General features: G+C 38.2%; 5 protein-coding genes across 9 annotated transcripts; 1 reads left to right on the forward strand and 4 right to left on the reverse strand.

Annotated features, from left to right (window-relative positions):
- Positions 1-4016: 4016 nt before the first annotated feature.
- On the forward strand, positions 4017-24277 carry LOC131946136 (tyrosine-protein kinase Fer). Its single transcript, XM_059306787.1, has 18 exons — positions 4017-4156; positions 10555-10780; positions 12454-12627; positions 12905-13001; positions 13370-13562; positions 14274-14414; positions 15092-15214; positions 16334-16474; positions 16940-17102; positions 17315-17547; positions 17918-17990; positions 18842-19048; positions 19892-20068; positions 20509-20719; positions 21367-21490; positions 22007-22158; positions 22430-22552; positions 23042-24277. Exons 2-18 carry the CDS (start codon positions 10571-10573, stop codon positions 23179-23181), a joined length of 2682 nt encoding a protein of 893 aa, XP_059162770.1. The 5' UTR covers positions 4017-4156; positions 10555-10570; the 3' UTR covers positions 23182-24277.
- A 7657-nt stretch (positions 24278-31934) lies between these two features.
- On the reverse strand, positions 31935-38664 carry LOC131946050 (uncharacterized). Of its 3 annotated transcripts, none has more exons than XM_059306684.1 (6): positions 38636-38664; positions 35515-36208; positions 35173-35325; positions 34750-34836; positions 32876-32930; positions 31935-32686 (listed from the first exon to the last, which is right to left on the reverse strand). In XM_059306684.1, the coding sequence occupies exons 2-6, from the start codon at positions 36193-36195 to the stop codon at positions 32541-32543; spliced, it is 1122 nt and encodes a 373-aa protein (XP_059162667.1). In that variant the 5' UTR covers positions 36196-36208; positions 38636-38664; the 3' UTR covers positions 31935-32540. The 3 variants fall into 3 exon arrangements, with proteins under 3 accessions (XP_059162667.1, XP_059162668.1, XP_059162669.1); XM_059306685.1 differs by lacking the exon at positions 38636-38664 and adding an exon at positions 38496-38590; XM_059306686.1 differs by lacking the exon at positions 34750-34836.
- Positions 38665-41585: 2921 nt separating this feature from the next.
- Positions 41586-48391, reverse strand: LOC131946049 (uncharacterized). The gene is made up of 7 exons (XM_059306683.1): positions 48308-48391; positions 46569-47245; positions 46097-46177; positions 45391-45445; positions 45099-45241; positions 42093-42275; positions 41586-41725 (listed from the first exon to the last, which is right to left on the reverse strand). The coding sequence occupies exons 2-7, from the start codon at positions 47214-47216 to the stop codon at positions 41681-41683; spliced, it is 1155 nt and encodes a 384-aa protein (XP_059162666.1). The 5' UTR covers positions 47217-47245; positions 48308-48391; the 3' UTR covers positions 41586-41680.
- A 5138-nt stretch (positions 48392-53529) lies between these two features.
- Positions 53530-57585, reverse strand: LOC131946046 (uncharacterized). Its single transcript, XM_059306680.1, has 7 exons — positions 56837-57585; positions 56539-56670; positions 56305-56391; positions 55659-55713; positions 55051-55286; positions 54342-54530; positions 53530-53858 (listed from the first exon to the last, which is right to left on the reverse strand). Exons 1-7 carry the CDS (start codon positions 57464-57466, stop codon positions 53721-53723), a joined length of 1467 nt encoding a protein of 488 aa, XP_059162663.1. The 5' UTR covers positions 57467-57585; the 3' UTR covers positions 53530-53720.
- An 8289-nt stretch (positions 57586-65874) lies between these two features.
- LOC131946138 (WD repeat-containing protein 49) lies at positions 65875-110201 on the reverse strand. 3 transcript variants are annotated; one of them, XM_059306789.1, is made up of 31 exons: positions 110091-110201; positions 107884-107963; positions 107433-107545; positions 107075-107153; positions 105195-105290; positions 103982-104136; positions 101767-101836; positions 99128-99284; positions 98330-98417; positions 97867-98000; positions 91513-91626; positions 90568-90685; positions 90168-90203; positions 89953-90017; positions 89653-89717; positions 88932-89091; positions 87791-87969; positions 86369-86533; positions 85975-86090; positions 75099-75171; positions 74579-74764; positions 74091-74243; positions 73677-73842; positions 73186-73320; positions 72126-72277; positions 71892-71957; positions 71440-71566; positions 68470-68588; positions 67931-68045; positions 67469-67572; positions 65875-66945 (listed from the first exon to the last, which is right to left on the reverse strand). In XM_059306789.1, the coding sequence occupies exons 3-31, from the start codon at positions 107522-107524 to the stop codon at positions 66769-66771; spliced, it is 3462 nt and encodes a 1153-aa protein (XP_059162772.1). In that variant the 5' UTR covers positions 107525-107545; positions 107884-107963; positions 110091-110201; the 3' UTR covers positions 65875-66768. The 3 variants fall into 3 exon arrangements, with proteins under 3 accessions (XP_059162772.1, XP_059162774.1, XP_059162775.1); XM_059306791.1 differs by having other exon boundaries at positions 110056-110201; XM_059306792.1 differs by lacking the exons at positions 101767-101836; positions 103982-104136; positions 105195-105290; ... (2 more) ...; positions 107884-107963; positions 110091-110201 and adding an exon at positions 101407-101422.
- Between the last annotated feature and the right edge of the window lie 457 nt (positions 110202-110658).

The raw sequence follows: 110658 nt of genomic DNA on the forward strand, positions 1-110658 counted from the left end.
TCGTTATAGCTGCATTACTGCAGTATACACCGTCGAACTGTTTTCTACATCAACGATGTGATACCCGGGCCAAGTATTGTCAATGCTGTGAATGATGCCAAATACTCCCGACAGTGTTTCTTCCCGACTTTTTTCTCCGCAGGGAGTGGGGGCACTTTAAATTTTCGGGGGGGGGCTAAAATTTCTGGGGGGGGGAGGGGGCGGACACTGTTAAAAGTATATATTTCCTATATAAATTCCATTTCGTTCGGGGGTGGGTGGGGGGGGGGGCGGTAAATGGACCACCCCCCCCCTCCCCGAAGAGATGCCTGGAAGAAACGCTTGAAGAATGTGGACAATTGAGCAAACCTACATGGGTGTGAGACAGAACGGACACAGATAGAGACGCGTCTCAAAATCTCAAGTCTAGTGTTTCATTTTGTCTGACTCAGCAGCGGCTAGTTTAGATTGCAGGGTACGTAATTCGTTGTGTTCCGTCCTCTGCTTTCGGCCACTTGGAAAATTATTGTACTGTGTGCCCTTGTACTAGGCTGCCTGCTGTCCTGCCAATGTTGTGTTTGTAGAAATCATTGACTTGCTATAAACAATTGTTAATAACACACATAACTACTGTTTAGTTGGGTAGTTTTTTCTGTAGGCCTATATTAGCCAGAGGCGTAGCGGCCCATTCCGAACTATCATGCAGTTTAGCCCCCCCCCCCCTCACACACACACTTTATGTAGGCATATATAGTGTATAGTATACAACAAAGCAACTCAACATGATCTTTTAATATTATTTTTTTCCTACGGCCGGCACCGGGGACGGACGTCCAGCATATCAACACTCGTAACTAAACTTTTATTGAGTTGAAAAAGTTTTTAAAGTAGGCTATATCAACACACAGAACAACACTTCCAGTGTTTCTTCCAGACTCCGTGGGGGCACCTGAAATTTTCGGGGGTCGGACTAAAATTTCCGGGGGGGGGGGGGGGCGGACGGACACTGTTAAAAGTATATATTTCTATATTAATTCCATAAATTTCCCCCACCCACGAAGAGATGCCTGGAAGAAACACTGAACACTTCTATAGTTTGAGTAGTTTGTTAATGTTCCTAAACACATAGAAATACTACTGTGATAGTGTTCTGAAGAATATCTTAAGCGAATCTTCACACAGAAGCTTGCGCTAAACATTTTATTTGTCTTGTTTATTATCATTTTACTTTAAGTATTTCGCCTTTCACCAGAAATAAGCCTGCGTTGTGACAACAATTTATAATAAAGTGCGCGTTACTAAAAATAAATGAAGATAGCTCAGTGCTATCACGAGACTGAGGGTCAACCGGTGCATAAACTCGGAGTGACACCCCCATACCCCCGTCACCAATTTTACATTTTAGGTCGTCCACCACCCCCTATCATTCATTATTTTAACTTCCACTTTTAAAAAAATATTTTTTGTTTTGTCAGTAAAGTTTTCATTTTTTATTTGCTATCACCACGTCAACGATTTTACCCGATGCGGGACCTTCCCCCCCCCCCCCCCCCCCACCCCTTCAGCTTCTGCCGAGGAGAGCCTTAGTTAGGCTTTGTGTTACATTGATGATCTAACATACCAAAGTACAAATCTGCACCACGATTAGTGCATAGAACAATAGCAATACAAGTGAGGAAAAATGTGACGATCATCAAGTTATTTCAAGCAGGAAGGGTGCTTTCGCTATGTCGTCATTTGTGGCGGGTCTATTTAATTTTTTTAATGCGTGGTGATGAGGGGGTTAATGCATCTAAAATGGTGTGATGTCATGTTTGGGCAAGCCTTATAACGACCGCAGACTGTCTTGCTATGTTTGTACTTGTAAACATATTTGAATTTAAAGACCAACAATATGGTTATTTACACTGACACGCTGTGACACATATAATAGGACTGCGTGTATGTTAAACTAGGCTTTGAACTCCACTCTATGCGGTGCTTACTAAATTATACTAGGCTAATTATAAAGATTGTTGAATCTTCTATTTTTCTATCTATAAACATTCTCATATCTGCCCGCCACTGGCCAACTATAAATAACTGCGTTTGTTCAACTTGCAGCCATTTCCTAAATGCCCAATTACGTATTATTTCACGCGGTGAGTGAGCACTTTGGTCTGTTACTCATCCTCACATTGTCAGTGTACCGTGTCACTTCCGGTAAGTTGCAGATAGATCTATAGAAGGTGGAACTTCTAAACTAGGCAGTGAGTACCATATGCAGGCACAGTCGCAGAGCTTTATGTAGGTCACGTGATACTGAAAGAGCAGGGTTGTGACGTAGTGGATCCCACTTCGGCACACTGTATGTGTGTGGGGAGAATCAACATGAAGTAAAGATTGACATGAATTAGAGAAGAATGTACAGCAGTATCAACATGAAGCAAAAGATGGACATGAATTAGAGAAGAATGTACAGCAGTATCAACATGAAGCAAAAGATGGACATGAATTAGAGAAGAATGTACAGCAGTATCAACATGAAGCAAAGATTGACATGAATTAGAGAAGAATGTACAGCAGTATCAACATGAAGTAAAGATTGGCGTGAATTTGAGAAGAATGTATAGCAGTATCAACATGAAGCAAAGATTGACATGAATTAGAGAAGAATGTACAACAGTATCAACATGAAGCAAAGATTGACATGAATTAGAGAAGAATGTAGCATACAGCAGTATCAACATGAAGCAAAGATTGGCACGAATTAGAGAAGAATGTACAACAGTATCAACATGAAGCAAAGATTGACACGAATTAGAGAAGAATGTACAACAGTATCAACATGAAGCAAAGATGGACATGAATTAGAGAAGAATGTACAACAGTATCAACATGAAGCAAAGATTGACATGAATTAGAGAAGAATGTACAACAGTATCAACATGAAGCAAAGATTGACATGAATTAGAGAAGAATGTACAACAGTATCAACATGAAGCAAAAGATGGACATGAATTAGAGAAGAATGTACAACAGTATCAACATGAAGCAAAGATTGGGATGGGTGGACCATCTCTGGGGCGATATCAAAGCAACCAAACGATATTTATCTATAGTCAGTTTTTAATGCAGCTGGGCTTAGTATTATTATCTCTATAGTTTGCATGTTAACGTCGTGGTATCACCCCCCCCCCCCCCCACACACACACACATTTTGTCGGGATCATCATTATGTAAAAATTCGTTTTAGCTCTAATTAACCATTCATCGAACTGGCAAAAAAACATGTTTATTCTATATATGGGGGTCACCCATAAATGACGTCCCGCTTATTTTGACGATTTTTACCCCCTCCCCTCCGTCACACATCGTCACAAAAAGCCAGACCCACTCCTAAAATGACCCCAAAATTGCAGTTGAATTTTTCTTAAAAAATCGACATTTTCCCAAAATCTTGCCTGAACTCCGTCAACAAAGAGTATTTTAATCCATTTATGTTACAATACATTAAAACAAACACGAAATAACGGCTAAAAGTAGTTTTCTAACATTGCTTTTTTTGTAATGCAAAAGTGTAACGTCACACCATCTGATCCCCCTCCCCCTCATCACACACCGTCACAAAATTACGGACCCCCATAGTTAAGTCACTCAGAGTTTCTTACACCCCCCCCCCCCAAACGAAATGAAATTTATATAATTTATATAGAAAATATATACTTTTAACAGTGTCCGCCCCTCCCCCCCGCCGAAGGAAGTCTACCGCCCCCGCCCGAAAATTTCAAGTGCCCCCCCCCCCCCCCCCCCCCCACCGGAGAAAAAAGTCTGGAAGAAACACTGCAGTCACTACCTCTTAATACTCTTATCACTAAATTATAAACATGAATGGATGGTCAATGTTTTTTCTATTGCTGTTTTCCTTTCTAGCTTTTTAAACAGTTAACATCTATTAAGGGGAAATTCCTAAGTTATAAATAGAATATTTGCTTACTAGTGGACCATTGGTATTTAGGATGCGCATTTTATGATGACGTTTTTAGCAAAATCGTAAGCGGAAAAAAAAGTACTAGCAAAAAGGAAAGCAGGAAATATAGGAAATAGAACACTGTTGTTGGTATCGATAGTCACAATTGATTATGATTTACCTGCAATCTTCCATTATGCAATTGGACTTTTGATTTAAATAAAAGTAGTGAGTATTGCAAACTTCTAACTTCTTGACAGTAAAATAAACAAAAAGTGAAATAAAATTACTTTTAATCGTTCTCTAATCTAGTAATCTTCTTCCTCATTCTCATCACACATCAAAAACTCGAAATAAGAATCACAGGTCGGACGAAAATAATTCAATCGTTACGTTGTACTAATCTAGAGATCTAGAATCTAGATCCAGAGAGTCTAGATAAATATTATCTAGTAGCTAGAAATCTAGATAATAAATCTATATTATTGTACTGGTAGGTCTATTTGTAGGCTAATTTTAAGTAGCCCAATTTCTTTCTTAATGGCTAATGCTCACCTTTTGTCAATTTGTAGATCTCTAGATTTCTAGTACTTTAGTGAACTTGATATCTTTACTATCTACTAGATTCTAGATTTCTATCTAGAGTAGGCCTAGTAGGGGGTCGTCCATAAATGACATCACACTCATAGGGGGGTAGGGGGTCCATAATTTTGTGACAGTGTGTGATTAGGGGGAGGGGAGGGGAGGAGATTCAGATGGTCACTTGACATCACACTTGCATTATAAAAAAGCAATGTAAGAAAATGAGTTTTAGCCGTTATTTTGCGTTTTAGAAAATCGTTCTAATAAATTGTATTAGGAATTGATTAAAATACTCTGTTGACAGAGTTAAAACAGGATTTTGGAGGGGGAGGGGGGGGATCCATAATTTTGTGATGGTGTGTGATTAGGGGAAGGGGAGGAGATTCAGATGGTCACTTGACATCACACTTGCATTATAAAAAAGCAATGTAAGAAATGAGTTTTAGCCGTTATTTCGCGTTTTAGAAAATTGTTCTAATAAATTGTAGGCTATTAGAAATTGATTAAAATACTCTGTTGACAGAGTTCAGACAGGATTTTGGAAAAATATCCATGTTTTAAGAAAAATTCAACTTCACTTTTGAAGGGGGTTGTAGAATGAGGTATGATTTCATTTTAAGGGGAGGGGGACTGGCTTTTTTGTGATGATGTGTGATGCTGAGTGATGCTGAGATACGAATACACAATTAATACTAGTCATTAATACTAACAGGCACCGTTACTGTAGTCTGTAGGCCTAACTATATGTTTCATCTTTATTCTAGTTCAGTAGGGCCTACTGACATAGTTTTATGAGTAGTAGTTTGTACTGTGTAGGGCAGTGTAGGGCCTCTAGAATCTAGATCTACTTATTAATTACTTATTACTCCTTAGGTGTGTGGTGTGTTGTATTGTTTTCAGTAGTCAGGCATTACTGTAGTCTTAGTGAATTGCACTGACTGTAGACTGTAGGCTAATTTTTAAAATTAGTATGATTTAGTAGAAATATTTAAAAGTAAATACCCCTCATACTCATAGAATACCTAGATCCTTGTATTGTTGCTTGTTGCTTGACCTACTTTTTTTTTACCGTCATCATGGTAATGATGGCTGCCAAAAACGATGATACAGTGATTCCGTTTTTTTAACAATGTTTCATGGTCATTTCAGAAATATATAGGCTAATTAAAATCGTGATTTTTGCGTATTATTCAATGGTACCGATCTAGTTTTAACTGTTGATGATTAGTGTTTGATGTAAACTTGCCATTTGTACATTTTTTTGGTCTAATGGCTGAGAATATTGAGCAGAACATAAAGTAAGCAAAACATTAATTACGGTATTTATTGTAAACATACTTTGAACTTTAGAAAATTATATATTACGTCCTACTAAACTAATCTAATAAATTTTTAAAAAAATTATGCAATACAGGTTTAAAAAAAACCTTAAAAAATAACTTGATCGAGACAACAGTTAACTAAGCCTGCCCATTTTGCCCACCATGTATTTGAATGGAAGAAATCTAGCTGAGGCCACATTTGTGCGGTCAATCGTGTCACAACAACACTCCTTAAAAACTAACTGTAACCCACCCTATCAGTCAAAGCATTGTAGCCATTTTTTAAAAAACGAGTTTTTTTCACAAGTCAGTTTCTAGGCTACTGATTAATTTTGATAATTAAAATTTGTATCAAATTAAAGGTAAATAAATGTAGTTTTTAATTGTTTAAGTCATCCTGTACAATAATGAAGTTTAAAATCTTAGGCATCACCCTATTGTACTGGCTTTCACACTTGACAGTAGACTTCATCCACAGATATGCAGAATCTGAAGGAAAATATTGGATTACTTGATGTGTAGTATGTAGGCCTATGTCTAGGCCTAGCATTTACTGTATCTGTAGTGATGTAGACTAAACTGAGTTTATTAAATTTGCAATAATAAATATTAGAATTTAAGATCCAATTTTTTGTAAGATATGCGGCTTATTTATTGTCTATCTATTCCAATACTATCAGTATTTATAATGTTATGATGTGGCACCTAAATCCATAAGTATTAAGTTCAGTTAGCAGGCTTTGTACCTTTGGGATGTACCATTAGTCTTGTACTGCTCCTTGTGAGATAGTTTTCTCTTGCTCATTGTTTTCTCTAGAATCTTGTACTTTGTACTACTGTAATTTAGTGTAATTTACTTTTAAAATTATTGTCAGCAAGTCATCATGCTCACCAATCACCAACTGGACCATGTCACATACAATATATTTTTTGTCATGTGCAGCCTTTATTCAGTTGTTAAAAATATACAATAATGTGTATATACTTCTCTAGACAATACTTGTCAGCACTAATCTAAAAAAAATGTAGCAGTTTGTAACCTTTTAAAAATGATTGTTTGTGAGACTGAATGCTTATTTGTACTACTCATACCTCGGACATTGATTGATCAAACCTAAGCCTATTCTCTGTTTTTTAAAGCTACCTAACACCCTTTTTTCTCCACATCTTTTTTATAAGTATACCAGTTTAAGGAATTAGTATAGGTGCATCAGATTCCCATTTCAATGACTAAAACATTAGAGATAAACATTTACATAAGCACACACTACAGACTATTTTTTATTACCATTTTCTTGTAATGGGATCACACGATCAAGTGATAGAGCACATGAACGCTAGTCTGAAAGTCTTGAGTTTGGTTGCCTAGCAAATTGTCTGTGAGTCCACCCAGCTTTGGGGGGTACTCAACTGAACACTAGTCTGAAAGTCATGAGTTTGGTTGCCTAGCAAATTGTCCCTGAGTCCACCCAGCTTTGGGGGGTACTCAACTGAATACTAGTCTGAAAGTCTTGAGTTTGGTTGCCTAGTAAATTGTCCCTGAGTCCACCCAGCTTTGGGGGGTACTCAACACCAGTAGATGCTGTTATGAAAGTGATTGCTGCTGGCATAGAACTGATCACACTATCCCTTCACATGCTAGGGTCACAGAACAGGTGAACTCTACTTCATCTGCATTGTTGAAAGTCAGGTCCTAATAAGGGTAAATAAGTTTAAATAACTTATTTCCTAGTACTGGTTAAAACTTGAGCGTGGATCAATTTTCCAGTTCAGTGTGAATAAAACCCTAGCTATAACATGATACAGGTTAAACTTCAAGTACAGGCAAGTGGCAAGCCTGTTACATGAGTGCTTAAGTACTCAACACAACAATACTGGTGTGTTTTTATGGAATGGTAGTTCATTTGGTTTGCTTGACATTAGCTCAGCTGAATGATGACATGTCCATTGATTCAGTAACACTTAATAGCAGTGGAAGGATGAACCTCTTGACATTAGTGTTTATAACAATCCAGTTTTTGATTCAAATTTGTACAGAAAAACTATTAAGCTTTCCACAGGAAATCTTACAATTATTTACAACAGCATGCAGATTCTGTTGTTGAAAGATAACAAAAAGATATCCATTTATAGTAGACCTACACTTAGCCTGCAATGTTTAAATATATGTGGTCTTCAACGTAACTAGCAGTAAGGCAAGTAAATGAAACATGTAGCACTACCCAACCAGTCATCCAGTAGTGCATTCATCTATATCTGCATCAATACACAGCTTCTAGTGTAAGTGTAAGGGTCTTTAGAAGTTTGGTGGCTTGTTAGCCTTCCATCAGAAGCTTACATCATATCTTGTTTTTAATAGTTTTTTTGTGTATAGGAGATTTAAGAACCCTTTCAGGCATGCTGGGCAGTGGGGCAGGTCAAGAAGGTTCCATCTGTTGAATAGGAAGCTTTAGTGTAAGTGTGTTAGCACTCTGCCAGCCTTGTTTACTTTTTAACTTGAGTGAACAGATTCAGGGACGTCATGCAGACTAAGGCAAGGAACTGAACCCATGACTATTGGGCGAGCTGTCATGTACCATTCCACTTGACCACACCATCACCAGTTGTTAGAAAGTGTTGAATGAAATTTAAAAATATTTCTGAAGAGTTTTCTCCACAATTGCATCACCAGTTGTTAGAAAGTGTTGAATGAAATTTAAAAATATTTCTGAAGAGTTTACTCCACAACTGCATCCTGTTGTATCAGGAGTGAGAGTAATCTGTCACACTGGGCAAGTTATCTCAGTGTTTTAACACTTCCTTGTGCGTCACTGCCCAGATTTCTCCACCTCTCAGCGACCAGAAAGTAGCCTAAGAAATTGGATGATATGGATGGCTTACACAACTGAATAAGCTCATATATTTTTTTTATTAAGTAGGTCTGCGCCAAATTTTATTATTTTTTTAAAACAGCTAAAAATGATTTACGTGAGAGAAATAATTCACAGGTGGCTGATTTTGTTTTAGGAGTAAAACTATACCTTAATAAATCATATAAAGCTGTTTCATTGGTTTAAGTAACTTGGCACTTTTTTCATCCCATCAATTGTATTGATTTTCAGTCTACAATCTACAAATGAACCCTCTAACTAACCTACCTACCTATTTACACCCAACCTACCCCAAGCGTGTCACTTCCTCCCTCGTTTTGCTACTGCATTCTGAAATTCTTGTGTGCACAAGTTGTAAACAAATTCACTTTAATAAAACAATCTTTTCATTGGTATTAAAACATATAAACAAAGGGAAGGCACTCTAATCCCTACTTTAATGTTTACAAACAATGTCCCTACATTCATTACAAAAACCCCAGTATGTTCTTAAAAAGCATGATCCACACTTGCTTCCAACATGGCTAATATTTATGAAAGTTGTGCCCCTTTGTTTATTTCCTCCAAGTATTTCTCCCTTACAATTTAATGTAGTTGCTTTTAATGGAGGGCCATTGTGTATTTTTTGCTTCACTGAATCTAAATGTATGTGTAGCTAATGTAAAAAATATGCTACATAACTGTAAATCTTCAAGTTCACATTTTTAAGTTCCCATGTTTAAAGTTTTAAATGTGTACATTCACACTAGGAATAAAGTAGCTGCATCCTTAACCACCAATGGTTTGATTTTTCCTGAGTAACACAGCAGGTAGCTAGTCAGTTGTGTTATGACATTCTATTGAGTTGTTTCTGCGACACACATGGCTGACAATAATTTATTGAAGTTATCAGTGGGGTGGTTTGTTTGTACAAGGACCAGCCCAGTGAAGATGGCTTGTGCTTGGTATGTTGATACCAAAGTTCATTTCTCTTTCTGAAGAGCTGTTGGGATTCAACTTTCTTGCACTACCAGTTTAATATAATCCAATATTAAAAATTTGAGCAGGTAAGTAAATATTGGAGCTACTAATTGTTCAACCATTGGCTAACAGAATTAGCTCACCTGGTTTCCCTTCCTGGATGTGGGAGGAGAGAGTTTACCTATGTATAGACAGGGCAGTTTACCTTGAGAGATTTGGTTTAAACCTTCATTTTAAAACAAGGATGTAAATGTAGATTTGTACATGGGTGTGGACTAGTTCCCTAGCCAGGTACTAGGCTACAGGTTTGAGTTGTGTGGTCATGTGCTGTGTCTTATTGCCTCAGGTTGGGTTGTGTGGCTATTAATTTAGTGCTACATTGCCTAGGGTAACTTTGTTTCATATGTTGGTTATTATGTGTTGGGTTACAAGGAATGAGTTAAGTGTTATGTGATAAGAATCAGTATAATATTGTATTTAATTTTTAAGACAGATTAATGAAAGCTTGTATTGTAAAAGTTTGATGATTTAATATTAATATGAATCATCATTCATCATTATTTTTACTTAAAAGCCCATGCATTTACCAGACTCCACCAGACTCTTGTTTTGGGCAGCTGTTTATTTGATCCCCACGTTAGCCCAGCACTCTTTGCTTCTCCTTCCTCTGTCCTTCTCTAGGATGGCTTTGTTAAACTTTTATCACCTGGTATTACACTATTTATTACTTTTCTGTGTGACTGAAAATGGTAGCTGCAGTGAGACTTCATATTGTAAAAAATGATAGTGTTAGCAATCTTACAAATGCTCTAGTGCTTGCATGATGTCTGGTACATCTGGAGCCATCCTTCTTGTGAGTTTAAACAATCATCCACTGTTTCTGTCTCCGCAGGAAATCAGCCCCCACCATGGGCTTTGGGAAAGACATGAGGGGGAAGCTGTCCCATGATTCCATGGTGCACATCCAGGAGGCGGAGATCCGGCTCCTGGAGACTGTGCAGACCTTCATGGCCATGCGTGTGGAGAATGACAAGAAGTACGTGCTGGGGCTGGGGAAGATGCTTCACAAGGCTAGCTCTGAGAACTCGGAGTTCAAAGATTGCTGCAGCGTCTTCAGGGTATTTGGCACATTCTTTTATTTATAGGTGGGAGGTTTACAACTGTAAGAATGGCTGGACTGATCAGGTATCCTTACACTTGTACTTGTACTAGCTTGTTTTATGTATTGGTGGGAGGTTTACAACTGTAAGAATGGCTGGACTGATCAGGTATCCTTACACTTGTACTAGCTTGTTTTATGTATTGGTGGGAGGTTTACAACTGTAAGAATGGCTGGACTGATCAGGTATCCTTACACTTGTACTAGCTTGTTTTATGTATAGGTGGGAGGTTTACAGCTGTAAGAATGGCTGGACTGATGAGGTATCCTTACATTTGTACTAGCCTGTTTTATGTATTGGTGGGAGGTTTACAACTGTAAGAATGGCTGGACTGAACAGGTATCCTTACACTTGTACCAGCTTGTTTTATGTATAGGTGGGAGGTTTACAACTGTAAGAATGGCTGGACTGATCAGGTATCCTTACACTTGTACCAGCTTGTTTTATGTATTGGTGGGAGGTTTACAACTGTAAGAATGGCTGGACTGAACAAGTATCCTTACACTTGTACTAGCTTGTTTTATGTATAGGTGGGAGGTTTACAACTGTAAGAATGGCTGGACTGAACAGGTATCACACTTGTACTAGCTTGTTTTATGTGTTGGTGGGAGGTTTACAACTGTAAGAATGGCTGGACTGATCAGGTATCCTTACACTTGTACCAGCTTGTTTTATGTATTGGTGGGAGGTTTACAGCTGTAAGAATGGCTGGACTGAACAGGTATCCTTACACTTGTACCAGCTTGTTTTATGTATAGGTGGGAGGTTTACAACTGTAAGAATGGCTGGACTGATCAGGTATCCTTACACTTGTACCAGCTTGTTTTATGTATTGGTGGGAGGTTTACAACTGTAAGAATGGCTGGACTGAACAAGTATCCTTACACTTGTACTAGCTTGTTTTATGTATAGGTGGGAGGTTTACAACTGTAAGAATGGCTGGACTGAACAGGTATCACACTTGTACTAGCTTGTTTTATGTGTTGGTGGGAGGTTTACAACTGTAAGAATGGCTAGACTTTTCAGGTATCCTTACACATGTACTAGCTTGTTGGACTAGGCTTGGTTACATGTTAGCTAGGATTGTAGTTTTAACCAAGGTATGACAAGCTTAGATACATTGTGAAGTGTTGTGTTGGCTGGTGTTTTTTTTTTAGTATCCTATCTACCCCAGCAAATAATCTTGTGTATCTTTGACCCTAGTCCTGATTCTAATCATTACCTTATTAGCAATACATAAAGCAGAAAAATCTTCAAGAATATACTGTATTGTTCTGCCTACACTAAGTACTACATTTATCCTGAGGAAGTTGCAGGCTTGAAATTTCAAATTGATTTGACTAAGGGAGATGTAAGGAAAAGTCCCACAATTGCTGTTACAGCAGCTTGTCTTATACACACAACAATTGTCTCTTAGCAACAGAATTATTGTGCACTCTGTCAGCTATAAGAATTACATTGTTGAATTCTTTAAGATGTGTTGGGAAGGAATTATTTTGTTTTGTCAGATTCATAATTTTAGGGAAAATAATATTAGCGGGATGCTATCAAGTAACATGAATGAAAATTAATTTTAGTTTTGTTTCTTTAGTTTGGCCATACCTTGAATGAATATTCCAACTTTTGAACAGGCTTGGGATGTGGTCCTGAAGGAAACAGACAACCTGATGAAGACAATGAAGACAAATGCTGATTACATCCAGTCTAGTACCCTCGATGTCTTGATCCAGTTAATTAATGAGAAAAAATTAGCCAGGAAGAAATATTTGGATGAGAGATACAGACTGGACTCTAATTTTTCTAGGGTAAGATTTTAGTGGATAGCACCCAATTAAACTTGTCAACTATATATATGGATGATTATGTTACAACATTCTCTGGACACAAAAAACCAACCCTTTAAGATTTAATGGTCCATAGATAGAGTAAGCTGTATTGCTAGCTGTAAGTATTATGTTTATAATTAAACACCACTGCCCCTCCATAAGTCCTAGTCCTACCATGTGTGTTGTTATGTTTATAATTAAACACCACTGCCCCTCCATAAGTCCTAGTCCTACCATTGTATTGTTATGTCCTCAGGTCCAGGATGAAGTCAACAAGAACAAATCTGAATACGTGAGAGCTGTGGAGAGGTTAAACTCTGAAAAATCAAAGTATTGTCAGCTACAGACTAAAGGTAATGGTGTTTGCTGTGTTTGACTTAGTTTGGGCGCTTGAAAAAGTTCTTGAAAGATGGTCAATTTTAAACTTATGCATTATTACAAGTACTCAGCCAAAATAATTAGTAGATACAATAACCCCCCCCCCCCCCCCCCCCCATAAAAAATCTGTACATCTACATTCACCCCCGTAAAATATCCACAATAACCCCCATACAAATCTAAATCAACCTCTATAAAATAGCTACAATATACCCCTTAAAAGATCTAAAATGACCTCTGAGAGTTAATACACAACCAATACACAGACAAAAAGCAATTTTCCTGTCACCCAAAGAGTCCACACAAGTATAGCTAACACAACATTTGTCTTCCATGCACCCAGGAAAGGGAGGCCCTAAAGTGGACGAGGCTAAGAACAAGTTCTACAGCTCCGCTGTCCGGCTCCACCGGCTCCACAACGACTACATCTTCTCCATCCACACGGCTCAGGAACACCAGGCCATGCTGCGTGAGTCGGCCCTGCCTGCTGTCCTGGACTGTCACCAGGACGGGCAGGAGGCTCTTGTACACAAGATGTGAGTCATAGTTACATTCTCATTGGTCAAGATTTAAGTCACAGCTACATTCTCATTGGTCAAGATGTAAGTCACAGCTACATTCTCATTGGTCAAGATGTAAGTCACAGCTACATTCTCATTGGTCAAGATGTAAGTCACAGCTACATTCTCATTGGTCAAGATGTAAGTCACAGCTACATTCTCATTGGTCAAGATGTAAGTCACAGCTACATTCTCATTGGTCAAGATGTAAGTCACAGCTACATTCTCATTGGTCAAGATGTTTTGTACACAAGATGTGAGTCATAGTTACATTCTCATTGGTCAAGATGTTTTGTACACAAGATGTGAGTCATAGTTACATTCTCATTGGTCAAGATGTTTTGTACATTGTACATAAGATGTTTATCATAGCTACATTCTCATTGGGGGGGTGTTTTGTACATAAGATGTAAGTCATAGCTATGGTCAAGATGTTTTGTACATAAGATGTAAGTCATAGCTCCATTCTCATTGGTCAAGGTGTTTTGTACACAAGATTTCAATTAATCATGAATATAGGATTCTGTACATAAATTAAAATTCTCAATATTTCTTCTCTAAATAAAACCTCAGTCTTGAATAATTCTGTTTAAAAATATTTACCAAATAAATTGGTGATGTGGACTCACAAGGGTCAAACTTTAATTATCTTATCATAATTTATCATAGACTGCTTTTCCTCCACAGAAAATATGTCCTTGATGATTATTTAAAGCACACCAACACATGCAGCTCAGAGTTTCAGTCTATCACCTCTAATATCCAAGATGCAATACACGCCATACGGCCAGGGGAAGAGTACTCTAGTACATTTATTGATATACACAAGTAAGTTCCCCTTTCTTGTTCTTTTTTAAACATCTGGACATGCTCAACTTATGATTTAGGCTCTTTTAAAACATGCATAAAATCTTCATCATTTCCCATCATTTCCCATCTTTCCCTTAGACAGATGAAGTAGAGTTCAGTTTCAGTGATCTCATAAAACATTTATAATGGTGGTCAGCCAAATACCCAGCCATGTGGGTCAGGTATCCATCAGAGCTGGCTGGACTCAGGAACATTCTAGTGAACTCAGGGATATCCTACTGACTCCAAACTTGATCTTTTGGGTTAGCAGTCAAGCTTTATCATCCAACCACTCTGTCCCATATGGGACGGAGTGGTCTAGCAGTAGAAAGCTGGACTGCTAACTCGTAAGTCTCAAGTTCAAATCCGGGTTCAAGTCAGTAGACTGTCCCTGAGTCCACCCAACTCTGATGGGTACCTAACTCACGTTAGGGAAAGTAAAGGTGGCTGGGCATAGTGCTAACCACACTATCTCTTCATATGCCGAAGTGAACTCTACTTCACTTGCCCTATAGACCGTCAGGTTTGAAAAGGGAACTTTACTTTTTGACTCGGTCCCATAAAATGTTCATTAGCCTACAGAGAAAATATACAAGCACTAAAAAAGTGCCTATAACTTACTATGCAAGTATAAAAAATGTTTGATGTCCCCTCAGGTCACCTTTACCCCCACCTGTAGAATTTAACTTTGAGCCCAGGCTATTGGATGACTACCAGGGAACATTGAAAGCTAACGTCATTGAGGTCAACGAAGCTACGGCACAGTTGTTGCAGCAAAGGCAAGATGTCATTATTTTTTGTGTTGATACTAAGTTCTGATTGGTTGTTTTAGTATTTATGTAGTCTTCATTGGTTGATTTACCTTATGAGAAGTTCTGATTGGTTGTTTTAATAATCTATGGCAAGGTCTGATTGGTTGTTTTAGTTTTTGGGTAGTGCTGATTGGTTGTTTTAGTTTTTGGGTAGTTCTGATTGGTTGTTTTAGTTTTTGGGTAGTCCTGATTGATTGCTTTAGTTTTTGGCTAGTCCTGATTGGTTGTTTTAGTTTTTGGCTAGTCCTGATTGGTTGTTTTAGTTTTTGGGTAGTCCTGATTGGTTGTTTTAGTTTTTGGGTAGTCCTGATTGGTTGTTTTAGTTTTTGGCTAGTCCTGATGGGTTGTTTTAGTTTTTGGGTAGTCCTGATTAGTTGTTTTAGTTTTTTGGGTAGTCCTGATGGGTTGTTTTAGTTTTTGGGTAGTTCTGATTGGTTGTTTTAGTTTTTGGGTAGTCCTGATTGGTTGTTTTAGTTTTTGGGTAGTCCTGATGGGTTGTTTTAGTTTTTGGGTAGTCCTGATGGGTTGTTTTAGTTTTTGGCTAGTCCTGATTGGTTGTTTTAGTTTTTGGGTAGTCCTGATGGATTGATTTAGTTCATGAGATTGTTCTGGTTGTTTTAGTCTATGAGATGTTCTTTTTTTTTTAATCTATTCTATAAGATTGGTTGTTTTAGTCTTTGAGGAGTTCTGATTGTTTTACTCTACAAAAGTCCTGGTTGGTTTAATGGTTGCAACATCTGTCTAAGATGTGTAATATTTGTTGGTCCCTGTCTAAGATGTGTAATATTTGTTGGCCCCTGTCTAAGATGTGTAATATTTGTTGGCCCCTGTCTAAGATGTGTAATATTTGTTGACCCCTGTCTAAGATGTGTAATATTTGTTGGCCCCTGTCTAAGATGTGTAATATTTGTTGGCCCCTGTCTAAGATGTGTAATATTTGTTGACCCCTGTCTAAGATGTGTAATATTTGTTGGCCCCTGTCTAAGATGTGTAATATTTGTTGGCCCCTGTCTAAGATGTGTAATATTTGTTGACCCCTGTCTAAGAAGTGTTGGCCCCTGTGTAAGATGTGTAATGATTCCCCAGGCTGGCCACAGTGAATGAGGAGATAGAGGAGACAAAGACCCAGCTGTCCAGGGTCAACTCTGACCATCAGAAGCTTCTGGTGGACCTGAACAAACTGACCACTAAGATTGTAGAGAGCCCCAGCATAGATTATGTCAACAGGTCAGTTGAGCATGTCTGTGTATGGGGGGGGGGTGTCTTTGTAGTGTGGTGTGGTGGGGGATGTCTGTGTGGTGGGGAGGGCTGTGTAGTGTGGTGGTAAATATATCTGTGTGGTGTAGGGGGGGGCTATGTCTGTGCATGGTGGGGGATGTCGGTGTGGTGGGAGGGGGGTGTCTGTGTGGTATGGTGTGGGGGCTGTTTGTGTGGTGTGGGGATGTCTGTGTGGTGTGGTGAGGGTGTCTGTGTGGTGTGATGTGGTGGGGAATGTGTGGTGTGGTGGGGGATGTCTGTGGTGTGATGTGGTGGGGAATGTGTGGTGTGGTGGGGGATGTCGGTGTGGTGGGAGGGGGGTGTCTGTAGTGAGAGATGATTTCTCCTTGTTGAGAAAGTAGGTTAAGATTTGAATTCTGCATTGAATCTTCTGGTGTAAGTATATTGACTGAGTGAATCTTCCTGTGTCCCCAGCTACATAGAGAAAAGATCGCAGTCAGAAAACCACACCAGAGAGATTCTAGAACTGGAGGGCAACTTGAAGAAACTGGAAAACTTGGTCCAAGTTTTGAAACAACCGCTAAATCAGCTTGGTAACAGCTCCCCACCTCCAGTGTCAGATGTCCAAGATATTGATGTAAGTTCTAGCATGTCTTTGCTTGCTATACAACCATACTCTGGTCAGGTTTTTAACAAAAGATAAAACCTTTTTCATAGGCACCTGATGGTGTTTTTATTGTTTTTCTAAGGTTGGTTAAACATGTTCATAATGACCAACTTTACAGCGTCCATCTAACATGTTCTTAATGTCCATCTAACACATTCCATCCATGCTAATCCATTGACCAGTTGGATCAGCTGAGTCTTGACACCAACTCCACCAATGGCGCCACCTCCATTGCATCCTTCGCACCCAACGCCTCCAACATCAAGCGCCAGCTGGGCAAGTTCAACCCCTTCCGTAAGAAGGGAAGTCACTCCAGCAATGGGGGAGAGGACGACGACCACAACAGTTCTGTCAGTGACGACGTGTCCAATGAATCTCAAGCTGACCTGAGAAAAAAGAAACATAATTATGAGAAGTAATTACATTTTCTTACCTGTTTATTTATTTTTATGTTTGTTTATTATTTATTAACAGATTCAAATTTTAAAATTTCCAAACCAAAATAAATAAGTATTAATATCTACTTTCTGGACTCACAAATTCAGCTTTACTTCGGTAGATTATGCAGATATTTCTTCTTGAATAAAATATATAAATAAGTCTTAGTTAAAATAAGAAGTTAGCCACAGGTATGAGATATATTTTTAAATGTTGTATGACATTTTCAAACATTACTGACTACTACAACCACTATTACTTTTTGTGTTTTAGGTGTTAAAATTTGTTTGTTTTGTAGGACAGATCCAATTTTTTCAATTGTTAAACCTATTATTGCTGTTTTCCAGGACTGACCCATTTTCTAATGGGATGGACTCAAGGCTGTCCATGGCAAAGATGAGGGAACAAGGACAGCTTGTGGTAGGTCTCCCACTTCCTTACATCTGTTGTTTGTCTCATGTTGATTTGTGGTAGGTCTCATGTTGATTTGTGGTAGGTCTCATGTTGATTTGTGGTAGGTCTCATGTTGATTTGTGGTAGGTCTCATGTTGGTTTGTGGTAGGTCTCATGTTGATATGTGGTAGGTCTCATGTTGATTTGTGGTAGGTCTCATGTTGATTTGTGGTAGGTCTCATGTTGATTTGTGGTAGGTCTCATGTTGATTTGTGGTAGGTCTCATGTTGATTTGTGGTAGGTCTCATGTTGATATGTGGTAGGTCTCATGTTGATTTGTGGTAGGTCTCATGTTGATTTGTGATAGGTCTCATGTTGATTTGTGGTAGGTCTCATGTTGATTTGTGGTAGGTCTCATGTTGATTTGTGATAGGTCTCATGTTGATTTGTGGTAGGTCTCATGTTGATTTGTGGTAGGTCTCATGTTGATTTGTGATAGGTCTCATGTTGATTTGTGGTAGGTCTCATGTTGGTTTGTGGTAGGTCTCATGTTGATTTGTGGTAGGTCTCATGTTGATTTGTGGTAGGTCTCATGTTGATTTGTGGTAGGTCTCATGTTGATTTGTGGTAGGTCTCATGTTGATTTGTGATAGGTCTCATGTTGATTTGTGGTAGGTCTCATGTTTATTTGTGGTAGGTCTCATGTTGATTTGTGGTAGGTCTCATGTTGATTTGTGGTAGGTCTCATGTTGATGTACTGTGCATAATCTTTGTGATGGATATTACTGATGTTGATTTCCCAACCCTAACACTTTTGTCCAGTTTACCTGCAAGTTTTTTCTATCATGGATGTTACATTTTGACCTTTGCATCCACAGGACATGGATGCCAATGAAGCCAAGTCACGTATCGCGGACGAGGAATGGTTCCACGGTGTCCTGCCCAGGGAGGAGGTTCAGAGGCTGCTGGTGAATGATGGGGACTTCTTGGTGCGTGAGTCCAAGAACAAGAAGACCAATGAGACGCAGTTTGTGTTGAGTGTCTACTGGGGCGGCCACAAGCATTTCATCATCCAGTTTGTCCAGGTTAGTGGTCAGTGGTGCTAGGTCTGTCTTGTGGATTTCTGGTGTGGCTCTAGGTCTGTCTTGTGGATTTCTGGTGTGGCTCTAGGTCTGTCTTGTGGATTTCTGGTGTGGCTCTAGGTCTGTCTTGTGGATTTCTGGTGTGGCTCTAGGTCTGTCTTGTGGATTTCTGGTGTGGCTCTAGGTCTGTCTTGTGGATTTCTGGTGTGGCTCTAGGTCTGTCTTGTGAATTTCTGGTGTGGCTCTAGGTCTGTCTTGTGGATTTCTGGTGTGGCTCTAGGTCTGTCTTGTGAATTTCTGGTGTGGCTCTAGGTCTGTCTTGTGGATTTCTGGTGTGGCTCTAGGTCTGTCTTGTGAATTTCTGGTGTGGCTCTAGGTCTGTCTTGTGGATTTCTGGTGTGGCTCTAGGTCTGTCTTGTGAATTTCTGGTGTGGCTCTAGGTCTGTCTTGTGAATTTCTGGTGTGGCTCTAGGTCTGTCTTGTGAATTTCTGGTGTGTTAGGCTGAGATTTTCTTTCATTAAATATGGCGATGCTTGTTAATTAACAAGCATTTATTTTAGTCATGTTTTCTTTCTACTTACTTACCAGTGTAACAAATAATATTTTTATCTATAATATCTATGCTAATGTATGGATCAATCTTAAACTTTACTGAAAGAAAGTATTTTTTAAAAAATTGATTTCAAGCTCTTAAAGGAAATACAGTGGTTAATTTTAAAGGAAATAAAGTGGTTAATCTTAAAGGAAATACAGTGGTTAATCTTAAAGGAAATAAAGTGGTTATTCTTATAGGAAATAAAGTGGTTAATCTTAAAGGAAATAAAGTGGTTTATCTTAACCCACAGGACAGAGGCTGGCACTTTGAAGGGCCGTCATACCCCACAATCCAGGAGCTGGTCAGACGCCAGTTTGACTCACACCTGCCAGTGACCACCAAGTCTGGCGCCATCTTGAAGAAGTACATCTGCCGGGAGTGGGAGCTGCTGAATGATGACATCGAGCTGACCATGAAGATAGGAACTGTGAGTGACCACACCCAGCTGGGCTGGCTGGTTTTGTTTATATTTTTTTCAAAGTTTATAACTATAGTGAGATGGGGGACTGGGGGGTTCAGTGCCTAGTGAGATGGGGGACTGGGGGGTTCAGTGCCTAGTGAGATGGGGGACTGGGGGGTTCAGTGCCTAGTGAGATGGGGGACTGGGGGGTTCAGTGCCTAGTGAGATGGGGGACTGGGGGGTTCAGTGCCTAGTGAGATGGGGGACTGGGGGGTTCAGTGGCTTAAGCTTAAAAGGTCCATAGATAGTTGGTCACCAATGAGACTTATAGAAAGTTGAAGGTCACTAATGAGACTGTTGTAGAAAGTTGAAGGTCACTAATGAGAGTATTATAGAAAGTTGAAGGTCACTAATGAGACTACTGTAGAAAGTTGAAGGTCACTCAAGTGACTGTATTGTTCCCCCAGGGTAACTTTGGCGAGGTGTACAAAGGTCTGTACAAGAAGACAACTGTGGTGGCTGTGAAAACCTGCAAGGACACGCTGACTGAAGACCAGAAGATCAAGTTCCTCCAGGAGGGGCGCATCCTCAAGCAGTACAAACACCCCAACATCGTGCGCTACATCGGCATCGCAGCACAGAAACAACCTGTTTACATTGTCATGGAGTTCATTCCAAGTAGGTTTTCTAAGATTTATACATAGTCATCTTCTAACTGACCTGGGACTGAAACCTCTGACTGTGTTAACCTCACCATTGTTTTACTCTGCCAGAAGGTGCCTGTTAATCTCTGACCACACCATTGTTTTACTCTGCCAGAAGGTGCCTGTTAATCTCTGACCACACCATTGTTTTACTCTGCCAGAAGGTGCCTGTTAATCTCTGACCACACCATTGTTTTACTCTGCCAGAAGGTGCCTGTTAATCTCTGACCACACCATTGTTTTACTTTGCCAGAAGGTGCCTGTTAATCTCTGACCTCACCATTGTTTTACTTTGCCAGAAGGTGCCTGTTAATCTCTGACCACACCATTGTTTTACTTTGCCAGAAGGTGCCTGTTAATCTCTGACCACACCATTGTTTTACTTTGCCAGAAGGTGCCTGTTAATCTCTGACCACACCATTGTTTTACTTTGCCAGAAGGTGCCTGTTAATCTCTGACCACACCATTGTTTTACTTTGCCAGAAGGTGCCCTTTAACCTCTAACCCCACCATTGTTTTACTTTGCCAGAAAGTGCCTGTTAACCTCTAACCCCACCATTGTTTTACTTTGCCAGAAAGTGCCTGTTAACCTCTGACCCCACCATTGTTTTACTTTTCCAGAAGGTGCCCTTCTTTCGTTCTTGAAATCTCAGGGAGCATCCCAGTCTGTCAAACAGTTGACCCAGATGTGCGCTGATGCTGCTAGTGGTATGGAGTACCTGGAAGGCAGGAATTGTATACACAGGTAGGTCGCAGGTCATTGGGTGTACACAGGTAGGTCACTGGGTGTACACAGGTAGGTCACTGGGTGTACACAGGTAGGTCACTGGGTGTACACAGGTAGGTCACTGGGTGTACACAGGTAGGTCACTGGGTGTACACAGGTAGGTCACTGGGTGTACACAGGAAGGTCACTGGGTGTACTCAGGTAGGTCAAAGTTGTATATGTAGGTCAGTATTGCTATACAAGTAGGTCAATGTTGTAGATAGTTAGGTCAGTATTGCTATACAATTATGTCAGTGATTTATACAGATAGGTTGTATTTGTAAAAAGGTCTTGTTGGTAACAAATATTTGAAACAATAAGACCATGACTAAACCACCTTGAGACCATGTATTAACCACCTTGAGACCGTGAGTTAACCACCTTAACATCATGAGTTAAGCACCTTGAAACCCTGACTTAACCATGCGCCACCAGACCATGAGTTTACCATGACCCACCAGACCATGACTTAACCATGCGCCACCATGTCCACAGAGATCTAGCTGCCAGGAACTGTCTTGTGGGAGAGAACAACGTCATCAAGATCTCAGACTTTGGCATGTCCAGGGAGGAGGCCGAGTACGTCGTCTCCACTGGCATGAAGCAGATCCCAGTCAAGTGGACGGCACCAGAGGCTTTAAATTTTGGTGAGAGGTCTTTGTTTGTCTCTTTGTTATTTATGGCTGGGAATATGAATTATTCATAAGTATTGATGACTAAAAGACAGTTGTATGCAAGATTAACCCCATTTTTGTTGTGCAGGTAAATACTCCTCTTATGTTTAATGTACACACCTCCTATGTTTAATGTACACACCTCCCATGTTTAATGTACACACCTCCCACGTTTAATACACACCTCCCACGTTTAATACACACCTCCCACGTTTAATACACACCTCCCACGTTTGTTGTACAGGTAAATACACCTCGCTGTGTGATGTCTGGAGCTTTGGTGTGTTGATGTGGGAGATCTTCTCCTGTGGCAAGTCACCGTACGCAGGGATGACCAACACAAGGGCCAGGGAGTGGATTGAAGAAGGTCAGTGGGGGATATGACATGTGACATGACACAAGACATGACAAGACATGACATGACGCAAGATATGATACAAGACAAGATATGACACATGACATGACACATGACATGACACGACAAGACATGACATGATGCAAGATATGATACAAGACAAGACATGACACATGGCATGACACAAGACATGACACATGACTTGACAAGATGACAAATGAATCAAATAGTAAAAAGAATTATAATAGTCAGGTTTTAAAAATAAAATTAATTACAAACAAAATTTAAACATTTAGAAAGTCAAAATGTATGGAATGTTGCATTGTCACCTGAGATACGAACATGAGAAAAGTTTTTTGTAAGATTTTGTCCAGACAAGTCAAGCTTGCTAAAAAAGATCACATTTACTAGCAATTTTTCACTACTTCTTACCGTACCAGTATTTAATCATGTACTTCATATAGCAACTCCTACTGATTCCTGTTATTTCCACAATTCCAGGTCATCGCCTGGATTCCCCACCCAACACACCTGATCAGGTGTACACCCTGATGCTCAAGTGCTGGGAATACAACGATGAAAGTCGGCCACAGTTCAAAGCCATACACAAAACATTGACAGACATCATTAAGAGATTATAACAGTAGACCAGCTCATTGTTTCTTGTGATACTGGTGGTCAAACTATGGTCATCTGCTGGTGGTCAAACTATGGTCATCTACTGGTGGTCAAACTATGGTCATCTGCTGGTGGTCAAACTATGGTCATCTGCTGTGGTACACGCTGGTACAACTGGTATTCTGCTGGTGATATTGCTCTGGTACTTGGGTAGAGATTCTGCAGTATTTTGCTGGTGATACTATCGTACTGCTGTGGTGATATTGTGGTATGTTGATGGTGCTATGCATGGCCAGTGTGTAATTCTGTTGGTCAAGTAACCAAATGTTTGGCCAAGTCTGGAGTGTTAGCTCTCTACACCACTCTAAAATGGACAGATTGCTGTATAGAATGATGGACATACACAGCTGAGCCACACAGATAGCTGGAGCAATAAGAATGTACAAAACAGATGTCTACAGTGTTTAGCCATGATGATAATGTGTTTGTTTGCTGCATGAAAACTGTAAATATTCTACACCTGGTGTAAAGTTTCCTTGATGTGGAGTTGTTTCCCATATGTAAATATTCTGAACCTGATGTCAAGTTATACTCCAAGGATTTTTATGTTGAAATTATTTCATGGATCTATTTATGGGGTGATACAATTGGGTGCTTGAAATTTTCTTTTAATATTTCACTTTGGCTGTGTCACAGCCATTCACTGGATACAGCCATTCACTGGATACAGCCATTCACTGGATACAGCCATTCACTGGATACAGCCATTCACTGGATACAGCCATTCACTGGATACAGCCATTCACTGGATACAGTCATTCACTGGATACAGCCATTTACTGGATACAGTCATTCACTGGATACACACATCGGCAGTTCCCTGGCTGTTTACAAGTCACTGGCTGCACACTGCCTGCGTACAGCTGCATTAGCTGCACACCACAGTACTGGCTACAGACAACAGTGCTGCCCTCAACAGTATATTACTGCCAGCACTGAACAAAACAGTCACTAGCTGTGTATGATGGCTTGCAGCTATGCAGCAGACTTTGTTTAGAGGAGACCTACACAACATGTATGTACTAAGTCACAACCTCCCCTCCCCCTCCTGTGTTTTCTGGCAACCAGTGGCTGGAATCTGACTTTTTTTCCCACTTATAGCTTTAATCCAACATGTGTGTTTGTCTGTTCCACGGTAATGATACATTTGTGAGGAATCAAATTTCTCTACTATGTTTTTCTGTCAAGTAGTTGTGGAATTTAACATGCATTATGTCCATAACTTAAATTTTATTCCCAGATAAGTGCACAAACAGAAAAATGTGTAAATACAAACTAATCACAGTAATACACTTTCATTTGATAATATTTCTAGGGCAAAAATTTATTATGCTACTATATGTGCATGCCGACATTCTTAGCTAACGTCTATAAATGACCGATTTAAATTCCCCTGCAAGCATTTTGTATGTAGCTTTCTATATATGGCACATTTTTTTCTGGCCAGCATTTAGTTTGGCAATTCATCAGTTTTAGTTTAAAAGTTGTCCTTTATTTAGTTTGGTAATTCATCAGTTTTAGTTTAGAAGTTGTCCTTTAGGATAATAATTTGTTTATGGATCTACAGCTTATTTGCAGGTTATATTTTTAAAGAAGTAGGTAGGGTATTTTTTTAAAAGTGATGAAATATGTATCTACCCTATTTCTGATGTGATCAGTGTTGATTTAAGTACAGCCTTGAAGCTTGACACAAGTCCCAATATCAATGTTAAGTTGAGTTCAGGTCCTGGGACTGTGGTTTTCTAGCCATTTTCTGTGAGCAAACTAATTTAAAGATGTCATTTAACTTTTAGCTAGCTGTAGTTTAAAACTGTTAGTTAGCTGTTAACTAACTGTAGTTAATGCTTTCTGCCAGCTAGTTGGTATCTGTAGTTGACAGGTGTTTAGTGCTGTTGGCTAGTGATTAGCTAATTAGTGTTTAGTGCTGTTGGCTAGTGATTAGCTAATTAGTGTTTAGTGCTGTTGGCTAGTGATTAGCTAATTAGTGTTTAGTGCTGTTGGCTAGTGATTAGCTAATTAGTGTTTAGTGCTGTTGGCTAGTGATTAGCTAATTAGTGCTGTTAGTTTGCTGTAGTTTATAATACCAGACAAAAGTAAGTTGAACCTGTTCTGTTACCGGTGTGTTTTGTGGGTGATCTCCCCTGTAGATCTGATCAGTGATGGTGCTGGGTCACTGGGGCGTGGTTACAAATATAAGAATACTAGCCACTAGCCTACAGAAACCCTCCACTGTTGCTGACATGCTGATTTGTATGCTGAAACCCTGTCCACTATTGTCTACTTACTTCCCTTGCTCCCATACAATGTGACATGTATGCCCTGCCAAGAGTTGTTTAACTCATTAACCCAGTAACCATGGTTACACACATACATGAACACGTTTTTTCTTAAATGTGAAGATGTTTACATGAAATTTTTCAGTATATTTGAATACTTTTAATTTTAAATGTCGACTAATATTTTGAAAGTTTTTATTCATAGTCTGGTTTTAATTTACAATTTCAATTTTTGCTATTTACTTTAAAAGCCTCCCTCCTTTATAAAAATATATTTGCCTGTAAATTTTAAACATGACAAAATGAGGTGTTTTTTTGTTACTCCATCTTCTATTGTGGAATGTACTGATGCAACTCTGGCTTTCTATACACTGCACAGCTTCACTTATACCTGCTAGCACGTAAATACTTCTCAGTAGTTTCAATACTGAATCATTTTAAACATATTTTATAAGACTTTATTCTTTACAAACTTTTGACTGCCTCTGTAAAAATAACAACTATTAAATGAGGTGCCTTGTTTTACTGGGTCTGGGGGGGGGGGGGGGGGGGGGGGGGGAGGAGGAAGGTGGTGGAGCTGCTTGAAACAGAAATGAGGGGTAAATGCAGAGATTATAAAGGGCAGCAAGAGCTCAGTGCACTATTCAAGTCCATCTGTGTCTGAACCAAGGACTAAAGAATAGATTCTCAGTGTGACCTACCCCACCCAGATTAGAATCCAGGCCCAATTAGAATTTCTAACAACTATCCCCATGTTTTCTAATTAATGAAATGCTAACTACCTTCTCAAACTTTTTTTAAAGCTTGCCTTATCAGTTTTACTTCTTAAATTGTCATCATTTTTTTTAAACTGTCACCTTTGAAAAAATGAACAAATCTTTATTGAACACAGCAATTGTGAATTGTGTTTTTTAAGTGATTTAAAATTTGAGTGCCTTTGTGTTATTTGAAGTGATGTATCAAGTATTGCTGTAATGTATCAAGTATTGTTGTAAAATTGATGTTTGACTTCCTGGTTTTTGTATATTGATCTCAGTGCAATGCCAAATGTTTTAGTTCTGGAACTTTCTAATTTCAAGTTGGCTCCATTACATCACCCTTACATCTTTTTAAATTAGAGTTATCATTTCTTATTCTAAAGCTTCAGAATTGTCATGATGCTAGCCCCTTGTTAGTTGGCCTTATTGTTATCATTGTTGAATACTAGCTAACTATTGGTTGTTAAAAATAAAGTGACTTATTATTGGTTACTAAAAATAAAGTGGAAGATTATTGGTTGTTGATAAGTCTGTAGCCAACCAGCTTGGCTATCTCTTAACACATTCTAATAATTCATGAAGGTAATGACATTCTAAACAAACAAGGAAACTTATTTTATATCATACAAATATTTTCTACATAAATTGTAGCCTTACAGATAGTCAAAATTGTTATAACCTGATTGAATAAGTGACTTAGGGATCCTTGAATATATTTGATTCAGGCCCAACATTACTCATAGAATCCCATCAATTTCTTGTGTGATCTCTTCTGTGTAGCCTACATCTCATATTTTAATGAATATTCTTTTTAAAGGGAAACAATCAACCCTGTAGAGTAATTTTTTTTAGACACTAGAATTGTTGCTTTAAAACATGGAATAAGAATTATTTTAACTTGTTATGCTGGAGTATTCATTATACCTTCCACGATTTCATCTTTCTGGGTCATATTTTTTTAATCTTTCCACTTTTTAAAATGTAAACCAATGCTGTTGTATAGAATCTAGTTATAAAAATGTATTCATATATAAATCATTTTAATACTTTTTAAATGGAATTTTTAAAATGTGGAATTGAAAACAATTTGCTTCTGGTCAGAAAATGGTTTTGTTAGCTTATTGTTTTATCCTTGTGTTAAATAAGTAGATACAAGAAGTATTTTGAAATGGTTCAATTAATTTGTGTTGATCTTACTGATACATGTCAGAATTTACATAAGTAGACATACACGTTAATTAAAAAGATTACAGAATTAGTTTTGCTGGTGTCCTGAATTTTTACTGGAACTTTGGTTTAATGTAAATTGAACAAATGACTGAATGTGCATTTTGTTATTACTTGTATCACTATTCATCATGTTAGAAGTTTTGTTTGGTTGGTGAATTAACTGGTGCTTTATGTGCAGCAAGCATATTTTGTGTTGCTAACATCTCATCATTTAAGTCAGGGGTCTCCAAACTACGGCCCGCGAGCTCCTCTCACCCGGCCCGCGGAGATCTTTTTGTCCACGGAAAAAAAACGTTTGTTGAAGTTGGCTGAGGAACTTGCTCAGAAAGTCACGACATGCCTGGAAGAAACTGGCCCCCGAACTGAAATTTGATAGTTAATGTGGCCCTTGGACTGAAAAGTTTGGAGACCCCTGATTTAAGTTTTCAATGGCAGTTTTAGTGTAACTTCCTGTAATGTTTCAGTACCAAAAAAATCTCATTTCTATCTGCGGTCATTCCCCCTCATTAATAAATAAGAGTTTATGCAAGTGTAATTAATTATTGTAATTAAGTATAAGTCATTATGCACATTTTTTGTGTCTATACATTTATATGTTGACAGTAGTGAAATAATTCACAGAATGAACCAAGTCATTTTTGTTGATTATGGAAGTAGAAAATCAGTTGTTTGATTATGGAGTGTAGAATATCAGTTGTTTATGGAGTGTTGAAAATCAGTAGCTGTTTTTTTTTTTAAATATATATATTTATGGTTACAACATAAAAGTTGCCTGAACTTTTTGTAAACTTGTGATAAAACCAGTGTAACAAATTCTGCAAATAACAGTTAAATATTTGTATTGCAACAATAACAGTTAAATATTTGTATTGCAACAATAACAGTTAAATATTTGTATTGCAACAATAACAGTTAAATATTTGTATTGCAACAATAACAGTTAAATATTTGTATTGCGTGAGTGTGCCAGGTGGCATGGTCCAATGTGCCAGGTGGTATATTAATGTGCCGGTTGGTACAGTCCAGTATTTGCTTTATGTTGGTTTGTCCTGAAGATTCTTATGATAGCAGTTTATGACAGTGTTTTGCTGTGGTGTGGTTGATTTATTTTTTTAAACTAATTTTCCTGCTCACATTTTTGTATTGGTATAGATGAGTGGGGTGAGAGAGGGTGGGGTGAGAGAGGGTTGGGCAAGTTGCCCCATGCAAACAAGTATTTAAAGGTGGCATTGTTACCTGGATACACATTGTGAGGGTGACCAATAGTTTTAGGTGTGCAGGTACCTGCCGCCACACATGAAACTATAGGTGGACTAGTTACCTCAGGCTACACCAGCAGCTAAAGGTGGGACAGAGTGTCTGCGTCACATGTGGGACCTTGTAACAGTGGCACATGAGTTTAAACATTTTTGATGCACAGCTATGAAACAGCAGTTAAAGTTTGTAAACAAAAAGATGAATTCATTTGTTTTATTAATAATTCAACATTTGTTAGTGATTCAATGGTAACATATTTATATTCATCATTTGTTAGTCATTATTAATTAATATCTTCATACCCATTGCAAAATCTTAACCACAGTTTTAGATATTTACGTTACTTTTGTTTTAAACAATCTTTATGTTTTACAAAATGCTTGACCAGTTTTTAACAATCATACTATTTTTATTTAATTATTTAAATACTATAAATAATCTGTTAATTTGTTATGTATCATTGGAGAAAGTTTAAATCCACTGTAAAACCTAATTTTTTGTAGTCTGATTAACCCTAGGCTAACCACTGAATAGAATGTTATTGTTGCGTTAATGGAAAGACTGGCTGTACAACTTGTAACCTTTACACTACTCTCCTTCAGCATGCTCAAGACTTGTTAATTTTAACTTATCACAAATCTTTGTTTTTCTTGCCCATTGTTTGATTCATGTACAGTTAAAAATAACCTGTAAACTAATGTGAGGGATGTGGCTAGGTTGGGGCATCATCGCTGCAAGTCACACTTTTCCTTCCTATCACTTATTTATCACATTTCTCTTGAATGGTTTCTGTTAGCTATATTTTGTTTTATTTTGTTTCTATCATTCTCACTAGATATTATGCCATTGAACAAAACTGATTGGAAAAAGGTTGTAGGACATACCCTAAGAATATTGTTCTTGTAATATATATATATATATATATATATATATATATATATATATATATATATATATATATATATATATATATATATATATATATATATATATATATATATATATATATATATATATATATATATATATATATATATATATATATATATATATATATATATAAACCTGTCTTACAAATAAATAATTTTAATTTTGATTAAATTATTTTTATTTCTTTTGTTTCATTTTAAAGTGACACTAAAGCAATCTGGATTGAAAGCCAAATACTATGGATCACAGTAAATTAACAACAACATAAGAGCTTTGTAAAAAGCAGAAAATATTTGAATGTAACATGCTGTATAAGTTCGTAGAAAAAAATCGTTGTAGCAGAAAAACAAATCAACATCATTTATTATAAATTAAGTTGCTTAAGAAACTTAACAGTCATTAAATTTGAGATTTCACTTTTAATAGTAAAGAGATAAACTTTTATTTTTCTTTGCACTGGGCCAGAAATACTTATTTTCTGAATCAAAGATTAGCTTTAGCTTTGAAATGTGGTGTTCCATAGGGAAAGATAACAATATTTGAATAGAGATTAGACTAGACTTGTGCTTTCTTGGACTAAGATGGTGTTCAAAAAAATTAATGAAATAAATTAATACACAGAAAAACCCAAACTTACTTCAAAAACAAATCATCACAGACTTTTTGGCTCATTTTCATTTTGTAAAGTAAACATACTTTTCATCTTAAAATAAACTTCCATGAAAAAGAGTTACATAATAGTATACATATTATTTAAAAAATAAAATTAATCTCGTTTATGCTAGGAGTATTGAAACTCTGTAACATATTTAAGGGCTGTGTGGCCTTACACTCGCTAGCACTGATAACATTCAGGGGCTTAAACTCAATACATTCAGGAAGTCTAGCACTGAATACATTCAGGGGCTTAAACTCAATACATTCAGGAAGTCTAGCACTGAATACATTCAGGGGCTTAAACTCAATACATTCAGGAAGTCTAGCACTGAATACATTCAGGGGCTTAAACTCAATACATTCAGGAAGTCTAGCACTGAATACATTCAGGGGCTTAAACTCAATACATTCAGGAAGTCTAGCACTGAATACATTCAGGGGCTTAAACTCAATACATTCAGCAAGTCTAGCACTGAATACATTCAGGGGCTTAAACTCAATTTACATTCAGGAAGTCTAGCACTGAATACATTCAGGGGCTTTAACTCAATACATTCAGGAAGTCTAGCACTGAATACATTCAGGGGCTTAAACTCAATTTACATTCAGGAAGTCTAGCACTGAATACATTCAGGGGCTTTAACTCAATACATTCAGGAAGTCTAGCACTGAATAGATTCAGGGGCTTAAACTCAATACATTCAGGAAGTCTAGCAATGAATACATTCAGGGGCTTAAACTCAATACATTCAGCAAGTCTAGCACTGAATAGATTCAGGGGCTTAAACTTAATACATTCAGGAAGTCTAGCACTGAATACATTCAGGGGCTTAAACTCAATACATTCAGCAAGTCTAGCACTGAATACATTCAGGGGCTTAAACTCAATACATTCAGGAAGTCTAGCACTGAATACATTCAGGGGCTTAAACTCAATTTACATTCAGGAAGTCTAGCACTGAATACATTCAGGGGCTTTAACTCAATACATTCAGGAAGTCTAGCACTGAATAGATTCAGGGGCTTAAACTCAATACATTCAGGAAGTCTAGCACTGAATACATTCAGGGGCTTAAACTCAATACATTCAGCAAGTCTAGCACTGAATACATTCAGGGGCTTAAACTCAATACATTCAGGAAGTCTAGCACTGAATACATTCAGGGGCTTAAACTCAATACATTCAGCAAGTCTAGCACTGAATACATTCAGGGGCTTAAACTCAATACATTCAGGAAGTCTAGCACTGAATACATTCAGGGGCTTAAACTCAATACATTCAGCAAGTCTAGCACTGAATACATTCAGGGGCTTAAACTCAATACATTCAGCAAGTCTAGCACTGAATACATTCAGGGGCTTAAACTCAATACATTCAGGAAGTCTAGCACTGAATACATTCAGGGGCTTAAACTCAATTTACATTCAGGAAGTCTAGCACTGAATACATTCAGGGGCTTAAACTCAATACATTCAGCAAGTCTAGCACTGAATACATTCAGGGGCTTAAACTCAATTTACATTCAGGAAGTCTAGCACTGAATACATTCAGGGGCTTTAACTCAATACATTCAGGAAGTCTAGCACTGAATAGATTCAGGGGCTTAAACTCAATACATTCAGGAAGTCTAGCACTGAATACATTCAGGGGCTTAAACTCAATACATTCAGCAAGTCTAGCACTGAATACATTCAGGGGCTTAAACTCAATACATTCAGGAAGTCTAGCACTGAATACATTCAGGGGCTTAAACTCAATACATTCAGCAAGTCTAGCACTGAATACATTCAGGGGCTTAAACTCAATACATTCAGGAAGTCTAGCACTGAATACATTCAGGGGCTTAAACTCAATACATTCAGGAAGTCTAGCACTGAGTACATTGTGGTAGAATCAAGTTTTCAGTTGGTGGGTTTGAGGGAGATGGACATGAATTATACAACATTTACAGTCCAAATACACCCTTTGAATTAAGTGCACAGATGGCGGGGGGAATGAGTGATACAGAAGCGTATAAACCAACATTGGAGAATGGCAGATTTTTAAGTAAATATAAATATGTTTTCAATTAATTATTTTGAAATTACAATAATTTGTATAGTATAAATTGCCATATAAAGAGATAAATAATTCCAAAAAAAAAAATATTTTTGGACTTGCATTCATGTTCAGTATCCCATAATATCTTCCCGTGCCAGCCACCATACAACGACCTACTTGGATGAATTGTTGCTACTGATCTCACTATCACTGTCAGTGTTAAAATCATAATATGGCACACACCTAGCCTGTGACCAAAGAGTTTGGAAATTTTTAAGACAATCAGCTGCTAAAGTTTCAGAAGAAATTTTGCCGGTGTCTGCAACAAAAAAAAAATAAAACAACAGTAAAATAAAGTACCAGCAATAACCAGAAGTCACACATGTGTATAAGAAAAGTTGAACTAATGTTTTGACCAGACATACTACAATGCTACTCATCAACATTTCAAATACATATTTTTATGAAAACATTTTATTTATAAATAAATTAATTTTAAACATTTTACCGGATTCTAGAAAAAGTGTCTGTAAATTTTCAACGGCTGCTTGCAAGCGTGTTATCTGTTTAATTAATTTAATTCATCATTGTTAAAAAATTATCAGTAGGAAAAAAAACAATAACTCATGCAATAAGTCTAATTAATGTGATTAAACCTTAATTTCTGTGTTTCCATTAACTGGTATCAATCAAAATTATTTTTGCTAATCCCAAAATGTGAGACCATGTGAAAATAGATTCGGTCAAATAGTGCGGACAGATAATTTTTTTTTAATGTCTGCTAGTAGCTAGCTAGTAAATAGAGCCCTTAAAACAACTGATGCTCTTTAGAAAGAGGATGTGTGATAGAGATGTGTGATTGAAACAGAAATCTTCAAGAGCGTGTAACAAGCAGTGGTTTATTACAATAAACATATTAGTTTACAAAAACTAGTTAAAAGTTGAAAGGTTAAGTAAATTGTCATTATATCCAGCTAGAAAAAGTTAGGTATATTAAAAGCTCTCTAATTTTAATGAAGTGTATAAATTAGTAGTAGGCACTGTGCATAACGCACTTATATATCAATTTAGTTTTTTTAAACTTGCGTCATGGTTTGATTTTGTAACATATACCCAATAAAAAATTTTAGGTTTATAAGAAACAAAAATATGTTGTAGAATAAATAGCAAAAAGCTATTTTATATAACATAGTAAAAGTATAGTTTTTAATAAATTAAAATTGGAAAGACGCAATTAAATATTATACAGAACTATATAAAAGAGTTTCACTTGTTTCCCCTACTTTTAATATCTGTTAAAGCCTGCATTGTTTCTGTATGTTTGGAGGGTAAGGACCCCCCCCCCCCCCCCCAGTTGTTAAATGTACACAGGACTTAGGCTGATGAGTTAAGCCACTGTGCAAGAGGTGCCATTTAGTTTTCCCAGATCAAATGTTAAGTACTAATTTCATCTAGGTTGGCTCAATGGCTTAGTTTGAATTTAATGAAATGTTGATAGCAATTTTGATAAAGACAAAAAAAAAATAATGATGTGACCCTGACATTGCTCTTGATGTCCTGTTGGTAGTCTCCCTTTTTCTCTAAGCTAGCTAGAGAATTTCTCAGCTTCTCAAGGGACTCTACTCTGTTCAACATAAGCCCCTTCATCATTTCATACTAGAAAATAGTTTTTCAAAGATTCATTATTGTTTTAATTTGTGCCGATTTAAATACTAAAATAAAACAGTCTAAAAAAACACAAACAAAAAATACTCTTTAACACCACTTTTGCAATTGTTACATGCATTGTTCGTCACTATAACTGAGCTTATTAATACTAATCTTAGAAACTTTGTAACATTGAAGTGGTGAGTTCTGACCTATACTCAGTATATTTACCTTCAATGTAAGAGAAGGGAACAATTAAAGGGAGGTAAGATGCTCTTGAATAATTTACTAGGTAGCTTGGATGACTTTTTTAAGCTATTTGTTTGAAAATTGGTAGTTAACTGGGGTCGGTGTGGTTGAGTCAGTAAAGCTCAAGGTTGCTAAACCAAAAAGTCTCGAGTTCGAACCCTCGGGCAGATGAGGCTCGTTAGCTGAGGACAGCCACTCTTCTAGGAGAGACAACTCCAAAATCAAACAACTACTGCCTTGTAGTTTTTTCTTGGTTGGACAAAGGCTATGGAAGCAAATACAAAAAGAAAAGCAGGCTGAAATCGAAGTCAATGGCCTCAATGGCGCATAACCAGTTGACACGTATCCTTAATTGTGTTGGAGGGGGTTCCCTTCTAACACTAAAATTAAGAACGAAGAAGAAGAAGGAAGTTGACTGTCCACATGTCTACAAAAGGCTACATGAGTTTGAAACATTTTTAGTAGAGAAATAAAACAATAACAAACTTTAAGTCCTATATCTCTGAGGGCTTTAACAACATGTTGGTGGTTCAGGTCTGTGTTAGGTGATATACTCAGGCTGGACCAAGCATTCTGGGTAAACAATACGCAACTTTTTTTTCACATCATTAATAAAAACATGCATAATGACGTCTCCTATCAAAATTTTAGAAACCACTTATTTTTTAAACTTCATCCATCTGATTAAGGTCTAGTTAACTAAAAAGTACCCACATTTTTTATCTTCTCGTTAAGGTGTGGTTAGCTAAAAGGTAAAAAGATTTTTTACCTGTTCATTATGATCTAGTTAACTAAAAAGTACCCACATTTTTTTACCTACTCATTAAGGTCTGGTTAGCTAAAAGGTAAAAAGATTTTTTACCTGTTCATTATGATCTAGTTAACTATAAAGTACCAACATTTTTTTACCTGTTCTGTTAAAAAATCTACACGTAATTTTTCAAGATCATCTTTAAGGCCCGCACATTTCTCCTTTGTGTCATCTGTATCAATCCAAAGTGCTTCAACGCCAAAACCCAGCTTTCCTATTTCTTCATCCAGTCTTCTCTTCTCACCATTTAGCTGAAATTTTTTTTTACATTGTTTGAACTATTACAGTGATGAAAATAATTATTCCTAAATTTGTGTAGGCTTATATTTTCTTATTTTGTTTTTTTTTAACACTCTTCGTTAATAAGTTTATTAATTATCAAATTTTTAATCAAGAATAATAATGTTTAAAATGATATTGATATATAGTTATAGCCATACCATAACAAATCCCTCTCTATCTTCAATCTCATCAATCTTTTCCCAGCATTGCTTGACATCGTATTCATTTTCTTCAACTTTTTCATTTATATCTGCCAACTGTTCCTCCACTAACTTCCTACCATAGTCAAACCCAAAGTTTAACTTTTTTTCTAATCTTTTTAATTTGCTGTGTATTCTTGTTTGTGTGTTAGAGTTTTGATGAATGGAAACCCACAAGGTATCAATTCTTTCTGTTATACGCCTGTGTCTATTCAACAAATCTTGTACATTTTTATCTTGTTGGTTTTGTTTGAGGGAAGACTGCTTTAGCCTTTGATTCATTTCAAACAATTCAGTTTTCAGGAATTTGATGTCAGCCCCACACTGTTCTACTTTAACTGCTGAAACAGCTTGCTCATTCCCTTCTCTCTGTTTCCTGAAGCTGCTAACAACTCTCTTGGCCGCGTTAGACAAAGTTAAATTGTTATCAACCTGATCTTTATCTAATGATTGCTTTTCTAAAGTTCTAATGTTGGATTTTATACTGTCAATGTCTTCCCTTTGTTTAGAGAGTTCAATCATTATTTCTGCTATCTGTCCCTTAATTCTCAGAAACTGCTCCTCCAGTTTAATATTCATGTCAGATTTCATCTGCAACATTTCTTTTTTTAATTTCCTCAACTCCACATGACTCTCCATTTTCACATCTATACTGTTATTGAAAGAAACGTTATCAGTTGAAATATCATATTTTTTTAAAGTGGTTTGAAAATTTACTAACTTGACAGTGTGGTAAGAAATGTTGGATATTATGTGGGGTGTGGTATGACAAACAGTACTGTATGTGTTGCCAATTATTACATGTATTGTAATCAGGATTAAAAGCTTGGCTTAGAGACAGAAAAAAAGGGTCAGGAAAAGGGTTAGGGCTAGTACCAGGGTTAGCTTTGATAAGATATGCCAGTTTTCCTAATTGACCTATATATGTATAATATGCCTATATATATATATATATATATATATATATATATATATATATATATATATATATATATATATATATAAATTATATATATGAATTATATATATATAAATTACATATATATAAATTATGTATAGGGCCTATATAATCTCTCTCTATATAAAGCAATGTTTGTCTGTCTGTCTTTTATGCATTACTACACCTTTCATCAGATTGCCATAATACTTTGCAAAGTTGTTGAGAATACTCTTGGTGAGGTTTCTGTGGGAAACAATTCACAGGGGTGGTGCCCCAGTTGGGCTTGATTTTTTTTTTGCGATATACGGTGTATAAAAATAAAAGTCAATTGTGGCTTGACACAGTTCATCCAATTACCATCAAACTTTGGGGAGTTGATTAGAACACTCCAGGGGAGATTTCTTAAAAAAACTTTTTTAATTTCACAAGGGCAGCACCCCTGGAGGGTGCGATTTTTCTCTATATACAGTATATTAAAAAAATGAAAGTTGGATGCAGTTTGACACTGTTCATCCGATTGCCATGAAGCTTTGGGGAGTTGATGAGAATACTCCTGAGAATTTTTCTGGGGGAAAAATTCAATTTCCCATGGGCTGTCCCTGGCAGAGTGAAATTTGGGGCGTTATAGTAATTCACTAACTTGAATCAGGCGCATTACGCAGGCGCTCAGCCAGGGTGGAATTTGGCGCCCCGGGCTATCCCGTAAGCGCTATGGCGCCTACCTTAGTTTTAATCAGTGTGATTGGGTTTTAGAGTCGTTCACTAAACATACTCAGACGCGTCCGACGGCACACCAGCAGGTGCTATTTGGCGCCCTGGGCCATCCTATGAGCACTATGGCCCCTAGGTTAGTTTTAAGGAGCACCCTACAATATTGATAAGGCGGCACACGACATTCAATAGTTAAGAGGAGCACACCTCTATGTCCCTGACACGTAGGCGGTCACCGAAGTGTGTTCTACCTCACTATAAGGCTTACATGCGGTAGTGTAGGTGAACCCGTGCCTCGATAAATATGATACCAGAACAGATATTGTGTTTACATATAAATAACTTAGTTTTAGAAAACAATATATATATATATATATATATATATATATATATATATATATATACACACACATGTGATATAATATATATAATTATATATACTTATATATATTTATATATAGACTAGCTAGCTAGAGTAACTGCAAGTAGTTAAGTAGTAAGTAGATCTCTATATTCTAGACCAGGGGTCTCCAAACTTTTCAGTCCGAGGGCCGCATTAACTATAAAATTTCAGTTCGGGGGCCAGTTTTTTCCAGGCATGTCTTTCATTTTTCTGGGAAAAGTTCCTCAGCAATCACAGACAAATGCTTTTTCCTTGGACAGAAAGATCTCAGCGGGCCGGATGAGGGGACTTTGCGGGCCGTAGTTTGGAGACCCCTGTTCTAGACTGACTCAGGACATGCGACATGACATAGATTGGCGTAGGTGTAGAATTATGTAATTGTAATATGTAGATCTAGCTAGATTGAATGGATGACAATCAATAAGGAGATGTAGATCTAGATTAGATGATCCATCTCCTAAATTAAGTACATTTACTAACTTATTATATACTTAGTATATATATATATATATATATATATATATATATATATATATATATATATATAAATATATATATATATATATAGGCCTATATATATATATATATATATATATATATATATAGGCCTATATATATATAATATATATATATATATATATATATATATATATATATATATATATATATATATATATATATATATATATATATATATAATATATTTATTTATATTATTAATATTAATATTTATTATATATTTATATTATATAGTATATAGGCCTAGCCGGGCTACTAGATCTAGGGCCTAGGCCTACTTACTTATTACTTAATTAAAATAATTAATTACTTAATACCAACTATTTATTATAGAATATAGCCAAGGCCTAGGTATTATTATTATACTTCTTTATAAATTAATCTTTATTGCTGCTAGCTAGAATCTAAAATCAATCTAGAATAGTCTTAATACAACGATACAATCACCAGATGATAGACTATGTAATATATAATATATATATAATATAATAACAACTTTTACGAACGTCAGCTGTGCTATTCAGTGTTAGAAAGCCCACTTTCACTTTTCGTTTACACGAACTGGATCACTTTTATTTTATTCAAAATCGATTACTTTTTATTTAACTAATTAAACATTTAGATGTATTATAAAAAAAACTGGAAATCGAAGCTTAGAATCTCGATAATCTATTAACAAATATTTTTTTTTACTATTCACAAATAACGATAATTCCACTTACGTTTTTTTAAAATTATAAGCTAAGCTAAAACTTGTTAGTCTAGTTAAATAGATCTATATTAAAAGAGTATCGATTCAATTCCAAGAAAGAAAAAAAATGAGGTCATGATCGGATATTGAATAGATCTAGACCTAGATCTGTTTTCGGTTGCTAACCTAAGACGCAGAGTTCACATATTTTAGTTTTCAATGTGAAGATAGACTAGTCTACTAAAAAGACATTGTTAAATTATATAATCACACAAGCTAGAATGATATATATAAGTATAAGCCCAAGTATAAGCCTTCGCTAAACAAGAAAGCAGATACATCATACATTAGTACTACGGTACTGTCCTATTCATGGGTCTCACCAAATGGCGTCACTATAGGTTGGGTGTCACCCATTATTCGGTAATTGATTTTTCTAAATGGTTTCACAGGCAGACACTGTTAAAAGCAGAGGCGTAGCGAGGGGGGGGGGGGCGGGGGTGTGTGGACCGCACCGGGTGACACCATTTAGGGGGGTGACACCAAAGCGAAAAATAGCAAAATATATAGAGAAAAATGATAATTCCACTTAAGTGATTAATTCGAGTGTAAATAGTCTTTTAAGAGGTGCAAATCGAAAGTTTGAGGGGGAGGGAGGGGGGTGCAAATCGAAAGTTTGAGGGGAGGGTGCAAATCGAAAATTGAAACTTTGTCCCCGGAAAGAGTTGCTACTACGCCTCTGGGGGATGACACCATTAAGTGCCGCACTGGGTGACACCCGACCTCGCTATGCAACTGGTTAAAAGTGTATATTTTCTATATAAATTCCATTTTGTTGGGGGGGGGGGGGGGGGCAGTAGACTTTCTATGGGGGGGGGGGCAGAGCCCCTCATAGAAGAAATGCCTGGAAGAAGCTCAATGTGACGCTACTAAGCATAAGCTTACTAACTAAAACTAAGCCTACTAGTAGTTAACCAAAGTTCAACAAATGGCTTAATAAGTAGGCTAAATAAAGTGAATGGCTAAAAGGATATTTGTGTACATAAATCTGTTGGTAGTGTAGGCCAATAATTGATGGTGGTGTGGAGAGGAAGTGACAGCGGATCACATCAAGTGACAGCTATTGGCGACAGTTTTTTCATGTGACTTTCTTCTTCTTCTTCTTAGTGTTGGTAGGAATTCTTTCTGATACAAGTATACGTGTCATCTGGTTATGATGCACCATTAGGCCACTGACAGATTTCAGCCTGCTTTTTGGATTTGCTTCTATAGCCTTTGTTTGATTTGGGATGAGTGGCTGTCCCCAGCTATTGAGCTTCATCTGCCAGAGGGTTCGAACTCGAGGCTTATCAGTTTAGCAACCATGAGCTTTACTGAGTCGACTATGCCCAGAGACTTTATACAGGCCAATACATATGTATATGTTTATAGATATATGCATATATATATATATATATATATATATATATATATATATATATATATATATATATATATATATATATATATATATATATATATATATATATATATATATGCATATAAATATATATATATATATATGCATATAAATATATATATATATATATATATATATATATATATATATATATATATATATATATATATATATACACACACACACAACTTTCTTCCTAAAGAGCAAAAACTTTAGTTCAACATGTATTTTGTGTGCACAGTACTGTGAAGTGCATACACAAGGGTGTAATATTTTACAAAATGTGCTGCAAGTTTTGAACCACTTGACAGTGGTCAATACTCTGAAGCCTGGTGTTTTGTCTGTAACATTTAACTCTACACCAACTTTTGATAAACAAGTTGGTGATCTTTGGTCTTTCACAGACCTAGATGAACTATATAAAACATTTAGCCATGTTAGCTTATACCACAATCGCTCCAATGACAAACACAGCCAAAGCACAGTTTCTGACACATTTTTTTATAGTTAGAAAAAAAATTAAACCAAAGGTAGTTCATCACATTTATTTACAGAATTGTCATATTTGTTTTTCAAAATACAATGATGTCATAAAAAGTAATGAAATGTTTTAATTTTAAAATCAAAACATTTGGTTTCTCCAATTTAGATGTTTGTAATGAAGAGAGAGAGAGAGAGAGAGAGAGCGAGAGAGAGAGAGAGAGATAGATGATGGCATTGAGAAAAGATAATGTAGAAAATGAAGATGTATGACCTAGATGTAACTTTAATTTTGTGTAACTATAGTAAGTATAAAAATACAAATGAACATTTCTTAAGTCCAGGCGACCAGATTGACTCAAACTGCCTTAAGACAGAATGCTGCATCAGTTTATTGTAGGACTTTATTGCACAAAGTAGCCTCAAATAAGTTGGGGAAAAAAACATAATTGGTTTCTCAGTTTTTCATTTTACAATATACATACAAAGTCTAGGGTTCAAAATTTTAAAGTATAATTATGTAGCCTATATGTCTACACAATTACCAATCTTTAGTCATCTGGTACAAGTTGTTTAAAATTAGGCCTATATGTACCATATATCTGGATCATCAACAGTATGTAAACAAAAAATGAGCATATTTTCAATCATACTTGATTTTAAATAAATATCTTAAGCTTTTTCTAATCCACAATTGTGTATAACCTAATATATAATTACTTCATTATGAGTAAAAATTATGAGTAAAATTATGTTAATTACTATCTTATTTTATTCTATTTATTTTCGGCTTATAACTATTCTTATTTTCTAATTTTTCTAAATGTTTCCACATGTGAGTCTTCTATGGTTGGTCCTGTTGATGGCCTCATTGCTCTAGTAAAACAACATTTAGATTACACATCCATCTTAAAAGATTTCTTAAACTTGGCATTCCAGTTCCTTATAATCATTCCATCTTAGTTCCTATACAGAAAAATGACAAGAAAAATGAATGTGGCAATCTCAGTGTGTTAGTGAACTTAATAACATGGAGTGATATTGCAAGGTAACATAATTAGAGTGTTTCAGTATCTATAGTTAGGTTTAGTTACTTGATATTTAGTCTCAATAGTTTTCAATAGTTAAATAGACATAAGAACTGCCCCATTATGAGGTAGGCCTAATTGTTTTTAAAGATAATAATTTATATGTACAATAAAAATATTTGTAAAACATAACGAGCTTTCTCTACATACATAATACTAATAAAGGGCTAATAATATTAGCTTTACTGGAATAAGTCCTAGTAAAAGAGTAGCTACAAGAAATTCATCTCAATCTAACATTTTACCTCAACAGAACAGTGCTTGTATTCTTTCATTATTGTTATACAATGTAAGGAAGTTTGGTAGAGAGTGGTGACACCATGCCTAATCATTATGTCTTCTCCTGGTGTAGCCTGATATGGTACAGTAGCTGATTTTACAAGAGGAAATTTTCTGCGAAGTCGCAGACAATATTCCCATCTCAGCTCCTGAAAAAAAAACTTTAACTTGTATTTATTTTGATTGGTCAAAATAAAAAGTTGGTATTGTGGCTTTTTAAATTAATCCACAACTTTGTAGAACACATTATGTTAGGGTGCATTAGTTGCATGTATTATTTGGTGATGAGATTATTTGTTTCTTGATAGATTTGTGTGTGAGTGTATAGTTGTTTAGTGGTTGAAGTTGGAAAGAGTACACTAATTCTAGTTAGTCTTTGTCTTGTAGGTGGCAGCTTTTGTCTTATAAGAATGAACATTTACCCAGAAATGTTCACTAGTTGATAGTGAGTCTTATTCAAGATGCCATTCAGAAAGGTTGAGTCAGTCATAGAGTAAGGACGTCTGGCTTTAATGCTAGATTATTCATGTTTTTCAAGCAAATTAAAAAAATCTTTTAATTAAACACAATAAGCAATCACAAGCAATAAATAATTTATTTATGTATAATTGATCAGATTCATTTTATTTCCAGTCAAATTCTGTGTTTTCAGTAGTTTTAAAGTTATTTCAAGCAAAACAAACTGAGTTAAATCCAGAAACCAATGTCAACTTTAAGTACGTAGCTTGTAAAATCTGTTTAATTCTCTTAATATGATCTTAAGGAAAAGGACAATATATTTTATCTGCACATTAAACTTTGAATCATTAAATCTCAAAATTATCGCTTTTTAAAATTATTTTTTATTTAGTTCACAATGTCTGTTTGTTTGTTTATGGGCTGTGGCAAATCTTTTAACTCAATTTCAACCAACTTCTAAAGAAGCGATTTTGTTCTAAGTTTCCAGATACTCTCATCTCCGGAGACAATGCAAGAATATCTATTATTTAATATAATTATAATTAGGCATTAAGTTAGTCATTAAAAAAATTATTAAAATTACAGAATTTGATAATAAAAAGGGAGATAACAAGTTTTTTTTTTTTTTTTGCCGATGTGTGATTATTTTTGCCTGAGCATAAACTACAAACTAAGAAGAACCATTTATTAATAAGCTTGTAAAAGCTCTGGAAATAAGACTGCCTCTCATGTTATCTCTTACAAATTTTTAGCATCCAATCTATATACTACTAAAAGTCAAGTTTGTTTACATGTTTGAATATTTATTTTTTTGTTTTTTTGTTTGTTTGTTTGTTTGCCTGATTGACTATCTCGCATGGTTGCACTCATCGTGGAAAGCTGTAAAATAGTATGTAGGTAGAGAAAAATTTTTGTTTTAAGACAGACTGTTAATCACACATTTATTTAAAGACGTTAATTAATTTATTGATTTATTCATACGCAGAGTAACCCATTTTTTTTAAAAAGTTTAGAACGACCACTACACTCGGCGGGACCGTGACGTCACAGTTTTTTGTTTACTCTTTAGTACAATAAAATGGCGGCGTCTATCGAAGAAAATTGTGTTCCCATTCAAAAGTTTAACACGTTCTAAATCTAATTTTCTGTCGGTCATAACTTTAACAATACGTCCGTTTGCTGTATTTATTACGTTCCAACACTTATATCAATTTTAAACTGTCTTTTTTCATTTAGTTTTACAATAAATTTCTCTAGATCTAAAGATCAGCTGTCGAAGGAAAGTTATGAATCTAGCCTAGATCTAGATCTAGCCTAGATCTAGGTCACTAGACTCAATGTAAATTCTAGATCTAGACTTAATGTAAATTCTACATCTAGAATCTATTTCAGGCCTTAATACATCTAGAATCTATTTCAGGCCTTAATTATTTTATATAAATCTTTGTTTGGCTAATTTAAGATAAAATTTAATTTGAAAGTTACTAGATTTTACTACTAGACTTAGATCTAGATCTATGCGCGGAGACTCAAAAGTATAGTATAAAAATTCATTTGTGACGTCACGAGTAAATAGCTAAGTTTGTAGCGTAGTCCGCTCTCATGCGGGTGGTACAGGTTCTAGACCAATATGTCAATGATATTTTTTTTCAATTTTTTTTTTTTTTTTAGATGTGAATGATAAAGTTGCCTATCTGAACTTGGCAGGATACAGGGCAGGTGAAGTAGAGTTCATCTGTTTCTTTGTCCTAAGCATATGAAAGGATAGTGTGGTCAGAGACATGCTCGGCTGGAATCGTTTTTTAAACAATAAAAACATGTTGTCTGAGACTTGGCGGGACACTGGGCAGGTGAAGTAGAGTTGAGTAGGTCACATGTGACGTCAGTATATGAAGGGATAGTCCGAAATCGGTGTTTTCGGTGTTTTTAAAAGATAAGAAACATATTTTTGAATGTGGGGTCTGTTTTTGTGACGATAAGTGACACTGCAGTAGCGTAGCGAGGAGGGGGGGGGGGGCGGGAGGGGAGGCGGGGGGGGGGGGGAAGGGGAGGCGGGAGGAGGTGGAGGGGGGGGGCGGGGGGGACATATGTTGGGCCGCCAAAATGGTTTGGAAAAAAAATTGAAAGGTTGAGGGGGGTTCAAATCGAAAGTTTGAGTGGGGGGGGGGGGGTGCACATCAAATGTTTGAGGGGGGGGGGGTTGAAAATCGAAATCTTGGGGGGGGGGGGGTAAAATCGAAAAGTTTGTGCCCGGGCGCCGGGAAGGGTCACTATGCCTCTGAGTGACAGACGTGATGTTTTTTGATGGATGACCCCCGAAACCCACAGTTATCCAACGGATGACGGGTATTCTAGTGCTTTATTAAAAGAGTCCAAGTTTGTTTTATTTTCTTATTTTTGGTGCATTTAATTTTAAAAGCTTTTTATTATAAAAGCTTTTTACATTTGTTTCATCATGATTTTTAAATAGTAACATATTACAGAAATATTCAAACAACTTCTCAATCTCCTACCTCAAAAGATTTATCTTCCAGGGCTCCTGGTAAAGAAATTTTGCCAACCATATTTCCACATGTAGACTGCATTGTCGTGCTGGTACATGGGTCACTTGCAGCAACATTAGTCTCATTTGTTTCATGGAAGCTTTTGAGGGACTCTATTAATTATTTATAAAATATTATCTATGAAAATTCGAGGCTGATATTTTATATTTTAAAAAAGCAACAATTTATTTTCATTAAATTAGCTAAACTTTAAAAAATAATAAATAAAACAGACATGCTTTAAAATTAAATGTGCTCTTACCTGAATCTAAATACAATTCTTGAAAATCATCAACACTTGCATTCAAATATTCAAGCTGGCCAGTAAAACAATTTTTAAAAATCAGTGCAATTCTAAATAATAAATTATATGATACAATCCTGTAAGCCCCTGAGGAGCTAAGGGCTGCAGCTACATCTCTCCACCAGAAGTTTTTGGGCAGATCTCTTTAGAACAGCCCATGTAAGCCCTTGCTTCTTCTTCCACAGTAGCCTACTGCTGGATTGCTTAGGCTAAGCCAACCCATTTCTCTCTTCCCTGAGAGTTACAGTGCCATTGCTTGGCTAGCTAGGTCAGCCCATTTCTCTCTTCCCTGAGGGTTACAGTGCCTGCCTCACTATCTTAACATCTCTTCCTTATCCCCATAAATTTTATGACAATGTAAAGACAATTTAAAAAAAAAGAATGAAACTGTTTTCACCTTGAGCTTAAGTTGTTTATTTAAAATATAAGTAAATAGAAATCTTGACCCCTACCCATCTGCAGATAATAATTCCACATTTAAATTTATAATTTGAAATAGTGTATGCTATGTATATATATAGAGAAATATTAAAAAATTGATTCAATATTGTTAAAATAAAAACAAAATTTATTATTATTAGTTGCAATATTCAAACTCTGATTATTAAATTCTACCAGAATATGCAAAGCAAATTCAACATTTTAATAAAGAAAGGAAACTTACTTTTAATCTTTTTTTCTTTGGAGCTTCTGTCTTTTCAGCTTCTGTCTGAATTCCATCAGAAAGTACTTTTAAGCGAAGATCCTAGAAAATATTACACATTACATTCATGTGAAGAGAACAATATGGATGCTCTTACCATCATCTGCTTACAGCCCATTTGACAAAGAAAAATTAGTTTAACAGTTCATCATCATGTTTTCAATGTATAACAAAAACACCATATGCAAAACAATATAAACTGTTCAGATTGATAAAATGTAAACCTACAATGTTTTTCTTGGAATTGTTATTTTTAAATATTATATAGTTTAATTGTTTTAAGTATAATGAAGTTGGTGCAATTAAAGTTGTTTTTTTAGGATTTATTTAAAGTAAAACATTTTATAATTTATATTATTGTAAATAGGATTCAATTGATGAGTGTTCAACCTTAAAATAATTCATTTTAAAAACATTACATAGTGAAGCCTACCAGATTCAATGCTTCTTTATCCTCAAGATTGTCGATTTTAATCAAACATTGATCAATTTCACATTTGTTTTCATCTATTTTTTCCTTTATTGATTTCAGGGCTTCATAAAACGGTTTTCTTTCATTTTTTAGATTTAGGTTAAACAGTTTCTCTAATTTCTTAAACTGAATGTGTGTTTTCTTATTCATGACAGAATACTGATTGTGCATTTTAGATATTTTTTCTAGAATAAAGTCTGTGTTACATGCAAGTTTCATCTTATTAATACATTTCTCCTGTTCACACAGTTTGAAGGAAAGTTGTCTTATTTCCTTTTCCACTTCAGGTAAAGAAGTTTGAGATTTTATTTCAATTTGGCAATTGCACTGATTATTATTGTTGTGTGAATTTTCTTGAACTGATGAAATGATTTGCTTAGTTTTCAAACCTTCCTTGGGAGTCCTTTCTGAAGAAGTGCATTCCCTTGTTGCTACAAGTGTTTTGATGTTTATAATGTCTTCTCCCTGTTTAGAAAGTTTATTCATGATCTCCGACAGCTGACTTTTAATATTTATAAACTCATCTTCCAGTTTTAAATTGATGAAACTTTTCATTTCTGACATTTCTTTTTTCAATTCAGCCAACTCCACCTCTAGTTGATGAACCATATTGAAGCCTATTAATTTGATATTGTGAGCTGAAATTGAATGCCATTTTAGTGTATAGGTGTGTGTGGTAGGGGGGGGAGCAGGGGCGTAGCGAGGGGGGGGGGGGCGGGGGGTGCAGACCGCACCGGGTGACACCATTTAGGGGGGGGGGGTGGTGACACCAAGGCAAAAAATAGCAAAATATATAGAGAAAAACTTGAGGGGGGGGGTGCAAATCGAACTTGAAAGTTTGTCCCCGGGAAGGGTCGCTACGCCTCTGGGGGGTGACACCATTAAGTGCCGCACCGGGTGACACCCGACCTCACTACGCCACTGGGGGGGGGGGGGGGGAGTGTCTGATTTTTTTCTGATTTAGTTGGGAAGTTACCCTTTTGAACCTAGTGGACCATGTGGAAGGTGAAGTAGAATTCATTTATTTCTGTGACAGTGTTTCTTTCATACTTTTTTCTCCAGGGGGGGGGGGGGCAGACTAAATTTTCTATCAGATCTAGATCTAGTAAGTTTTAGTCTAGATTAATCTAGAATTCTAGATCTATAACAGTATTACTAATCTAATACTCTATTATACTCTCTATACTCTATTGTCTATATAGATACTATTCAGAAGCGTAGCGACCCTTCCCGGCGCCCGGGGACAAACTTTTCGATTTGCACCCCCTCCCCCCTTGATTTGCACCCCCCTCGAGATTTCCATTTGCACGCCCCCCCCCCCCCCCTCGAGATTTCCATTTGCACCCCCTCCCCTCGAGATTTCGATTTGCACCCCCCTTAACCTTTCAATTTATTTTTCCAACCCATTTTGGCGCCCCCTAAGGTCGGCGCACGGGGACATATGTCCCCCCCCCCTCGCTACTGATACTATTCATTATGTATGTAGATCTGATATGTATTGAATCGTAGTAGTAGATACTACTAGTTACTAGATACTAGATCTACTACTAACTAAATGAATATTTATTAGATTTAATAAAAAATATATATATACAAATAATAATAATATAATTATTAGATTATAAGTCTAAGATTCTTGATTTGGCACCAACAATAATTAACAATATTATTTTTATTAGATCTAGATCTAGTACATTTACAATTATAGATGGTGAATCGGTAGATGTTATCTGTAGTACAACTCTCTACTTTTAGTACTTTGTTAGACTAGTAGTATCGTAGTCAAATTTTAGTTTTTAGCTTACCTGGTTAGTAAAAAACTAAAAATGTCAAAAAGTTACAGTAAACGTAATTTTTAAAATGGAGGAAAGCTATCTTAATACTTAAAAGCTTAGTAGCAGGCATTTTAGTAAAGATTTTTTTTTTTAAAATGAGAGAGAAACAGGAAATGTTGAGAGGTGTCATGCTTCAAGTTCAAGGAAATGTCAGTCAGATATAAAATGGTGGGGTGAGGGTGTAGTGAGTAGTGTAAAATAAATACGTCTTTCGTGTCGATGGTGGAGCCAGTGTTTCTTCCAGTCTTTTCTCCGGGAAGGGGGGGGGGGGCGACTAAAATTCCGGGGGAGGGGGGGGGGGCGGACACTGTTAAAAGTATATACCCCCGAAGAGATGCCTAGAAGAAACAATGTTGAGCAGTGGTGGATTAAGGGGGGGGGGGGGGGGGAAGGGTCATTACGACAAAATGGTCAGACAAATTTGAGTTGTACCACACGAAAAAAAAAGTTCACCCCTCCCCTCCCGTGTTAACAGCAGCTGTCGTCGCTTTGGCTCAGACTTTTATAAAGTGACGCTCCTTTAAAAAATAGAAATGTTATTTCTGACACACAAAAGGGTATTAGAAAAAAAAAGTACCGAATATTGTCAAAACAGTCTAGAAATACAAAAATACTAGATCTATTTACTTCAATAATTGTGTTAATGATTGATACGTCCAATCGCTAACAAAATAAAGCAGGAGAGATCTACCTTAAGGCTTAAACTTTTTCGAACACAACGAGGGATGGCACATCGGGATATAGACATGATTTTTAACCCTTTCCCCGGCGACTGGGTGTAATAGACCCGAAGTCGCTATATTTTTGCTCATATCTTGAGTCTCGTTTTATAAATTTTTCTGGGCCTCATTCCCATCTATAAGGTGGTTGGGGTCGACACATTGGAGGTTGTAAATTTTAAAAATATGCGTAAAAAACTTTTTTATGAGGGTTTGAAATTTTTTTATACGGTCCCTGGCAACTGGGAGCTACACACCCGTACACAATTTTGAATGGAAAAAATATTTATAACTTATAAACTGACTTCTAAGTATTTGTTTTTACTCATTGTGGGTTAAGTCATTGTGTTACATTTTCAAAGTTTAACTATAAATTAACAATCTGAAGGTATTTGAGTAACAAAAATATCAAACAGATTGAAGTAATCAACTTTAGTAACAAAATAATAGAACATTAACATGTTTTAATAATTTGCACCTCAGAGAGCACAGTTGTTAGTTAAAATTAAAATAACTGGACATTTCCTTTTGCTGGCAGGGAACTTTAGTTTTTTTTTTAATAAAATATGGGCACCCTTTTAGTGGTGTTACATGAGTCACAGGTCCAAAATATTTTAATTCCATACTTATCGGAATAGCTTGGTATGTATTGGATAAATCTACTCCCACCTCTAAAATCAACCACTTGCTAATTAGTAATGATCTCTCCAGAAACATAACAGCTTTCTAAATTTGAATGGAATATCTACCATAACGGAAGCAAATATACCATGAGCCTGATGGACTGTTAGTGTTATTGTTGTGAAGTGAATATGACCCAGAAGGTTGCTGAATTTCTTCATAGAAAATTCTGCCTTTAAAAACTTCCATAAGGAGAACTGAATTGACATACAACTAAATTGTTATTCTGCAGAGTGCCAGTGTCTCCTCTTGCTTTCTCTCCATCCCTGCTAATTCAGTCAAAAATTGGTTGTATTATTTTTGTATTCATGCACAGAAGAAATATTTAGGGTCAGGCTGTTTATAAATTTCTTGGGATTAGCACTTCAGGCAGTGGTCTAGTGTACTGTTACTTTGTCTTTCCTGAAAATATTTCTTTTTCTTCACTTTGCACCAGCCGTTTCATTTCATTATGAGTCACAACTGTTGACACATTATTGATAGTTGAAATGCAGTATATTGGGTAGACCTCGTCAACAGAGCTGCTTGATACTGATGGCTGCCATTCTTCATCTTCTAACTCTGATACTGATAGTTCAGACTCAAAAACAAAACTTGGTCATTTTCACCTGCTATACTAAAACTGGCAAATATATTCCTTTATCATTAGCACTTGAGTTTAGACAAAAGCGTTCAAGACTTGTTTCTGTTGTGTTCTCAATAACGTTTGTGACTATTTCTAAACCTTACTCTCAGTGTCACAACCTGTAGAACACCCACCCCACTCCCAGTTTGATCAATTCATTGCCCAGTATCAACTTTCGAGCAGCATTACAAAGTTTTTTTGCCTTTTTGTCCTCATTCGTACTCCTAATGATGAGGTTAATGTCAAGTTACTCTACAAGGCTCGAATGTCTCTATCTACATTCCAGAGCTCCCTAAAAGAGTACAAATCACTATATATGTCCTCCCACAGGCAATCGTATCCCTGCATTTCATTAACCTATTGTAACTCTAAACTACAGTTCTGTCTGTAACTGCAAGTCAGAGCTCCAGCAAAGAGTATAAATCGCTAAATGTGTCCACCCACAGGTTAACTCTTGCTTGAGAATCCCATCAACCACTAGTATCATATTACAGCTCTCCCATTGACAACAACATGTCTTGTGTTCCCCATGGCCACAATGCCCTGAATACCTCAACTGTGTCAGTATTGTTACCCACCCCACAATGAACAAAGAAAAGAATTTACTATAAGTAAGTCTTTGGGTGTGATCCACCCAGTTGCCGGGGACAGGGTACCAAATATGTTGCCGGGGAAAGGGTTAAACAATTTTTAATTTCTTAACTTTTAAAAATAGAATAGAATATTGTAGAAAAAAGAATTGCACACCAAGTGGGCACCAAACAAAGTATGTTGCTCTGCTGTATTTGGTTGGAAAATGTTTTTTAGTTCATTAAATGATGCCGGAATCTTTGCGCTTGGAAGAAAAATGCTAGTGCTGCCATTTGACAAAAATGAAAAAAAAAACAACCTTTTTACTTGTAGCTAAGGCAGGAGGAGGAGAGGCAGACCAAGAAAGACCTGGAGACGTGACCTGGAAGAAGACACCAAAAGATTGGATACACCTGGGGACAGTTGGAGAGACTAGCCCTGGACAGTACAGAGACGTCTGGAAAGCTCTTGTCAGCGGCCTATGTCCCAGTAGGGACGACAGGCAAACGTAACGTAACTTGTAGCTGTTGGGAATTCATACATGCATTGATTGTAGCTATATACCAATATACCATGGAGATAAGTTTATGCGCATTTTTCAGCGATATCTGCGAGGTCCTGGAATGCTCTTGTAATAACCTCGGTTTGTCAAGACATCAAAATGTAGACGAGCGGTAAAACTGCAGTTTTCGTAACCTACTGCGGCATGAATGGAGTAGATGTGTAGGAAAATGTTAGGAGCGGTTTTAGAAGTACCATCCATTATCCAGTACACAGCACCACCAAACTTTTCTGTGTTTATTTCAGTTGAAAATATAAACAGCTTGTTGTTTAATTGAGCTTTCCTTTTACTTGTAGTCCAGTCAAGGCACGATATCAGTCTGCTTCATTTGGTTTCTTTCTTTCTTTTTCCTAAATATGGTGGTAACGCCACCTGTCTGTTTATCCTTTGTACACTCCTGTCATCTACAGCAGTGTTTCTTCCAGTCAGGCATTTCTTCTACCCCCCCCCCCCCCCCCCGAACGAAATGGATAGCAACTAGAGCCTTATTTTGATGGTTTTGATAGAAGCTATGCAGTAACACATATTTTGAGATATTAGTATTTTTATGTTTGTCGGCACTACGTTTTTAAAAGGTAAGAAGTATGTTTTGAATGTCTGTTATTCGAAGCAAAAATGTTTTATGTTCCAAATTAATAAGAATTAAATTAAACCGAACTTAGAAGCAGAGATAAACAAAGACATGGTGTGATTTTTCTCAAAAGTATTTGACCATTAACTCGTTAACAGTGGCGAATAAAACGGGGGAGCGTGAACAGTAGGCCCAAATTTTAGTTGCCACAATTTTCACTTTTCTATACTTCTGTGGGATGTTGTAGTGTTCCCGTGCTAAACATCTGTGTGATGTTACCTCGCTAAACATCTGTGTGATGATGTGTTGGCTATTTTCTTGTCAAAGTGAGTACATTCATAGCTCACAAAAAGTGTCTTTGCTAACCAGGTGTAGTACCCCCTTCTGGCACTGAGGCAAACTATTAATTTTTCCCCTCGCCCCAATTTTTATGAGTTTCTTACCACGCCCTGTGTGATTTAACTCACATCCAATCAATGTAGACAAAAGTCAGTTTGTAAAGCAAAGTAATAATCTATTCTAAATAATGCAGCTCAGAACCCCCCTTAAACCCTTCTCATCTTCCAGGATCGACCGCCACACTCCCCTCCGCTAGCTTTTATTAATTGATGGAAACTTGTGTAAAGGGACATTTAACTTTACACAAATGTAGAAATGTTTCAGAGTTTAAATAATTGTATAGTTAAATAATTGTATTTAGAAGCTACACCTATTTAATGTGTATATTTTTTTTAGCTCTTCTGCTCCAATAAAACCCATGCTGTATAGGACCACTGTGTAGCTAACACTAAGTAGACCTACCCATTGCAGAGGCGTAGCGACCCTTCCCGGCGCCCGGGGACATACTTTCAATTTGGCGCCCCCCTCGGGAGCAAATTTTCGATTTGCACCCCCCCCCTCAAACTTTCGATTTGGCGCCCCCCTAAGGTCGGCGCCCGGGGACATATGTCCCCCCCCCCCCCCGCTACGCCTCTGACCCATTGTTATAAAATAAAGTTTCCCTTTCAAACCTGAAGGTCTATGGGGCAAGTGAAGTCGAGTTCACTTGTTTCTGTGACCTCGGCATATGAAGAGATAGTGTGGTCAGCACTATGCCCAGCCGCCTTTACTTTCCCTAACGTGAGTTAGGTACCCATCAGAGTTGGGTGGACTCAGGGACGGTCTACTGACTTGAACCCGGATTCAAACTCGAGACTTACGGGTTAGCAGTCCAGCTCTCTACCACTAGACAACTCCGTCCCATTGTTATAAAGTAATGTTGCAGTATTTGCTAAATAAAACTAATTACATTTTTAGTCATAATTTAACAGTATAAAAATCTTCAACTAACTTTGAGATTAATAATTACAAGAGAAACATTTGGTTTATTATTATTTTGCTTATGTTTTATGTTAGTATTATTTATTTTTTAAATTTTCTTGACTTTTCAATAAGTCAATAAGTGATTTTCGTGGTTTTTCAGTGGCTGATGGTAATGATGATTTACTAGCTACACAAACAATGCTTGTTTGAGACGGGTTATCCTTGTAGACCAAGTCAAAAGGATTCTTTTAGTTCTTTTTAACTTTGCTAAATTGGTTATCCTTGTCAAAAGGATTCTGTTTAACTTTGCTAAACTGGTTATCCATGTCAAAAGGGTTCTTTCTAACTTTGCTATCCAATTCCTCATAATCAGTCCATCTAAGTTCCTGTAGTGAAAATAAAAAAAAAAATGTATAATATGAAAAGTAATTGAAAATTGAAATGAAATAGGTAGAGAGGATGTGTTATTGTTTAGCCTGTTGATCACAGTAATTAGGTACAGAGCTTTACCTGTTAGAAAAAAAAATCACGCCCCTACTGGCAACAATAACACCACCCATTTTAAAATTTCCAGATGTCTTAACTGAGGTGGTGAGTAGGGGATCAGAACATGAACAAATAAATGCAGCAACACTAGAATAAAACCCTATCGCTCACAACAACGATAGTGTGTGGGACTGTATTGTGGTTGGCAAATATAGAAAGGACCAACAACTTTCATTGTTCTGACTTAAGTTACACAAGTAAGCCATGGTCATCTGCATCTATCTCAGATACTACACAAACAAGTCATGGGCAGCTGGATAACAAGTATCTATCTCAGATAAAAGGATAAAACCTAACACACTGTGCTCTTCTAAATGTTATACCTCCAAGGAAAACTGTTCATATTCTGCCATGGCTGTTACACATTGATGGGAAGTTGAATAACTCATGATTGCACCAGCCATCATAGCAGTATCTTTTCCTTGTGGGCTCTTAAATGATACTGTCATAGCTTTTGATTTAATAATTGGAAATATTCTATAAATTGAAAGAAAAAATTCGTATCGTAGCTCCTGAAAGAAAACAAAAGAAAGAACATTTTTATTTAGATTGTGTCGAATGACAGAATGCACAAATAAAACCATTTTCTCTCCAAAACTTGCCCCAACCATACAGAAAACATTATCTAATTCATTAAACAAGATAGGTAATATAATACTGAGTAATTATAAACTGAAAAATAATCTTAACTTTTAAAATTCCTACTTAAGACTTAAGCATCATTTAATCCTAAACATAAAAAGCAAAAATTTTTGCTAAGCAGTGAGAAAAACTCAAAGTATTTCTTTTGAGTTTAATTTTATTTCTTCAAATGAAGACATCATTGTTTCTTTTTATACCTGCATATGTATCTTGTTATATTTAAATTATTCATAAATGGTAGATCAATATAATATATTCATATAATAAATTATGACTTTATACAGGCAAACTAACATTCCTGCATGATCTATGTAGGCTAAATATTTTTCAAAATTTTAAATATGGTTGGTATAGATTACAAAACCATTCAAACATTTTCAAATCTCCTACCTCAAAAGATTTATCCTCCAAGGATACAGAAAAAGAAACTCTGCCAACCATATTTCCACATGTAGATTGATTTGTCTCGCTGGGATATGCTTCACTTGCAGCAACATTACTCTCATTGGTTTCATCTTCTTCATGATAATGAATCAGGTCCCGGCTTCTGATTGGCCAGTTATCTTGAAAGTACTCAAGGCAGTTTGCAGCTAAATCATTTGCAGGATTTTCAGATTTATTGGCAACTAAAAATGAATAGATATATTTTAAAACAATTTAAAAAACAACAACAGTTTTCAGCATTTTTTATGTGCCATGGGAAATGGCATTTTTTTCCCCATGAATTTGTGCTAGTAATGTTAAGTTAAATGTTTTATATTTTAACAAAAACAATGGGCCAACAATCATCATGTACCAGTTACATATACAAGTTTCAACATTAGGCAACACACACTAATTAGATCTAGTATGATTTAGTTTTTTGTGCTCAGACAAATTTACTTTCCCTAAAGTGAGTTGGTATTGATGGGTTAGCAATTTAGTGTCTACAACCCAACCCAACTGCTGTCCAATCCTAATCAACTTTAAAACAGATGTGTGTTAAAACATTAATTCACCTGAATCCAAATACAATCCTTGAAGATTGCCAACACAAGCATCTAAACAGCCAAGCTGGTAAACAAAACAGTAGCTCAGTACATTTAGTTTTCTAAAACTTAATGTTAGAATCATAAAAAAAAGAAAATGTGAATGTTATGAGCTTTCAACTATTGACTGATCTCACTGTAGCTAGGCTATTTGAGAAGCTAGAATAAAAATATATTTTTTTCAATACCAGCTAATTTAAAAAAATTCCCATTTAGATTTTCAATGAATAACTTTTTAAATCCTAGTCAGAAAAATAATTTTACTTCCTAATGTTATACATTTGAAAATTTAAAAACAATTCAATAATGATAATTTCAATGATAATTTCATTATTCAAGTTAAAATTGGGAAATATATACATTTCATAAACACTTGTTGAAATGAAAAATTTGATTTTAAAAATGAATATGTGAGTTGAAGGCACATGTTCCGGAATACACACCGCTTTGAGGGAAGACAAGCACATGAATGAACTCAACTTCATCAGCCTCATTGACTTCTGGTCTTGCAATATGATTGGTACAATTTTGACTCAAATTCCCCAACTCAACAACACAAGTAATTAACATCTATCAGAGTATGCAAACCAATATTTTATCAAGAAATGAAAATTACCTTTAGCCTTGTTTTTTTGAGAGCGTCTAAAAACATTTCTTTGGTCCAAATTCCATCTGGTGGGAGTTCAAGATGATGCCAAGGATCCTAGAAGATATTACACACTGCCTTTACTTTGTTAAAAAAAACAATGGTTTAAAATATCTAAATCTGCGTTAACTTTATATGACAGGTAAGGGGTTAATCTTTAAACATTTATAAAAATTCTAAAAAAAAAGCATATTATAAATATACCTGTTCTGGTACAAATTTAAGATTCAATTTTTCTACATCATCTTTTAGTTCATCAGACTGCAACCATAAAGCTTCAAGTCCAAACTTGAGTTTCCCCAGTTCATTATCTATTCTCAATGTTTCTCCATCGAGCTGTTTAAATTTATTCACTTAGTACATTACGCAAAATAATATAAATTATTTTACAAAGTAAAGATGTATGGATAATACTGTATTTTCAATTGTTCCTTTTAAAATTAGGTAATAAAGTAATAAAAATGGGTTCATTAAAAAAAAAAAAACAATTAGATAAGCCTACCACAATCAATCCTTCTTTATTGTCGATATCATTCATTTTAATCCAAAGTTCATCAATGTCCAATCTGTTTTTATCAATCTTTTCCTTAATGGATTTCAGGGCTTTATAAAATGCCTTTTTTCCATTTTTTAGATTCGAGTTAAACAGTTCCTCTAATTTCTTTAACTGAACCTGCGTGTTCTTATTTAAGACAGAATGTCGACTGTGCATTTTAGATATCATCTCCTCAACAAATTCTGTGCTATATTCCAATTTCAAATTATTGATACATTTCTCCTGTTCACATAGTTTGAAGGAAAGCTGTCTTAATTCCTTTTCCATTTGAGGTAAAGAAGTTTGAGATTTTGTTTCACTTTTGCAGTTACACTCATTTTTATTGTTATGTGAATTTTCTTGCAATGATTTCAAATCTTCTTTGGGAGTATTTTCTGAAGAACTGCTTTCCCGGGTTGCTATAAGTGTTTTGATATTGTTGATGTCTTCTCCCTGTTTAGAAAGCTCATCCATAATTTCTGACATTTGGCCTTTAATTTTTATAAACTGATCCTCCAGCCTCAAGTTCATGTCAGTCTTCATCTCTACCATTTCTTGTTTCAGTTTTTTCAACTCCATTTCAAGTTTGTGCAACATTCTGAGTTTTTTTTAATAATTCCCGCAATAAAAATCTACTTGGTCTTGGATAGATTTTTTTTTCAATTTTCCTTCAGATAGAACTATGGTCCTATTTAATTATTTAATTGTTGCAACCTGTGTATGAGCTGAAATTACAATTAGATCTAATTAAGTAATTTTAGTTTGTAAATGGGATGTTTAATGTTTATACACTAAAGGCCCTAAATAAACCATAAATTATAGATAGACTCTATGACACTCTATGTGATATGACTAAATGTAGTAATTGACTATCTATTAGTGGTCATCCATAAATGTCGTAAATGTTACTAGATTCTAAATGTATTTTCAATTTTGTTTTAATAAGTTTTAATAATTAAAACGTTAAAAAATTTAAAATACTTTAATGATGAATGTACCGTATTTCCTCCCCCCCCCCCCCCCAGAGGGGAAGACAATGAATGAATAAAGAATTAAAGATGGGCGGAGAGTCTTGACCAGATGAGGGGGGGGGTCTACCAATTATAATTATTGCAATTTAATAAAAGAAATAAGTAGCATAAACTATATTTAAAATCGTAATGGTATTAGTATTACATGTACTAAACGTTAAATTACTTAACAGTTAACAGAACAACCGAATCGTGTTATCATCCGTCGGACGTTTGTTACCTGAATACCTGCAACCTAATTCCAAGAATATGACCTAGCTAGCTCGATTACTGGTATTGTAATCGACTACAAAAAGTATTGAGTTTTACGTGGTCAGAAATAAACTAAAAATCGTTTTAAAATAAATTATGGATAAGAGAGTGATCGATAATTGTTCAAATCTTTGCAACAGTTCTATTTAACACAAGTTAAACGGCACTCACAAACTGATTCAGCTTTCTAAATCTGAAAGAGCATGTTGCTACTTTCGGTATCAGGTTATTATGACAAGGGGTCGTAAACAGAGGAAACATTCTGCTATAAATAAGACAGCAATCATTCAACAATCAATAGTACAATATAGTATACATTCTCTTTTTATGTGTGTCTGTGTCAGTGTATGACATACTTTTTAATTTTATGATATAATATTAATTATAATGGCCCAAAACTTTTCAATTTATACTATTATATATAATATAGGCCTATAGGCCTATAGGCTACTTTAAAACTAATTTAAATCCTATCTACATCTAGAGTCTACCAGACCACCTATACAAGTCAGACTAAATTAGTAAAATTACTAGCATTTAGCGCCATAGGCAAAACTTATTAAAGTGATCCCCACTCCCCCCACACAAATGTTTTTTTTGGACCCTAATATATATTATATAGGCCTATTAATATACATATATATATCATATATATATATATATATATATATATATATATATATATATATATATATATATATATATATATATATATATATATATATATATATATATAATATATATATATATATATATATATATATATATATATATATATATATATATATATATATATATATATATATATATATATTTTATATATATATACATTTTGGCCTACTATATATATATGTAACTAGGGTAGGCCTAGCTACTAGTTACAAATCTGATAACGAACGATAAGCCGAGACGCAGTATTACAGTCTGATGCAACATAGCAGGTGGCTTATTGGATCGGACTGATAACAATCTCAAAGCCAACGCGTGCTATTTTGGGAAACGGTACGAGGGGATTCAGACGGCTTGTCAACTTTGATTGATAGGATGCAGATGTTATTTCACGGACTGTACGTTAGAACTGCGCAACTAGTGGTCGGAGACATCGAGTACAAGTATCGATTACGGAGGAATACAAGTACGAAGACGAGTACGGATACAAGGGATAAATAGGAGGGGACGGCTGAACTCGTTCTCTTCCCTCTTCATCGCTCGCTTTAGATCAGTCAGTCTGTGTGACATATCAAGTTGGTTATATTGTGTTAAGAAGGACAATAGACATGTGGATTCAGTTATATGAAGCCTAGTGAGGACTGTTAGGGGTCAGTTGATTCAGACTATTATTGTGAAACATTCCTGTTGATTCATTGTGTTATATTGAAGCATTTCTTGATTCATGTAATAAAAGGATCAATAGCGAACCTGCATCTTCGAGTCTTTCTACTGTAGTCGATGTTGTGTAGCATGAGTGGTTCAACTCGTTACAATTGGCGTTGTCGGGCAGGATAGACTCGGGGAAGGTCACATTTGGCGCTGCGAGCAGGATGAATTCAACTAGACTTGCCGGTTGAGGCACCCATAGTCAACCTTGTGCATAACTGTGTTTTGTGTGTATGTGAATTCGGACATTCAGGAACTGTGAAAATCGAGGAAAATTTTTTCATACACACACGGTAAGAAAGAACTCTTTTGTTTTACTTACGGAATAAAATGTCTACTCTGGACGAGAAGCAGACCCATATAGTGGTCCTACCCAGAGAGTCCCACATTAACAAATTTTACGGGGACGGGGATCCAACTTTAACCAACAGGTTCAGTGAAGAGGTCAAAGCGGCCTGGGCCTCGAGAGGCATGTCACCAGAGGAAAGATTAAGACTGCTGATGGGCAGTATAGGAGAGACGGTTAGGGCAGAGGTCAAATGCCACGATAAAACCATCCAATCAGATCCGGATAAGGTGCTGGATCTGATTATGGAGACCTTTGGGGAGAGACGGTCGGGTTCGCAACTACTAACGGTGTTTGTAGGTATAAAGCAGAGAATGGCGGAGAGTGTGATGGAGTATTCACACCGAATGAACGGGGCCTTTGATTCGGTAAAGGTCAAAACACCTGACATTGATGTGCGCCTACTGAGGGACCATTTCATCGAGGGGCTAGCAACCCCGATCCTAAGAAGAGAGTTGAAAGAGGAGGTCCACAAAGACCAGCAGTTGACCTTCCTGCAGGTCAGGAACTCAGCGATCCGCAGGTCCGAGGATGAGGACCAATCGAACTGTTCGGTGGACAAAGTCTCTGTGCCTGAACAGAGACAATCCCCACCCACAGGGGCCGACACGATGGAGACCATGATGGCTCAACTGTTGGCCCACCTGGTTAAGGTTGACCAACGATTGGAGAGGTTAGAAAGCAGGTCAACAGCTGAGAATCAGGGCAAAAACGGGACAAAACAGAGACAGGTTGGACAGCCGCGACCTGCCGGTCCATCGCTCCGGTGGACGGCTGACGGTCGACCAATTTGCTTGTCCTGTTCACAACCCGGACAGATGGCACGGTACTGTCCGGTGAAACGATCGCCCTCTGTAAGGCAGGTCAAGGCTACAGAGCGGCGAGGTAATGACTTAGTAAACAAAATGACACAGAAACACAGTAAGGAGAAAAAGAAAGGTAAAACACAACTAATAGAAAAAATGAACTGTGAAATGAACTTGAATGTTGAAAAGTTTCAAGTGAACAATTTGTTGGCTAAGAAAAATGATGATAGGGAAAGTTCATGCAAATTAAAAGCACAGGAGAAATGTTCATCTTTAGAGTGTCTGTTATCGGAAGAAGTAAATAAAAATAGTAGACAACAGAACAGTGTTGGCAAACTAGAAGAAATGAAAGAGTCTCAAACAAGACTTGAAGAGAAATTATTCGATATTGAAAAAGAACTTCAAATTACAGCAAGGCTGGGATCCATCGAACAGCGATGGGCAGCAGAATTGGCACTCGTTGACCTAGAGAGAAAACATCGCCCGGGGCGGTCCAATGGCAATGCGGACGCCTTATCAAGGAATCCTTACGAGAGACCGGGCGATGAGGAAGAAACGCTGACAGGAATATGTGAGGTCAGAGCGTCAGCAGATATCCCTCACGGGGTGCAAGTGATGCAAAACGGGCAGACCGGGGTGGAGCACATATCCACAGAGCCCGAACATATGGACAGTAGTGATTTTAATTGCCTTAATCATAAAAAGATAAGAGATGCCCAGAGAACGGATAGTGGCTTACAACCGCTATTGAAATACGTCCAGGAACAAAAATTCCCAGGAAGAAGGGAAAGAGAACAATTTGGTCGAGAAACAAAGAAAATACTGAGTCAGTGGGACCGTCTCAGTATAAAGGATGGTGTTCTCATGCGGAGAATTCATGACCAAATTGATGGGACAATACACCAGGTGGTGGTGCCTGGACAATTACGAGAAGAAGTGCTAAGGTTGGCACATGACAGGGCAGGACACCAGGGTCAGGACAGGACGCACAAAATATTACGACGGAGGTGTTACGGGCCCAATATGGAAATGGAGGTCAAACGCCATTGTGAGGCTTGTGTGAGGTGTCAGCATGCGAAAATGCCAGTTGTCAAAATGAGACAGCCATCAGGACACCTACTAGCGACAAAACCACTAGAGATTGTGGCTATGGACTTTACGTCGTTGGAGCAATCATCGGATGGGACGGAACATGTGTTGGTAATGACTGATGTATTCACCAAATGGACGGTGGCGGTGCCCACGCGAGATCAGACTGCCAAAACAGTGGCAAAGGTCTTAATAGAACATTGGTTCATCAAATATGGCATACCAAGACAATTACACTCTGACCAAGGAAGGGCTTTCGAGTCAGAAGTAATTAACCAACTGTGCAGCCACTACGGGATCAACAAATCTAGAACAACCACATTTAATCCGAAAGGAAACGGACAGTGTGAACGGTTCAACCGCAGCATGCATGATTTGCTGCGTACGCTAGAACCTGAACAGAAAAAACGTTGGCCTGATTTTCTCCCAGAGTTGGTATATCTATACAACTGCACACCCCATGCCACAACCGGCTTTGCGCCATACATGTTGCTGTTCGGACGGGAGGCTCGACTCCCTCTTGATTTGTTCCTAGGAAAAAGGGAGAGTATGACTGGCTCATACACCGCACTGGAATATGTGAATGAACACATGAGAAGAATTAGAGAAATGTACAGGGTAGTACAGGAAAGACTAGAACATGAAGCACGGCGAAGGGAACCGCCGGTACAGACAAAGGACCCGCCACTCAAACTGAATGACAGGGTATTACTGCGTAGCCACCCGTTAGGCAGAAACAAAATCCACGATCTCTGGGGACAGGAGATATGGCAAGTCGTGGAGATGCCTAAAGGAGCAGGTGGCCCCTTTAAGATAAGACCCATCGATCACGCCAAACCGGATCGGTGGGCGAATATTGCTCAATTAAAGAAATATTGGAATAGGCAAGAAGAGCAGTTACACACAAGGAAATCCAAGACAATTAGGGAACCGGAAACTATAACGGAAATTCACATACCCATCCCGGAACCATATCACCATCAACAGAACAACCGCGATACACAAGTGGAGGATAACGGCAACAAAGAGGATCCCGTTCCTTCCAGAAGCAGAGAGACAGTAGACCATCAGATAAGTGGTCCGCGGAGAAGTTTGAGGAACAGAAGGAAGACGAAATTTTTTGTCAGCAACCATCAAGTCTTTCATGGTCGCGCTGGTATGAGAACAGACGGTTCAAAAAGCTATAAAAGTGAACTGGTGAAGGCACCAAACGAAAGGGGTGGATGTGAATTCTAGAACTGTTTTGTGTCTCAGGAAGACGATGTAGACACAGTTGATATGAGAAATAGGTATAACTGTCAATCGTATACGAATGGGACGTCGTGGACAGTGAGTGGAACAATAAAAATTTTTTTTTACGATTGTGCGATTGACTTTGGAGGAGTGCACCTGCCAGGCGTTGTTTGTGGTTGAAAACACACCAAAAAAAAGCAGGGGTGGATGTAACTAGGGTAGGCCTAGCTACTAGTTACAAATCTGATAACGAACGATAAGCCGAGACGCAGTATTACAGTCTGATGCAACATAGCAGGTGGCTTATTGGATCGGACTGATAACAATCTCAAAGCCAACGCGTGCTATTTTGGGAAACGGTACGAGGGGATTCAGACGGCTTGTCAACTTTGATTGATAGGATGCAGATGTTATTTCACGGACTGTACGTTAGAACTGCGCAACTAGTGGTCGGAGACATCGAGTACAAGTATCGATTACGGAGGAATACAAGTACGAAGACGAGTACGGATACAAGGGATAAATAGGAGGGGACGGCTGAACTCGTTCTCTTCCCTCTTCATCGCTCGCTTTAGATCAGTCAGTCTGTGTGACATATCAAGTTGGTTATATTGTGTTAAGAAGGACAATAGACATGTGGATTCAGTTATATGAAGCCTAGTGAGGACTGTTAGGGGTCAGTTGATTCAGACTATTATTGTGAAACATTCCTGTTGATTCATTGTGTTATATTGAAGCATTTCTTGATTCATGTAATAAAAGGATCAATAGCGAACCTGCATCTTCGAGTCTTTCTACTGTAGTCGATGTTGTGTAGCATGAGTGGTTCAACTCGTTACAATTGGCGTTGTCGGGCAGGATAGACTCGGGGAAGGTCACATATATATATATATATATATATATATATATATATATATATATATATATATATATATATATATATATATATATATATATATATATATATATAGATATATTATATAATATTTACATATTAGGCCTATTTACCTATCTATCTATATAAATATATATATATAAAAAGCAATGTATGTCTGTGTGTCTGTCCTTTATGCATTACTACACCTCTCATCACATCGCCGTGAAACTTTGGGAAGTTGTTGAGAATATACCTGGGGAGGTTTCTGCAAAAACAAATTTCAAATTTGCCGGGGTGGCGCCCTGGCAAGGCGCAATTTGTTTTTTCTCTATATACAGTATATAAAAATAAAAGTCGATTTTGGTTTGACATCGTTCATCCAATAGTCATGAGACTTTGGGGAGTTCATTATAAAACTCTAGGGTTCTGTAAAAAATCATTTTTAATTTCGCAAGGGCGGCGCCACGGGAGGGTGAGATTTTTCTCTATATACTGTTTATAAAAAAGCAAAATCTACTTTTATTTTTATATACGGTATATAGAGAAAAAAAATCGCGCCCTGCCGGGGCGCCACCCCTACGAATTTGAAAATGTTTTTTGCGCAAAAACCTCCCCAGGAGTATTCTCAACACTTACCAAAGTTTCATGGCGATCGTGAGAATTGTGTCACTGCAGTTCACTTTTATTATTTTTATATACCGTATATAGAGAAAAATCGCAACCTCCCGTGGCGCCGCCCTTGCGAATTTGAATTTTTTTTTTTCGCAGAAACCTCCCCAGGAATATTCACAACAACTTCCCAAAGTTTCACGGCAATGTGATGAGAGGTGTAGTAATGCATAAAGGACAGACAAACACACACACATACATTGCTTTTTATATATATAGATAGATAGATTATGTACTTTTTACTAATGGAGATTACACATTTTTGTGCACCCCATGGATATTGCCTTAGGCGACCGCACAGTTCGTCTTATATGTAGCGCCGACCCTGATTACACAACACTTTAATTTCACCATGGTCCAAGTGCTTAATAAAGATAATATAAGTTAAAATAGAAACGTTAAGGAAAACAAAACTTTAAAGCCTTGTTGCAAATATTTCTGAAAAGTGGATTCTGATTCTAGAGAAGCAATCTGTAGATCATTATCTACTAAATAAAAAATGTTCTTTAAAGGAAAATGAGAAAATGATAATTATAGGGCCTAGTACTAGTACTATAGGGCCTAGTACTAGTACTATAGGGCCTATTACTAGTACTATAGGGCCTAGTACTATAGGGCCTAGTAATTATCAATTTAATATTTTTTATACAATTGATTTCTGGGTCATGTTTTGATTTTTATCATTCCAGATGGTGCATTTTCTATTTAATAAATTAATGTTCAAATTATAATTGTACTGACATTTTTGATTGGATTATCTATTTCATTTTTTCCTGAACATATCCATGGGTTGATTTCTTAAAGTGATGTTGCTAGGTTGGTGAGTCTCTTGGTGTATTAGGTTGGTGAATCTCTTGGTGTATTAGGTTGGTGAATCTCTTGGTACAACAACTGTTGACCAACACTGAATCGCAGCTTTTGCTCTGGTTTCTATTGTGTGCAGAGCAATAAGATATAGGAAAGTGTTGAACATATCTTTGGCATCCATTGCTAAGAGATAGTTTCCAATCTCAATAATATTTTAACAGTAGAGAAGCTGAGTGGCTACAGAATCTAATACCACTTATTACAACACCTTATGTCTAATCAAGGCAAACCAAAAGATAATAAGTTGACAAAAAGCATTTTTGTAGGTGTCAGCCTTTTGTCTTACACCTAATATTTAATTATGTAACTTTTACGGAATCAATGAAGTTAATGTCATTATAATTAATATAATATATACTTATTAATGCCACAGGTTAAGGACTAGGAAAAGCAATGGCCAAAAATTTTGTAATAAAATATTGACAAGAAATAACAATGGATTAAAAAAAAAAACTTTATTTTATAAAACCCAATACCTTGTAAACTTTATATCACAGATCAAAGCAATTTACAAACTGATTAGCAAAAATTATTTGTACACAAAAACAAATATTTATAATTTATACACTGACTTCATTATAAAGGCTGATGACTTTACATTTTGTGTTCTTGATGAATAGCAAATATCTAATTATACAAAATAACATTAAACAAAAAACCAATTGAGATTTTTCATTCAAGTAATATAAAAATATTGAAAGTTAAGTTTATTAAAACAACAACCACAAGAAGAAGCATCTTTCTCAATTGTTAAGGAACATGTTGACCTAATGGACCATGTTGACCTACTAAAGACCCACTGCTGACCTAATGGACCATGTTGACCTACTAAACACCCACTGCTGACCTAATGGACCATGTTGACCTACTAAAGACCCACTGCTGACCTAATGGACCATGTTGACCTACTAAACACCCACTGCTGACCTAATGGACCATGTTGACCTACTAAAGACCCACTGCTGACCTAATGGACCATGTTGACCCTCTCCAGTTAAGTAACATAAGATAACACATTAAAAACATAAAATATTACAAACACTTGTAAGGTATCACAAAACATCGCTAAAAATCTCCAAGCGCAGCCTTAATTTTAAATATACACAAACTAAATTTGAAGGAAAGATAACTCATGAGGTTAGGATTTTATAAAAGCAAGGATTTCTTAAATGCTCTTCTCATGAGTAAGATACATTTTATGTAGACATGCAGATACGTTAAATATATTCATCTATATTGCCATTAGAAATATAGCAATTGTTTGGAAAAAGCCAACATATTAACCGACAAACAACCAACAAATTAACTCCACTACTGGCTGATAGTAATTAAACCAACCCAATGAGCGCAGGTCACTCGCCCACGTAGGATGTAGACAAGGAGCTACTGCGTGAGGCTGTGATAGGTTTTAACTTGACCTTGACAGATCCGCCACTTGTAACCTGTTTCCTGGCTGACATTGGTGTCTTTGTTGGTCCACCACCCAGCGCAAAGTTGGGCAGACTGGCATGCACAATTTTACCTTTGGACTGGCACAGACAATAAAATAACATTAGATGAATCCAAGTTATTGTTTGAAAATGTTCAGCAGTGTCCCAACAGTTTTCTGTATCAAATTTATTTTAATGCTCTGGGAAAAGTTCTGAGCAATTCTATACATGGATGTCCTGTTCTGTTGATATGTTTCTATACTAATAATTGCCCAATTGTTATCCATGAATGGCATCAAACTCTGTAAGCTGATTTTTACTGTTCATTATTACTTATCACTAAAAAAAGTAGAACCACCCTTAAATTCCCAACATCACATAGTTCTACTCCCCCCTCCCCCCAAAATTCTTGTTATTAATATTTTTTCAGCCATTTTGTTTTTTAAAAATAAAAAAATGCTATGTCACACTCGCCATCCCTCATCCCACACTGGGCGTCATTATTTATGGATGACCCCCAAAGTTTAGGCTACATGATTACATTTGACAGTTTTTGTTTATGTTTAAAAGACTGCATTACATCAATAAAAAAAACTGTTATAGCATCTACGTATCAAATTACCTGGCTCTTGTTGAGCATGGCGGAATGCTCACTCTTCATCCTCCTCTCATACTCCAGGATGTAGCTGGGAAATAATGACTTCTCATCAAAGGCGGTGATTAAAGCTGTGGGAATGATAGATTGATATAACAATAGATTAGAACTGAAGAAACTTTAAATGAAATATTTTAACAATGATAGCTGTAAAAATGGTCACGTGACAATTAAATGAAACTGTTTGATAATGAGCACTGAGATAAATGTTAAAATGTTTTGCTTTTTAAATTAAAATATTTATATATAAGGTGCATCATAGTTATATGCTAAAATGACTATCAGAGTTAAAAGATCCTCCCAAAATACTGTAATCTAAATAAGCCTACACATAATTAAATTGATATCAATTCCTGTAAATTCAGCAATTAGCATGTTCCAATGTTTTTAAAAATCTGGTAATTTCTGCAATATAAAAAGCTGACTCACTATCTGCTAGGAGCGGAAGTTTTTTGCTGGAGTTATCTGTTCTTTGGATGAAGTATTTTTCTGGGTCAGGTTTGACAATGACTTGTATAGGGTTTAACTCTTTAGTGTCCAGAGCCTGTCAGGAGAAACATGATCAGCAGAATAAAAATAAAAACATGCATTTGGTTAAGAAAACAAAGGAACAATATGAAATGAAACATGTACAAATAGAAAAACACATTTTTTATTAAATAAAATTAGGAAAACTCTAAAAGGTATGTAACAAATATAACAAAGGTAATTGTTTGTTACTATTGATGGTAGAAAAAGGACATTGTATAGTAATTATGTATACCTTAAAAATATTTTTTACTGTAAAAACTGTATGAAGTGCAACAGATGAAGTGCATTAACTCCCTTGATCAACTCTTTTGTTTATTATTTTTTATTTTTTAAAAACTGCTTTAAATTTTTTTCATTAAGTTTAAAGTTTAAAAAAAAAAGACTTGAGATTTGTCAACTTGAATGTTTGGCTAGATATAAGTTAATGTAAGACTTACAGAGTAGGGCCCAGATGGTGCGGCCCCTGTTTTCTCCCAATGAAGGTACGGCAGGTCAGGGATGGTTCCTGGCTGACGACGCTCACGTTTTTGTTTCCTGAGTTCCTGGTAGTCTTTACCTGGCAATAGGTGATGTTTGACACTAAATACACTAGCAATCACAGGCCTTTGAGGTCAAAAGTTACCAACCCCCAAGTCTCACAACTAGTTGCACTACTCAGCAGTCACCTACCCCCCCCCCCCCCCCCCACTATCAGGCTGCCTCCTCACATTGATACTCCCACACACCTAGAGCTCCCCACACCCTTAGAAACTCAACACACCAAAAGCACTCCCACAAAGAGCTCCCCACACCATCAGTGACCCCTGTAGCATATAGTGACAGCCACAGACCCACCTAAAACAGTAGTCTCCCACGTATTGACCCTGTATTTGGCAGGTTCTGTGACCCCTGTAGCATCAGACCCCCCACTGACCCACCTAAAACAGTAGTCTCCCACGTATTGACCCTGTATTTGGCAGGTTCTGTGACCCCTGTAGCATCAGACCCCCCACTGACCCACCTAAAACAGTAGTCTCCCACGTATTTACCCTGTATTTGGCAGGTTCTGTGACCCCTGTAGCATCAGACCCCCCACTGACCCACCTAAAACAGTAGTCTCCCACGTATTTACCCTGTATTTGGCAGGTTCTGTGACCCCTGTAGCATCAGACCCCCCACTGACCCACCTAAAACAGTAGTCTCCCACGTATTTACCCTGTATTTGGCAGGTTCTGTGACCCCTGTAGCATCAGACCCCCCACTGACCCACCTAAAACAGTAGTCTCCCACGTATTTACCCTGTATTTGGCAGGTTCTGTGACCCCTGTAGCATCAGACCCCCCACTGACCCACCTAAAACAGTAGTCTCCCACGTATTTACCCTGTATTTGGCAGGTTCTGTGACCCCTGTAGCATCAGACCCCCCAGAGACCCACCTAAAACAGTAGTCTCCCACGTATTTACCCTGTATTTGGCAGGTTCTGTGACCCCTGTAGCATCAGACCCCCCACTGACCCACCTAAAACAGTAGTCTCCCACGTATTTACCCTGTATTTGGCAGGTTCTGTGACCCCTGTAGCATCAGACCCCCCACTGACCCACCTAAAACAGTAGTCTCCCACGTATTTACCCTGTATTTGGCAGGTTCTGTGACCCCTGTAGCATCAGACCCCCCACTGACCCACCTAAAACAGTAGTCTCCCACGTATTTACCCTGTATTTGGCAGGTTCTGTGACCCCTGTAGCATCAGACCCCCCACTGACCCACCTAAAACAGTAGTCTCCCACGTATTTACCCTGTATTTGGCAGGTTCTGTGACCCCTGTAGCATCAGACCCCCCACTGACCCACCTAAAACAGTAGTCTCCCACGTATTTACCCTGTATTTGGCAGGTTCTGTGACCCCTGTAGCATCAGACCCCCCACTGACCCACCTAAAACAGTAGTCTCCCACGTATTTACCCTGTATTTGGCAGGTTCTGTGACCCCTGTAGCATCAGACCCCCCACTGACCCACCTAAAACAGTAGTCTCCCACGTATTTACCCTGTATTTGGCAGGTTCTGTGACCCCTGTAGCATCAGACCCCCCACTGACCCACCTAAAACAGTAGTCTCCCACGTATTTACCCTGTATTTGGCAGGTTCTGTGACCCCTGTAGCATCAGACCCCCCACTGACCCACCTAAAACAGTAGTCTCCCACGTATTTACCCTGTATTTGGCAGGTTCTGTGACCCCTGTAGCATCAGACCCCCCACTGACCCACCTAAAACAGTAGTCTCCCACGTATTTACCCTGTATTTGGCAGGTTCTGTGACCCCTGTAGCATCAGACCCCCCACTGACCCACCTAAAACAGTAGTCTCCCACGTATTTACCCTGTATTTGGCAGGTTCTGTGACCCCTGTAGCATCAGACCCCCCACTGACCCACCTAAAACAGTAGTCTCCCACGTATTTACCCTGTATTTGGCAGGTTCTGTGACCCCTGTAGCATCAGACCCCCCACTGACCCACCTAAAACAGTAGTCTCCCACGTATTTACCCTGTATTTGGCAGGTTCTGTGACCCCTGTAGCATCAGACCCCCCACTGACCCACCTAAGACAGTAGTCCCCCACGTATTGACCCTGTATTTGGCAGGTTCTGTGACCCCTGTAGCATCAGACCCCCCACTGACCCACCTAAGACAGTAGTCCCCCACGTATTGACCCTGTATTTGGCAGGTTCTGTGACCCCTGTAGCATCAGACCCCCCACTGACCCACCTAAGACAGTAGTCCCCCACGTATTGACCCTGTATTTGGCAGGTTCTGTGACCCCTGTAGCATCAGACCCCCCAGAGACCCACCTAAGACAGTAGTCCCCCACGTATTGACCCTGTATTTGGCAGGTTCTGTGACCCCTGTAGCATCAGACCCCCCACTGACCCACCTAACACAGTTGTCCCCCATGTATTGACCCTGTATTTGTCAGGTTCTGTGACCCCTGTAGCATATAGTGACCCCCCACTGACCCACCTAAGACAGTTGTCCCCCACGTATTGACCCTGTATTTGGCAGGTTCTGTGACCCCTGTAGCATCAGACCCCCAGAGACCCACCTAACACAGTTGTCCCCCACGTATTGACCCTGTATTTGGCAGGTTCTGTGACCCCTGTAGCATCAGACCCCCCACTGACCCACCTAAGACAGTAGTCCCCCACGTATTGACCCTGTATTTGGCAGGTTCTGTGACCCCTGTAGCATCAGACCCCCCACTGACCCACCTAAAACAGTAGTCTCCCACGTATTTACCCTGTATTTGGCAGGTTCTGTGACCCCTGTAGCATCAGACCCCCAGAGACCCACCTAACACAGTTGTCCCCCACGTATTGACCCTGTATTTGGCAGGTTCTATGACCCCTGCAGCATCAGACCCCCAGAGACCCACCTAACACAGTTGTCCCCCACGTATTGACCCTGTATTTGGCAGGTTCTGTGATGGCAGCAGCATCAGGCACCCAGTCAGGGTCAAGGTTACTCTCCACCACCTGCACATGTTTCTCTTCACCATTTTTCTGTAGAACATTTGAAAAATTACAAATTAGAACAGCATTGGTTGACCTACAAACTATTCCTTAGTCATTGCCTACATCATCATGCCCAGAAATAGAACCACTTTACCAATCATACAATATCATCTACAAGCAAACAAATCACTTTCTAACACTCTCACCCTATCCATTGAGTCACTTTTAAAAAACCACAAGGCTAAGAAAAAATATTTCAACATTCCATAAATTAAATTTGGGATCATAAACATTTAGCTAAAGAAGACTTTTTCGTTCAGTCTTGACATTATTATTTTAGCAGTTCATATGCTACAGTCCAGCCTAAACTGACCTCATTTTTTTCTTTTTCATCTGTTTCCTGCTTTGGGTGATAAGGTTCTATCTTCCAATGCTCTTCCTAGAAAACAAAAAAATTGCGTTTGTAAAATTAAAAAAATTGTGCTTGTAAAATAAAACAGTAAGTTAAATAATGTCAGTGTATTCTATTCTAAATCAGATATATTTCTCAAGCAACCAAACTTCAATTAGAGTTACAATAAAAAGTCTTAAAAAAAAGACAACCAACCTGACCAAAGATACCAATCCTGTTGCCATAGATATCCCACAATGCAACACTGCAGTCAGAGGAAGCAGAGATAATGAGGAGCCTCTCATTCCTCTCAAACATCTCCAGTGTGTTGATCTGGTCTTGGTGGGGCTGGAACAGGGACTTCATGGCTGGGGATCATTAATTAGGCTCGTTAATTTAGATCAGTACAATAAGTTATAGACTTCATGGCTGGGGATAATTAATTAGGCTCATTAATTTAACTTTAATTTAACTCAGTACAATAAAATAGGGACTTAATGGCTGGGGATAATTAATTAGGTGATAATTAGGCTCATTAGTTTAGATCAGTACAATAAAATAGGGACTTCATGGCTGGGGATCATTAATTAATTAGGTGATAATTAGGCTCGTTAATTTAGATCAGTACAATAAAATAGGGACTTCATGGCTGGGGATTATTAATTAGGTGATAATTAGGCTCGTTAATTTAGATCAGAACAATAAAATAGGGACTTCATGGCTGGGGATTATTAATTAGGTGATAATTAGGCTCATTAATTTAGATCAGTACAATAAAATAGGGACTTCATGGCTGGGGATAAGTAATTAGGTGATAATTAGGCTCGTTAATTTAGATCAGTACAATAAAATAGGGACTTCATGGCTTGAGATAATTAATTAGGTCATAATACATTAGGCTAATTATTTAACTCAGTACAATAAAATAGGGACTTCATGGCTAGAGAAAGCCAATTAGGAGATAATCAATTAGTCTAATTATTTAACTCAGTACAATACAATAGGGACTTCAAGGCTGAAGATAATCAATTAGGACATAATCAATTACGCTCATTATTTTAACTTAGTACAAGTATTCAATAATAATTTCAACAATAACATTTTTGTTCAATATAGCCTATTAAATTCTCATTTTAATGATACATCTTTTGTCCTCAATATTTGTTTTAATAATACACTTTTTGTTGCTAATATCTAATTCTTGTTTTAATAATACATTTCTGAAATTTAAATCTCCATTTGCAAACATTTTTAAAACCTACGGTAAAAATCTTACGAGGTGGTTCTGTGACAGTTTCAGTCACATGACCCAGTGCGTACTCCTGAATCTCCCAGACTTTAACAAAACCATCCACGTCTGCTGTTGCTATGTAACGGTTTTTGGCATCAGTAGCCATGATGATACCTCCAACTGGGTAAACAAAAAAACATTGTATGAATGGAATAGGTAGCCATGATGGTACCTCCAACTGGGTAAACAAAAAAACATTGTATGAATGGAATAGGTAGCCATGATGATACCTCCAACTGGGTAAACAAAAAAACATTGTATGAATGGCATTGGTAGCCATGATGGTACCTCCAACTGGTAGCCATGATGGTACCTCCAACTGGGTAAACAAAAAAAACATTGTATGAATAGCATCAGTAGCCATGATGGTACCTCCAACTGGGTAAACAAAAAAACATTGTATGAATGGAAACATGCACTGATGCACGGTGGACTAGAGGATACTATAGAAAATAAAACAGACCATCAAACTTTACCATTCTGGTGAGCCACAAACTCCGCCACCAGGAAGGCTTTGGCTGAATTCCAGAACCTGACCCACCCATTGCCACCACAGGATACAAGATTGGCGGCGCCACTTGCACTGTGGCCCTGACGGTTCTCCAGGAATATCAGACGAACAACAGCCCAACCAAACTCATTCTGGGAGAGAAGAGAACAGCTTTTTAAAAAACTTGGGAAACAAAACATGATCTGGTATTCTAGCTTAAAACTATCGTGATGCAAAACAGTTAGGCCTTATCATAACTGAGGTCAGTCATGATAAGTGTGAGTTTTTTTTTTTGTTTTCAATTGTGGCAAATAAATAATATTAAAAAAAAATAATAAAGTAACTATCACAAAACATAGTCTTGAAGCAAGCACATTTAGCCAATCAAAAAATCTCTTACATGTTCCTCCGTCCCCCCTGGGCTGATTGACAGTCTGGTGACAGATCGTCTGCCCAGTGACGAGGGGGGCTTCAGTCTGTCCGCAGGGCCAAAGGTCGACTTTTTCCTCAGCTCAGGGAGGTTGGAAATGGAGCGTTCCATAAGAGTGTTCTCCTGATAATGATATTTGGTCAATGTACAAGATGGTCAGTGTACAAGTTGGTCAGTTTACACATTGGTCAGTTTACACATTGGTCAGTGTACACAGTTAGTGTACACATTGGTCAGTGTACAAGTTCAATGACCTGCTGGCCTGACCCAGTTTAAAAGTGTGTACAAATAACAAAGCAAAATTATAAATGTGTACATCCAGCTGACTAAATGTGGATGTAGATGAAGTTTAAAGTTGTGTAAATGGATGGAATTTAAAATTGTGTACAGCTAATGAACAAAACATTGGAGTACAAGTTGGACAGAGCAAAGGTGTACAAACATAGACCAAACCTAACCTCTAACAAAGGAGACTTGACAAAAGTTCTGCCCCGAGATTTGAGCCCGCGTCTAGAACGCTGGGCACAGTGTCGTGAGGCGTGCTCCGAGTTAGTGTTCCATATGATGACCTCCCCATCGTACGAGCCAGTGGCCAGGGTTGTTGGCCCAGAGAAAGCGCAGCACAAAATGTCTTCTGCATGCTCCTATCAAAGGTGTACAAAAAGAAGAAATTAGATAAAAATCTCTATTCTAGACTAAAAGTTTGATTACCAATAAAACAAACTTTAATTTTCTGACAAATTAGTACTACAGAAATATCTTTAAGATGTGTGATAACCCATTTCTACAGAAAAATCTTGTTTAATTTTTAAAAATTTAGTAAAGGACAAAAAAAACTAACATTTTAATACTGGTCAACAAACAATTTTTGTAGTAACTAGTTGTTTTGACCAGTTAACCTACTGACCAGTTGACCTACTAACCTACTGACCAGTCAACCTACTGACCAGTTGACCTATGGCCAGTTGACCTACTGACCTGTCCACCTTTCCAATCAGCTGGCTGAACATGAAACTCTTTAAATGCACTGTTCCTAAATATAGCCAGTGTTCTGAAAATAAATATAAATTTAAATATAAGCCTACAACAATTAAATAATCAGCAAATAGATTTGCTCTACTCACACATAGCAACAACACTACCCACAATCCACCCATAGCAACAACACTAACCACAATCTACCCATAGCAACAATACTACCCACAATCCACCAATAGCAACAACAATTCTTACAATCCACCCATAGCAACACCACTACCCACAATCCACCCATAGCAACAACAATTCTTACAATCCACCCATAGCAACACCACTACCCACAATCCACCCATAGCAACACCACTACCCACAATCCACCCATAGCAACACCACTACCCACAATCCACCCATAGCTACACCACCCAGATAAAAACCTACTTAGCCCAGCCTACAGCCACTAGACTCCTGAAACCTACTTAGCCCAGCCTACAGACTCCTGAAACCTACTTAGCCCAGCCTACAGAAACTAGACTCCTGAAACCTACTTAGCCCAGCCTACAGCCACTAGACTCCTGAAACCTACTTAGCCCAGCCTACAGACACTAGACTCCTGAAACCTACTTAGCCCAGCCTACAGACTCCTGAAACCTACTTAGCCCAGCCTACAGCCACTAGACTCCTGAAACCTACTTAGCCCAGCCTACAGACTCCTGAAACCTACTTAGCCCAGCCTACAGCCACTAGACTCCTGAAACCTACTTAGCCCAGCCTACAGACTCCTGAAACCTACTTAGCCCAGCCTACAGACTCCTGAAACCTACTTAGCCCAGCCTACAGACTCCTGAAACCTACTTAGCCCAGCCTACGGCCACTAGACTCCTGAAACCTACTTAGCCCAGCCCACAGCCTACAGACTCCTGAAACCTACTTAGCCCAGCCTACAGCCACTAGACTCCTGAAACCTACTTAGCCCAGCCTACAGACTCCTGAAACCTACTTAGCCCAGCCTACAGACTCCTGAAACCTACTTAGCCCAGCCTACAACCACTAGACTCCTGAAACCTACTTAGCCCAGCCTACAGACTCCTGAAACCTACTTAGCCCAGCCTACGGCCACTAGACTCCTGAAACCTACTTAGCCCAGCCTACAGACTCCTGAAACCTACTTAGCCCAGCCTACGGCCACTAGACTCCTGAAACCTACTTAGCCCAGCCTACAGACTCCTGAAACCTACTTAGCCCAGCCTACAGACTCCTGAAACCTACTTAGCCCAGCCTACAGACTCCTGAAACCTACTTAGCCCAGCCTACAGCCACTAGACTCCTGAAACCTACTTAGCCCAGCCTACAGACTCCTGAAACCTACTTAGCCCAGCCTACAGACTCCTGAAGCCTACTTAGCCCAGCCTACGGCCAATAGACTCCTGAAACCTACTTAGCCCAGCCTACAGACTCCTGAAACCTACTTAGCCCAGCCTACAGACTCCTGAAACCTACTTAGCCCAGCCTACAGACTCCTGAAACCTACTTAGCCCAGCCTACAGACTCCTGAAACCTACTTAGCCCAGCCTACAGACTCCTGAAACCTACTTAGCCCAGCCTACGGCCACTAGACTCCTGAAACCTACTTAGCCCAGCCTACAGACTCCTGAAACCTACTTAGCCCAGCCTACAGACTCCTGAAACCTACTTAGCCCAGCCTACAGACTCCTGAAACCTACTTAGCCCAGCCTACAGACTCCTAAAACCTACTTAGCCCAGCCTACAGACTCCTGAAACCTACTTAGCCCAGCCTACAGCCACTAGACTCCTGAAACCTACTTAGCCCAGCCTACAGCCACTAGACTCCTGAAACCTACTTAGCCCAGCCTACAGACTCCTGAAACCTACTTAGCCCAGCCTACATACTCCTGAAACCTACTTAGCCCAGCCTACAGCCACTAGACTCCTGAAACCTACTTAGCCCAGCCTACAGACTCCTGAAACCTACTTAGCCCAGCCTACAGTCACTAGACTCCTGAAACCTACTTAGCCCAGCCTACAGACTCCTGAAACCTACTTAGCCCAGCCTACAGACTCCTGAAACCTACTTAGCCCAGCCTACGGCCACTAGACTCCTGAAACCTACTTAGCCCAGCCTACGGCCACTAGACTCCTGAAACCTACTTAGCCCAGCCTACAGACTCCTGAAACCTACTTAGCCCAGCCTACAGACTCCTGAAACCTACTTAGCACAGCCTACAGACTCCTGAAACCTACTTAGCCCAGCCTACAGACTCCTGAAACCTACTTAGCCCAGCCTACAGTCACTAGACTCCTGAAACCTACTTAGCCCAGCCTACAGACTCCTGAAACCTACTTAGCCCAGCCTACAGACTCCTGAAACCTACTTAGCCCAGCCTACAGACTCCTGAAACCTACTTAGCCCAGCCTACGGCCACTAGACTCCTGAAACCTACTTAGCCCAGCCTACAGACTCCTGAAACCTACTTAGCCCAGCCTACAGACTCCTGAAACCTACTTAGCCCAGCCTACAGACTCCTGAAACCTACTTAGCCCAGCCTACAGACTCCTGAAACCTACTTAGCCCAGCCTACAGACTCCTGAAACCTACTTAGCCCAGCCTACAGTCACTAGACTCCTGAAACCTACTTAGCCCAGCCTACAGACTCCTGAAACCTACTTAGCCCAGCCTACAGACTCCTGAAACCTACTTAGCCCAGCCACTAGACTCCTGAAACCTACTTAGCCCAGCCTACAGACTCCTGAAACCTACTTAGCCCAGCCTACAGACTCCTGAAACCTACTTAGCCCAGCCTACAGCCACTAGACTCCTGAAACTTACTTAGCCCAGCCTACAGACTCCTGAAACCTACTTAGCCCAGCCTACAGACTCCTGAAACCTACTTAGCCCAGCCTACAGAATCCTGAAACCTACTTAGCCCAGCCTACAGCCACTTGACTCCTGAAACCTACTTAGCCCAGCCTACAGACTCCTGAAACCTACTTAGCCCAGCCTACAGCCACTAGACTCCTGAAACCTACTTAGCCCAGCCTACAGACTCCTGAAACCTACTTAGCCCAGCCTACAGCCACTAGACTCCTGAAACCTACTTAGCCCAGCCTACAGACTCCTGAAACCTACTTAGCCCAGCCTACAGACTCCTGAAACCTACTTAGCCCAGCCTACAGACTCCTGAAACCTACTTAGCCCAGCCTACAGACTCCTGAAACCTACTTAGCCCAGCCTACAGCCACTTGACTCCTGAAACCTACTTAGCCCAGCCTACAGACTCCTGAAACCTACTTAGCCCAGCCTACAGCCACTAGACTCCTGAAACCTACTTAGCCCAGCCTACAGACTCCTGAAACCTACTTAGCACAGCCTACAGACTCCTGAAACCTACTTAGCCCAGCCTACAGACTCCTGAAACCTACTTAGCCCAGCCTACAGACTCCTGAAACCTACTTAGCCCAGCCTACAGCCACTAGACTCCTGAAACCTACTTAGCCCAGCCTATAGCCACTAGACTCCTGAAACCTACTTAGCCCAGCCTACAGACTCCTGAAACCTACTTAGCCCAGCCTACAGCCACTAGACTCCTGAAACCTACTTAGCCCAGCCTACAGACTCCTGAAACCTACTTAGCACAGCCTACAGACTCCTGAAACCTACTTAGCCCAGCCTACAGACTCCTGAAACCTACTTAGCCCAGCCTACAGACTCCTGAAACCTACTTAGCCCAGCCTACAGACTCCTGAAACCTACTTAGCCCAGCCTACAACCACTAGACTCCTGAAACCTACTTAGCCCAGCCTACAGACTCCTGAAACCTACTTAGCCCAGCCTACAGACTCCTGAAACCTACTTAGCCCAGCCTATAGCCACTAGACTCCTGAAACCTACTTAGCCCAGCCTACAGACTCCTGAAACCTACTTAGCCCAGCCTACAGCCACTAGACTCCTGAAACCTACTTAGCCCAGCCTACAGCCACTAGACTCCTGAAACCTACTTAGCCCAGCCTACAGACTCCTGAAACCTACTTAGCCCAGCCTACAGACTCCTGAAACCTACTTAGCCCAGCCTACAGACTCCTGAAACCTACTTAGCCCAGCCTACAGCCACTAGACTCCTGAAACCTACTTAGCCCAGCCTACAGACTCCTGAAACCTACTTAGCCCAGCCTACGGCCACTAGACTCCTGAAACCTACTTAGCCCAGCCTACAGACTCCTGAAACCTACTTAGCCCAGCCTACGGCCACTAGACTCCTGAAACCTACTTAGCCCAGCCTACAGTCTCCTGAAACCTACTTAGCCCAGCCTACAGACTCCTGAAACCTACTTAGCCCAGCCTACAACCACTAGACTCCTGAAACCTACTTAGCCCAGCCTACAGACTCCTGAAACCTACTTAGCCCAGCCTACGGCCACTAGACTCCTGAAACCTACTTAGCCCAGCCTACAGACTCCTGAAACCTACTTAGCCCAGCCTACGGCCACTAGACTCCTGAAACCTACTTAGCCCAGCCTACAGTCTCCTGAAACCTACTTAGCCCAGCCTACAGACTCCTGAAACCTACTTAGCCCAGCCTACAACCACTAGACTCCTGAAACCTACTTAGCCCAGCCTACAGACTCCTGAAACCTACTTAGCCCAGCCCACAGCCTACAGACTCCTGAAACCTACTTAGCCCAGCCTACAGCCACTAGACTCCTGAAACCTACTTAGCCCAGCCCACAGCCTACAGACTCCTGAAACCTACTTAGCCCAGCCTACAGACTCCTGAAACCTACTTAGCCCAGCCTACAGACTCCTGAAACCTACTTAGCCCAGCCTACAGACTCCTGAAACCTACTTAGCCCAGCCTACAGACTCCTGAAACCTACTTAGCCCAGCCTACGGCCACTAGACTCCTGAAACCTACTTAGCCCAGCCTACAGACTCCTGAAACCTACTTAGCCCAGCCTACGGCCACTAGACTCCTGAAACCTACTTAGCCCAGCCTACAGTCTCCTGAAACCTACTTAGCCCAGCCTATAGACTCCTGAAACCTACTTAGCCCAGCCTACAACCACTAGACTCCTGAAACCTACTTAGCCCAGCCTACAGACTCCTGAAACCTACTTAGCCCAGCCTACGGCCACTAGACTCCTGAAACCTACTTAGCCCAGCCTACAGACTCCTGAAACCTACTTAGCCCAGCCTACGGCCACTAGACTCCTGAAACCTACTTAGCCCAGCCTACAGACTCCTGAAACCTACTTAGCCCAGCCTACAGACTCCTGAAACCTACTTAGCCCAGCCTACAGACTCCTGAAACCTACTTAGCCCAGCCTACAGCCACTAGACTCCTGAAACCTACTTAGCCCAGCCTACAGACTCCTGAAACCTACTTAGCCCAGCCTACAGACTCCTGAAACCTACTTAGCCCAGCCTACAGACTCCTGAAACCTACTTAGCCCAGCCTACGGCCACTAGACTCCTGAAACCTACTTAGCCCAGCCCACAGCCGACAGACTCCTGAAACCTACTTAGCCCAGCCTACAGCCACTAGACTCCTGGAAACCTACTTAGCCCAGCCTACAGACTCCTGAAACCTACTTAGCCCAGCCTACAGACTCCTGAAACCTACTTAGCCCAGCCTACAGACTCCTGAAACCTACTTAGCCCAGCCTACAGACTCCTGAAACCTACTTAGCCCAGCCTACGGCCACTAGACTCCTGAAACCTACTTAGCCCAGCCTACAGACTCCTGAAACCTACTTAGCCCAGCCTACGGCCACTAGACTCCTGAAACCTACTTAGCCCAGCCTACAGTCTCCTGAAACCTACTTAGCCCAGCCTATAGACTCCTGAAACCTACTTAGCCCAGCCTACAACCACTAGACTCCTGAAACCTACTTAGCCCAGCCTACAGACTCCTGAAACCTACTTAGCCCAGCCTACGGCCACTAGACTCCTGAAACCTACTTAGCCCAGCCTACAGACTCCTGAAACCTACTTAGCCCAGCCTACGGCCACTAGACTCCTGAAACCTACTTAGCCCAGCCTACAGACTCCTGAAACCTACTTAGCCCAGCCTACAGACTCCTGAAACCTACTTAGCCCAGCCTACAGACTCCTGAAACCTACTTAGCCCAGCCTACAGACTCCTGAAACCTACTTAGCCCAGCCTACAGACTCCTGAAACCTACTTAGCCCAGCCTACAGACTCCTGAAACCTACTTAGCCCAGCCTACGGCCACTAGACTCCTGAAACCTACTTAGCCCAGCCCACAGCCTACAGACTCCTGAAACCTACTTAGCCCAGCCTACAGCCACTAGACTCCTGGAAACCTACTTAGCCCAGCCTACAGACTCCTGAAACCTACTTAGCCCAGCCTACAGACTCCTGAAACCTACTTAGCCCAGCCTACAGACTCCTGAAACCTACTTAGCCCAGCCTACGGCCACTAGACTCCTGAAACCTACTTAGCCCAGCCTACAGACTCCTGAAACCTACTTAGCCCAGCCTACAGACTCCTGAAACCTACTAAGCCCAGCCTACAGACTCCTGAAACCTACTTAGCCCAGCCTACAGACTCCTGAAACCTACTTAGCCCAGCCTACAGACTCCTGAAACCTACTTAGCCCAGCCTACGGCCACTAGACTCCTGAAACCTACTTAGCCCAGCCTACAGACTCCTGAAACCTACTTAGCCCAGCCTACAGACTCCTGAAACCTACTTAGCCCAGCCTACAGACTCCTGAAACCTACTTAGCCCAGCCTACAGACTCCTGAAACCTACTTAGCCCAGCCTACAGACTCCTGAAACCTACTTAGCCCAGCCTACAGACTCCTGAAACCTACTTAGCCCAGCCTAAAGCCACTAGACTCCTGAAACCTACTTAGCCCAGCCTACAGACTCCTGAAACCTACTTAGCCCAGCCTACAGACTCCTGAAACCTACTTAGCCCAGCCTACGGCCACTAGACTCCTGAAACCTACTTAGCCCAGCCTACAGACTCCTGAAACCTACTTAGCCCAGCCTACAGACTCCTGAAACCTACTTAGCCCAGCCTACAGACTCCTGAAACCTACTTAGCCCAGCCTACAGACTCCTGAAACCTACTTAGCCCAGCCTACAGACTCCTGAAACCTACTTAGCCCAGCCTACGGCCACTACTCCTGAAACCTACTTAGCCCAGCCTATAGCCACTAGACTCCTGAAACCTACTTAGCCCAGCCTACAGCCACTAGACTCCTGAAACCTACTTAGCCCAGCCTACAGACTCCTGAAACCTACTTAGCCCAGCCTACAGACTCCTGAAACCTACTTAGCCCAGCCTACAGACTCCTGAAACCTACTTAGCCCAGCCTACAGTCTCCTGAAACCTACTTAGCCCAGCCTACAGACTCCTGAAACCTACTTAGCCCAGCCTACAACCACTAGACTCCTGAAACCTACTTAGCCCAGCCTACAGACTCCTGAAACCTACTTAGCCCAGCCCACAGCCTACAGACTCCTGAAACCTACTTAGCCCAGCCTACAGCCACTAGACTCCTGAAACCTACTTAGCCCAGCCCACAGCCTACAGACTCCTGAAACCTACTTAGCCCAGCCTACAGACTCCTGAAACCTACTTAGCCCAGCCTACAGACTCCTGAAACCTACTTAGCCCAGCCTACAGACTCCTGAAACCTACTTAGCCCAGCCTACAGACTCCTGAAACCTACTTAGCCCAGCCTACAGCCACTTGACTCCTGAAACCTACTTAGCCCAGCCTACAGACTCCTGAAACCTACTTAGCCCAGCCTACAGACTCCTGAAACCTACTTAGCCCAGCCTACAACCACTAGACTCCTGAAACCTACTTAGCCCAGCCTACAGACTCCTGAAACCTACTTAGCCCAGCCTACAGACTCCTGAAACCTACTTAGCCCAGCCTACAGACTCCTGAAACCTACTTAGCCCAGCCTACAGACTCCTGAAACCTACTTAGCCCAGCCTACAGACTCCTGAAACCTACTTAGCCCAGCCTACAGACTCCTGAAACCTACTTAGCCCAGCCTACAGCCACTAGACTCCTGAAACCTACTTAGCCCAGCCTACAGACTCCTGAAACCTACTTAGCCCAGCCTACAGACTCCTGAAACCTACTTAGCCCAGCCTACGGCCACTAGACTCCTGAAACCTACTTAGCCCAGCCTACAGACTCCTGAAACCTACTTAGCCCAGCCTACAGACTCCTGAAACCTACTTAGCCCAGCCTACAGACTCCTGAAACCTACTTAGCCCAGCCTACAGACTCCTGAAACCTACTTAGCCCAGCCTACAGACTCCTGAAACCTACTTAGCCCAGCCTACAGACTCCTGAAACCTACTTAGCCCAGCCTACAGACTCCTGAAACCTACTTAGCCCAGCCTACAGACTCCTGAAACCTACTTAGCCCAGCCTACAGACTCCTGAAACCTACTTAGCCCAGCCTACAGACTCCTGAAACCTACTTAGCCCAGCCTACGGCCACTAGACTCCTGAAACCTACTTAGCCCAGCCTACAGACTCCTGAAACCTACTTAGCCCAGCCTACAGACTCCTGAAACCTACTTAGCCCAGCCTACAGACTCCTGAAACCTACTTAGCCCAGCCTACAGTCTCCTGAAACCTACTTAGCCCAGCCTACAGACTCCTGAAACCTACTTAGCCCAGCCTACAACCACTAGACTCCTGAAACCTACTTAGCCCAGCCTACAGCCACTAGACTCCAGAAACCTACTTAGCCCAGCCTACAGCCACTAGACTCCTGAAACCTACTTAGCCCAGCCTACAGACTCCTGAAACCTACTTAGCCCAGCCTACAGACTCCTGAAACCTACTTAGCCCAGCCTACGGCCACTAGACTCCTGAAACCTACTTAGCCCAGCCTACAGACTCCTGAAACCTACTTAGCCCAGCCTACAGACTCCTGAAACCTACTTAGCCCAGCCTACAGACTCCTGAAACCTACTTAGCCCAGCCTACAGACTCCTGAAACCTACTTAGCCCAGCCTACAGACTCCTGAAACCTACTTAGCCCAGCCTACAGACTCCTGAAACCTACTTAGCCCAGCCTACAGACTCCTGAAACCTACTTAGCCCAGCCTACAGACTCCTGAAACCTACTTAGCCCAGCCTACAGACTCCTGAAACCTACTTAGCCCAGCCTACAGACTCCTGAAACCTACTTAGCCCAGCCTACGGCCACTAGACTCCTGAAACCTACTTAGCCCAGCCTACAGACTCCTGAAACCTACTTAGCCCAGCCTACAGACTCCTGAAACCTACTTAGCCCAGCCTACAGACTCCTGAAACCTACTTAGCCCAGCCTACAGTCTCCTGAAACCTACTTAGCCCAGCCTACAGACTCCTGAAACCTACTTAGCCCAGCCTACAACCACTAGACTCCTGAAACCTACTTAGCCCAGCCTACAGCCACTAGACTCCAGAAACCTACTTAGCCCAGCCTACAGCCACTAGACTCCTGAAACCTACTTAGCCCAGCCTACAGACTCCTGAAACCTACTTAGCCCAGCCTACAGACTCCTGAAACCTACTTAGCCCAGCCCACAGCCTACAGACTCCTGAAACCTACTTAGCCCAGCCTACAGCCACTAGACTCCTGAAACCTACTTAGCCCAGCCTACAGACTCCTGAAACCTACTTAGCCCAGCCTACAGACTCCTGAAACCTACTTAGCCCAGCCTACAGTCTCCTGAAACCTACTTAGCCCAGCCTACAGACTCCTGAAACCTACTTAGCCCAGCCTACAACCACTAGACTCCTGAAACCTACTTAGCCCAGCCTACAGCCACTAGACTCCAGAAACCTACTTAGCCCAGCCTACAGCCACTAGACTCCTGAAACCTACTTAGCCCAGCCTACAGCCACTAGACTCCTGAAACCTACTTAGCCCAGCCCACAGCCTACAGACTCCTGAAACCTACTTAGCCCAGCCTACAGACTCCTGAAACCTACTTAGCCCAGCCTACAGACTCCTGAAACCTACTTAGCCCAGCCTACAGACTCCTGAAACCTACTTAGCCCAGCCTACAGACTCCTGAAACCTACTTAGCCCAGCCTACAACCACTAGACTCCTGAAACCTACTTAGCCCAGCCTACAGACTCCTGAAACCTACTTAGCCCAGCCTACAGACTCCTGAAACCTACTTAGCCCAGCCTACAGCCACTAGACTCCTTAAACCTACTTAGCCCAGCCTACAGACTCCTGAAACCTACTTAGCCCAGCCCACAGCCTACAGACTCCTGAAACCTACTTAGCCCAGCCTACAGCCACTAGACTCCTGAAACCTACTTAGCCCAGCCCACAGCCTACAGACTCCTGAAACCTACTTAGCCCAGCCTACAGACTCCTGAAACCTACTTAGCCCAGCCTACAGACTCCTGAAACCTACTTAGCCCAGCCTACAGACTCCTGAAACCTACTTAGCCCAGCCTACAGACTCCTGAAACCTACTTAGCCCAGCCTACAACCACTAGACTCCTGAAACCTACTTAGCCCAGCCTACAGACTCCTGAAACCTACTTAGCCCAGCCTACAGACTCCTGAAACCTACTTAGCCCAGCCTACAGCCACTAGACTCCTGAAACCTACTTAGCCCAGCCTACAGACTCCAGAAACCTACTTAGCCCAGCCTACAGACTCCTGAAACCTACTTAGCCCAGCCTACAGACTCCTGAAACCTACTTAGCCCAGCCTACAGACTCCTGAAACCTACTTAGCCCAGCCTACAGCCACTAGACTCCTGAAACCTACTTAGCCCAGCCTACAGCCACTAGACTCCTGAAACCTACTTAGCCCAGCCTACAGCCACTAGACTCCTGAAACCTACTTAGCCCAGCCTACGGCCACTAGACTCCTCTTTAAGACCAAAACTTGGCTGACGTCTGCTGGCTGACCCCCAGCACACTCCAACATATGGTAGCAGTGACCATTGAAGTCCCACACCTGAAAATTTAAAACTTTATAGACAGGCTTTTAAAAAACACTAAATCTTATGATATTAACAAATGTTTATATTCATGAAATAAACAGTGAGCAGATTTATTTACATTTTAAAATGTTAATTAAGAGTTAAAAGTTATTTTTTTACTAAGCATTGTTTAAACATACAAAATTGTACAAAATAAATCAAAATAGTTGAAATTAAAAAAAAAAAAAGTTTTTTTCTATTTATAGGACAAAGGGAAGTAATGCATAAGCAAAGAGTGACTAGAGTGATGTACCTTGACAGTTCCATCAGTGCTGCCTGTGTAAAGCCTTGTCTCTGTCTGGTCCTGTGTCAGGCAGGTCACCTCCGAGTTGCCGTGGGCGTTGTTAAACTGCTTGACCTTTTGACCTGTGTCTGCCAGCCACATGATGATTGTCCCACCCTGACACAGGCTCACCACCTGCCACAGGTTAACAATCAAAATTATCATCTAATGAAACACATTTATTAGAATCTGTGTCTGCTGAAGATTTGTAAACATTTGTAAACACCAGCCCACCTGACCAATCAAGTGATTGATACCACCTGACCAATCAAGTGATTGATATCACCTGACCAATCAAATGATTGATACCACCTGACCAATCAAATGATTGATATCACCTGACCAATCAAATGATTGATATCACCTGACCAATCAAATGATTGATACCACCTGACCAATCAAGTGATTGATATCACCTGACCAATCAAATGATTGATATCACCTGACCAATCAAATGATTGATACCACCTGACCAATCAAATGATTGATATCACCTGACCAATCAAATGATTGATACCACCTGACCAATCAAGTTATTGATATCACCTGACCAATCAAGTGATTGATACCACCTGACCAATCAAATGATTGATATCACCTGACCAATCAAATGATTGATATCACCTGACCAATCAAATGATTGATATCACCTGACCAATCAAGTGATTGATACCCCCTGACCAATCATGTGATTGATACCACCTGACCAATCAAATGATTGATACCACCTGACCAATCAAGTGATTGATACCACCTGACCAATCAAGTGATTGATACCACCTGACCAATCAAATGATTGATACCACCTGACCAATCAAGTGATTGATACCATCTTGTTATCACCCCTAACAGGCTGGTGGAGGCACATACTATAGCCATAAACCTAACCTTTAGGTATGGTAAGGCATAGCCTTCAGGAGGTCTACGACAAATTCCCAAAAGGTCACTTGCCTGAATGCGCCTAAATGCCTGAATGGACACTAGCCCAAAGGCAGTTTGCCCGAAAAAAATGCTAATATTATATGATAAATTAAAATACCAGATAGACATTCTTATTCAATTCAAGTTTGGCATCTTGATAATCAACACAATCCTAAGTGACCTTGACATACCAGGCTGTACAAAGTGACCTTGACCTACCTGGTTGTACAAGTTGACCTTGACCTACCTGGTTGTACAAAGTGACCTTGACCTACCTGGTTGTACAAAGTGACCTTGACCTACCTGGTTGTACAAATTGACCTTGACCTACCTGGTTGTACAAAGTGACCTTGACCTACCTGGTTGTATAAAGTGACCTTGACCTACCTGGTTGTACAAAGTGACCTTGACATACCTGGTTGTACAAAGTGACCTTGACCTACCTGGTTGTACAAGTTGACCTTGACCTACCTGGTTGTACAGGGAGTTGTAAATGGCGGCCACCACTGGCTTCTCGTGGCTACAGACTCTGTCCTTGACCTCTACCTTCATCTCCATCACGGTGATCTGCTGACCAAATGTGGTGAACAGCCTGTTGCGCTCCTGGCCGTTACGGTCCTTGCTGTCGTCAAACAGCAGGACACTGGTCACTGGTCAACCAATGAAATAGGAGAACACATGAGTCAGTGATACAATGGGCTTCAAGGTTGAATAAGTAAAATGGTTTCCTACGACTGACTGCACACATGCCAGCTTCAATGGATCATATGAATCTACTCGCCCTTAAGGGAATATACTAATCCCCAGTTTCTTTAGGGAAGATACCATCAATCTTCAAGTCCTTTAGGGAACATTCACACCTTAGGGTCCTGTAGGAAACCTACAAACCTTAACGTCTTTTAGGAAACATACCAAACTTCAGTTTCTTTAGGGAACATCCACACATACCTTCAGGTCCTTTAGGGAACATCCACACATACCTTCAGGTCCTTTAGGGAACATACCTTCAGGTCCTTTAAGGAACATACCTTCAGGTCCTTTAGGGAACATACCTTCAGGTCCTTTAGGGAACATACCTTCAGGTCCTTTAGAGAACATACCTTCAGGTCCTTTAAGGAACATACCTTCAGGTCCTTTATGGAACATACCTTCAGGTCCTTTAGGGAACATACCTTCAGGTCCTTTAGGGAACATACCTTCAGGTCCTTTAGGGAACTTACCTTCAGGTCCTTTAGGGAACATACCTTCAGGCCCTTTAGGGAACATACCTTCAGGTCCTTTAGGGAACATACCTTCAGGTCCTTTAGGGAACATACCTTCAGGTCCTTTAGGGAACATACCTTCAGGTCCTTTAGGGAACATACCTTCAGGTCCTTTAGGGAACATACCTTCAGGTCCTTTAGGGAACATACCTTCAGGCCCTTTAGGGAACATACCTTCAGGTCCTTTAGGGAACATACCTTCAGGTCCTTTAGGGAACATCCCTTCAGGTCCTTTAGGGAACATACCTTCAGGTCCTTTAGGGAACATCCCTTCAGGTCCTTTAGGGAACATACCTTCAGGTCCTTTAGGGAACATACACACATACCTTCAGGTCCTTTAGGCAACATACCTTCAGGTCCTTTAGGGAACATGCCAGCCAGACGCTGTATGCAGACCTGGAGCTGGACATCCCAGATCCGGAGCACTTTGTCCTTAGAGAAGGAGATGAGCTGGTTCCTGACTGTCATGAACTGGACCTGGGTCACACAGGCCATGTGACCTCGCAACACCTGCGGCATACGGAAACATGCGTCACATGGAAACAAACATCTTGATTTACATATACATGGAAAACTTTTCTTAGACGTGCAGAATTCCGCCAACAAATACTACAAGTACTTGAAGTTTTCCATTACATCATTTTCTGACCACAATCACAGCTTAGAAAAGTGTGTACATGTAAGAACTAGATAGCATGATAAGCTGAATGATGTTTTTAAAAAATCAAATCAAAAGGTCTAGCTCCTACAACAAATACACCTTTTAAAACTTTTATGCCAGAAAATTTTTACCCTCATAACCATGCTCAAATAGATTTTTTATAATGGTTTAAAAAACTTAATTTTTTTCTTAGTTGTCATGGTATTTGCCTCCATATTAGATTTTTCTTAATCATTATGAATAATGTTTTTGTAAAACCAATTCAACAATGTGTTAAGTGGCTCATACATTAATTAACTGCTAGGATAGATTACTATTAAATGCTACCACTAACATGGATGGAAAACTTTCTAATCTCAAGTTTTACCCACATCAGCTAATTAAAAGAAAAAAAAAACAAACAACTGTACCCCGTTTGGCTTGGAGGTGACGTAGGGGTTCCACAGACAGACGTGGTTGTTGACCCCTGCAGTAGCTGCAGCAGACGGAGATTTTGTAAACACCAACGACAGAACAAAACATATTTTCATACATGGTTATATACACAAAATGTGGGAAGTGTGACAGTTAAATGATGATTAGTAAACAATTGTCACAACTGGATGGGGAAACTGTCCTAAACAAACTAACATACAGGATTTTACCAACTAATCTAAGTTAAGGTTTTATTAAACAGACCAATCAGAATGAAATGTTTTAATTATACTGACCAATCAGATTTAATGTTTCACTGTAACTAAATGCATTGATCCCTTGAGATATATTGAACTCTGACCTAGGCAAAATTTAGAAAATAAAGTTATAACACTTGCTGCTTTTAACTGTTTAAAATTTTAAAAATTTTACCTAATTTTATATTATGCGACCAAACTATTAAAGTGGACATGCACAGGATAGTAACTAGACTAAGAAAAATATCGCTTACTTTTTCTGTATTTCTTTTTTCTGTTGCTGCCCTCCCCTGATGATAAAAATTAAATAAAAATAGAACAACAGAAAGGTAGGGCAAGTTTACTGACAGCATTGGCACATGAATTTGGGAAAAGTGAATGCTAATAGACCATCCTATTTCTTCACATACCACAGATAAAACAGATGCCAAATTGATAGGTCTTTTAAGGTAAATTACTTTCTAATAAACAGTCAATAGCAAAATACTGATGTTTTGCCAAACTAGTCCAAATTATTGATTACAAATCTATGGCAGATAGTGGTTTAAAATGTAAAATGTGCATACCAAAAGTTTAATAAGTAAAAAACAAAACAAACATTTCTAACATTTCTTAATAAAAAAAAAAACTAACTTTGCAGACAACAAAACTTACTTAACAGCCTTGACATTGGGGCTAATGCTGGTGTGTTTAACCATCCAACCAATGACCATGGCGTTGCTGGTGGTGGTGGCACAAGAGATGAAGCACTCTAGGTAGTGGGAGTATTGAACTGTGGGGACATTCATTGGGGTCAGTTGAATCATTGGGGTCAGTTGAATCATTGGGGTCAGATAAATCATTGGGGTCAGTTGAATCATTGGGGTCAGTTGAATTATTGGGGTCAGTTGAAATAGTTCAGTGGGTCAATTGAATTACTTTTTGGGGTCAGTTGAATTATTGGGGTCAGATACATCATTGGGGTCAGTTGAGTCATTGGGGTCAGTTGAATTATTGGGGTCAGTTGAATTATTGGGGTCAGTTGAATCATTGGGGTCAGTTGAATTATTGGGGTCAGTTGAATCATTGGGGTCAGTTGAAATAGTTCAGTGGGTCAATTGAATTACTTTTTGGGGTCAGTTGAATTATTTCATTAGAATTAATTGAACCATTCCATTGGGATCAAATGAATTATTTCATTGCAATCAATTACATTATTTTATTAGGATCAATCAAATTATTAAAATTTGATCATATAATTTAATACTTGCAGCGTACATTTCCAAAAAAAAAAATTTCAACATAAATTAATAATAAATAAAAGATTTTTTTGTTAAGTTCTAAAACATTTTATAATTTTTGTGTGGCTCCCCAATGCTTGAGGACAACCATGATTTAATCTCACCCTTTGATTTGGTTCAATTACTTCAACAGTAGCCAAACACAACAGTATTTTTAAAATCCTACTTAAATTCTCATAATTTAAATTCAATGATTGAAAAAATAATTACCTCGCACATTAATAAACATTCAGATTAATTGTAAAAATAATTTAATATAATCAGATGCTGCAATTAAGTCACAGAACTTTTTAACAAAAAACAACAACTTTGTAGTTACCTCCCCTGACCCACTCTCCTTTATTATTCTCATTGTGAGCTTCATACTTGGCAAAGGTTGCATTTTTGTATTTCCCACTGGCAATGTCTTTCAGCTGAATATTCAAGCAAGGCTCTGCAGATAGCATTTTAAATTAAAATTTGGCCCAACTGATCTAATCAGCTGTTTTGGATTATAAGTAAACCAAAGACCAAGACTAGGACTTAGTACCAGAATAATTATAGAGATTAATTAGAATAATTATAGAGATTAATTGAGGGTCATTTTTAAAAGAGATGTAGATTTTCTTCACATAGATTATCACTTTATTCTGTTCAAAATAGCTTCTCCAGAAAAAATAAACTTTTCTCCATTACATGACTAAAAATTACACAAGTTCATTAGCACTGTGCTATTTTATTTGCAGGGGGAGATAATATAGAAGCACATATAAAAGCAAACAAGGGTTGATAACTAGCTAATAATAGATTTGTATTATCTAACCTAGCTATTCATTAATTAACAAATGATACATTTATAGATTTGTATTATCTAACCTAGCTATTCATTAATTAACAAATGATAAATACACACGTCTCTAATTCCAATAATGAGTACCTAATTTGATGCTGTTTCAGACTGCTATAGACTATGTCCTAATTTGACAGAGTTTCAAACTGCTATAGACTATGTAACATTACATGGTGTATTGAGGCTTTTACAGTGAAACCACACAGAAACATTTCTTAAACCCAGGGCCGACGCTATCTATAAAGTGAACTAGGCATACGCCTGTAGCGCCATCCCTAGGGTGGCTCAAAAATGCTTAATTGCTATTATCAAAAAGTACCTAATAATTAATAACCTTGATTATCTTTTATAAACTATAGATGGTAATATACAAAGGAGTAGCGATCTATTTTGGCACCCAGGAAGAACTATCAATTTTGCACCCCCACTCCAAAATTAGGCCTACATAGGCCTATATTTATTCACAAAGGTGAAAATGCAACCCCACCTCCCTAATTTGGAAAGGTCGAGGTGCTTTTTACCTGTCACTTTGCCTTTTTATGTTGGAAAATGATTAAATAAGTTCATAATTTAAATTTTGAACATTTCAAACGATTATCTAATTTTAATGTTGCTTTGGTGATCGCTCCAGCGCATGACGGGGTGTTCCAAAATACGTGTAATTTTGGTTTTTAATAGGGCTTGTAAGTCTCGTTTTCTCTGACTTTGAATTAGAAATCACTTCTGGTGTATAGAGTTTTGTAATGACAGGGTGTTCAAAGAAATGTGCTTGTTTGGTAAGTTTTGATGAATCGTTTAGATTTGGGACTAACAGCGAAAAGCTGTTGCTGATATGGTTTCGTAGGTATAAAGTATCGAAGTGTTAAAGTGTCGTATTTTTATTTGGTTATTGAGTAGTTGTAGGTCTAGTGGAATCTGATTGGTAGTAGAGAGAGGAGAATGTAGGTGATGAGTTCGAGGCTATTGAGTCATGTGGTATTAAGGTATCGAAATGTGTGGACTGTTAACGTGTAGTAGTAGGTCCAGTTAAATCGTTGTTGATTGAGAGTATCGTTTGTAGAGCTTGGTGAAATTAAACGAGTTTTATAAATATAATATTATATAGGCTAGACTTTATAACTAACAGTATACTTCAGGGGTCGGCAACCTGCGGCTCGCGAGCCGCATGCGGCTCTTTTGATATTAAGATGCGGCTCTCCAGCTCCTTGAACAAATACTAATAATCTTAATTAAAAAAAAAAATATTTGAAATAAAAACATGTAAGTGGCTCTTTAAAACCAGGGAAATATTGAAAATGGTAACTTTTGGCTCTTCCCCTTCAAAGGGTTGCCGACCCCTGGATTACTTCATCAATAATAACAACTGTTTCCTTAACATTAACCTCTAATTGATTTTTTAAAATGTGTCCCTTTATTTAGGGAATCCAAAATTAAATATCAGAAAAAGACAATAACAGCCTAGAATAAAAAGTATGTCATAAAAAATTGACTAGAAGTATGTTATAATAAAGCTACCGTGTTTAGACTTTCGACCAAAGCCTATAGTAAAAAAGAAGTGAATAAGTAAAATATATTGTTTTGATATTGTTACATAGCTAATATAAAAGATTTTTTATAATATTATGTAATGAAATTTAAATCGTTTTATTGTGCTTTTCAAGCATGTCTTAGTTACATTTGGTTAATTTAGCTATTCTTGTGAAAGTTATTTCCCTTGAATAAAATTTTGGTATTTGGATTTCCAAATGGGAGATGATTCATTGCTAAACTTTACATTCATTTCAAATTCCTGCACCTTAGATTGACCGCTTACTTATAAATACAACTTTAAGATATTTGCTTTTGTAAAAAATTATATAGAGCAGAAGTTCTAAACAAAATAGTTTGGTAGGTTTTTTTTAGCATTATCAAGTTGAAAAACAAATACATCAGTAGCCGTTATAGATTGCAATACTTAATATTAGTAGACATACAGTATGAGATAGTGCAACTAATTCGTCTAAAACAGGGGTCGGCAACCTGCAGTTTGCGAGCCGCATGCAGCTCTTTTGATGTCAAGATGCGGCTCTCCAGCTCCTTAATATTAATATTTATATTATTTCATTTTAAAAACTTAGAAAAATATTATAGTGTAAAGAAACACAACTTTAAACAGAACAAAAACACTCATCAGAGAATAGTGATAACAGGTGGAGTAGACAGTATACTGACAGCTGACAGCCAAAGTCATTCTGTGGACAGCCCCGTGGCAACACATCCTTACTTGCCACTGCCCAACTGCCGACTTTTTCGAATATCATTAAATTTGGAATGTAATTTTATTCTGATTGCATTTCCCTATCTGTCAGTAAACCTTAATTTGACGTGAGTGACAGAGTTTTTTTAGTTATTAGCTTCCTACTGTTGAGCCGGGTACTGGATGGTGGGGTGCGAGTTTACCCTGGGCTCTGTGGGATGGAAGATAAGCCTGGTGAGAACAAAAGGACAGAAGTGACCGATACACGGTAATCAAACCGATATCCAAGCCAGTTGGTCAGAGTTTGTTGAGGCCTGCCTGGCTAATGGCAGACACCTCCTGAACAGTTCATGTTGATAGACAAAGAAAAAGAAAAGCTAACAGCTTCTAAAGAAGATTGGGATAGGGATAGTCCTATGGTTATATTATTTGATTACTCAGTTTATTATTCTGGCAAAACATGTGTATGTTTTTAAATGAATAAATATTATTTCATAGAAAAAGCTATTTATTTTAAATGACAAATCAAATTTATTTACCTAATCCTAATCAAATACCAAAATGTTGAAATAATAATGTGGCTCTTTAAAAACTGATAAATTTTGTAAATTGTAATTTTGGCTCTTCTGTCTCAAAAGGTTGCCGACCCCTGGTCTAAAATCGTCTTAGTCGCAAATTAATTACCTAAATCATTAAGTGTCTTTTTCATATTTGAATTTTTCTAAAGGGGGGAGGGGGATTTGTTTTTAGGAATTAATTAATGTGAAAGGGGGCGTTTTAAAAAGTTTTGCCTAGGGCGCTGGCACTGCTTAAACCAAACAGCACGACAATGCTTCAGTCTAAGGTCTTCATCAGGATTGTAAAGAATACAACATTAGCTACCATTGTAAAACTTGCTTAATTGATTGGGGTTCAAGTTTTAATTACAATTTTTGCTTTATTAAAGCATAGACCTAAGATCATGCTAATTTTTATTAAGTTGAAATGTACCAAAAACTTTATCTAAAGTATCAAAAAATTAGAAAAATGATAATTAACATATTAACAATAACATTGCTACTAATCATACATAAGTAATATAATTTTAAAATTCTTTTAAAATGCATGTAACTATATTAGCCTAAAACCATATGTAGCATTTGTCAAAAAATATTTTAAGCCAATGTCACATTATAGTTGTGACACTTCATGATTGAACAGTTTGTCAACAAATGATAAAGCTTTAAACAGCTGTTGGTTGAACTAACACTAATCTAACTTAAAACTTAACAAAGTTTCATTAGTCAATATATAACATGGCATTAAATAAGAGGAGCTTAAGCATCTTGAGACAATAAATTATGGGATGAATGACGAAAATACAGTAAATTTGATTAGAAATTAACAAAATCCCTAAATTCTAAATAATAGTTATAACAATAATTTTTTAAAATATGTAAAACAGAGTAAAAATAATGATTATTTATGTAAAATTGCTACCAAAAAACAATGTCTAAAAATCAATTAAATTAAAAATTTTGTGTGAGCTTTTTATGGATTATTAGATTAAAAAAAGCCCAGAAAATCAATTTAAGCCCCTGAGTAACTTACTTAGCTAAACCTAATCAAATAGTTAATAAAAACTGTGCATAAAAACTGCAGACTAATTTATAAATAAATGTGATCTACAAGCTCCAAACAATTAAAACTAATTAAAAAAAAAAAAAACTTAACCTGAATAAAGTTGATTGAAAAAAAAAGGGGAAAAAGTTAATAAATGACTCACGCTCCCAAACTGTTTATAGAATAAACAGACAAGTAAAGTAAAATCATTTTATATCAGCATTTCATGGGTTAATTTTAAAACTTGTATTACTAGTGCATGCTGGAACAAGAGAACAAAATAAAAACAAACAATACTGTCAATCAGCTAGCTAATGAAAATATGTGACATCAATCATTGCACTTATGGGAGGGGGAGGGGTCAGGATGGGGGGAAGCATGGGAAACTATTGCACTGGGGGAGGGGGTGGGGGTCAGGATGGGGGGGGAAGCATGGGGCACCATTGTACTGTGGGAGGGGGAGGGTTCAGGAGGGGCGTGGCATGGGGCACCATTGTACTGTGGGAGGGGGAGGGTTCAGGAGGGGCGTGGCATGGGGCACCATTGTACTGTGGGAGGGGGAGGGTTCAGGAGGGGCGTGGCATGGGGCACCATTGCACTTGTGGGAGGGGGTGGGGTCAGGAGGGGCGTGGCATGGGGCACCATTGCACTTGTGGGAGGGGGTGGGGTCAGGAGGGGCGTGGCATGGGGCACCATTGCACTTGTGGGAGGGGGTGGGGTCAGGAGGGGCGTGGCATGGGGCACCATTGCACTTGTGGGAGGGGGTGGGGTCAGGAGGGGCGTGGCATGGGGCACCATTGCACTTGTGGGAGGGGGTGGGGTCAGGAGGGGCGTGGCATGGGGCACCATTGCACTTGTGGGAGGGGGTGGGGTCAGGAGGGGCGTGGCATGGGGCACCATTGCACTTGTGGGAGGGGGTGGGGTCAGGAGGGGCGTGGCATGGGGCACCATTGCACTTGTGGGAGGGGGTGGGGTCAGGAGGGGCGTGGCATGGGGCACCATTGCACTTGTGGGAGGGGGTGGGGTCAGGAGGGGCGTGGCATGGGGCACCATTGCACTTGTGGGAGGGGTGGGGTCAGGAGGGGGGGGGGGGAAGAAGGGGCACCATTGCACTTGTGGGAGGGGTGGGGTCAGGAGGGGCGTGGCATGGTGCACCATTGCACTTGTGGGAGGGGTGGGGTCAGGAGGGGGGGGGGGGGAAGAAGGGGCACCATTGCACTTGTGGGAGGGGTGGGGTCAGGAGGGGCGTGGCATGGTGCACCATTGAACCGTGCATTTGCTTTAAACTCAAACCATAATATGCTGTGTGGCAACCCTCCCTCTACTTGTATGACACCATGACTGATATGGATGCCATCACCTTTGACATAAAGCTGTTATAAAACTGAGCATGCATGTAAACATATTCCGAGGGTCCACCACCAAATCAAGACATGCAGTAACATATCTTTACCACATAACAGCATGCTCAAACAATCTTAGCAGGAAAAACTTGCGTTATTTCTCCATCAAATTTGACATTTTTTAGTTTTGCTAACCAAAACTAAAAGTTATATCATTTAAATATAACATAGCAATCATGTAGTGATTACATCTCTTCCCACAGTCTATTTAAATTATTATATTAGTCAACAAATAAAATATACAATTACTTTTAATTGTCGACAATAGCATTGCTTGTAATTCTTTTTTAAGTCAGGCATTTTAAAAAGTGCAATTAAGTGTTAAATTAATGACTAAATTTTGTAAACTTTCACAAAACACGTTTTACATTATTGTTCTATAATAGTGGATAATTAAAACTTTTTTGCAAAGCTTTAAGAATTCTAAAATCTATCAATGCTCAAAATCAAGTCTTGTTAGTTTATCACAACAACCTGTCAACATGCTAAAGCTTCAAGTTTCACTATAAAAAAGAGTAATGTCCCTTGTTACAAGCTACATTTTAAAACACAGTAGTGTCCCTTTATAGGCTACAAGCTACACTTGAAAACAGAGTGGTGTACCTTGTTTCTCCCCAGGGGGAGCAGGAGGTCTCTCAAACAACGCGATGCTGACAGAGTTGAAAAACAGAATGTTCACGAAGCCTCCGACATCTCCCCACACCAAAGTGGCATCATTGACATTGTTTGGGCTGTACCTACAAGGATTTGAACAATTATTTGAATGTGAAATCATTTTCATTATTTGCAAACTTTGTGTCAAAGAAATAATTTTAAAAAATATATGATATTGGTTGAGAAAGGATTTGAAATAACCCATACATGATAAATACTTCATGTTTTTTTTTGTGTGGTTGTTTAAATGTCACTTAATATAATCTGATAAGTTCCTCTAACAGACAAATACAGACTAACTTAAATAACTTTTTTTTTACAGTGCTGAAGAGTTACAATGGATATGTAAAATAAAATCTCGTAAAAAAAAAATATACAACTAAATAAATGAGTTCTACAGAAAAAGTTTTACCAGTAGTCCAAGCACAATGGAGTGTAGTTAAGACCTTGAACTTTGAACTGGCAGCTGAACTCTAGTTTACTGCTAAGGTCATAAATAGCTGGAGGCAGAAAATAAAAATAAAATGAATTAGGTATCTCTGTATAAGTAGGCCTACCACACAGGTAAACCAGGAATTAGGTATCTCTGTATAAGTAGGCCTAGCTCAATGGTAAACCAGGAATTAGGTATCTCTGTATAAGTAGGCCTAGCTCACAGGTAAACCAGGAATTAGGTATCTCTGTATAAGTAGGCCTAGCTCACAGGTAAACCAGGAATTGGGTATCTCTGTATAAGTAGGCCTAGCTCACAGGTAAACCAGGAATAATTTCTTGACCTGTCAGGTAACCCAGAAGTAGTATTTATAAAAGACAGGTAATCTATACATAATCTTTGAATGTGAGAAGTAAGCCAGACATAATATTTGTGACGTAAATGTAATTTGGAAGTAACATTCATACCTGACAGGTAATTTGGAAATAACATTCATACCTGACAGGTAATTTGGAAATAACATTCATACCTGACAGGTAATTTGGAAGTAACATTCATACCTGACAGATAATTTGGAAGTAACATTCATACCTGACAGGTAATTTGGAAGTAACATTCATACCTGACAGGTAATTTGGAAGTAACATTCATACCTGACAGGTAATTTGGAAGTAACATTCATACCTGACAGGTAATTTGGAAGTAACATTCATACCTGACAGGTAATTTGGAAGTAACATTCATACCTGACAGGTAATTTGGAAGTAACATTTGTACCTATCTCTTTGCTGGTAAAAGCCAGTGCGATCTTGTTGACATTCTGTAGCGGGACGAAGTGGGTGACCCAGATGTCCCTTGACCTACAGGCGTCTGTTCCCGTCTTGAGTGACCTCTGGGGTTTCAGGTCCGCCCCCCACATGGAGACACACCCCTCCTGTCAATGGTGCAACAGAGTTTTTAAAATTCTTGTCTCTATAGCGTCAATAAACAACATACCCAAAAAAAGAATTGCACTTTGCTTCAGGTTTGTGTAGTTAGTAAAATGTAATGATTTACTGAGTGGTAATTGATGGTTGGTTTCGTAAAGTTGAGATTGATTGATTGACTAATAGTAAATTAGTGCTACCTTAAAAGTGGGATTGTTTGAGTAGTAGTGAATGATTGCTATCATAAAGATCTGATTGATTGAGTGATTGCGAATGATTGTTAACATAAGTATCGAGGTTGTTAGAGTGTCTGGGAATGGAGCTTGATTATTTGAATTCATTGTAACTTGCATCAACCAAATTGTTTTGATTATTTCAATTCATTGTAACTTACACTAACCAAATTGTTTTGATTATTTGAATTCATTGTAACTTACATTAACCAAATTGTTTTGATTATTTGAATTCATTGTAACTTACATTAACCAAATTGTTTTGATTATTTGAATTCATTGTAACTTACATTAACCAAATTGTTTTGATTATTTGAATTCATTGTAACTTACATTAACCAAATTGTTTTGATTATTTGAATTCATTGTAACTTACACTAACCAAATTGTTTTGATTATTTGAATTCATTGTAACTTACATTAACCAAATTGTTTTGATTATTTGAATTCATTGTAACTTACACTAACCAAATTGTTTTGATTATTTGAATTCGTTGTAACTTACACTAACCAAATTGTTTTGATTATTTGAATTCATTGTAACTTACACTAACCAAATTGTTTTGATTATTTGAATTCATTGTAACTTACATTAACCAAATTGTTTTGATTATTTGAATTCATTGTAACTTACATTAACCAAATTGTTTTGATTATTTGAATTCATTGTAACTTACATTAACCAAATTGTTTTGATTATTTGAATTCATTGTAACTTACATTAACCAAATTGTTTTGATTATTTGAATTCATTGTAACTTACATTAACCAAATTGTTTTGATTATTTGAATTCATTGTAACTTACACTAACCAAATTGTTTTGATTATTTGAATTCATTGTAACTTACATTAACCAAATTGTTTTGATTATTTGAATTCATTGTAACTTACACTAACCAAATTGTTTTGATTATTTGAATTCATTGTAACTTACATTAACCAAATTGTTTTGATTATTTGAATTCATTGTAACTTACATTAACCAAATTGTTTTGATTATTTGAATTCATTGTAACTTACATTAACCAAATTGTTTTGATTATTTGAATTCATTGTAACTTACATTAACCAAATTGTTTTGATTATTTGAATTCATTGTAACTTACACTAACCAAATTGTTTTGATTATTTGAATTCATTGTAACTTACATTAACCAAATTGTTTTGATTATTTGAATTCATTGTAACTTACATTAACCAAATTGTTTTGATTATTTGAATTCATTGTAACTTACACTAACCAAATTGTTTTGATTATTTGAATTCATTGTAACTTACACTAACCAAATTGTTTTTATTATTTGAATTCATTGTAACTTACACTAACCAAATTGTTTTGATTATTTGAATTCATTGTAACTTACATCAACCAAATTGTTTTGATTATTTGAATTCTTGTAACTTACATTAACCAAATTGTTTTGATTATTTGAATTCATTGTAACTTACATTAACCAAATTGTTTTGATTATTTGAATTCATTGTAACTTACATTAACCAAATTGTTTTGATTATTTGAATTCATTGTAACTTACATTAACCAAATTGTTTTGATTATTTGAATTCATTGTAACTTACACTAACCAAATTGTTTTGATTATTTGAATTCATTGTAACTTACATTAACCAAATTGTTTTGATTATTTGAATTCATTGTAACTTACACTAACCAAATTGTTTTGATTATTTGAATTCATTGTAACTTACATCAACCAAATTGTTTTGATTATTTGAATTCATTGTAACTTACATTAACCAGATTGTTTTGAGCACTACTAGAGTTAAATATTTAGTTTATCTGCTTACCTCGCTAATGGCTATGTATCTGTTTGATGTAGTATATCTGCTTACCTTGCAAATGGCTATGTATCTGTTTGATGTAGTATATCTGCTAACCTTGCTAATGGCTATGTATCTGTTTGATGTAGTATATCTGCTTACCTTGCTAATGGCTATGTATCTGTTTGATGTAGTATATCTGCTTACCTTGCTAATGGCTATGTATCTGTTTGATGTAGTATATCTGCTAACCTTGCTAATGGCTATGTATCTGTTTGATGTAGTATATCTGCTTACCTTGCTAATGGCTATGTATCTGTTTGATGTAGTATATCTGCTTACCTTGCTAATGGCTATGTATCTGTTTGATGTAGTATATCTGCTTACCTCGCTAATGGCTATGTATCTGTTTGATGTAGTATATCTGCTTACCTTGCTAATGGCTATGTATCTGTTTGATGTAGTATATCTGCTTACCTTGCTAATGGCTATGTATCTGTTTGTGTTCTTCATGTAAGCAAATTTCTGTACAGTATCTTTATGAGGACTGGTAAAAAAAAATAGAAAGATATTGTAGGTACATTAGAGCGTGATACATAAGATAATGTACGAACATTAGAATGTGATACATAAGATATTGTATGTACATTAAAACTTGACACATAAAATAGTTTGAAGATTTCTGGTAAAATAGTACTTTACTATGATATGATATAAAAAGCAAGAAACTTGAACAAGCAAGATATGATTTTATAAATATAAAAGTTTAAATATCTTTAAAATAACAAGCTTTTAAATGCCCTTTAAGCTTACCTGGGTAACATCCTGATGTCCTACCACTGGGGTAACATCCTGATGTCCTACCACTGTAACTTACCTGTGTAACATCCTGATGTCCTACCACTGGGGTAACATCCTGGTGTCCTACCACTGTAACTTACCTGGGTAACATCCTGATGTCCTACCACTGGGGTAACATCCTGATGTCCTACCACTGTAACTTACCTGGGTAACATCCTGATGTCCTACCACTGTAACTTACCTGGGTAACATCCTGATGTCCTACCACTGGGGTAACATCCTGATGTCCTACCAGATGTCCTACCACTGTAACTTACCTGGGTAACATCCTGATGTCCTACCACTGTAACTTACCTGGGTTACATCCTGATGTCCTTCTACTGTAACTTACCTGGGTAACATCCTGATGTTACACTGTAACTTACCTGGGTAACATCCTGATGTCCTACCAATGTAACTTACCTGGGTAACATCCTGATGTCCTACCAGATGTCCTACCACTGTAACTTACCTGGGTAACATCCTGATGTCCTACCACTGTAACTTACCTGGGTAACATCCTGATGTCCTACCACTGTAACTTACCTGGGTAACATCCTGATGTCCTACCGCTGTAACTTACCTGGGTAACATCCTGATGTCCTACCACTGTAACTTACCTGGGTAACATCCTGATGTCCTACCACTGTAACTTACCTGGGTAACATCCTGATGTCCTTCCACTGTAACTTACCTGGGTAACATCCTGATGTCCTACCACTGTAACTTACCTGGGTAACATCCTGATGTCCTACCACTGTAACTTACCTGGGTAACATCCTGATGTCCTACCACTGTAACTTACCTGGGTAACATCCTGATGTCCTACCACTGTAACTTACCTGGGTAACATCCTGATGTCCTACCGCTGTAACTTACCTGGGTAACATCCTGATGTCCTACCACTGTAACTTACCTGGGTAACATCCTGATGTCCTACCACTGTAACTTACCTGGGTAACATCCTGATGTCCTTCCACTGTAACTTACCTGGGTAACATCCTGATGTCCTACCACTGTAACTTACCTGGGTAACATCCTGATGTCCTACCACTGTAACTTACCTGGGTAACATCCTGATGTTACACTGTAACTTACCTGGGTAACATCCTGATGTTACACTGTAACTTACCTGGGTAACATCCTGATGTCCTACCGCTGTAACTTACCTGGGTAACATCCTGATGTCCTACCACTGTAACTTACCTGGGTAACATCCTGATGTCCTACCGCTGTAACTTACCTGGGTAACATCCTGATGTCCTACCACTGTAACTTACCTGGGTAACATCCTGATGTCCTACCACTGGGGTAACATCCTGATGTCCTACCACTGGGGTAACATCCTGATGTCCTACCACTGTAATTTACCTGGGTAACATCCTGATGTCCTACCACTGTAACTTACCTGGGTAACATCCTGATGTCCTACCACTGTAACTTACCTGGGTAACATCCTGATGTCCTTCCACTGTAATTTACCTGGGTAACATCCTGATGTCCTACCACTGTAACTTACCTGGGTAACATCCTGATGTCCTACCACTGTAACTTACCTGGGTAACATCCTGATGTCCTACCACTGTAATTTACCTGGGTAACATCCTGATGTCCTACCACTGTAACTTACCTGGGTAACATCCTGATGTCCTTCCACTGTAATTTACCTGGGTAACATCCTGATGTCCTACCACTGTAACTTACCTGGGTAACATCCTGATGTCCTACCACTGTAACTTACCTGGGTAACATCCTGATGTCCTACCAATGTAACTTACCTGGGTAACATCCTGATGTCCTACCACTGTAACTTACCTGGGTAACATCCTGATGTCCTACCACTGTAACTTACCTGGGTAACATCCTGATGTCCTTCCACTGCGGGACCTGTGTAGACTTTACCCTGTCATCTCTCTCATACAATTCCAGCAACATAAGGGAGGCAATACTGTCCCAGTCTACAGTTCCTTCCCTTGTCACATCAATCTTATCAAACAGCTCAGCGTACTAAAATTGACAAATATCACCAGCTCAACGTACTAAAATTGACAAATATCACATCAATCTTATCAAACAGCTCGGCGTACTAAAATTGACAAATATCACCAGCTCAACGTACTAAAATTGTCAAATATCACATCAATCTTATCAAACAGCTCAACGTACTAAAATTGACAAATATCACATCAATCTTATCAAACAGCTCGGCGTACTAAAATTGACAAATATCACCAGCTCAACGTACTAAAATTGTCAAATATCACATCAATCTTATCAAACAGCTCAACGTACTAAAATTGACAAATATCACATCAATCTTATCAAACAGCTCGGCGTACTAAAATTGACAAATATCACCAGCTCAACGTACTAAAATTGTCAAATATCACATCAATCTTATCAAACAGCTCAGCGTACTAAAATTGACAAATATCACATCAATCTTATCAAACAGCTCAGCGTACTAAAATTGACAAATATCACATCAATGTTATCAAACAGCTCAGCGTACTAAAATTGACAAATATCACATCCATCTTATCAAACAGCTCAGCATACTAAAATTGACAAATATCACCAGCTCAACGTACTAAAATTGACAAATAATTTCTAGTAAATTATCATTTTTTTTTACTAGTAAGGTAATTTTTAAAAATCTTGTTAAGGGGAAATGCTCTATTTTGCATTTAAAAAACTAGTTATTATAAATTTGAAAAAAATAAATTAAAACCTTTGAACTAACCCAGTTACATGTGTAAAAAGTTGTTTGAATATTTAAAGTCATAAATCAAAATTCATGAAATGATATCAAAAGTTAAACTATGAAAATATTTTTATTGAAAACTTAACTTCAAATTAATCCTCTAAAATAATGTTGATAATTCATGTGAAAACTAAACGGTCCGAAATAAAAATCTATTTATAAACAGAACATTAACAAAATATATACAAGTGTTTCAGAAAAAAAAAAAAAGATGAAACTGCTGAATCCTGAAAAATTTGAAATCTCTAGAATATAAATGATGACCCAAGCAACTAGATCTAGTTTTATGCCTGATGCCTACCTCTTCTCTTGTGCCTTTCTTAAGTAAAAGTGAGAGCGCCTCGCAGAACTGTTCTTTGTTGAGGCTCAGTTTGTTGTCGTACCCATCACCCTGGATCTGAGGAGTCATAGTAGAACTCTTCAAATAGGGGAGGTAATTGTAGAACTCTTCAAATAGGGGAGGTAATTGTAGAACTCTTCAAATAGGGGAGGTAATTGTAGAACTCTTCAAATAGGGGAGGTAATTGTTAATCATACAGGGGAAGTAATAGTAGAACTCTTCAAATAGGGGAAGTAATAGTAGAACTCTTCAAATAGGGGAGGTAATTGTAGATCATACAGGGGAAGTAATAGAACTCTTCAAATAGGGGAAGTAATAGTAGAACTCTTCAAATAGGGGAGGTAATTGTAGATCATACAGGGGAAGTAATAGTAGAACTCTTCAAATAGGGGAGGTAATTGTAGAACTCTTCAAATAGGGGAGGTAATTGTAGAACTCTTCAAATAGGGGAGGTAATTGTAGAACTCATCAAATAGGGAAGAAAAGGTAGAACTCTTCAAACAGTCGAAGTAATTGATCACCAAATAGGGGAAGTAATGGTAGAACACATCGAATAGAGAAGTAACAATTCATCATGAATACAGAAATAATATAATTTACTTAGAAGAAGAGATACTAATGTTCATCAAGAAGGGGCAATAATGATATTCATCAATAAATAAATTAGTCGTGTAAACTTTAAATTTAGTAGTAAAAGCTTACAAAGCAAATGGAATTACATACAAAATGTATAAGGGCCTTAGATAAACCATTAACTGCAGTGAAAATTTAAAAAAATAAACATCCTAAGTAAGCAGAAGTAGGGCTTATGTCACTAAGTGTAAACTTTAAATTTAGTAGTAAAAGCTTACAAAGCGAATGGAATTACATACAAAATGTATAAGGGCCTTAGATAAACCATTAACTGCAGTGAAAATTAAAAAAAATAAACATCCTAAGTAAGCAGAAGTAGGGCTTATGTCACTAAAAATAAATTGTAAAAATTATGTGAGGGAACAAAAAGTAAGATATGTAATTTGTCAAGCAGTATTTTTTAGCGCAATTTCCATTCTGGAGAATTGCGATTATTAACTCGTCATTTCTGGGAATGGATGGATGTCCGCAGCTTAAGTCGTATCTCCTCCTCAACGAAGCAATATCGAGGACTAGTTCCAAAAGCAAATATGTTAAGCAAGTTCCAAGGATGATTGTGGGCCAAAAAAATTCCCGGAATTCCTTCCTGGATTTCCCAGAAAAGCCAAAAAACCTCGAACAAATGCAGCTTTTGCTCCATATCTCGGCAACCAGACCACTTAGCGACTTGAAACATTTACCAATCGATTCCTGCCATAATTTAGATTAATATTGCTGAAGAAAGTTTTCAAAAATATCCTTTCGTTCGGTCACAAAAAATTAATTAAGAACATTTAAACAGAGCATCGTGTAGGTTTTTAGCGCAAAGCTGAGGTTCGAAAGGATTTTACCAAAGCGAATAAGCGGAGGTTTGAAAGGATTTTAAAATTTTTTTTTTTTACTGATACGGGAGGCTAGCCTGTCGCGACGTGGGATCGTTCGCGTCACAGCGCGGCAAGAGAGAGAGAGGCGAGCTACGCGTCGCTCGTTTTTTTCCACGTGCTAATGTTTACAAACAAGAGGGCGGGTTTTAATCATAGTCAAATACTGATATAAACGTTTTAATATTTGGGCACCGTTGCTGAATATATGATTTATCTCGATTTAAAATTGTTATGGATAACATAAGGAAATAGTGCTTAAATTGTCACTAGACTTTTTATTAACTTGTTTTAAAAGGCGGTTTTAAATTGATGTAAAGTTGAACAATTATTAATCTAAACATTTACCATAAATGAGCTTTTAAGTCTCTCAAGGTCTTTGATTGTCAATCTGTTTTCCAGTTTGCCTTCCATCTGAGGTGGTCGGCTGAAATAGGTCAATATTCTCATAAATTTTACTTTTTTATTTGAAAACTTAAGTACAAGAATGAACAGAAAACAAGAGTTTCTCTAATATAAATTACAGTCTGAAAAGACATTTCTTCAAAAATTAAAATCAGGCTTTGCAAGAAAAGTATACAAAGTAAATTGTAAATAATTTTTAAATAGGCAAATAGTGTATTTTGATCTTATCTTTCAGTAATTTAAAACATAAAAATAAGCTAAATTAATTTTTCAGTAATAATTCATGTGATATGTTGTTAACCTGATCTGGGATTCTGTAGGCTTGGGAGAACTTGAGCTGGTGGCTGGGTCAAGCGTAACACTTGAATTGACTGGGGTAGTGGCGGTAGACATTTCTATATAGCTTTCTAAGATCTGATGGTTAAAAATAAAATCCAATGAAATAATTACATTAATTCCTAATGAATGAGTTAACAATATTTAAAAAAAAAATTCAACCATTATAAAAGAATTTAAAAACTAAATACAAAAGATATATTTAAATAAAACTTTTAAATTATGCTTAGGTGACTCTGAATTGATTAACTTGTTTTACATAAAAAATGCTGTCCTATGTCTCTTTTAAATTTAGTAGACCCATCGGAGATTTTAATAATTACTTGGATTGTAAAATTTTGAGGATACATTTTTTTTTCAACAGTGGTTATATTTTTAAAATGTAAGAAGCCAATCTCTTATGTAACATGAGTTACCTTAATATTGTCAAAATAGTAAATTAAAACTTGTAATGGTATCTTGAACCTGCATCTCAACAATCATCAGTCATGGCATGCTGTTTAACAAAGAAATATCTCTACATAATTTGAATGATGGGATAACAATACACCAACAAAACCTTAACCAGTTTTCATTCATGTAAAAATATGATGACTCTCACACAACCTTATAATGGATTTATCAGGCACAACTAGTTTTTATAAATACCTTAGCTAAAAATAGAAACAGCAAATGATTAAACCATTATGTGACATTAAAAATTGGCTAATGACTAGCTCTTAAGTTAAAAGAGAATCACAAAACTAATTCTTGAACCTCACCAAAAAAATTAACCCTTGGAAAAGAATAAAGCAATCATTTCCATATTTAAAAAAAATGGGGTATGAATTTAAAAAATAGGTTTGATATGTCTTTAGACTACCGATATTTAAAAACTAGTTAGGCTATCAAATGTAGAACTGATGTAATCGGCCATGTTTGCTGAGAGGGACCACATTACAGTGATGGACAAGGATGAAACATTTTTTTTTTGTAGATTTTGTCATCTCCGCAGCTATACCCTTACAAAAATATCAATCTTAATTAATTTTAATAAATAATTAAAATGAAATTTTAACATTAAAACTGGGGTTGGCATGCTAAAGTTCATGGCAGCTAAATAAAAAAGTCCCAATCTCAAACCCTGGGCAGATGAGGCTTGAATACCAGGGACAGCAACCCATCTAGACAGAAAACTCCATAATCAAACAACTGCTGCCTTAAAGTATTTTCTTGGATGGACAAAGGCTATTGAAGCTAATATCGAAATAAAACCAGGCTGAAATCAGAGTTGGCATACAATGTGGCATATATACCATGTTGGCATGCAATAATTAACTGTGTTGGAGGAGATTCCATCCAACTATGTATGTTATAAAATCTGCAAAATGAAGAACATTTAAAAAAAAAAATTCTTAATTTTAGTCTAACTAACTTTAATTGGTTATCCAGAACTTCCCTTCGTTAAGGTTTGAAGACCCCCCCCCCCCCCCATAGCTAGTTGTGGGTTAATATAATTTGATTACACTGAAATTACATTACCCTGTGGCGAAGAGAAAAATTTAATTGTTTTGGCTAACTTTCACATTGTATTTAGTTCCTTACAATATTAATAACAAAAATTTAATCAAATTTGTAGGCAGTTTGCTTTGTCAATTTCATTGTTTATATCAGCCATAGTTGTCTACTTTATCTATTAGTTGACTAGTAGTTGATGGTTGATAACTTAATAGTAATGATTTTAAATCAGCTAACAAAGTGTAGCTGCCAGTTTTTAATATAGGCTGTTCAGTTAATTAAGAATTAAGACTTGGAATCACACGTTTGTGAGCTAATTCCTTTCCTAGTTTCATCAGGGAAGCTTGAGTCTGAGTGAAATAAAAGTTCTATAATAAGACAAATAAATTAAAGTAGATCTCTAGAAGTGAATGCAATGAGAATATAAGTGAAAATCATATAATCATAACTAACTTGCAATGACTGGGATAATAAGAATATCATAATTGTATTGATGTCAACACTATTATATTGTTTAACTGTAGGTCACACAGGTCAACATGGCTGTCATCTGTAGTAATCACAATTTAAAGGCTTGTATTTACTACTACTACTACTACTACTATTTAGTGAGTGGACTTTAATTAAGTACAACAGACTGTGGCGACATACAAATTAAGAATTAAATGATATTCTATCCCAGTCCTTTATCCTATGCTAATCCCAGTTATAAAATAACCCAGCCAAGATTTGTGTTCATAAACCTTTTTTTATTAACCTTTCTGCACTTATTTTAAGTTGCTAACTAATCTAGAATCTAGATTACACCTAGAGATTTATATTAGTTTAGTATTTACTATTTAGTATTTTTAGGCTATGCTTGCTACATGACGTACTGAGTACACATTTATTTTTACTTAAAACCTAGATCTGCTAACTAGTCAGTTATTATACTTTAGTATTATAGGGTAGACTCTCTAGTACTCTCTACACTCTACAGTCTACAGCCCTCATTAAATTATTTTTAATACACTGAGTTAGTCGGAGTTTAACAACCAAAATAAAAATGATTAAAACTGATTAAAGCTGATTTTGATTATTATTCTATGTACCATTAAAATATAGAACCTGTTTCAAACAAACTCACTTTTTACAAAGTGTATTACAAAAACACTACTGTGTTTGTTTACTTAAAAAACAACAACACGTAGGCTTGTCTTTAAATGTCAGCCATTTTGATGCTATCGAGTTGCCAGGCGAGAGCTCTTAAGGCGTCCATTACGACCATTGGCTAATAAATTTCCGGTAGATGAATCCGGTGTTTGTGTATTTAAGACGGCGTTTTTTTACCCCAGCAATTTTAAACATACGAATAAGGTTCAGCAACGGAAAAAAATAATCTGAAACAGGCCTTTGTGCTTTTGCCCGGGCGTTATTTGGGCCTGTTGAAACACCTAATAAGCTTAATGTGTTGTATTTGTTGTCCAATACACCAGGAAGTAAACGCCGAAACTTGAATTCAAATGAATAAAACTTTATTACATTTTATTTAGAACGTGTTCGCCATTACAGAAAGCATATACATAGAAATAGTCAAAAAGTCTAATAGTAATAGACTACTATATACTAAATTAAAAAACAAATAACAAAGTATATTAAAGTATTTTAAAAGCACCATTGGTGATATACATAAAACATTAAAAATAGTTTAGATT

Source organism: Physella acuta, unplaced genomic scaffold (assembly GCF_028476545.2).
Source record: "Physella acuta isolate Inbredline_101_S28 unplaced genomic scaffold, ASM2847654v3 ptg000544l, whole genome shotgun sequence".
Lineage (NCBI taxonomy): Eukaryota > Metazoa > Mollusca > Gastropoda > Physidae > Physella > Physella acuta.

Bases quoted from the DNA above. Each gene is read 5' to 3' on its own strand.
- LOC131946136 (XM_059306787.1), top strand. From the start codon at position 10,571: ATGGGCTTTGGGAAAGACATGAGGGGGAAGCTGTCCCATGATTCCATG. The intron at 16,475-16,939 runs GTCAGTTGAGCA...CTGTGTCCCCAG, and splicing joins AGCATAGATTATGTCAACAG to CTACATAGAGAAAAGATCGC. The intron at 17,991-18,841 runs GTAGGTCTCCCA...TTGCATCCACAG, and splicing joins GGGAACAAGGACAGCTTGTG to GACATGGATGCCAATGAAGC.
- LOC131946050 (XM_059306684.1), bottom strand. From the start codon at position 36,195: ATGGAGAGTCATGTGGAGTTGAGGAAATTAAAAAAAGAAATGTTGCAG. The intron at 35,326-35,514 runs GTATGGCTATAA...AAAAAATTTCAG, and splicing joins ATAGAGAGGGATTTGTTATG to CTAAATGGTGAGAAGAGAAG. The intron at 32,931-34,749 runs GTTTGTTATTGT...TTAATTAAACAG, and splicing joins TCAGAGATATAGGACTTAAA to ATAACACGCTTGCAAGCAGC.
- LOC131946049 (XM_059306683.1), bottom strand. From the start codon at position 47,216: ATGGTTCATCAACTAGAGGTGGAGTTGGCTGAATTGAAAAAAGAAATG. The intron at 42,276-45,098 runs GTAGGAGATTGA...TTTTTTTTTCAG, and splicing joins TGGAAGATAAATCTTTTGAG to GAGCTGAGATGGGAATATTG. The intron at 41,726-42,092 runs GTAAAATGTTAG...TTTTCTGTATAG, and splicing joins ACAAGCACTGTTCTGTTGAG to GAACTAAGATGGAATGATTA.
- LOC131946046 (XM_059306680.1), bottom strand. From the start codon at position 57,466: ATGTTGCACAAACTTGAAATGGAGTTGAAAAAACTGAAACAAGAAATG. The intron at 56,671-56,836 runs GTAGGCTTATCT...AAATTTAAACAG, and splicing joins ATAAAGAAGGATTGATTGTG to CTCGATGGAGAAACATTGAG. The intron at 54,531-55,050 runs GTAGGAGATTTG...GTTTTCTTTCAG, and splicing joins TGGAGGATAAATCTTTTGAG to GAGCTACGATACGAATTTTT.
- LOC131946138 (XM_059306789.1), bottom strand. From the start codon at position 107,524: ATGTCTACCGCCACTACCCCAGTCAATTCAAGTGTTACGCTTGACCCA. The intron at 104,137-105,194 runs GTAGGCATCAGG...TGTCAATTTTAG, and splicing joins AGAAAGGCACAAGAGAAGAG to TACGCTGAGCTGTTTGATAA. The intron at 86,534-87,790 runs GTAGGTCAAGGT...AACCTGTGGCAG, and splicing joins ACAACTCCCTGTACAACCAG to GTGGTGAGCCTGTGTCAGGG.